At 39.1% G+C, this 109,883-nt stretch overlaps 2 protein-coding genes and 1 long non-coding RNA gene across 12 annotated transcripts; 2 read left to right on the top strand and 1 right to left on the bottom strand.

Moving 5' to 3' along the window:
- Window positions 1–22,819: 22,819 nt before the first annotated feature.
- On the bottom strand, window positions 22,820–61,117 carry LOC135325139 (uncharacterized). Its single transcript, XR_010386327.1, has 3 exons — window positions 61,019–61,117; window positions 59,716–59,848; window positions 22,820–22,902 (listed from the first exon to the last, which is right to left on the bottom strand). It is a non-coding gene; the product is annotated as an uncharacterized LOC135325139 (long non-coding RNA).
- On the top strand, window positions 53,233–59,374 carry LOC135323475 (peroxiredoxin-like 2C). Of its 6 annotated transcripts, none has more exons than XM_064502782.1 (6): window positions 53,233–53,848; window positions 54,380–54,448; window positions 55,889–55,942; window positions 56,368–56,482; window positions 56,749–56,880; window positions 59,264–59,374. In XM_064502782.1, exons 1-6 carry the CDS (start codon window positions 53,669–53,671, stop codon window positions 59,293–59,295), a joined length of 582 nt encoding a protein of 193 aa, XP_064358852.1. In that variant the 5' UTR covers window positions 53,233–53,668; the 3' UTR covers window positions 59,296–59,374. The 6 variants fall into 6 exon arrangements, with proteins under 6 accessions (XP_064358852.1, XP_064358850.1, XP_025948307.1 ...); XM_064502780.1 differs by lacking the exon at window positions 59,264–59,374 and adding an exon at window positions 57,539–58,223 and having other exon boundaries at window positions 53,434–53,773; XM_026092522.2 differs by lacking the exon at window positions 59,264–59,374 and adding an exon at window positions 57,539–58,223 and having other exon boundaries at window positions 53,435–53,770.
- Window positions 61,118–61,299: 182 nt separating the features above from the next.
- On the top strand, window positions 61,300–107,318 carry LOC135325137 (dual specificity protein phosphatase CDC14C-like). Of its 5 annotated transcripts, none has more exons than XR_010386326.1 (15): window positions 61,300–61,554; window positions 68,355–68,448; window positions 69,471–69,546; window positions 71,369–71,461; window positions 81,372–81,448; window positions 83,903–83,969; window positions 85,399–85,461; window positions 86,391–86,478; window positions 86,805–87,035; window positions 89,403–89,541; window positions 89,683–89,836; window positions 90,610–90,710; window positions 93,387–93,532; window positions 99,790–99,906; window positions 103,789–103,849. XR_010386326.1 is itself a non-coding variant. In XM_064502773.1 (15 exons), exons 1-15 carry the CDS (start codon window positions 61,386–61,388, stop codon window positions 103,826–103,828), a joined length of 1,575 nt encoding a protein of 524 aa, XP_064358843.1. In that variant the 5' UTR covers window positions 61,300–61,385; the 3' UTR covers window positions 103,829–107,318. The 5 variants fall into 5 exon arrangements, 4 of the variants coding, with proteins under 4 accessions (XP_064358843.1, XP_064358845.1, XP_064358846.1 ...); XM_064502773.1 differs by lacking the exon at window positions 93,387–93,532 and adding an exon at window positions 103,473–103,538 and having other exon boundaries at window positions 103,789–107,318; XM_064502775.1 differs by lacking the exon at window positions 93,387–93,532 and having other exon boundaries at window positions 103,789–107,318.
- Window positions 107,319–109,883: the final 2,565 nt, after the last annotated feature.

Below are 109,883 nucleotides of genomic sequence, written 5' to 3'. Positions count from 1 at the left end.
CTATGAATCTCATCCAGACTTTAGGCACTGACAGAGAACTGGAATAAAACCTACTGTGTTATAGCCATATTCTGTCACATTTCAAATAGAGCCATTGGTTTGACCTTGCATCCTGTAAGGCTTTCAGATAAACTTTGGCAGATTTAATAGTTAAAGATCTGAAGGCAAATGGGATAATGCAAAGTCGGTTTGCCAGAGGTCAGTCATGGCACATTAACTCACTGCTTCTCTTGGACCAGATAAACATGGGCAGATAAATGTGGGCCAGATAAACTGTCAACCTCAGTAACATATTTAATACAGTGCCACACAGAAAATTACCAGATTGGCTGTAAAAAAAAAGGAATCTGATACAAGACATATAAGTGGATAAGAACTGGCTAAAATCAGATAACATCTCTTCTTTTAGCAGAAGCTACTTGTCTGCAAGAAGGTTTCAAGTGGAATTCCTTGGGAGCTGTCTTACTACTTTTTGAGTGGTGTTACTACAGTTTTGAGTGGTGACACTTGGCACAAAATGAAGGCGTGTGTTAAAGAAATTTTCCAGATAACACAAAGTTAGGAGGTTGTCCTCAGCACAGAGGACTGAATATCAGATACAAAAGAAAGAGGTCATTTGAAGGACTGAGATAGAGAAAACAACACAAAAGACAGGTCACGAACTTAGGATCTAATTAACATTTCTGTTATAAGCAGGAGCTTATCAGCTGGAAAAAATAAATGAGGAGAACTAGGTGGGTATGTTAGCTGATTAGAGACTGTTTATGAGCATGATACATCTCTGAAAAAGATAAATGTGATTCTAGGACATATCAGATATTTATTTCCAATCAAAATAAGGAAGCAGTCACACCATGTTTAAGGTACTAGTACTCAGCTGGGATATTACATACAGTTCTCATTACCCATGTTCAGTGAGACTGAATTAAAACCAGAGCAGGTGCAGAGAAAGGCCATGAGACTTATCAAGAGAATGGATATGGGAAGAGTTCAAAGGCCTTGATTGATTTATCTTAGTAAAACAAAGAATGAGAGGGGAGATGATTTCTTCTATATATACCCTGGAGGAAAGGGGATGGGAAATTCTCTCTTGAATATATTTAGGATGGAAATTAAAAGAAATGTAAAATGCATTGAGATGAAAATTTCTGGAGCAATCTTTCACTGGAAGCATCTGGAGCCAGAAACATAACTCATTTGAAAATGGAACAGAGGGGTTATGTAGTCAGGTTGCCAGTAACAGCTGAGAAAAGAAGGTCCCTCCCAATCTTTTCTCCCTTTGTCAGAATAAGTAGTACCTTACTCCTCTGTGTTTTTCTGTCCATCTCAGGGGTACCAGTGGAGGAGGGGAAGAATCCGCCCAAGAAAGTGGAAGTGCTAAATTCTATAACAAATTATATATGCTATGATCCCAGCTAGCAACCAGCTGAGTGCAGATTCCTGTGCTATTCAGAGTATTAACAGCTTAGCTGGAATCCTGTCATGTAGCCTACCAGGTGCTCTTACAGAGCAACACTTCCAAAGAAGAAAAAAATATATATTTATCTGTCAGTCACGCAGTGACACAAGCCTGAAACAAGCCGTGTTATTCGACATGTTCTGTTCAATCTATCCACTTTCTTGGAGGGGATAGAACTAAATTCTCACAAGTCGTAAAGAAGTTATGTTCCAGGGCTCTGCGTTTGTCAAAGAATAACTGTTTCTCCAGAGCCAACCTATGACATCAGTGGCACCTGCCAAAAATCATAGCACAAATCAAATGTGGCATTCAGAGTTTGTGCCCTGTAACTGTCTAGTCATTCCACTGCCTGACCACTCCACTTCACAAAATAAGACTGTGGGTTTGGGCTTTTTTTTCCCCTGCCATAAAACCAATTCAAAATAGCAGATGTCACCACTTCTAAATAAAAATGAGTGATGGATGAAAAGATTTCGTCAGTTACTCCTGGCAGTTGGAGTCCTCTAGAAAAGGGGAAGCCAGAGGTAAAACTGACACTATTCAGTAATCACTCAAGAAATCCATACTTTGACAGAAGAGGAAGCTACTATACCATCAAAGTAAGCATTTTTATTCTTGTATTTTGGCCAAAATAAGATTTTCTCTTCCTATCTTGATTATTAAACTCACCTAAATATACATGCACATACATTTAATTTATTTTTGTTAGAACCTGTGAATTTGAATAATGCTTTCTTCTTTTCCCTTCATGACCTTGAATTCTCTATATTACTGTATATTTTACTGGAAAATAATCTGATCCTGTCTGATTTCTAAAATCTCAGAGCTATCCTGCATCTATTTTGTTTCACTCTGATCTTAACTTCCATTATTAACCTGTTGTTTGTTCCTGTGTAGGTTTTGTGTACTGTTACTAGAACTTGTGTAGTTAGTTAAATATACTTCAGCTGAAAGAAAGGCATTAATTAAATGAATATGCAAGAGGACATTCAACCTATAAGCATAATTTAAAACATTTTAGAACATAAAGCTTTTTTCAAAAAAACAGGTTTTGAGCACACGCACTATACTGTAAGAGCAATTCTACAATGCTGGAAAATGTTCTATGTTTAGGCAAACAAATCCCAGTGAAGGGCAAAAGGAATAGGAGACTAATTAGTGGCCTGACAAAGATAAAATAGCTCAGGCCATGATATGACCTTAGGGACTGATCCCAGCTGAAATCAAAGCCAATCTTTCCACTGTTTACATGGGCTCCAAAAAAACACTAAATGTCCAGGGAATTTCTTTTCAAACATAAATGTTCATGTTCAACATTCAAAATGGCTGAAAGCTCAAACTCTTTGAAAGTGTTAAATTTAGCCCAATCTCCAGCTTTTACAAAGGCATCTTTGTTTCAAATATAAACAAAATCATTCTTGTCAAAGATTCTGTTATTTCAAAACAAGCATTTTGGAAATAAAGTTTAGAAGTGTTTAAATGCTGTTTCATCTTCATGGTTAAAATATTTTCCAACAAGAAAGAAAACATATGGTTGGCTTGTTTCATTCTATTAGCCAAAGCAATTGATTGAATTTTTTATTATGAATCATTTAGATTAAAAGTGACTTTGAGGTTTTCTCAAATTACATTTAGTTATCAACAGCTTTACTGGATACAGTAAAATATTTCTCACTAAATAGTAAAAAGATTTTCAGTTTTTCTCATTGTATGCTTAAGTATTGTCTCTCAAAGATGGCTAGGTTAAAACATATTTTTCACAGAAAGATTGGAATTGGGTAAAAAAACCTGACATTTTTCCTTTTGTTTATTTTACCTAAAAGTTACTAAAATAGTATTTTTTGTTCAAAATCACAAGAAAGTCATTTCTCATTTTAAAATTTCTTCTGGCATAGATTCCAAAGTACAAATGCAGTTATGAAGGTTGGAGAAGAGAAATTAGATATTCATTGAACTACTTTTTGGCATCTCGATGGAGGTTGTATGAAATTATTATAATCCAATATGTGCAGTCTGGAAAAGGGCTAAGACCAGGGCATTTGGAAGCACCTAATTAATACCTTTCCAAAGCACATTTGGCCTGCAGATCAGTTTAAAAGACAGGACGTTGTACCACTGTCTGTTTCTATATGAGTTTTGTGGGTGTGAAAAAAGGCTGGGCATATGCTAGCTTCCAGCTAGAAGCAAAATTTCTTCTCCCTTGCACAGAAGAGACCTGCTGAGGAAAATCTACTAATTGCTCATGCTTTCATTTCCTTTAAACATGGTCTGGGGCAGCAGCTCAAAGAACTTAAACCAATGTATTTGTGTGTAGATGCTATCTGTGTATCGTGAGTGCTAGGCCGTCTTCCAGATTACTGCATGGCCACATGACTTATAATTTGATTATAAATGTAAGAGATTTTTCTTTTGTAGTGACTGCAATTTTATTTGCTATCACCTTTTTTATAAGCGTTATCTATGAATTAACAATTCATGAACATATAAATTAATTCTTATAAATAACCAATATTGTAAAAATCCTCTCACACACATAGAATCACATTTCTGACAGATGAGTTTCAGAAATATCTAATAGATAAGCTGCTTCAGCAAAAATCTAGTTTTACCTTTATTTAAATGTTGTTTTATCAGCTTCACTCACAGCAAAATTGGCCAGTTGTACTTCAAATGGGCAGGTAAGACTGCACAATTTGTACAAAAATATTCTCTCCTCAGCCATCTTACTTGAAGATATAGTAAAGGACTCTGCCTTGCACCAGCATTATGCACACATTAGTGGTCCTACATAGGAAATGTATTGCAGAAATTTTCATAACATAACGTTTCAGTCTGTAAACAATACTCACACCCACCCAAGCTCTCTGAATGAATCATTATGAGTCCATAGTAGTGTTACTGTTGCCTATTTTTTATCTGCATACTTTATTTTTATATTAGTGGAAAAACATGTTAAAACAACCTTCCATTAGCAGTCAGAAAGATGCCTTCTCAACTTTCCTTTAATTTCTCTGGGATAATACCTCACTATCAGAAATAAAAATAAAGATGATAAAGAACCCTCCTGTATTGCTTGATCACTTTCTACTCATAAAAAAAATGGTAGAGTGATCAAAAGAAATGTTTATTACTTACAGAGGTGACAACTATCCAGGCAGTATCTGAACCCTGAGACTATTAAGTAAAGGAGTCACAAACAAACAAGTTTGCCAGGATTAACTTAAATTGTCAGTGTAGCTTTGACTTTTATTATTGGGTATCTTAAAAGGAAGCAGAAACTCACCCAACAAAAAGTTTTCTAGAGGAAAATAAAAAAGTTGTTTGTTACAAGCAAAACAAACTCAGATAATTACTCAAAAAGCAAACCAAACTCCTAAACAGAATTCTTTGATTAGAAAAAGAGAAGGTATTATACAGTATATGTGAACTTTAATCTTTCTACACATAGATGTTTTAATGCCAGGCTCACAGAAAGGATACTTTCACAGGAGAAATGCTAACTAATAGTGCCAGCCACCATCATATGCAAAAGTCCTTTATCAAGAATATGCTTAGCAAGGACACCAGGGCGATGCCATGCAAAACATTCACTATCACTCACATTCCTGGGAATTATTATGAAGTAAAAATCTTCTTGGTTTCCAAAGAGTGCCAGAATCAAGCTGGACTAACATTTGCAGAAGTACCTCCCTCTTTTGGGTACACAAGCTGACCACAGCTTGTGCCTCTGAGCAGAGCAGCCAAGGGCAGAGGCACCCAAAACTCTCAGGCACTCCCCAAAAATCTAACCAATATACACCTCGGATAAAGACTGAAAGTCCTCTTTTGTACCAGTTGAAGAACTTCTAGAAGTTTAATAATCATAAAAGCTTAATCATAAGCATAAAAGCTTAATCATAAGCCTAAAAGCTGGTATGAAAGGTTAATGTGTTATGGCAGGCTCCTACACGAGGCAAAGGATAACAGGGTTTGGAGGGCAACCTACTCAGACAGTTTGTCAGCAGGTTGCACTTGGCTTCTAAGGCAATGGGATAATTATCTGAAGAGTGTCAAGTGGGCAGCTGCTACTGATAGAAGAGTCTTTAAATGATGCAATGACCCAAGTGACCTGCTGGTCTAGGAAAGATGATATAATCATATTCCATCACTCACTGTAACAAGTTATTACCAGAGACTTTTTCTAACACTGTTCAAAGCCCATAGAATTAAGACACAGACAGGGCATATTGCAGTGCATCTGTGACATGCATATCTTTTTTGTAAGATGAAGCCTTGAACACTACCATTATTCCAGTGCCTCACAGTGAGACAAAAGATTATTAAAAGATTACCTTTATTCACATTCCGACCACATCATTGACATACAAAGCACTTTTAGGAAAAGATGGTAGTCGAACTGCCCTGTCCATAACAGTGTAGCACCTTCCTCTCTACCCTGCTGTGCTACATCTATGGCATCCCAAGACTACAGTGGGGGAAACATTAGGCACCTGCTATTTGCCTCAGAGAAAATGTCTGATTGTTTCGGTGGTATTACAGCTCTTGCTAACCTTGCTGTAAAGAGGACCAGTGTACTAACCGCTCAGATGTGTCTGATACTTCATCCAATAGGAGACTGTATTACATGTGTGTGTACCAGTTCACACACTTACTACTCCAGTTGGACTGTGCTGATCTTTAAGCATCTGGACTTCTCTGTGGAAAAATATTGCATCTGGAAGCGGTAGAGACTGTTCTTTTTGTTAAGCAAGTTTTTTAGTCTGATCAGACTTAGCAGAGATTTCGACAAAATTATTTGTTATTTTTGGGCTTTCTCAAAAACCATTTTGTGAAAGTTATGGCAAATCCAAAATATTTTGGCTAGGAAGCTAAATCACACCCAAGATCTTTCCCATATATCCTTTTAAAACCTCTGGAGTTTAAAATACAGTATTGAATAGGAAGAACTTATACAAGTCTGCCTTCCTGTCACATCTGACTCTCCCTTTCTATTTTTCTGGTCTTCTACTATCAGCATTGCACGAAACAACGGTTTACTCAGATTGGTCAACATTGGCATAGCCTTCTCAGCATTTCTTAAGGATGGCTCATAAAGTATGACCCTGTCTACAAAGTAGACTCACAAGAACATAACAGGGTCTATGAGGCACTAATCTCATCAGCAATTCCAGAGTAGACAGTTGGCAAAAATATCTAGTGATGGCCAGACTGTGGACAAACACAAGAAAGCAAAGGGATTTCACAGGAGACCCAAAGTATCTATTCATCTAGTTGTAAAAAGCTCAGGAGCATGTTTTGTTTCTTCCTTCCATCATCCCATTCTTCTACCCGCAGGAGCAAGTTTTTGTAGGAGACCGATATAGGAAATCCTGCTTCAGGCTTGAGGTTGCTGAGGGGTGTAAGGGGTTGTTGGTACCTTATTTCATTTCATCTCAAAGCAGTATTTGACCAGCAACAAACATAGCATATGATGCAATTTTTCTGTTAATTTCCTTTAGGAATAAACAACAGATCACAGCTTTTCAAGGTACCATTAAGGTCTGATAACCAATGCATATTTGGTGGTATCAGCAACCACCTTAGACACGCTGAGAATTTTAACGCCATCCACATTTGAATATTATGCATTTAGTAAGGAGAAATTCCCCTCATTTATGTCCTTTTTCTCATTTATTGGATCTCATCTCTATATTTTAACAAGCTCTATTTTTAACAGTATTTAAGCCAGAATTTGTTATAAATGAAAGAACAAGGCCATAACATGCTCCCCAGTGCTTTGCACTCTGTGTGCTTCAACTTTAGATTCATAATTCCCCTGCATAGTTTGTGCTTAATATCATTTGCAGTAGTAATAGGAATCATTTAAGAGCAACATATTTCCTTTGGATAACAACCTTCTATGATATCCTTTGAAACTACAGGACGTAGAAAAAGGGAAAACCTTTCAGAACATCTCATCTGAACTCCAGTGAGGATAACACTATATATGAAAGTATTTTTCCCAAGTTCTTGCAATGCCATTTAAAATCTCTCTCATACTGAGGCCGTCACAATATTGCAGAGAGCTATGCCATGCCTAGTCATTACTCTGTACCAAAAATATAGGTATACTATTTAACTATCACCCAAGGCCTGTTTCAATGCCTGATATTTGCTGCAAGGCAAAGTAAGCATCAGTTACCTATTCTTCTCAGGCAGCATACTTTATTTTAATAGCACTTTATGAGAAAGAAATTGCAAAGGGCTCAGCAACAGTGTCTGCCTCAGGTTAGGCTCCTGACTGCTCTGACCTCCAAATTGCTTTTCAGAAAATGAGCAAGCAGACCAACTTTAAACACCACAGGATGGCTGGTCACGATGCAGAAGAGCTGAAGAAATTCTGGGAAAAGATCATTCAAGAACAAACTAAGCAACGAGAAGGTGAAGAGTCTAGATTAAGCAGAAGTGCCTTGAACAAGTAAGTGTCATTTTTCCTTTTGCACAAGAAAGCAGGCATGTTATCACATGCTTTAGAATAAGGTAACCCGTTATTGTAGTGCTTTTTCATAGCACAGATTGTGTTCTGGATCTTTGGCACTTATCCTCTCACAGCTGTTTGTCTCATATTTCCATGGCTCTTCTGTATGGAAACTCAGACACTCCTCACCCCTGAACCTCATGAGCATTCTTCAAAGGCCTTGGAGCATAGCCACATTAAAATAAAGCACCTTGACACTATGACTTGTGACAGCCAGAAAATATCAGGATTTTTACCTGGAACTGGTGCAGCAAATAAAGAAAAACATTATATTAAGGGCACAGAAAAACCACCCATTAATGTGGAATATTAGGAAATCCATAGCACCTTTATCACATTTAACAGCCCTTTATATCATTTAAGCCTACAGCTAGATATGCTAAAACCTGTTTTTCCCACTCCATGGAACACATTTCAAAACCATTCCTGTTTTATAACAGATAAAAAACAAGGCTTTTTGATTTTTTTTGCCAAAAAAAAATATAGAACAACAGGCACCACCGAAAAAGAGCTCTGGTCTTGGTAGACATACTCTACTGCAATGTGGGATACTGCTTCAAATACTTGCTCTACTTGTTGTACCTCGGGAGTTTGAACCAGGATCCCACACACACCAAGGGAGTCCCCTGACCAACAACTGAAGGGGCAAGAAGATAGGAAAGGTGTGTATTTTTTTTTTCTGATGGGGTTTCCACCTGAAGTTGACAAAGATGTTTTCCTGCTTAAAGTTTTCTCAAAACTGGAATATTCATATAAATTAATTTGATTTCAACAAAGTGGAATGTGCTGGTAAAGGATTTTCTTTAAGCAAAATTCCAGGAAATCTGTTCCTGGTGCCCAAGGAGAAAGCTAGGATAGTCATTTTAAAGATACGGGAACTAAGATCTCTGCAGGCCTCGTGTCCCAGCAGAACCAAGTGTAGAGAGCCCTGTTCTCGGGATCCTACTTCAGCTACTCACTGACATTCCCAATTCCCCAAGTTGCTGGAAAGAAGACACAGTGTTCATAGTGTCCAGCCAACATTAACAACATTTTTAACTTCACAAATGTCTTTTTATATGATTTTTTCTGAATAGAAAAAAAATGCACCAAAAGAACCTTGAATACGTCATAATTAGTTCAGGTCACAGCTGAAACAGACCCAAGCAGGTTCATTCAAGGTCACTTGACCAAAGCCCAAGTTGTTCAAAAAGTGTTCTATAATTCAAAAAGAGGTACTTTTGGAAGGTTACTGACATTGTCATTATAAAATCTACAGGACCACTATCTCATATAACTGGCACTTGAGAGAATTAGATGGCTCTAAGTATAAGCGAGTGCTTCCTCTGTGACCCCTAGGATGCTAGCTAACAAGCAACAGCAGGGAAAAGGCAGTGCTTTGAATGGCAAATATCTCCTAACTAATTGCACTGATTTTTTGAGGCTTGACTATGCTCACAAAAGAGTAGTGAAGTCAAGGCAGGGCATACCAAATGGGAAAAGTTTAATAGACAATTTGCAAACAAACTCAGAAGTCAAACTAACACAAGTGTCCATGTATAACAGCTACAGTTCAGTTATTCTCAGATGAAATTTTTAGCTGCTATTCTTATTAGTACATCAGATGTAATATAAAAAAAACCCCAAAACTATATTCCATGATGCATTTGGCATTGACATGTGACATCTAATCCTATAGCATTGCTGGGTCAGGTGTTTCATAACATGATTTTCTTTGGAAAACGACCCTGCCAACAAAGATCTCATGGTGGTCCCTAGTGATTTTCTTTTCAGTCTGCACTATACTTGTATCTTAAAGCTATGTGGATCCTCTTGCATGTGACATTAATTCCTTTCATTAAACACATATAAGGTCTACAGAGATTTGGGGTCCTAACTGGTTACACTTTCTTGTTCATTTCTTGCTTCAAAGTAAAACCAAATGGACATAATTAAAATCCTGCTTTCACTTCTCCAGAGTACCTTACAACAAAGTTTAGGGAGTTTTAATTGTAACTTTCAATTTATACATTGCGTGACCTTACCAGGAAGGCAGTCCTTCTGTGTGGCTTTGAGAATACCCCAGAGGGAAAAAAGAGCACTTCACACTAATGACAGTACTTCAGCAGTTGTTTGACTCATTAGGAATCTAGCAGCGTCACCCACTGATACCATCAACGCTATCCCTTTCTCCCCTGCATTCCCAATCTAGTAAGCTAGAGAGATGTGTAGATGGTAAATAAATACGGGGCAAGTGCAATGGTGATGAAAGAGAGGTAAGCTTCGATACTGCTGAAAAGCCCTGGACACATTTGAAAGATTTGGCTCTGTGCTTGCTAAGTGCTTGTTCTCTCTTTGCAGACTTCGCCATGAATGGACTCAGAGGCTGGAAGGCCAAGCAAAACAGGTCCAGGCACACATGAAAAAGCGGAAGGAACAGATGACGCTGCTGTCTATTGAGGCTCTTCCCTCAGCAGATAAAACCGTTGCTTAAAGATACCGGGAAAACACAGAAAGCATTGGGCCTGACCCTGACCTTCTGCATGCACCTGTGAACGAGCAGTTACACGGCTGGACAGGCAAGAGGTCAGAATCAGGCCCTTTCCCAGACCAGCTGCAAGAGATACCAATAAAGCCCTGCTGAATTTCAGTGCAAGAATAGCCACAGTACAAATCTCCTAAAAACTGCTGAGAGAGAGACGAGAAGCAGGCACCGTTAATTTTGTATGATATATGATTGCTCTGATGCAGCAGGGCTTTGTTATGTAACTCTGCATTTTCAAGTCACGATAACATATTCCTAGGAAAGATGATCTCTTATTTAATAGGTATAATACTTTCAGATGGCTGCATGCAAATTTGCACATTTCCATTCACAGAGCTCATACACAGTCTGGCTTAATGCAGATATAATCTATCCTGCCTGTCTTGATGAGTCACTAGTGAAGGTAGTTGAGGATTAGTGTGATCAGCTGGCTGGAAGGAAAAAGATACTATTCCATTCTTTAATGGAATCTGGAAGAGAAAAAGGATGAGCTTTTCTGATCAATGTATAGGTGATTCTCCAGATCTTAATCATTAAATGAAGAGAGGAAAGGATTCTGGCTTTTCTGGGGTAGGTAAGAAAAAGACTACTGAGGTTACTATGAACTAGTTTGAGAAATGTCAGAGGAAGCGAGTATGAGAGTTTGAAAGACAAGGCAGCAAATCAGTTCATTATAACAGCACAGGAATACTCTGCAAGGTATCACTTGCCAGACCTGGTTTGCACTAATCCAAACATTTTTTGTATTTCATCTTCTTCTAGGTCAGATGAAATACATGAAGAAAATAGCTAAGCACAGGGTAACAGTGTGTGAATTCTGTTTACCTACAACTCTGTATAGTTAAATATCATATATTTTCGATGCAAACATTTACTCATCTCTTCAATTCATTACTTTGATACTAAAGAGAACAGTCATAAGTCTAAACAGTTATTTTTTTCTAGTGACGTTGAGCCAGATTCAATTTTACCTTACATCTTTATTTATACTGAGTACACAGGAATACATTTGATAAATTTAAAAAAAAAAAAAAAAATCAAAGTAAACCATTTTGACCTTACAAAAATGCTTTTTTATCCCTTTAAAACCACATTTCATTGAAATACAGTTTTACAGGAGGTCCCCACTTTTAAAAAGTAGTATTCTCCCATGGGAAAAAAAACATTTTATCACAAAAATGATGCTGTTCCATAAAAGATTAAACATTTCTGCAAAGTTCTTTGGTTAATGAAAGCTTAAGGGAATGTAGAATCAGACTCTTCATATAATCCAACCCATAAAGCAAACATTTTTTTCCAGTGTTTTCTTCTCTTAGAAAAGCAAACTGAACAACAATAAAGTTGTAGCTGCTTTTGCCTTTGCTGTACTGGTCTCCTACTTCTACGTTCTTTTATTTCCCATATTTTTGCAAAAAGTTCTTATGCTGCCATACTAGCTAAGCACTGATCTCTTGTGAAATAGGTCAAATAGGGCTTGAACCTGCTGCTACTTACATACAAAACAAAATACTCCACTATTCCACAGCTGTTGCTAAGGGCCATAGGCAGGGCCTATTGAAATGGAGAAGTGTCCTATTCCCCACTTCTGAAAACCAGAGGCCTGATAATCTACTAATTTAACCACTGCTTTATAGAGTTGTAGTCTCACCTAAAACAGTGCAGGTTACCCTCACTTTATGCTGGGGCGACAAGAGAAAAAGGTCTCAGAAAACCGGCCCATAAGCATTTGTTGTTCTTTAAAGTTTAATGACAATATTTTTAATTACCAGGAACACTTTTATAACAGTATATCTGATTGCTTATTAAGTTATTGTTGATATTATAAAAGGTACGGTAAAAAGAGCGCACAAATAGATGCAATCCAACCAGTAATTTTCAGCACTCCCCAGAGAGTACCGGAGAACCACATTAGGTCCCTGAGCACCAGCTTTTCCATTTGGAGCTCTGAGGATGCTGCGGGACGTGTGAAATCACCTTCACTGCAAGCAGGTAGCATCGGACTGACTACACACCAGAGGAGTGTCACGGGCATTGTTTATCACAGCAAGTACATGGAAGCTATTTCAGCTGTGAATGCATCCCTGATACATTCACTGCAGAGCCGAGTTTATACATAACAAGTGTGAAAGACGAAAATCCTCCCACTCTTAGTGAAAAAAAGCTCTCTGGGAGATGTTCAAGTGCATATGCATTAGCCATGCTTACCAATTCTAACACATATTTTACAGGACAGCAGTATCCTGGCACCCCCATGATATCGGATATCAGCTGCTTTTTGTTCCCAAAGGTGTGTGTTCCTCCATTTTCACTGCTACTGCTCACACAACCAGAGTGAGAAAAGAATCAAGCGCTGGAAATAATAAAGTCTAGTGGGCAGATGTAACCAGATATGCTGCTTGCAAATTGAAAAGCTGAAGGCAGATAGTACGGTGAAATATAGCATTTTTTCCCTTTTGCCTTAGTTACTGAGTTGGTGGAATTCATGCCTGAATTTGGGCATTTCAGACATGCCTGAAAATGTGAAACCTAGCTACCATTAAAAAAGCAAGCAAACAAAACACTCAGGTTGGATTGTTGCATTAGAAAACATCTGTCTGATCCACATGCACAGTCCCCATTGATGAAACAAAACATCCACTGAGCATAAGCTTCTGGGATACTTTAAGCACAGTATTTTTCCCTCCTCTGTCCCTGGTTCTTCCCACTTTCCCATGAAAAAGGAAGATTCAAATGAGAATTTAGGCTATCAGCTCCACTGCACTAACCATGTTAAGAGCATCAGACTAGCTATTTGAGAGGAAAAACTAATTAACCAGCTTTTCTTTTTTTTCCCCTGGAGTTTATTAATTTGTCTAGTAGAAACAGACTTGGAATTCAACATCAGTTAGTCGGCATGCACAGATCAGTACCACCTTGAGCCTGCATTAGCAAGGCATTACCATTCCTTACATCTGCATGTAAGCCAGCCCAGTACTTGCCCAAGCCAGTAAAGAACAAATAGAGTTGTAGTACAAGGCAGGGACTAAAATTTTGGTCATGGGACTTAAACCTTATGATGCATGATGCAATAGATGTGGATCATATCTATGAAGTAATGCAACTTACTTGGCATACTGGTGTCAGCTGCAGAACATCCACTAGCATGCCAAATTTATGTGCATGGCAGATGGTGTAAGCACATACTACACTCATTCACATGGTTACTATTAAGTACTGCTTCTGATCCCAAAACCAGGAACTAATAGCTTGAGAGACAGCAAGGAATGCTTTCTTAAGCTGTCTCTGAGCAGTGGCTTGCTGTTGAAGTCCTGCGTGCCCAAACCAAGGCAGTCAAAGGAGTGAATTTAAACCACATTCAGATGCAATCCAGCTTTATTCAGAGACTGTCCAGAAGCACTCACAGATACGAGGTGTTTAAAGAAACAGTAACCAACCACCTTCCAGCTGTTACCCTGGAGTTAGTATTTTAATTAAGAGCAGAAGTGACTTTTTTAAGTGAATCCCCCAGCTGCCTCCACTTACCACACACTGATTTGGCTCACAGAGCAGATCCAGTGCATGCAAACCAGATTTCGTTCAGGGGAAATTAAACTAGACCAGAAGTCTTGCTCCAAGTGCACACCAAAGGAGCCCCAGCCCCTTAGGATCTGAGACAAGTACTAGTTCTCCAGACATCTTTGAGCCACCTGTAGATTGGGGATGTTCATTTCAAGGAACAAAATTAGATGCTTTCTGAAATAAAGCCCTGAACCACATACACTCCAATACAGAGACCTCAGCACCAGTCACTTTGATATACTAAGCTGCTCATAATGCACTGAATCACTTGCTAATGCAGACAAGTGAATGAAACAATACAGAGGAGCTCTGTGCATGTTAGTACATTGCATGCAGATCCAAAGGTAGTACCTTCGCAGTTCTGATGCATCTGAGCTCAGGATCAATAATTTAATTATATAGTCATGCAGATGTGCCAGCCTGCATAACTATTTGGCTTGTTCAGCTGACCTGCCAGAGCTGGATGTGTTGGAACAGAGTTTACCCACACTAATATAACACTTGGTACAGATTTGGCTTTTGAAACCATAAAACAGCTACATGTGATTCAGTTCTACAATTAAATAATAGGATTATGAGGATAATTACTGATTTCCTAGCCCAAATGATCTTCCTAATTACAACCTGGCTGTGGCCTGAGGGCTGGTCTTCACTGTCTTAGCTATTAAACACACTTGATTGGGGTTTCACTGCCACAGTGTGAATAAGGAATAGTAAATCACATAAAACTTGTGCATTAAAAAAATACTTGTGGATTGAAAAGGGCATCTGTAGATAAACGAGGATGAAATAAAGAACAATTTTAGAAGATCTTATATTTCCTAGGGATGCTTCTGTTCATAAACTAAGCACTGCTATACCATTTCTTTCTAACAGAAAAGGCAGCAGTTATTCATGATGTTACATTTGGGCCAAAATTCCACGCAAAAATTCAGTAGTCAGGACTGCCAATACAAAAATCTCCTTATTTCTCCCACTTCTCATCTATTTCATCTGAGTGAGTTTATAGTACGGTACTTTTTGCACAGTGCTTCAAAATCCATGCTAAAATTTGTATGTTCGCAGAAGCATTTGTTATTATTCAGGCAGCAGACTTTTAGACTTTTAAACAGGGTTCAAGCTAAGATGGATACAAAGCAGGGAAAGGTCCAGCCCAAACAAGGGCAATCTGGCAAAGAGCCTGAAAACGTTTAAGTTACCAGGGAAGACAAACTGGATAATAGGTTGCTGTGCACTACCTCTATAATTAAGTGTACTTGTGTGAAATGCCATTCCTTAAATGAAACAACAATTTCCTATTACTGACTATCGAAGTGTGAGTCTACTGGCTTAATCTTTATCTGGTACTCAATGCCAGTTGTCAGCCTCTGTGGGTCTGTCTACTCATGATATGAACCGACTTCGTAGGTTCATAATCAGGATCACCATTTCTTCCATAGCAAACAGCATAAGCATCAGTGAGAGTTAAAATTTCAAACAACTGTAGCAATAAAACAATTGCTTGACAATAACCAAAGGGGAAACAAAGATGCAGTAGGAAATCTGAAAGATAACATTTAGCTTGGCTGTTTTCACAAACTGGTCAATTTCTTAAAGACTGGACGCTTCATTTGTTTTCCACTGTAATGATGCTGCACACCCAACCTGAGCATTGGTGCTATTTGATCAGAACTGTAACTTCCCTGTATATTTTGACTGTTCAACTGTATACAGAAGGGAAAAAAATAGATGTAAAAGCGAAAAGTTCTTAATTCTATTAGCTTTAGTATCTAACACAAAGGAATCATATCTGCAAAATAATGATACAAAAAGCTCAATCTGTATTGCTTATTTGCAAGTAAGTAGTAGAGAAGCATGTTTTTGCTATCATTTATTTTATTTTCACTCCTCTAAACTTCTATAATAGTAATGCAATTGTTAACCAGAATTGGAGTTAGAGTTTGCAGTATGTGTCACACATGTAATTAGGCAAGGAGAACATAGAATTATTGGAGTGGCCAACAGTGTATTTTGGATAAACCTTTTGAAAAAGGACCTGCATTTCCCCTGATATCTAAATTTTAATGTTTTCAGTGTGATGTTGATTCCACTGCAGCTTCTCAAAGGAAATTTATTCTGTAAGATGTGTATTAGTGCCTTTGTATGTATTCTAATAAGTGAAAACCTACACAATTGTTCATTTTTACGTGTACAAAATTCCAAATAACAATGCTTTCTCATTAACTACTGGATATTGTTGCAGCAGAGTTCTTATTAGAGCTTAATGATAAAGTATTAACTAATGAATTGATACTTTGCAGGTTTTGGACAGTATATGAGTTTACTAATTTTGCTGATACTGTCTCAATCATTAAATATGTATTTATAATAACAAGACTAACAGTTACTGAAAATAAGCCCTACAAGCAGTAAGGGCAGCCTAATGTGAAATATCAGAAACAGCAGTTATTATCCGCCATCTCAAATGAACACTTAATAACCTGGAACTAAATCCCTTCAGGCACCATTTATGATATGTACACACTTCTGTTGCAGTGATGACAAATACTCCATTTTCCCAGAACTAATGACCCCTCTATAATATGTACTGGGGGGCTGACAATTGTATAGAATGAGTCTGTCAACAAACTAACAGAGTGCAGCCATGTTTGAAAAGTTTTATGCCTAAACCACAGGCAAATTTCAGCAATTCCAGCCCATAATAAGCCCCTCTGGAGCCATATCGAAATTCTGTAGCATGTGTTTGGTCAAGAGAGTTTCTGCATATGCTTTGTTTATTTTCAGTTGGGTTACCTTTGGCTGTTACAGATAGTTAGGAGCAAAACATGAAAGTAATTAATATGTAACACTTCACTGTGTTCTAACAAAATATTAGTGTCTCATGGGATGTTTTACTGCTTTAATTGGTGGGTGCACTAAAGGATATCATCTTTATTTCAAAATGCAAACATGTTTTTATTCCAAGACACCTCTGAAGAAGATTTCATACTAGGTACTGGTGTATCTTACAGCTTCATTGCAGGGATTTGGACAGCACTCAGTTAATTTATCACTACAAAGATTAAAGATGCAGAAAATAAGTATAGCTTTAACTGCATTAACTGCTGTATCTATAGTTTAACTTGGACACGTCCCAGAATCACCAGAGAAGACAGTAAGTTCTGATGACAGACTAGCACCTCTCCCAACAAGCTAACTTTGAAAAGTATAATACAGATTAATCCAAATCCTGTTAGATTTGAGCAACTGTTTTCAACAAAAGCCAGCAAAGTTGAGCATGTGCACTGTCTGGTTCCATTAGTGCCAACTTACCATTCATTCAGGTACCCTCTTACCTTTCAACATTTCTTTTCTCTTTTGGAAGGTTTGTGTCTTAACAGCAAAATCACAGTCACGTGTAAAATCATCTGTATTTGAGATGCATTTACCAAGCCATCCTTTCTCCTAAAAAACAAATAAACCAAAAAAACCTATGAGTTAAACTTGGAATTTCTGGCAGTCATTTTGTAAGGGTTCTCATTCAAGTGCAAATTCTCCCGGCTGCCTCAATGCACCTTAGTAAAGTCTGGTATTTCTGTTGGCAAGCAGGAAACAAGACTTTGCAGCTAGGCTGCAGAATTTTTGAATGGAGGAGCTTTATTTAAACTGTCAAGAGACAACAATAAAATATGAGTCAAGAAGACATATGGCCTACTAGCATGAATTCTAGTCTACGTGACAGGGCTTCTTGAGTTTTGCTCTATATGTGGCACATAATTACTGCGTATCTCTGACTGGGAAGCTGTATCTTGTAGGTTTAGAGCAATTCCTGACTTGCACACATACATTTTTTAACAAGAATATAGTACTTGAAAGACATGTCTCAGAAAATTAATCATTGAAAACAAGCAGAAATAAAAGCAATTATGCCTTGAAACTCTAGAAAATTACTCCAGATTAACATATCAATACAAAAAAAACCAAGCTAAACACACACAAAGTAATTTTACCTGGGTGAAATATAGCTTTTCTAGCAAACACCTGTTAAATTTAATCAGTTACAATTGAAACAATGAAAGCCTTCCACATGGAGGCCTGGAATTACAGTTAAAGACAAGTTTTTCTGTTCCACTGAAAAGCACATGCAGACAATATCATAAATGCTTCAGTAATTCCAGTATCAAATTTAAGAAAATATCAATTCATAATTTCCTGACTCCAGCCTGGACACAATACAGACACAGTGCTTTTTCTCCCAATTTCTTAATATTTGGTGTTCTGCACAATTTCACCTGGCTGTTTGCCAGCCAGAGGAGGAATAGATCACACCAGAAAACCCTGCAAGGGAAAGTAAAACACTGATTCAACACATCTCCCCAGCAGCTGCAGAACGTGGGTTCTAGGAGGCTCTCAACACAAAATAAAGCTGCTTCCAGAGCAAAAATCCTTTTTTTTTCCTTCAGAGGAGTAGGGCCCAAGAAGGGACATTCAAGTCGCCATGACAGTGTTGGCAAATGAAGCCTCCAGTCCCTCAGTCTGGAACCAAGCTCTGCCTTTTCCTACATGACATGTTTTACACTTCTGTATCTGTGTGGCTGAGGTGGGTCTCCACCACCTTCTCAAAGTGCCAAAGAGAAGGACATGCAGATCTGTGCAACAGGTCATGCCAGAGGGGCAGCTGCCTCAACAGCTACCATCCTGCCAGCAGCGCCAGGAGCCAAAGCTACAGCCTCATCCTTCTTTCATCTCACTTTTCACAGCCTCCTCCAGCTACTTCAAGCTGACTGCTAGTTACTAGCTATTGCAGCAATGACAGCCGGTGAGGTTCATAGGAGACGAGGTGGAAGAGACTCTGAGGAATCAAGATACTCTCTGACTTTCTCTTCCCCATCACCCTTAGATCGCATGTTTGCCTTTACTGGGCTGGCAGGGGCTACTTGAAAACTGCCTGCTGCTCTCATGTCAGGCCCTGAGGCAACCAGCTGCAGCAGTGGAGCAGTCACTGCACCTTAGGCAGTGGGCACTGGGCCAGCCTTCTCTTTGGTGCTCCCATGTAGCTGTATCACAAGAGGAGCAATGTGTAAGCAAGAGAGAGATGGAGAAGAGGAAGGAGGATCATGGCAACAGTGCCAGGGCACAGCATCAAGGAGAACAATGGACGTTCTGGAGCCAAACAGAAAATCCCTCAGAAAAGCTTTAAACTGCTTTTCTACATTTTTCTATGTAAATAAAAGGCTGTTCAGAAGAAAAATTGGCATGTACTCTTTGAAGTCTGCTTTCTCAGATGCCTTTTTTCCTATGCTAACATTTCTCAGAATTTCCTGTAGAGCTCTCTTAACAGTCATGCAAATTTTTAACCAGACTGGTACAAAAAAAACACCCACGCCCTATTACGCGGTACTGTCGATCCCTGGTATTCAAACACCATCGACTAACCTCCCAGAAACTCATAATAGTGTTTAAAAAATCAAGAGGTTATTCATTAAAAATGCTGAGTTCCTATTATTCTTGAGTTTCAAGCTTTCTGGCCTTTTCCTACAACTCTGCAGGCAACAAGCATTTTTCTGCATTTTAAATCCCTAAATACCCTTAAAAATTTAACTTTTAGTCTTTTATTCTCAAGCTCTAGAGGCTTTTATTAACAGAGCACCAAACATGCTGATACTGAGATGCAATCTTAGAGTTGTCAATGATGGTTAATAGCCACATTAAATGGTTACATTGCAAACAAATTATGAGAAAAGACCGTATCTATCCTGACTCAGAGTCAAATTGCTCTGTAGGACTATTTTTATTGAAGAAAGGCTTGTGTTAGTTCCATCCCCTTGACCTCACTTTTAGGGCAAAGTTGCACAAAACAGTTGAGCTAGTGTAACATTAGTCACTGCCACCAAAAAGGGCCTTCCTGCCCTGCTTGTGCCTCTCGCTTCTGTCTCTGGTTTCATGTGGCTGCAGTGTCCAGCACTCCACCAACGCAATTCTCTAGCTTAGTGCAAACCTAACCAGATTCTCCTGGGTGAGCTTTCTGCTGGGTTAGCGAGAAGTGGCTCACCAAGGGGTCTGACCAAGACTGGGGCAGGCACAAGGAAGTGACGCGTAGGTGAAATTAGGAGGGGAGCTGAGGTGGGAAGGAATTACCTTGCATAATGTCACACCTCACCAGGGCGGAGGATTAAATATGCAGCCCTCACACCATACAACTACATTCCACATGTAATAAATGCATGTGCACAAAACATGTGGATTCAATGGTTTTCAATTGTCCAGAAGGTTCACTGGTTTGCTGTCTTTAGCCTTGAGCACTATGTAGGCTATTTACAAATACTCTGGAAACACTCCTGCGAGATCAAATTATTGAAGAATATAGCTTTGTGTTTCCAGCTTCATGGCAATAAATGTGAACATACAGCAATGGTATATTGCTCTCTGCTTGTTTCAAGGTGAGGACTTCCAATGATTCATGTGACCTGTTATAAGCTGTCATCTTTTGGCTAACCTTCTCCTTCTGTAATTCCGACAAGGCTTTGCAAGTTGACAGGGAAGTTCCTGCTTTTGGGGCATTCAACACTGATGCTCTAATTCTGACCACATTTAACAGTGAAAATCCAGCAAATTCCCAATGAATCTCAATTGACCAATAGTGCTTTCTTCATCAAATAGCAGGACTGGTTGAGTCCTGACTTTCTTTCAGTTCTCTTCATTGAGTCCAGTACTGATGACCTTCAAGTCACACTACAAGTCAGAAATATCTTAGTCAGCTAGCAGAGCAAAGGTGCCATAGAAATTAGTAAAATAATAACTCACTGTCCATGGAACTACTAAGAGTGGATGAAGAGAGACAAAGAAGAATAGGGATTCTCAGCAGCTTTATGTTTCCTCTAGATAAAATTCAAAAGATAGATAGTTTGAGATCCAATTTACATGGAATTGAGATTTCAATAAAATTTGCATCAAGAGACTAAGTAAATGCAGAAAGTTATTCAGACAAAGGAGAAGCTGGGAAGGAGCGTACTGACTACATTTAACATTTGTCTCCAAGCAGGGGAGGTATCGTTAAAAGATGCAGCTCAACTATTCTCAAAGGGGAAAAAAGTTTTACACAATATAGTTCACTTCCTAAAACTCAGGGGACTTTTCCTTTCTTAGATAGGGATAAGCTAATACTCTCAGGTAACAGAATTGATGTTTTAATTAGTAGTTTTAAACACATCTTCCCCCAGCTTCCAGGTAATATACCAACATTGATTTACCTACTGCCTGAGGAAAAAAGGTTTTGTTGTGTCATAATACCATATATACTCTTGGAATTTTATACTGCTTTGTTGAGAAAGTCCTAAGGATCTTAAAATTTCATATGAAATTGTATTTGTGAGAATTATATATTTTAAAAAAATCTTTAGAAAAAAACCTTCTTTCTATAGCACAGAAACAATCAATGCAGGAAATGCAAGATATGCTTCTTGTTGAAAATTAAATTTTTACAGGCAAAGACTGTAATACAAAATACAAATAAATCTGAATGAAGTAGATTACCAAGAAAAACAAACAAAAATTATTTTTAAAGTTATTAGCACATTGAATATATAAAATGTAATATACAGCATAGATATGTAATACAGCATATATGTGTATATACAAAATATTTTATCAATTACGCAGAACAGAGCTAGGATTTTCCCTACTTATGAGTTCACAATTTCATTCATGTCCAAGATAGGAGCTAAATATAAACATTTTTTGATCAGCTCAAAGCAATAACGAGAGAGAGGAAGAGAGTCAGAATTCCTGGACAGATCTGGTCTTCTTTTTTTTTTTTTAATGAAAAACTAAGTAGTAAATTCATTTTCTCGTCTCTTCTGAACAGCTTCTGCTGTATGACTTGAAAACTGATCTACTGGTGCAACACAAGGCAGAAGTTTCATTTTTGGTGTTTCTTAGGGCTCCTGCAGAGATGTGTTGGCAGATCTAGTACTACACCATTGTCTGTCCTGGCTGTCTGACTCTGTTTCCCACATTCCCAGTCCATAGGAGCTCCCAAGCACAATCCGCTGAACTAGCTTAAGCCAAGAATGAAGGTTTTGCACTAAGATCAATTGTCCTTGAGCTGGGACAATTCAGGTACAACTGCAATTTCTATTCTGTTATCCTTGCCAAGAAAAGTGGTAACCTGTAGCTGATAAGCAGAAATGGGTAGCTGGTAGTAACATCCTGAACTCCTGCAGCTAAATCTGCCATAACTCATCTGTCAGAGACCTAAAGCCCCAGCTGAAGCTGTTGCAGAGAGACAGCCTATGCAAACCATCTTAGTCAGCACTAAAGAAAAGTCGATGTTGGTGTATCCAGCCCAATCAACTGCTCTTCAGATTTATTAAAACAAGTAAATGAGCCAAGGAGGCAATTTTTAGGTTTTTTAGGATGGAGAATGAGCAAGAGGGATGAACACCTGTGGAGAAGGAGGAGTAAAAATTTGAACCCTTCACCAGGAAGACATAGTAAGAAAAACACCCACCTGCCTGACAAATATGATCACATTGCTTTGTTATCCGAAACTAGGAGATGAGCAAGAATTTAACATGAAAAATAGTTAGGCTCTTCAAACCTTCGTAAGGCTGAGAGATGTACATGGAAGTTATCTGCTTTATGCTGCCTTTTAACATGTTTGTTTTCCCTACAGATGAATCAAGGACAAGTAAACTGGAATAGAGGGAAGAGTGCCACAACTTTTGAAATCCAATCTGTCTTACCTTATACTGCTAATTTGGGGATGGAGGAAATTATGTGGTTCAATTTACAATTAGGATTCCTCGATAATGATGCCTTTTTTTTCCACAGTTCTCACACAGGACACACATCTTTTCCAGAGACCTAAAAATAAAGTATATTGCACAGTCCAGCTGTAGGGTTGTTTAACTTGGTGTGACAGACTGATCAGCACAAATATAGACAACTCAAAAGAGACAGTGAGGTGCTTTGACCAAACGGATGATTTGAAGGGCATGGCAAAGGAGCAATCTGAGCAGCTGTCAAAAGGTTAGACTTTCTACAATGTGGTAAATGTTCCAGAAAGTTCCCTATTATGTGTCTATAAACAGCTCTTCACAGTGAAGGAATGTATTGTTTTCACATACCGAGGCTCACTCATCCGTACAAAATTAAAAATAATACATGTAGTAAAGGGTAAAGCTCTCTGTGATCTAAGCACACCTGCAGTGAAGGCAAATCCCTTGCCCTTTACTATAAAAATGAAACTACATCTACACAACGCCAAAACTTGCTAATTAATATTACTTTTGGTTTTGGCTTGCCAGATTACAAGTTTCGCTAAAAACATTTCTACCCTTCAGGAATTTTGATTGCCACATCCATTAATCATGCCAAAATATCCCTTAGGAAATGGAACTAGCAGTTTGGATAATATTCTGTATGTTAGCTCAGAAACAGATTTTACTTTCAAATTTTTTTCTTTTTGGGAGAGGGAAGGCTGAACTGTTACTCAGAATGACAAGCTGAATGTCTAAAATAGCACCCACAAACTAAGAAATCACTATGGCTTTATTTTTTCACTTTACCAAAGTTTCACTACACAAGATCAACTACCCTGAATAAAACCAAAGCTCCATGGGAAACACATGTAATACCAGGAGCACAACAAGGTCTTAGCCATAATGCCACTGGCTGGCAGACGAAGCTCTTTCGGAACGAGATGCCCTAGTCTTGAAAAATGTATGCCCTTCTTTACCTTGGTACACAGGCTAACCTCACTGAGTCATTAAATTAGCCTCACTTAAGTGAAGCACATACAAAATTTTATTGCTAAACTAGATTTAAAGAGCATTCAGAACAAGTTCTGGTATTTCCCACAACTTGGCTACTCTTCATAGTACAAGTGATAGCCACAGATGAATGAAGGCATAAGTGTCATGAGGTGAAATCGCAGCCCCATTCAAGTTAATGGAGTTTTGCGACTGTGTTCAGCGGTGCCAGGATTTCACCCGGGCCTCCATTCATCAAGCACAGAATGACAGGGTGTTGGAACCACCTCGGCTTCAGGCGTAAGCACGCTGATCTGCTCAGAATCCCTTACCCTTACTGCGAATTTAGGCAAATACAGCTGCATAGTTCCTTCTTTCCTCCTCCCATAGTCTGGTCTTTCCGCTCCATTCTTTCACTTTCTCTCTTACTAGCAGCAGCTTTTCTGAAGGCCAGAAAAACCTCTCCTCTATCAAATAAAACATGCGAGCATTCCATGTTGGTGAGCAGTGTCCACGTGGTAGGCACTCCAGCCTGCCTGGGTGAGAATTGTAGTAGTCTCAGGAGATGACTAGAGAATATTAAATGAAATTACTGTGATGCATTTTGCAACATTTTATAAACAACAATTCCGCAAATTTCTTTCTTCTCCTCCCCTGTTATTTCCCCAGAATACAGCCTTCAACATATAATTCATAAACACATATAATTTTGGTGTGATGTCTAAAATAAAAGAATTATAAATCAATTTTTCATTATTTGCCCAGACTCTTCTGCTTTTGCAAGAGTTCAGACTCAAATAACAGCATAGCATTTACAGAAATTGTTAGACTGCCACCTATTGGAAATAGATGTACAAATAAAAAAGACTTCAGTTAACCTGCATAAAATAAGCATTTATTATCCAAGCTTTGATTTTAACTATACCAAGTTAAAAGGCTTTAAAATGCATACACTTCATGTTCTGTTCATAATTATGTCAAAATTTAGATCAATGTGTAGCTTTTAAAGTGAGCCTCTCCAAGGAGTAAAACACAAGAAAGGGGTAGAGATTTATAGACCTGGAGTATCACGGAGCAAAAATCAGAGCAGATTCACTAGAATAACCACCTGCTTAAAATCTGAGTCACATTGTTAAACTCCATATCCACTTTTGGAGTGAGTTTTATAACAGATCTTGGTTTGCACTCTGCAGAGATATATGTGATACTTAGCTTTCTCCCTTTAGTTATGTCTTACAATTTGAATATAAATGGATAATTTTCCCCAAGAAAAGCAGATGCCTTTTGATAAAACCTTTTAAAAGAACACTTAAAAGTCAGGAGGTTTGATTTCACAGTCTTGGGACAGTACAAACAATTTGTATAATAATGATCCTTAACAGTCATTACTGTTCAGAGGATACCAGGGTGATGCAATGAGTGAATTCTCTCCACTCTCTGCCCCCATGAACAGATAAATCTATGCTTTTTCCTCCATTCCCTCCCCAGAAGTATACCTTCAGGCCTTCTAAACTCCTTGGAGTCAAAATGTGCTGATTCACACTTGAAATTAAACTTGATCCAGTCTTCAGCCTTGAACTTCATACTTGGGCTGTCTGCCCTCTCTCCCCACTTACTGCCCGACAACCGGCAAGCTGGGAGCATCATGGCCTAAAGAGCATCACTACAGAAAACCTCACACATCTGCTTCATCTTCTCTTGCCTTTATTATTGCAGCCTCTTCCTCCACAGCTTTACAAGCTCCCACACCAAAACACCTTTTGTGTCACTAGCTCTTTTCTGCCCAGACATCCCAGGCTTGACCTCAGGATCACACTATTCCTCTTCCAAGTCCTTCTGTTAATTAGCACTGACCTCTGCCCTGCTCGTGACAGCTCTTTCATGTCTCTGCTAAGGAGAGCCACACAAACACATTGAGCAGGTGCTTTTGCAGATGGATCTATTCTAAAAAATACACCAGCAAAAATTATACCTGCTAGTATGATGTAGAAAAGCAAACAGGAAGACTAACAAAGCACAGAAACAAAGCAAAGCAAAGTACACTGAATGTAGGATAAAATATAAAATAAATTATATATATTTACATAATGTATATTTTATATGATGTACTATATTAAATACATATTACATTAAATATATATTACATTAAATATGCTTGCTTAACATATTTCATCCTCAGATCATTCCCAAGGTCAGCCATTCTGATCAGTGCAGACATCCTCACTGGTCTAAAATTCCTGATTCAGATTTCTTTTGCTTGGTAATATTTTATAAGATGTTTACAAAAAATGACCTATGGAATGTCAGTATGAATTACTAAAATAGATGCTAGTCTTCCTTATTTGCAGTCACCTTTTTTATTTATATTGTTGATGAACTGACTTAGAAAGTGATTCTGTCACTGACTGTCACTGTTCCTAGTCTGTCATCCCCTTTATTTCCAGCAAGTATCTGGTGTATATTTTCTTTCTTCACAATCACTTCCTCTTTTTCCTGTTAAATTACATCATTCTACCATTGCACACTTTTTTATTCTTTAGTTTTATCTCTTCCTCCAGATCCCACAGAGTATGCTGCAGGCTTCTCTGTGGTTTGTAAAAGACCTTTTCTCTTATGGCTTTCTCTTGAAACTTCAATCATTTTCTGCCTCCTCTTGGGGCATACTCTCACCTATAATTTCCCTGCCTTAACAAGCATATTTTCTTATTCTGTGGACATATTTACAACAAAAGTTCAGGGAAACCAGAAGTAGCATTTCTTCAATGCAACAGTAGTGGACTCATGTCTGAGAGCAATGACATGATTCCTATGCCCATTTTAATATCTCCACTTATTTACATTGCATACTAAGAAGAAGTACATATGAGGAGAATAAGAACACTTCTGACAAAATTCTCGGTGAAGTCAACAGGACAAAATTTTTTTCTGCTCCAGGTGTCACGCCATATTTCCAACTTAAAATAAATACTTATGGCATAAATTTTTCACGTAGGAACTAGTATGGCTAAGGAGCACAGTGTTAACTTCTCTGGTGTTCACAAAACTCTTGCAAGAGGTATTTGTGATGAGAATTTTGTGAGCCCAAATCCTGGGCTCCTCCTGGTCTTCTTTATCCTTTCAGCCGCAACTTCTTGGCAGCTCCAGTAGCAGTGGACAAGGAACTTGGCCCATTCCCTCATTCACTGCTTCTCAAGAGTGGCAGTCAAGTGCTAGGCCCTTGTCCTAGCTATTAGGTCACCTCGCTATTCTAAGCATTCGCTTGCTTAAAGTTTCATTTTAGTAGCTTTTATAAAAATTGGCAGGGAGGTGGAATGTAGTTTGCTGATGCTTTTCCTGGTGGACTGGATGAAATGTAAATTAGGTCAAGTTAATCTCCGTGTTGTTGTTTAGATAGCAGTGCTCATTCAAATGGGAAAGAAAAATTGAATATTTTAATTTTTATCCATAGCCAGGAAGAAATTACAATTTCAATATGATCTTCAATTGTAGATAGCTTATTTCAATCACCTCCAAAATTTTTCTCAAAAACTTTCCTGAAGATATTTTGAAGAGTAGTATAGAATATATGAGAACAGGAGTTTAGATGCACCTGTAAGCTAAAAGCAGGAAGGGCAGATTTAGGAGTACTGTTGGCCGGGATATAAAAGAACTCTGGGAAGGAGATATAGTAAGTAACTGTGGATGGAAATTCATATTTTTCATAAACAATGTAGCTGGATACAAGCAGAAAAAATAGGCAAGCAACCCTCTTTTCTCTCACCTTCCATAAAAAAGAAAAAGAAAGAAAGAAAGAGAGAGAAAGAAAGAGAGAAAGAGAGAAAAAGAAGGAAAAATCCTAAGGTCTGAAACCTTCTTCAATTGTTTTAGGATACCACTGATCATATGATTTAAACTGGATACGTATACCAAGTAAATGAGGGGATTTATAGTTTCCACTTTATGGATTTCTCCCTTATGATATAAATATCAGTAAAAAGCTCCCATGAGGTATGGCAAAATAGGCTTTTAACCTTTGCATACATAATTTCAGATCAGCCTGGCATCATTTGACTAAGAATGAAACCATATGTCACATAATGGCTCAGGGGAGATGCTGACATATGGAGCCTTTCATGCTTTCACTGCCAGTTTGAATCTGGCCCAGGTCAGTAACAACCAACATTGCTACCATCTGAAGGCTGTTGGGTAATCTGTGTGAAATGAGTGGGCCATCGCAGTTCAGATCCTACAGCAAAGTTGTCCACAAGAAAATTACCATTACAGATGGCTCAAACTGGCCCTCGTGTTGACAGTATCAGCAAGTCAGCTAAAGATTAAATAACTAGAGTTAGTACGCAGCTTTCACTTTGGAGAAGTCACTCCCCTAAGTAAGGGATAAGAGACGTTCACAGGCAGGACAATTTTTTGAGACAAAACCCTGTACTGGAAGCCACAGCACTCCCCAGCCACATTGGGTCACCTGTAGCTATTATGCATTAGCATTACACCACCTCCTCCCAGCTCTTCCTCTTTGCAATTTTAACCATTTAGACGCATCAAAGTTTAATGCCTGCCTTAATGCTCCACACGCTACAGCGGTTATTTGGGTAATGACAACTGTTTTCTAAAGTGAAGGTTCAGACTTGTGGGAAGTGTATCTTTTTAAAAAGGAGAATACAGAATTAAACAGCATCATGATGAGGAGATGTTAAAACGTGCAATCATTTTATGAAGGGTATGGGAAGGGTAAGGGAAGAAGATGTTATAGGATAACAAGCAGTTAACTCTTCCTGAAATACTATCCTGGGAATAAGAAAGAATTAAATTAATAATATCAATATGTGCATTGCATTAGAGTACACTGAAGGCCTAAGGAAAAAAAAAAAAGACATTTTAAAGCCTCTTAGAAAAAAAAAAATTACCAGGGAGCTTTCCCTTTGCAGTAGTGAAAACATTATATGTCTATATTACTGGTTCTCAGTTAGGCTTCCAAAAGTAAGATTCGGTTTCTAATTCCTACTGGAAAATTTATGAAGACAGATATTTTAATGCATAGCATGACACCAACATACTGTTGGGAAATGAAGGTAAGCAAATTAATTGATAATGCAGTTCTTTATGCAGTCTGTGGGAGCTGCATCACAGAGGAGGCTAACAGTAGGTGTTTACAAAGACAACAGAAACTGGGAGATGATTTTAAAAACAGGACTATTCTTCCTGATCAGACTACATTCCATGTATTGCCAGGTAACCAAAGAGCTTATGTGAACGCATTAGTGTTAGTGAATCACTATCTTGCTGATATAACAACCCATATATACCTATTTACACAGTTTTTTGTGTTATTAGGCTTGATATTTTGCAGAGTTTTTTCCTATCACAGTTTTGTGTTCCAAATATGCATATATCAAAAAGCAATACACACCATTTACACATTTCCCTTTTTCTACTATTGTAAATTATATTGTTATTTTAGAAAAGATACATATTATGTTAAACAAGTCCTGAAAAGGATCCTGTCAGATTCAATCTATACTCCCCTGTGTCACTATAGTAACTAGGCTATTATCTATATCTCAGCTCTTTCTCCTGTGTCAGACTTGACTCCGTTCACATACAAGGCCCCACACTCCCTGTCTCCCAGAGTCTCTTTTTTGCACCTCTCCTAGGTTGTTAAGCCTCAGAAGCAGAGCTGTAGCACAGATGCCAAGAGGGGGTGCTACCCCGGCATAACTTTGTGTGAGAAGATTTCCAATGAGGGCATATATGAGGGACAGCACCGGCTGCTGCTATGCAAGCGATGAGCTGAGCAGGCAGTAACTGCAGAAGAAGAAGAAACAACCGGCGAGAGATGCGTTCCATGCAGGGGGCTCACGTGGTCAAACCAAGGCTCCGAGGAGTGCAAAACCGAAGCACTGGCATGGGGTAATACCTGAAAGCCGCAGTACATTGCCCTCTCTGAAAAACGTTCAGCTAAATCCAACTGCTTATTTTTCCGGGTCCCCAGAGACATATTATCTTGACTTCTTCCTTAAACACTTCCCAACTATCTCGGTGTTTATAGCTGAGTGTAGACCAGAGGTTGCTCTGATTAACCTTAGCATTTGTCATAAACTCAAGCCATTTCTTCCAGAACGTTTGCTTTCAGATAGTTTAGATTATTAAAATGTGTTCGGACATACAATATCTATTGAATTCTTTATTCCTTTCTAAATGTTAATTTTTGCCTTGGATTTCTATTAGGCATGGAGTTCAAACTCACAGAGTTTTTTGAACACGGACTACAGATGAATGGTGTCTACCCCTTCGGTTTTCTTTGTCCTGATAATAAGGTGCTTTCATTTGGGCTGCATAAGACGTAGAGGACAGTTTAAAGTGTACATATATTCATTAATCTAAGACTTTTTAGAAGATTAATAACAATATGTTCATGATTGATTTGGGGGTTTAAAACAATTTCATTGTTTAACCTAAGTAGGGTTCAACACTGTTTTAAAAAGAACGTACATTTTTCCATTTACCAACAGTAATGAATAACGAAAAAGACAATTGTCTTACTGGGCTGGGTAGTCTATCTGAACACTAGAAACAGTGCCCAATTAAAACACAAGGGTACTATCCTTAATGCAAGTAAATTGTTAACAGTTTCTAAAAGTTGGGGGGAAAACATTGTTCTAGATAATGGTTTGGTAGTATTTGGTTCAGCAGTACAATTGGTCTGGCTGAGGAAGAGATATCATGTAATTGGTTTTGGCATGGAGAGTTGGGATATTTGAATTGGATAAGGTAAAAGGGAATCAATACACAGACTGATGCTTGGACTAGAGAGCTGGCTGGAAAAGACATCCCTCCATTGTACCTCTTTCATACTTAACTTCCCTCTTCTGTAGTTAAAAAAAAATGTAAAAAAAATCATAGTAGTTAGGTAAGTGGTTGATAAAACGCACATATCCATCAGTAATTAAACAAATCACTGAACAGAAAAAGAACAGCCTGTCATCCCTTCTTTACAGATGGGCTGGTTAAATTTTCAGGCTGATTCCTCGTTAATGGCCAGACTCAAGCACAATTTGGGTTCGGGGTATCTTTTCTTTGATAGGAAGCTTACTGTATCATGACATGACATGCCTATCCTTTTTTGAACCTTTAACAAGGGCACTATATTTTCCCTTTGCTTGGACTAGAAAAATTTAACTGCTTAAGTCATGTTTCAGAATTTTTTCATATGATATCTACCCAGACAGTGGAAATTAAGGAGACATATATTCTAACTCTGACCTTTGCAAAGAGAAGTGGCTAGTAAAGCATATCATAAATATACACAGAGAGAGTAAAGGGTGGGTGGAGGGAAACAGGCAAGATATTTCTAGTAAAAGGAGTCAGCAGATTGGACAAACAGATGATCCCTGAGACAGACCTAACTGCCTGGCCTGGGGAGCAGCTCTGCTGGAAAGGTCTTTGTGGGACAGCAAGCTGAGCAGGTGCCAGCAGCAAGCCCTGGCAGCAAAGGGGGCCAACAGTTTCCCGGCCTGCATCAGCCAGAGGACAGCCAGCAGCCCAAGGAATCAGATTTTTCCTGGAGATGAAATTATTCCTCTGGGCACTTGTCTGGCCACACCTGGAGTACTGCATCCTGTTTTTGTCCACCTAGTTGAAGCTAGACACTGAAAAACTGGAGAGGTTCCAGTGCAGGGCCACCAAGGTGATCAGAGGGCTGAAGAACTTGACACATGAAGAAAGGTGGGAGGAACTGGGTCCGTTCAGCCTACAGAAGAGAGGGCTCAGGGGAGGTTTATTCACGGTCCCTCAATACCTAAACAGTAGTTACAGAAGAGATGAAGGTACTCTCTAAACAAGGATGCACGGTGACAGGAGAGCAGGCAACAGGTACAAGCTGATTCAAAGAAAATTCCATCTGGATATAGGGAAAAAAATACTTCACTGTAAGGACAAATAAATCCTGGAAGTGGTGGATTCTCCCTTGCTGGAAATATCAAAGACTCAGCTTGACAGGGCCCTGGATAATTTAATCTAAGACCCTGATTTCAACAGGATGTTAGAACGGATGCTATCCAAGGCTCTCTTTCAATGTAGACTTCTCCGTGACTCTGGATTTCTATTCTGCTGGAAACTTTTTTTTTTTTTTTTTTGGTAATTGACTGCAGGCAGATTGGGTCAAAAAAACAAATATTAACAAAAATATTTATTACTTTGAAGCAGAAATTTTACAAAAAATGATTTGGAGATGTTCAGATATTATTCCAACTTAGTTCAGCAAAGACCTGTGCCCAACCAGCTGCAGCCCTGCCCTTACTGTAGTCCAGAGGCCTTGTGGCTCCTTTTTCTTCTATGGGCCGAATATCCAACCAGATAGCAGACTGCTGCCATCACAGAAATTGTGGCCAAAGTTTGGTCAGAAGAGAAAAATAAGAATACAAATTATGTCCAAAAAAGATATTTCTGCATTCTAAAACTTAGATTGTGACATCATTATGTTGCAAAATAACTTTAAGTGCTACTAAAAGTGCAGAAAATAGTGTCTGCCTATTCATACTTTCAAAGCTGTAAAGACTACATTCTTCCCCAGAAGGCTCCTTTTCCTTTTGTCAAAAACTCTGTTCATACTGATTGCTACAAAGGGTAATAAGTATCTTGTGAGTGTTGCTGAGAAAGATTAGGCATATTCATTGCTTTCTCTGCTTACTCATCTCTTCCTCAGAGATCATCCTTTTCTTTTAAAAGGATAACTCTAGGACAGGACTATGTGCCTATTACTGTTCTGAATGCAATATGATATCTTTGGATAAAAGCAATTACAAACAATATTGCCTATATTTTTGAAAATCACTGCCTTTTTTTTTTAAACTTTTATCAACACAAAACATTTCTCTCTTTCACCTCAAGGCTTTTTTCTATTTGGAATTATCTTTTTACCCTTTTACTCCAAAGTCACTCAATTTATAGTACCTCCATTATCTTTTTATTAGATATTACTCGGGTACTTGCTTCACCTGTTTGATTCTGAACTCAGTGCTGCACTCTTTCCCAGATAGTTATATACTTTCTTTCCTGTTATGACTGGTACTAGTAATGCTATTCCTTTCAGGATGCCAAAGTCCAGTCGCAGTAATGCTCATAAGAAATTGCAGATCTTGCACAACTTAGCATAAAGAGCTTGATAATAGTAATAATACTACTTGTTTTCTCTATCGTCTCTGCTATCACATCCAGATATCCACTCCGATGTATTTGTCGCTTCCATAATCTTGCTATTTATCACACTTCCCAGTAAGTTTTCCAGACTAAAGATAAACGCATATTAAACATTATTTGCTAAGAATACTAACAGCTTGAAATACTCCACTGATGTACACAGCTTGTTCCATCATTCTAAGTATGCCATAGATCAAGCTACCTACCTGCGATGGTGAGCATATTAAATCACTTGAAGTTCCATTTGCATGATCATCTTTCTAAACACTCTTGCTGTGTTGCTGACTCAAGCACTTTGAAAGACTCACTTGAAATTACTGTTTAAAAATGCGAACATTGTCTTCACTGAGTATGCAGGAAATGAAATGTGTTAGCTCTTATCCATTTCAAATTAGATTCAGCACATAACTCTCTAAAGTGAGCACACCTAGCTGTAGTTTACATTTGTCTCTCCAGTAAGCTTTTTAATCAAAAGTAATTCAGTGTTAAGCATATCGAAAAGCCTTTCATTAGCCATGGATGGGGCTTGATTTATTCATATGCTGCACAACATATGTTGCTGATGCTGTAATCTATCACATCGCCAATTTTAAATAAGTGTTTCCGTTTTTGGTTGCTATTTTGGCAAAGTGCCCATTTGCAGTTTTGCACTGCACAATGCAGGAATGTTCAGTGTGCTCCTGGGGGCTGGTTTGCACTGGTGACTCAACTGGTGGACTAGTCATAGGACATCAGGTGGCAGACTGAAGGGGATTTTTTTCTGTTTGCTTGGGTCATGCTGAGTTTTCTTTCTCCCAAAGTAGTTTCAGGCCATGGTTTTTATTTGCATACTGTTTTTGTAACAGTTGCAGTTACCTCCCTGCAGGGCCTTTGCAGAACTGAGATGCTGCTCAGAACTTTTCAAGTATGCAACAACCAAAGCCACAAGGCCTTAGCCTGAGTAAGGTATCTAACTTGAGTAAGATATTTCAGCGCACAAAGCTCAATGGTAACAGAGCAGGGCTGTGTCGAGGCACAGCCGCTGGAAGGGGTTCAGTGCCTACATTTACCGACATGTCACCAGGCAATTCACACAGGACCATATTTAGAGGTATATAGGAAGTAGAGAGGAGCTCCTCAGAGTCCTGTTCAGTTTGGCTTGGCATTAAACACAGGCATTTTTGATTCCTTCTAGGTACCCCTCTGCATCAGCCAAATACTAAAAAGTTCCTCCATAGCTTTCTCACACCTCAGTTTTCTATCTCCAGAATGAAGGAAAAAAAAAAAAAAAAAGGTAAGTTTTCTTTCCTGCCTCCTTTTATCTGCTTAATTTTAATGCCTTTAGAGCAATGAGCTTCTCATGTAACATGGCTGAAATACTGGGACCACTGAGGTGAGAATTTTGTTGCAACTTCACTGAAGCCAAGATTTCACTTGTTTTTACACAGTGAAGATCAAGGAGGGTCATTTTGGGCTTGGACCAGCTAGGTATTGTCAAAAAAATGAGAATCATACTGCCAGTCTCATATCAATACAGCACCAGTCACACAGAAGCATGTATAAATAGGCATTTTCCTCTGGTGCCTCAGATAACCCAACCACATGTTACCTTACAAATTTATGTTACTGAAAGACAGATATTGGAAACATTCTTACAAAAATGCTAACTGCTGATAACAAGTAGAAAATTGAAATATTCCAATATGTTTAAAAGTTCTTAGTGTCTAAACACCGAATACAACTAGGCAGGGCAATAGCATCACATGCTTTACTTCACTAAAGTGACTAGAATAAACTCAACATGCCAGAATGAAATCTTTAAAAGTGCATGCTTACAGCTCAAGGATTTAGTTATATGGAAGCAAATTTTTCTAATTCCCTCACTAGTGTGCACTTTTTCAGAGCTGTCTTTACTATAGGAAAGTTGCTGACCGTGTCTGGTGAGAACTGTTAAAATGCTCTAGCAGGAAAGATTAGCAGGCTCTTGTCAATTCAGGAGGCTTGAAGGAAGGTAAAAGGAGAGACGAGCAGTCCACCAGAATATAAAATCCAGTCCATTTCCATTCATCCTGAGAAGTACAATTCAAATGAATATCCATCACCCAAATATTTTTATCTTTGTTAAAATACGTGCTCTCTCATGTATGGCAGGAGATACAGTTCAGACTCATTTCCTCACTACTGACCCTGTGTCTCCCACGAGTTTAAGCTAAGGAACAGAAACTGAATTTTTACTCTGTTGCTCTCCCCACCACCACCACAGGGGATGAAAACTTGCTTTTATGTACTCTTGCTGTGTGCCCATACCCAAGTCTGTTTCTGCCAGTCTCTTTCCCCTTAGTAGTTTTTGACCCTTATGGCCAATTTCAACCAAGTAAGACACATGGGTCTCAAAGGAACTTGCTTGAAAATAGGCAGCCAGGGAAAGGAGAAAGGCCACATTAGTGCCCTAAAGATGGAGAGGCTCAGGCATGCATTCTACATTATTAGACACCTGAGATAACCTACAGAAGAGAAATTTGGTGTTTCTCAATAATCTCTGAATATTCCAATTTCCAGAAAAGATTGGATTCAAGCTCATACATTATTAGACCCCATAAGGCATGGACAACCCCTGGAAACCTGGTTTTATTAGCTCTGCAGTTCCTGGAGCAACTTTTTTTTCCTTTCTCCCACAGCCCTGTCCTCCTTCCTTCACAGTCTCACAAATGAGCTTCATTTTTTGTGTGATGGACTGCTAAAAATTTGCTAACATGATTTCCTTCAGCAACACCCTTATTCCACTTTGCTTCTGTGAAAAGTAGTCTCTTGAGCATGGAGCCCTTTGCTCCCTGTGTATTTCTTCATCCAACCCCTTGGACTGATTGCCTCTAGTTATCCATTACCTCATGTAAAGAAGGAAGGCACCAAAGCCCAACAGTAATAAAGGAGTGAGGAATATCTTCTACACTGACTGGAAAGGGAGTTATTCCTACCTTTCATCAGTGGGAAAATATTTCCTATCTCTTCTGACAAGAGAACGTCCCTGCTGCTCATCTCACTGCCCCACAAAGACCTCCCTAATCTTTAGGGGACTGACTGGAAGTTTACAATTTGCATGTACAAGTTAGGACGCTCTCAAAAGCAATCTTCGACTGAGGTAGAGCAGAGTAGAGAGAGTGATACAAAGACAGACAGTTGACTTGCAATGTTTCCTTCTCTAAAAAAGGGTATTATTTGAATTATGAATGGACGTAATTACTTGTATTTGCAATGCAGACTCATCTCTCTCAATAAAATAATACTGTATGAACAAAGATGTATTTTATAATAAGGAGTGGGGGAGGGAAAGAAAGCACATTAATTTTACAGAACAATTCTTTATACAAAATAATCTAGCAATATTAAAACAGCACCTGATAGTTTTAATTTAAACAAAATAATCAAGATTGTTTAATTAAACAGTGTTTTTGTCATATGGAACTTTTTAATATTTTATTCCACCAGCAAAATCTGATGCACTTTAAAGGCAGCCCAGCAAAGCAGATAGAAATGGAATCTGGATAAACAGTGACATCTAGTGGGACTCTGCCCCACGGAGCCTGCTGAAGGGACCATAAGGCTTACTCAGGAGCAAGTTAGTCTGAGCTGGTATTGATAAAAGTTTTCTAGGACGCATAAGCAGAAGAGTGCCTTAAATGCAGGCTGCACAACAGAAATGCTATGGTTTAGGTTAGCTGGATCTTGGCCGGGATATCTTGGGAGCTAAGCTATAAAACCTTTTGCCTTTAAAGGGCTAATTCTGAGCCGTCAGTAAAACAAATCTGCTGTTCCATTCTCTGAGAAGTACCTCTGGCAGCTGAAATGCTCCATTTCACATACAGGAACAACACTCGATGAACAAGGAGACTGAACTTTTATCCTGCTCCCAGAGGTGTTGCCTTTAGGGCAGGTTTGACACAGAACTCTGGGTCAGTGTGGGGAAATCCAAAACACTCCCAAGATCTAGCAAACCAAACCCAGATATTGTACAGTTTTGCCAGCCTGGCAGCTTTCCGAAACATGAAATTTACTTTGAAAACTGAGATGTTTAGCTCCAAGCTCAGATGAGTCAGCGAGTTATTTGGGGGGTGATTAATGAATGCCGAATAAAGAAAGCCAAGGATGAGTCATATCGCCATAACACCAAAAAAGCAAGAGAGAGAGCACTCTTGGTTCTTACACCTTTTGTGGCTTTTGTTTGCTTGTTTTCTGTTTTTTCCTCTTCATTCGGAGTAATTTCAGGCTACTGCACTTCGATTTTAGTTTCTTTAATGATATTTTTCTATAGGGCTGATTCGTAGATCAAGGAGATATTTGTCTTCCTGGTATGGTATTAACCAGCCTCCAGACTCCAACCCGCTGGTCCTTTTTTCCATTGAGTCAGCTAGTGTTAGCCCTAAAGCCTTTTCTCCACGAAGTAACAAAGTCTAGTACCCTGTCTAGCATGATCATCCCTCAAAATGGATCAACTGGTACAGTTGGCAAGCAGTACCAGACAGCAGCAATACCAGAGATTACACCTCCTTTTGCAAGCTCTTTAAAAGGAAAATGCTATCCTCACAAGTTTCATAATACTTCACCCAAATCAAGACTTTGCTGGAAAGCCAGCTAAAGCTGAACTCAAATGAGAATAAAGTTGATGGGCAGTTACTGGGTAGTTGAGAAGACCAAATGTGAGAGGGAGGGTGAAAATCATCACTACACAGAGATGGAGCAAATGGGTTTCTAGGCAGATAGCATGGTCTTTTGGCTGAGCAAATAAATACGGCTGCAGCATGAGGAGAAAGAAGCAAAGATAACTCAGATCAGTTGCAACTTGAAAGATAGCTTCAAGGTCACTCAGTGATGCCATCATACTTGAGATAGAGACAGTTCATTCGTTTTGATCAGGCAACACAGAATTTATGCACTGCTTGGCCTACAGTACCAAACAGATCCCCTGCTGGTAGTCTACAAAAAGGATCACATCCATCAGTGAATAAAAAAAAAACAGCCAATTTTTGCTGCAAGGTAATAGCATCAGAGACATCAAGATGGGATCACAGGTACATACAGCAATACACTGGGTAGAAATGACATCAGTATCACTGTAGAGAAGCAGAAACAGGACCACAGATTTGGGCTGACATGAAGTTGCAGCTGCAGTGCTTGTGAAGAAAAGCTTGTGGGTTGCTTTCAGTACCATAGACAGTCAAATAAGTGCTCACTGAGTGTTTACTCAGCTGCTTTCTTCTAAGGAAGAAGAACCAGCTCCACAAATGGAAGTGCCAGGAGTGTATGCTAGTGGTGACAAGTACCGGTGGAAAAATGTATCAATGATGTACCTAAATTCACCAAACTCCTGGCCAAAACTACATCTACTGATTGCAATTATGTACTGCGCAATTACATCTTGCATCATAAATTTTCATAAATTTAATATTTTTCATTTGAATGATCAGAGTTGCCTTTTTCTTACTCTTTGCCCCAAGGAGGGAGTTATATACCTGCAACAAGATTAGTATCACTACCAAGAAGGATGGGGCAAATGAAGTCAGGAAAAAATGCTCAGATTTCAGATCCCAGGCTAGGTTGGCAGCTAGAAAAAACCTTACATTATAAACTGAATAAATTTGTTACCAGCATCATTGAAAGAACAAATACACTATCACAGAATGTCAGCGATTCTGAACAAAGCATTATACACGCCAATTCTTATAAACTGTGGTGACAGAGGTTAGAAAAATATCTTAGACCATTTTTTCCAAGCACTGTATAAAGCTTATTCAATATATTTCTCTAATTCCAAAAGCTGTATATAAAAATAAAACATCTCTGCCATACTCACAAAGCACCTCTTATAACCATCATACATTTTACTTATACAGTGAACTAGTCATCAAGGATAGCTGGCATAAAAGTTTTCTCCTTATTTACAGCCACTCCAGAAATGTTCTGTCTCTTTAAATAACAGGGACTATGAAATAAAGAACCTTGGCTCATACATGCTTCATTAACATCATTTCTTCTGGCAACAGACATACAGGAACAAACAAAAATCACTTTCCCTGGTAACATTTTTGTGCATCTCAGCTTCCTTAGAATACAGCTCAACATAAAGTTAACCCTGAAACTTCTGTGGCTACAGGAAGACTTGTAATAATAGGATGTGAAAAACTGAGCAAATTTGAAAGGACTAAAGAATCACATAACTTAGGATAAATTAAAATAATAATAATAATTTATCAAACTACCTGGCATGCATCTCCCCTGTAAGTAGTGTCTTGTCCTTCAACATGAGACCTGGGCTTGGTTCTAGCACTCAGTAAGAAAATCTAGCAGAATATACACTGCAAGAAAAGATCTTTCTGTTTCTAAGCCGAAGTACTCTAAGTACACACACAAACTACCACACAATACTTCCACCTAGAACCCCAGCACTAGAGCCAAGAAAATCCAAGATGATGTAGCACTTGGATTCAGAAGAGGAGAGAAGCTCTTGGGGAAGCTGGTGTGTGTAGAAGAACAGTGAAGATTAAGGACCAGAAGGTTACACATAAATATCCCTTTTAAAATCAGAGATGGCTGGCACTCATTCCTTCTCTTTCTTTATTTCATCCTAACCAGAGCCTCAGTGCAGTGCATTATTTAAAATCAGCAAATTGAATTGAGACTGTTCTACAAATACCCCTACAGGCCTATAATATCATTAAGCACAGACCATCAGCCGAGCACGGCAGCCAGAAACAAACAGCGGGCCTGATCTGCCTTCTGCCGTCTGCCTTTACATGCTGGTGTAAACAAGGTATCTCCATTTGTAAAAGGATGCAATTGCTCCAGATTTTCTTTGGTGTAACTGAGGGCAGATTTGGCCCAGCTTGTTCACTGGCCACCAGGGCTTACAATACACATGCAACGATGCACAGATGTGCAGTGAAGTTTGAAAAACATGCTCTGTCTTTTTTTGAAGTGCATACAATGAATATTAAACAACCCCGTGAAGCTCCTGTTGCCACTTGCCTAGAATCAGCATCGCAATCCCTATTACATGCAGCGCTCTTCCGAATGCTGATGTCTATTTAAACTCATTCAGAGCAGACGAGTAAAGAGACAGGGCAGAGACAGGGAAATGGCATTTAGTAAGTGCAAGACTCTTCTGTAGCTTTATGTATTCCTTTTCTCTCTTCTTTATTTCAAACAGACTAGACATTTTATCCAAATTGGACTATTTCTGATAGCCTCAGAGCATGAAAAAGTGATTTTCACATCCAAATGCTTAAGATGCCCACAGGCCAACTTTGATTTAGGGAAGAGGAAAGGCTGCCAGGTACCAGAATACCATGTTAAAGACTGGGGTGACTAATTGAATCATAAAGGAAATGGATATGAAGCTTCACAAAAAGTGTGGTATATGGAATTTCCCTGTTAGCCACGGGGCTTCTGTAACCTTATACTTGTGTCATAAGTATACTCACACCAGACTTCAAAGAATTACAGGACTAAAGTGGCAGGAAGCTTAAAAGTACATTTAGTCAGGGGACAGCAAACAGGTGATGTAAAAGCTAATTATTTACATAACTAGGAACGCTGTATACAAACCAACATACAGTCCTATAAGTTACCTCCTAACTAGTGTATCTCACATTTTTCTTATATTTTCTGAAAAGTACCACAGCTAATGCATATCAGCAATATCCTAAAAGGACCTTACTTTCTAGAGATCACTACAGCTTCCATTCAGTAACCTGAAAATGGGTTACTGTCATTTTTAATTGTTTATCTAACAGGGCTACCCATGGCTTGGAAGAACTAGCATTCAGTAGCCATCTCAGGCTATGGTAAATTACAGCTAATGTGATCTACTCTGTCTTCCATTTCTGAGCCTATGTCCTCTCAAGGGTATCTTCCCCAAGTATTCACTTCAGAAAGTCCCAATCTAAATTTGACCCATTACTATATCTTCTGAGAAATACTTCCTTGAACAGGCAGTCACAACTTAAATTTGGTTTTTGTTGCAGAGGGAACTTGTACAAAATGCAAACTGAAGTGGACCAAAACATTAACAATGGATGCTCTGACATATATATGGGCACCAAAAAAAAAAAAAAGAAATCAGCACCTGAAGTACAAGTGACCGAGTGTGAAGACAACAACTGGGTATCCAGATCAACATACATGGTGTCAGATTAAGCTCTACTCTGTCAGAAAGAGAAGCCAGGACCTCTAAGACACTGTAATAGTTTCAAAGATGAGCTCAAGCTATTAAACTTGGAGATAGATACTGATTTTAAATACTCTAAAATGCCCTGACACCATGGCTTTGCAGTTTATTTTGAGATATATGAAAATGTAGCACACTGTATTTCTCCCAGAGCAAGTTCTTGACTAGAAATAAGTATACTGCCCCACACTTCTATATTACATACCCACCCTTCTGTTCTCCACTCAGCTGATCAAGCCTGTTCCTTACTTTCTTCTTCATGCTCAGTACATGTCAAAGCAGTATAGTGGCAGGGAAACTGTGGCTGCACCATAAACAAGTATTCCTATGTTTTCCCCAGAACACAGCTAGCAACTGTTGCTGCTATGGCCTTTGCAAAGTGTTCACAAGGAAGAAGGGATGGAGACCCACTGTTCAGTATCTTCCTGAATACTTGTGCAAAGGTTAGAAACAATCTAACACAGGAAAAAAAAGAAGCTCATTTAAATCCTTAAAAGGAACATGAGGTTGTTACCTAGCTGTCCTTGATGCTCTTAACTCAGTTTATAGCATCCCTTTGCCTAATGAGAACAGGGGGAGTTATGATAATTTTTCAGTAGATGCATAATTTACTTCTAAATTCCCCTGTATAAATCATTTTAAGGTCTGAAAGCACCTTTCAAAGGCATATTCTTTCAAGCTGCAACTCTCGGGGGCAAATTCTGGGCATAGAAGATTTCTCCAAGAAGGCTTGTGTCCTTTTCAAACCACTCCTGCTAAATACATTCCAACAGGGTGCAGTCCTACCAACATTTTAGCAAACCAAAATATGCAAATGAGCAAGATAAAGATGAGGGGAAATGAAAATTAATTATGAACACTGAAAGAGTGGAAAGGAGGAAAGGAAAAATAAGAATAAAAAAAATGAGAAGAGCCAGCCTTTTGCTGAAGCCCCATCTTAAAAATGAACCTGCACAGTGACAGCCACAATCAGCAGGAGACTGACCTCACCACATTCGAGCAACACAACACTGGACTATGCTTTCATGACACCAAGTGGTTAATCTGTAGAGGTGCATTCTACTGATCTCATAAGAATTCTGTACTCAAAGGTGCTTATAGATATTCCTCCTAGGCCCACCCTTGTTCATGTTACAGGTCCGAAGATGGCCTTTCATAAGTGTCACACAATGTCAACTACATTTTTTATATTTCACTCTGTCCCTTTCACCTTTCAACGGAATTTTCATTTATTTGTATTCAAAATAGTACGCAGAAGTCAGATCAAGCAATTAAAAAGATCCCATCTTACTGAAATCACACCTACGGTCTATGCAGACTAGTAAATAACTACACAATATTTTTCAAAAGAAACTCACAAACAATAAAAGAGCCCCACCAGGAGTTAGAAAGAAGCCTGACACCAAGCTGACTTATCTTATTCCCTTACAGAAGTGAGTCAGAAAAGAAAGCATATGAACGAAGAATGGGAAGAACAAATGCACCAGCATGATTGTCATTTTGTTCAGACCAGTTGTTCCTCAAAGTTAATGATTCCTAGGATTCAGATGTCTTCAGAGTCTCTCAGCAGTAAAAAATCTGCTCCTATTGAGTACGATCAGCATTCAGGAAAAAAATCACATTTTCCTTCACAATTTCAATAGTCTAGTTAACAATTAGAATGAGTACAATTATGTTTATTTCTGCTTCTTGTAAGGCTGTCATCACCACAATTCCTATACATTTTCAAGTCATTAGAATATTCTGTGAACTCTTCACACTGAACCTTGCTCTCTGTCTTCCTGTTGGACAGTTAAGCCAAATATGTCCAAATTTTCATTTGCTTGCTCATTCCTTTCATTCCTGACCTCACTGTTAATACAATTCTATCCGAGGTAACATGGAAAACATTTTCCTAGCAGGTAGGCATTGCAAATGCAGTTTAAATTCAGTTTTATTTCATTGATTAGCTCCCTCCACAGTTAGGTGACCTCCTACCAAGAACCTTATCTGTCCTGAGCTTTTTAACTACAGTCTCAGAAACAGTGGTTTCTGAGAGCACAGCTATGGCATCAAGCTACAAATGAAGAAAAATAGATTAAGGGCTCTTGAAAGGATACTAGAGGTAAAACAAGAGACTGTGGAGGATCCTGGGAACTATAATAACCTGCTGGCGGTGTTAACGTTAGGGAAATCAACTGCCGCATTCACACCAGGTGAAGCTGCTGCCTATCACAAGCTTCAGATATAATTCATTACTTAGTCTTATGTTGAGGTGACAGTCACAGGGATGGATTGTCATCAGTAGCTTTTCACGGTAAAGAAAGAATTTTTGTCTAGCAAGTTGGCTGTGAAATAAGGCATCTCACTCTTCATGCTAATTCAGAGCTTTACAGGACTTGCCTTTGGTAACTGAAGACAGATACCTTAAAAGAGCGTCAGTTCTTGAACCAATCCTTAACACATTTTGTTTCTGAATAGCCTCACTTTCAATCTCATCTACATTCATTTTGGATACACTTTTTTCAAACTGTTATGTTTAGTGGACACTGACATCTTTGAGGATGAATCTGTTTCAAGAGAGATGCTATTACCAAATCCAAAGTGCAATTCTCTTAATTTCTTATTTCAGTTTTAAGAGACTGCACCCACCTGTATAGGACACAAAAGACAGGGTTTTGGTAGCTGGGGCCTGCAGGGGTGCCCTGTGTGGGAGAAAGCCACGAACCACCCTATGTCAGTCACAGTCACTTCCAGCTAATTCTGAAACTGGTGTGAATGTCCCCCTCATGAACTAAAACTTTAACCAGTGGCAGGAGCATGTGGCACTTCTGTTCAGATGTATTTAAGAAAAAGTGGCAGCCTCTGTGGGGGTAAGGAGAAACAGGAGACACATGGAAGGGGACATTGTTGAGGATATGGCTGGAGACACACTCTTAGAAGAAGGTGCTCCATGCCAGAGGAGGTACACCTCTGCAGGTACTGCAGTCCGTGGAGGACCCACCCTGGGGCATGGACACCCCCAAAGGGACTGCAGCACATGGATAAGCCATGCTGGAGCAGAGGAAGATGAGTAGAAAGCATGAAGTGGCAGAAAGAAACCATTATGCACGCAGCCCCAACCCAGTTCCCCGAGAAGAGGCTGTTTGGCCCGTGACACCACCTCAGCCAGGCCCCTGTGGAGTCCCAATGGGTCAAGATGCTCCTGCAAGTTCAGCAAAGGAAGACACCATATGGCACCTGCAGCTGAGCCGTGTTCACATCAGGGGTACACAGGAAGTGGATCTCCCACCAGCTTTCCTGGCACACCCAGAGATGCTGGGCTTGTTTCAGTCCCAGCTTTAGTTTCACAGACTTATTTCCTCTGAGGAAATTGTACTGTACACTCTTATCCTCCAAAGACTATTACAAGTATGTTATATAAAATGCATGCTGTACACTTGCTTCCTTTCGAGGTAAGGAATAACTGCCACACAACACTTGTTTCTAGGCAGATATTGGGCATTAACCCCGGCGACTCCATTTGTAGTATCCTTACTCCTAAGTTAGTATTACACTAATATCCCAGCAGGATGTCAGGGTGAGCTGAATTATTGGAAGCACTGTCTTTAAGATGCAGTATTAAATCTAGATCTGGAGTATTTACAATCAGAGATCTCTATGGCACTGTAAACAAGGTTATCCCTGGAGTTCTGACTAAATTGCATTTTTGCAATTGCATTCTGTCAGCCTAAATTTTCACTGCAGCTCTGTTCAGATACTGCATACTCCTTTGCCTCGTCTCAAACTGTTGTAAAGTATTTGTGCACACGTCTAGAAGCCAACATGTTTCTAAGTGCTTGGAGAGGAAAACACAAGGTCTTGTAGCATCTTCAAAAGGCAAACTGCTTTTATGTGCCCTCGGACTTAAGAGTGGTATCACTACATTCCTCCCTTCAAGTGTAGGCCATACTCTGTTAATGTGAAGGCAGACATCCCAAACACTGCAGCATTAATAGGAAGCATCAGAAAAAGGTGGCCAGCAGTGACTTCAGTATTGTCAACTTCAAATGTTCAGAAAACTCTTGACCTAGAACCCATTTAAGGGTGGTACATTTGAGGATCTTTTTAGCGGCATTTGAATTCTAGGCACATGGGCTGTATTTTCAAGCTTTCCTTCATCAAGGAAACAGAACTAATAACTTTCCAGTGAAAGCCTGGAATTTCAGACTGACACTTGTCCCTCAAATGGTCAAGAGAACTGAGACCTCTGCACCCATGACAAATTACTTTCCCACTCCCTCCATCCTTTAGAAGCCTTTCCATACAGTTCTAGTGCCCTGTAACAATGCAAGACCAAATTTTGTGGCAAAACTATGCGTTAAAGCAAACACTTGTCTAGATGCCATGAATGCCTCAGCAAGCACTAATGCATAGGAGATATTGCACCCAGGAAACTAGGGAATTTTTACTCCTGCTACAGCTTTTCCCCTTATTAAAGGGGGATGTAAGAAAATTCTTTCTGGGACTCTAATTCTTTAGAGGTTTAGTAAGGCATGACCTCTTTTTTTATTATAATACTATGATTTGTAGGGGAAACTGCAGACAGACTGACAGCCAGCCTATCATCCTCTTTGTGCACAGACTTGTCTATCAAACTTGTCAAGCACAGCAGTGCAGCTGTTAACTCCCTATTCTCCATGCTTTTCTTCCAGAACTGGAATCGAGTAAATAACTTACTCTGGAAGATTACAGTCAATCTTCCTCAAAGAAAGCAGTCCAGTTCAATTTTAAATAAAATAAAAGCTATTTTTATCTCATTGTTATATCTGATGTCACTTAAATGTGTCCTATGAAATTCCCATAGAAAGCTAACGTAGTACAACACTAAAGGACTTTTCATAATTTGTCTACAAATAGCCACAGAACTTGAATTTAAATCTACTTTAATCAGAATTAACTTTTGAGTGTTAACACTGTTACCTTGTTGGAAACAGAGGCTGAAATATAATAATCTAGTTAAGACAGAGCTGCACAAATTTACAAAGAAAAATAATTAAAGATGTGAATTCCAGAAGTATCTTATTAAAGCCACAGGTGTGGATTTCAGAAGTCATTGCCATAAGACACAGAGGTATAGGCCTAAGAAGAAGCATTCTACAATAGTCACCCATACACATACTTCATGGGAAAATAGATTATGTTTAAATATATATACATATATATTTCCAAAGTGGACCAAGTGCTTCCTGAAAAAGATATTTTTGGAGCAGGATAAGTGCTGAGCTGACCAAAAGCCATTTGATGCACTTGTTAGAAAATAAAATATATAATTTAAAACATCCCTGCTTAGACTCATCTGCCTTGGCTCTAAGCAGCCTAGTAGGAAGTAGAAGGGAGGTAGAACGGGATCCATAAGGATCATCAAGACAACTCTACTTTATTTAGTCCTGCATTATGGGGACTTTCCATTTTACAAAAGCAGCAGTGGTTATAACCACTCAGAAAAGGCTACACAAGTTACATTAGCCGTGACTAAAGAAGTGGCTCCTGCGGGTATGGCAATTCCAGACCCTGTGCTGATCCCATGTAGTCTGTCATCCAGATTTCATTCATCATCTAATACTTCCCAATAAACTGATTCTTTAAAAAATTTCCCTTTGCAGAATTAAGGGTAGCTGCACAGAAAAAAATATGTTTTATGGCTTGACTGTTACAACACCTGGCTAATTTATTTGTGTGATCAAATCAATACAAGTCACTAGAGTTCTGTGTCAGAAACCAGGAGACTGTGGCAGGACCACAGGCTGAATGTTAATGTATCTAATGAAAATTTTTGAAGAGCAGCTGTTGATCATTTTTGAACCAAGAGAGCAAGTCAATTCAGCCTGAAGAAGTGATCTGACCCCAGGATCATGCACTGCTGTGCAAAAATGACAGAAGCTGCTTTTTACGAGTTGCCGATGCATGATAATCAGCATCAAGAAAACTAAGTGTAAGTTGTTGTGGGCATTTTATAGGAGAACAGTAAGGAAAACCAAATAAAATTCTGTTAAGATTTTGAGGGGTGAAATTGACGGGAACCAGAATGTAATCAGCCATTTTTCATTCCCTTGCTATTCTCTTCCCTTGTTTTCTTTTTGTTTGTTTTTATTCTTCAGCTCTCATGCGTGAAATCTTTGGATGCAGACAGAAGGCTGTTGCACATGCTAACTCATAACATGAAAGACAACAGTATAAAGGAACAATAGTACATAAATTGGAACTAATTTAAATGACCTTTCACCAATCTGCAAAAGTAGATAACACTGGATCATTTACAGATGATTCAGTTACAGGAGTGTGTTTTAGCTGATATGTTAATACATTTTAATTTAAGACTTCCTGTAACTAAAGTGTATTTGACATATTGGTATTCCCTCCTATTCTGTTAGCTTTGTACATAAACAAATAACTGCAACAGAAATGTGTGTGTAAAGAGGAAAGAGACGTGAATGCAACTGAAAAATAGGGAAAGACAATAAATAACTTCATTAAGAACTGAAAATCTTCTGAAGCAGATTAACATCTTTGTTAAAGAAAATAATGCAATTTTGATGCAAATACCAGAAAAAAAATAGTTTTCATGTTTAAACATTGGCATACTGTTAACAAACTGCAAGGGCCAGCTTCTTTAGCCTTAAGCCAAGGATCAGTTCTTAAAGCACCAAGTACAGAATTCACACTGACATCAATGCAAATTCCAGGTTCAGAAAGCTTTAACAACCAGGCCTTCAGTCCCAGCTGTGGCACGAACCTTACTGACAGTGGTGGAAGTTTTCATCATTAAGGAATCAAACACAGTATTTCCACTAAAGACATTTTAAAAGGCCCAGCTGAAGAACCCTGTAGTTTAAAACTCCTGATGAACACTTCACATGACAGCCACTAGAAAACATCTTAACTTTAGACTCCTTTTCTTTAAATCATTTCTTCAGGAAGGACTTGAAAGAAACTTGTGGCTTACTTGGCCCAAGTCTGGTACATACATCATCTCAGCCAGACACACAATAATCAGAGATAATGAGGCAACCTATTTTAGTCATTTTCAATGCAAGGAGACTGTGCATGGGCCATGGACTTGTAGCCCTCAGGATACAAGCAGTCAATCAAGCTTAAATGCTTGCATGCCTGCACACACATACAAGCTACCTGTATATGGGAATTGGCCTGGCCTCCTAATTGAACCCTCTAGCAAAGAGGCAAAGGAGATGTATCTGATGTCAAAGCGATGCTACTCTTGACTATATACCAAGAAATAAATGAGAACTTTTGCAAATCTCTGCTAGAAGTAGCTCAGGTTATTAACCTCTAGCAACTATATTATACCATTCACTAGCCTCAAGAAGGGAATTCCTGACTGTAGCTAAATGTCAAAGCTGCCATATGTAACAGAGCCAGTTGAACTGAATCCACTGTTAAATACACAACCAGTTCTCTATGTACCCAGAAAATAGAAACAGCAGCTGGAAAAAATCTTCCTACAGTATGTTTTTTCAGCATAGGCAAAAAGTAGAAAACTGTGGAAAACAAAGCTGTAGATTGTTCTGCTAGAAATAAAGGGTTTCTGTAAAGAAAAGCTGTAGTATCTAAGATTTTCAAGAAAGTATTTGTTTACTAGTAAGACACTAGAAGAGTCTTATATAAGAAGGCTTACTCTGGCATGAAAACTGCATGTGATAACCTCCACTTCTATTCTCATTTTTTATCTCATAAGCCTCTGATCCAGTTTACACTATAATTTAAACACTAAAGATAATTAGCTTACTTTCTAAGAGCCTTACTACTAACAAGATACATGATAAACTGCTTGGCCAGTTTGGATCATAGCATATCTTTTATTTGCTTTTTGCCTGCACTTTATCTATTTAAATAGGTCATTTCTTCAGGTGAGAAACTTGCTTCCTCTTAGTTCTTCAAAGAAAGATTTAAATCAGCCGCACTTACTGAGAGAAATAAAATGGTGTCTGCACATGTTATTTACTATTCTTGACTCAGAGCTGGTCATCCTAGTTTTTCATTTACAGCACACAAGGTACCTACACAAGGTAGGTAGCTGCAAAACAGAAATAGATGAGATACGGAGAGCTCTGACTAGATGCATTAAAGGCTCTGTTTATGCCTTGAGGCTACTTCAATATCCAGGTGGTGCTTATTTCACTTAGTAGTGAAATTTGTAGTTACTGCTCTCCCTGTGAGGTTTGTATAACAAAACTAAATATGTCCAACATATCACAGGAGGGATGGGTGGGAGGGGTGTTCTCCATGTGTAAGCACGATCACTGAGCTATAAGACTATATTTTTCATTACCTTTAAGTTATTTTTGTGTCATGAGACAACAGTGAATCAGCATACAATACACACCGACACTGCAAACAGACTCACAAAGCCCTTAGTCTTGTGAATAACCTTGAAAAACTAAAAGGACTGAAAAACAAAGTGGTCACGTGGAAATACTTCAGCAAGTTTTGAAACTGTAAACTCTCCTCTGTCAGTAAGAAAAAGAAAGAAAAAACAAAAAGAAGCCACATCAGGAGTTTAAGAGCACTTACTAGGGGAAAAAAAAAAGAGATGAAACCAACAATTGCACCTTGACTCTTTTAAGGCTGTAAGCAATTCTCTTTAAAACAACTGTTTAAAAGCAATTTAATTTTAGCTAGCATATAGCACGATAAACTTGTAATTAGAATTCTAGAGTAAAAAGCCTTTTAAGTGATAATTAATAACCATGTTATCTCTAACTAAATAATACTTGGCCAAAAAAAACCCCATTAAAAATACTAGCACTAAACACTTGTAGTAAATTGATAATAACATGTTGCTTTATAAATAATCACTTGTAGTAAATTGATAATAACATGTTGCTTTATAAATAATCACTACATACCCTAAACAGGGTGGTATGCTACTTATATAGGCCAAGCTACTCTTGTCAGATATTTTGTTCTGCTGTTACAAATAAAAGGATTCAGGTTACATAATTACAGCTGGCGCTCTGTTTCATTAGCCAATACAAAACAAATAAACTATTCTACATCTGTGTCTAATGATTTTTCTTCCTCTTGAGATGGTAGGAATCTGAATGTCTTATCCACAACACAGAGCAACTCAACTGTTAAGTATTTATCTAAGTTTATCTTTAAAACTGTAAATTACATTGCTGTGAAGAAAGTTGTATGAATCTTGAATGCTGCATCATGATTAACAATGACAATGTACCAATCGATTCTCCTTAAGACATTAAAAAAGACATCACTCTGATGAGCACTATGTTTTCATGATATAAACGTTTCTGTATTTAAAGATCTGTAAAGAAAGATGAGAAAGGGAAAGGAGGGAAAGTCTTCCTAATCACAACTCACATTGTAGGACTTTATGGCTTTAGTGGACCACATTCTTAGACAGTCAGTACTGTCCAGAATTTCTGAAGACAACAGATACGGATTCTTTCTTTCCATCTAAGCCAGTGGAATTTATATCAGTATTTTTAATAAGTATATATTTAAATGAATAGTTGTAAGCTTAAACTTTCAAAAATGATGGCTAATTTTGAGTGATTCCTCTTTCAGAGAAAAAGTCATTGTTAAACTTTCTTAGTTTCTCTTCCTTCTCTGTAAAGTGGGGGATGATGGCAATTTATGTTTGTATTCTAGTAATACTTGAGAACCCCAATCAAAAATTAGAACTGTATTGTTTTAGGGGCTATTTTCTCTTCTTTAGAGAACCCTTTGACATCCTTAGAAGAAAGCTGTTAGTCATCAATAGGATATTGCTGAAACCAAATGTTAACAATATGCTTCTTCAACTAGTTTAAGATGGCCAAACAGCATAAAAAAGAGATGTCTTGAGGTAGCCTTGATTGGCTTAGGTGGAAATGTTTACCAGCTCCAGTGGATAAGCTGGCCTTCTCAGTGACTTTGTTTCAAGTCAAATGAGAATGAGCTCTCTGGAGTCTAAGTACAAGATCAACTACTTGCAATACCAGGCCTGGACTGTGTCCTGTGAGTATGTGACACCCTGCCTGAGTCTTTCCATGAGCAGACTCATCCCTCTCTGTAGTCCTGCACAGAGACTGTGATAGCAGATCCCCTGGAGCAGCACCACCTCCTGAGGAGGCTCTAATTGCCAGTTCCAAAGACAATGACCCTGCTCCAGGCTGCAATGACATCTAGGTGCCAAGCTGCTCCCCCTGCTCCTGCCTAGCAAGGCCTGTGTTACCCAGAGATTTCACTGCAGCTGTAACACAGCAAGGTTACGTGGCCAGCCTGCCCACTTCAGCCTCAAGAAGCGCAAAGCATGTCAAGGCCAACCAGCTCTGCTTGCTCTGCTACATCCTGAGGTAACAAAGGGTAAGCAGGGTGCTCCCCACCACTATTGTTTAGGGGCCACAAAATGCTGCTGCACAGTCCAGATTTGGCTCAGGACTGCTAGTTGAAGTGATCTGTTTGATAGGATAAAGTATACGTAACTAACTGTTAAGTGAACAAAGAAGTCTGATAGGAACAACATGGAAGGAAGACTGCCCAAGTTCTTACCTAACAGAACATAATCTTCACAGTATTCAGAAATCCTCTACCAATTTGAGCTCATTCAAAACTATTGTGAGGACATTCTGGACCACAAGATTAGTCCTGGAAGTGTGCAGCCATACCAAAGTATACAAAAAGTGCTTTACTAACATTCAAAGTGTGATTTACTATATCAGAAAAGTGTTATTATGATCACAATTAACCTGGTAAAGCCACAGGTTAGATCTATACCATGAAATAAATGTCCTTGCTGAAACGAGAGGGTTAGATCAGTGGCAGGATAGTTCTGCCTGTATATATGAGCTAGAAACTTGTACATGGCTGTATCAGCCAGGGATTGCTTCCCCTCATATTGTGATTTACGCTGCAGTGCTGTTTTCTTCATTGTTAATCTGGCATAAAGCATTTAAGAGCCTTGATGTCCTTTTTGGCAAGAATTTTAAAACAGTTAGGGCTACCTCAACTGCGGTGTTCAATTATATTGTATCATCACATGTAAATGTCTTATCTAGAACTAATTTGACCTTTCAGACATTCTGAAGTTAGAGATAATTTCTTTCACTGAGCACTATCAGAGGAACAGTAGGAAAGCACTCCCTGCTAGGGAAGGCCTATTGAAAAGCAGCTGGGGGTTATAGTGGACCTCAGGCTGAATTCAAGTCAATAATGTTGTGCTGTTGCAAAAAAGATAACCACAGTGCCAGAATGTTTAAACAGATGTACAGCCCCTGAGATGTGTGAAGTGAACCTGCCACTTAGCTGAAATAATGTGTCTAGTTTTAAGCTCTGGACTTTCTGAATAATGGAAACCATCTGGAAAGTCTAGAGGAAAATACAAAAAATGTATTCTAGAAGTTCTAGAAAACATGACCTATGAGAAGAAAGAATTGGAAAAAAAGGATTGTTTAGTCTAGCAAATAGAAGATTGAGGGCAGCCTTGCAATAGCCTGCCCAGTGACAAAAACTTCGTGCAGCAAAGGGATTGACCTGTTCCATGTGCTCACTTCCAACAGCGTAAGAAGCAATGGGCTTAATCAAAAGTACAAGGGATTTGTGTTTGAGAAACATTAACAGTATAGATACTGGGTCAGTTTGCCAAGGGGCACTCCAGAATTAACACCATCAGAGGGCCTCAGAAAGGAGAATAACTTCCAGAGATCCACCCAGTCCTATTCCCTCTCATACTACTTTTCCTCTCTCTGTTAAGAAAAAGGTACTGTCCTCCTCATGAACTTTCAGCTAACAAAATACACCCTTACAGATTGAGATATTCTTCATCTGTCTGGTGTTTTTCTTATTTTAAGAAGGTCTGCTCAGTTCATTCATTTCTATGTGTTGTTTCTGTACCAATATGAACATCTGTACTGCTCAGTATCCTCTATTCTCTGTTCACCTGCCAAAGTCAAATAAAGTTCTACTTTTACTTCAAAACAGGAAAACAGGCTCTGCCCTTTCTGATGCAGCGGCTTGACAGTTCCTAGAAGACAGATGTTTCCAGCTCACTCGCAGTCTGCTGAACTGTTGCGGCATCCTGCAAAGTGAACTCTGATCTCGAGACCTTACAATAACATCAGTGCTCTGATTACACATAATTTCTGGTCGGTTTGGTTTGGTTTTGTTATGTTTTCCAGGAACAAACTGCATTCTGGCTCACCCTGATATGCGATGATTTTGGCAGCTGATTTCTCTCTTTATTTACTCAAAGGCCCCAAACTCATCAACTCCTCCTTAAGTGAGTGAAGCATCTGCAGACGTGGAGTGCTCAGCTGCTGACCTTGCTGCTATTGGAGGTGGATCTGTTCCAGGAATAGAGACGATACCCTCCCACCAAGCCTCATACTTCATCACGGTCACATCCCCCCTGAGTTTTCTGTCTGGCTCCGCCTTTCTTTTCTTCCGTTTTTTCCAGGCCAGGAAAGCCAGGCAAAGACGGCAAGAGCTGGAGTGAGGCCACTCAGCCATGGCATATCCTCCGGCAGACCCCGTCACGCAGCAGATCTGCAGCACGCACGTCTTGCAGCACCCGGAGCCGGAGGAACTGCGAGAGGCCGCCCAGTGTCTGGTGGTAGATGCGGACGGGAAAAAGATCCCCTTCAGGGCCCTGTACGGGGAGCAGAAAGCGATCGTGGTGTTTGTGCGGGTGAGGAGAGAGGAGTTTCCAGGCAGGATTAGCATGCCTGTCTGGAGCTTAGAGGCACTTAAGCAAACTAGAAAACAAGATACATGCAGGGAGCTCCAGCTTGGCTATAAATGGAGAAGGCCTTAAACAGGCTAGGCTGGAGCAGAGAGAAAAGAAAATATTATAAAGCAGATCAGTTGTTTTCAGGAACGCCGATTCTTTGGTAAAAAGATATAACTTTTATCTGAAGGGAAAGGAGTCTGCTACCATGTGTTTAGGGAAACAACTATTATGTTCCCTGATTTCCCTGTCTGATAAGCCAGCTGTCACATTCCTAGTGTAAATAACAGCAAGGCCTCAAACCCAGTGTCCCTGTTCAGCTTTGGATAAAACCAAGATCCTAATCCGAATTTGACTGTTGCAGTGAAGTTTAGTCTCTCCTGTTCCCAGTTTCTGGTCACCTCCAAGATGGTTTGTGCCTCAGGTCAGACTCCGATGCTTCAGTGTTATGCAGTTATGTCTTTCTGACATGTCCAACTGGCTATGTTGCAGAATTTTTTATGTTACACCTGTAAGGAGTATGTAGAAGACCTGGCAAAAGTCCCCAAGAGTTTTTTAGAAGTAAGTACAATGCCCTTAATATGTATTTGTACATGGGGTTGCTGCAGTCACACAGGTCTCTTAGCTCCTGCTGCAAGTTTGCATGGTGTTTAAGCCTTCTAGGAATAAAACAGTAGCTCAAAACAAAGTTAGTACTTTCATCGCTACAATTTGCTACAATTACCATAATGCATCTGCCTAGGAGACGCGTGAAGAAATCCATTGCGCTACGGGCTCATTTGCAGCAGCATTATTTCTCCCTGCACTATTAGCTTGATGCTGTTTTTTTGCCTGTGTTCTGAACAGTTAGATGAGATTTGACAGCCATTTCTTTCTAAATTAGTACTGCTCTGGGCAGCCACCTATTCTACCACCACTACCTACCTACTGCCCTTTCTACTATGCTGGTACAGCTGACTGATAGTGGTGCATGGAATGAGATCAGGAAGTTGATCTGGATTAAAAATAGTCTTTTTCTACAGGTTATTTGTAAGCTGCACCAGTTCTGTAACCTGTTCACCAGGCAGCTGCACAAACAGAAGTGACATAGTGACAGAAAGGAGAAATGGAGTAGGCAGGGGCTGCTACACACTGGTATTTGCTGAGTGGTAAGAGATACCAGGGAGAGACAATGATCCTCTGCTAAATTAGAAAGAACAATCTGTCTCTTCTAGTCTGCTGATTGAAATTTTGTCATATTTTGCTCCCAACAGCAGCATAGCTGATGACAGAGACCCAGCAGGCCTTAGATGTAATAGGAACTTGGAGATGTAGAGGAGCAACTTCTTCAGGATCCCTTCTCAGCAGAGAAGCTTCAGCTCCCCTTCTCAGGGCAAGATTTTTTCTAAATCATTTAGTTAATGTTACTCAGTATGACATTTTTTAAATTTGGCTGCTCAAATAAATATACAGAGAGAACAAAATTCTTCCTTGCTTTTTTTAGTACGAGTATTTGATTTTTAGGAGGACTGCTTTTGCTAAAAAGCAAAGTCAAAGTGATTCTACTGGGGATGGACAAGCATTGTATCATAATATTCAAATAATCTTAAATTCTATTAATGTATTACTGGCATCTAAATAAACTTACGTTTTGGCCTGTATTTTAGGCTCAGCCCTTGTGTTGCATCTGCAAAAGATATCAGTTGCAGTCAGTTGCAAACATGCTTGCAGTCGGTTGAAAACATGACTCTACTAATGTCACAGAGAACATAAAATTTACGTATCTGTAACTTTACAGTTACCTTTAAAAAATAACTTATCCCTTAATAAATTAGTACAGCCACTTACTGTAGGTGACAGACAAAAGTAAGTGCTCTAAGTATGTAAGTGACTTTAATTTCAAATAATTTTAACTCAGTATACCCCAATGACTAACTTGGAACACTAGATTCTGCTCATGTTTTGCAGCCATGCAGAAATAGAGTTCCTCTTTATAGTTTCAATATCTATGTTCTGTTCTAGGATGCAAATGTGAGGCTTATAGTTATTGGACAGTCATCTTATCATCACATCAAGGTAAAGTAGTCATTAAGTAACGTAATTAAGTAAAGAGTATATTCTATTGTATTTTACATTTTAACAATTTGCACTGAAGGATTTTGTTCTAGGGAAAAGATGGACATTTACAACCACAGAAAAATGAGCTATTATTTTCCATGAGGCAATCCTAATAGAAGTACATGAATAAAATAAATAACTAAAAATTTTGGTTTAAAATCCACTAAGAATTGTTCAGGAAAATCTTCGCTTGATTTCACTGGAAGCTGTGTTTTAGTAAAAGCTTCAGGACTAAAAATTTTTGGCCTTTAATTTCATTTAACATGATGGATTCAGAGGTTTTAAAACCAAGATTTTTTCAGAATATTTTTCCACTGTCAGTAGACTCTAATTAATTACTATCTTAAACTAAAACATATTTTTTCTATGTACATATTTTGCAGCCCTTTTGCAGTTTAACTGGGTATATACATGAAATGTATGTAGATCCACAAAGAGAAATTTATAAAACACTTGGCATGAAAAGAGGTGAAGGTAACAACACACCAGGCACATCAGGTAAGAGTAATTTTCTCTCCTTGATTTGTCTTACAAAGAACAAAAGAATGCTCTGATAAGATAGTATGATTATGATGGAAATAGGAAGGGAGCTGCCCACCAGACCATCTCTTGTAGGCTGTACTTCACTTTGTCTAAACTTTGAGAAACTTGTGTTTCTACAGTAATCAGGAAATTGTAGGCTATTCATAGCAACAACTTAATTTTGGTTTTGCCTTATGTAGTTTTGTATTTCTAGGTAACAAGTATTTTGCTGTTTCATTTAGTGCAGAGCCCTCACGTAAAATCAAACATGCTCTCGGGAAGTATTAGGAGTATGTGGAGAGCGATGACTGGCCCAGCTTTCGATTTCCAAGGAGATCCAGCTCAGCAGGGAGGAACTTTGATTTTAGGCCCAGGTGAGCTTGTTTGTTCTGTCTGTAAGTTACAGTCCCCTCCTTCAGCTGTTTGCCTTATCTGCTTCTGTCTTGGCCGCTATCCTGAGGCTTCCCAAGGAGGAAGGAGAGTTGTGTGTTGGCTGTGTGAGTCTGTTATCCGGAAGAACCCTGCAGAAGTGGCATTGCATTGTTTCCCCTCCCACAGAAAGGGCACAAAGCTGATCACCATCCTGACCAACAGGAGCGTTGCCTTCAGTGTAGTGGAACAGTGGGCTTGAAGTTTGGAGGGTTTTCTTTTTTTTAATGACAACTCCATGTTTGCTTACACTCTGCTTTTACATTTGATCTTAGGCATTTAATGTGTTTTTAGCACAGGAATAAAGCATGGAGGGAAGCTGTAACATGACAAAATCATCTCTTTGAATCATTGGGAAGCATCCTGCTACAGCAGATTTAATTCAGTTACATCCCTCAATTCCCCTTCTGTCTATAACTTAAAAAATCTTCATTAAAAATCCATGCCATAGTTTAAAATACAGTATATTGCGAAATCTACAGAGCTACTGCACAGTTTCACAAGAACTAGTAGGAAATCGGAATGCTTCTTTAATTCACTTATGTCTTAAAATAAATGAATTTTTTTTTCAACTATTTACATTTTTTTCTCATTCCATTCCAGGTAATGAAGTTCATTTTTTGCACCTTGATAAACACAGGTTGGATCATGCTCCCATTAACACAGTTTTGCAGCTGGCAGGAGTTAAAACAGTAAATTTCACAAACAAATCCCAGATCATTGACATATGACACTGAGACAATATATCATTGTTTGTTTGTTATAAGCTACAAGGACAATATTCCAGAGAATTCCCACCAGCATGAGTACTGTTGTGTCTTTATGGGACATCTGAAACCGTATCTAGAATACCAGCGCACTGAATAAACTACCTTGCCTTGAAGATGGACACAAAAGTGCTATTTCTATTGTATGTAAGATAAAAATATCTGAGTCTTACTGCAAAAATTCCTTTTGCTTATTATTTTCTAATCAAACAATCTTGTTAGCACATTTTAAAAATCTTTGTTCAGGATGCACTAAATGATGGTGGAAAAACCTCCAAACCTGGCTTTGCTCAGAAGGAACTTGGGATTCTTGCCTTTTGGTAGATCATACTGGCTTTTCAATTCAATACTTTTCAGTGATATTTTAAAGGTCCCAGCACTGTGCAACAAACATATTAAAATATACCTTGAAAAATCACAATTGCAAACAGTGAGACTTAAGCTTATGCATACTCTTGTATCTTGCACTGACAGACACTACAAAATACTTTTTATAATTTTAAATAAATATTTTAAATATATCAGCTGTTGTCTGCAGTTCTTTTCTGTCCACACAAAAAGGTAGGTTTATAAAACAGGGAGAGGTGTGTCTTAAACATGTTTCTGATCAGACTGTCAGTTTTAAAGTAGGCCATAGTTGGTTAACTGTCTTCCTATGGATATTCGCAGAAAAATTTTCACTTGTAGGTAAATTTTCCCTTGGTCTCTCAGAGCAAGAGGTCTTTGAAAAAATATCCATAGTTAATTCTGTCACAGACAGCAGAGCTGAGGACAATAACATTTTGGTTTGTGGTTGTCTGATTTCTCATTACCTTTTTTCTGGCAATATTTATGTTCAGAATCTATTGCTTTCATTAGAGTAGAGCTTCCCCTCTGTTATCCACAAGCTGCATTTTAGCAATTTTAAAATGAGATTGTCTGAGATTTATGGAGGAGCGCATCCTCCTCTGCAGCTTATGAGTTTTGGCCTTCACTGTAAACTGCTACTATTCATACATACCTCAACTGCGAAACCTTTCCAACTTTAATCCTTAACAATAATGCAATTGTAAAATGGTTTTCTATGAAGAGGTTTGTCCCTGCATCCTTTAAGGTCATGGGTAGGCCCAGAGTAAACTCTTGAGGGCTCTACACCATTAAGATCATGTGAAATTAAATGCAATTTCTTTGGCCAAAAATAAAACTCATGCTTAAAAAAAAAAAGATATTAAGTAATGTAATTCCGGCAAAAGGTACTATCCCACAGCAATTTATTAATTATACACATATGTTTTATAGATGATTCAGATGTTTGAGAGAAGGATATTATTACTGTGAAAATATTGTATTCAATTCCCTACTTTGATTAAACAGCACTCAAAACAGGACTAGAAGTGATCATGTGCAGACTTTGAACTCTCATGATGTCAGGGTTGGCCTGAGCCTTCCTCAGTATTTAGCATAATAGACTGACCAGCTCAAGAGCCTTTCTGGCAGCTATGATTCACAAGAGTAAGGTCTGCTTTTAATGAACCACTGCCTCTATATTCATAAATAAAGAACTATCCTCTCCTCTTTCCAGGGTTCCTGCACCTTAACAACATTTCTGAGTAAGCCAGAAACTCTGGATACTGACTGCCTGTATGCTACTGAAACCACAGCAAAAAGCAAGCTAGAAAACTGTTCCTGTGTTTGTGAAGCACGAGTGCTATTAGAAATGCAGAAAATTTAAAACATATTCAAAGTGAAAGAATGATAAATAACCAGCTTCTTTGTAGTGTTTCCACTCTAATTCATTTATCTGATCATCACTGTCAAGGATACTGAATTTAGCTCCACTTTTGTTTTGCAGCCATTTCATTTTCATGTTCTTGGTGCCGCAGTGCTTTGATTTTAAAGGAATTGTTTGGCTGGTTGTTTTTCTGCTTGTTTTGCTGTCAGTAGAATTAAAAAAATATGATAGGAATACTTCTACTGCCAAATTTTACGTACAAACTGCAAATAAAATTAACTATACCTAAAAGAAATGTGTACCTTTAAAAGGGATTGGAAGGCATTAGGTTGTAGTTTGACAGCTCTATAGATTGAAGTCATCTGTCCTCACCCATTTCAATACTGACAGGAACCACGCCATGGCCTCTGTATTATCCCAGCAAAATCACTTCTTCTTCAGAAAGCAAAGACAAACAAAAAGAGAGAAAAAGACACAGAGGAGGAATCAGTAGAACAATCCTAATTAAGGCATAAGCCCTACATTTGTTGCATGCAGATCGACTATTGCATCTGCCCACAGCTTCACTGGAGCTCTGTGAGACAGCAATCCCCCTCGTGCATAATAAATTGTAAGAACAATCACCATGTTTCTTCATAAGAGAAATGATTTTCAAAATGTCAGCACAATTTTAAGTCTCTTGTGCTATCTGAAAAAGTATTTTTAAAAAGGGATGCAGCAGAAGGTGGAAAAGAGTGGGACATAATTGCTGACCTCATACTCAGCTGAGGGTAAAGTACTTTCAGTGAGGGCTTTTGGCATGGCCAGTTAGACAGAGATGGGAGGCTGCAGTTTTTAGAAGTTGTTTCAACTATGCTCTTGGTTTATTTGAGCACCTACTTAAAATACTAGTGTATTTTAAAGTATCGTTGTGCTTGAGAAGTAGATACAAAAATAACTTTTCAAATAAATCACTTACATCTTCAGGACAGAAGAGGGATGCGTGTACTGGATTGTTTTCTTTCCAACCACATCAGTTGGTCTAACAAGAAAGATAAAATCTCTCCACGGAATCCTTGCTTTGTATATATTGTAATAGGTATCTGAGAGACTGACACACGTCAAGAATGCAATTTAAAATAATCCCTTCCAGCGAAGGCACAGTTTTACCTAAGAGCCCATGTTCCAGGCCTTCTTCTGGGGGCAAACCCCTCACGCTGCCTCACAGGTGACGACACCATGCCCGCAGCTTCCACCTTTATGCCCCAAGGAGCCGTATTTCAGTGGCGCTACCTTCCGCGTACCCCCGTCCCCAAGAGAGGGGCACGGAGGCAGCAGGCGCCCCTCCGAGCACCGAGGAAAGGGCGGCGCGGCCCCGTGCCCGGCGAGGGGTGAGGGGGAGTCTACCGTTATTTAACAGCCATGTGTCTGGGGGGCCCCCTCCCCGAGCCCCTGGCTGACCCCGCGGAGGTGCCTGGGGGCCGCCACGGAGCCTCGCTTACACGCTGTTGCGGGGCAGCCATGAGCGGGGCCCCGCGCGGCGGCGGAGGGGCGGGCGGCAGCCAGGCCGTTAACGGCCGCGCTCGCGCCCCGTCCCCGCGCTCCCGCACACCCCCCTCAGCCCACCTGTTACGGCCGGCCACTATGACATCACCGCCCCCACCGCTCCGCGCTGGTGACGCCACGCCGCCGTGACCCAATCAGCAGCAGCGGGGGGGGGGGGGCGCGGGGAGGTGGCGGCGCGCGGCCGCCGGTTCGGGGCGGGGGGCGGTAGGTGCATGGGGCGGCGGGAGGGGGCGGTGTCCGCGGAGACGCGTCAGCCGCCGCCGCGGCGGGGTCCCACCCCTGCCGTCCCCTCCCCTCCCGGCCGTCCCTCCCTCCCTCCCTCCCTCCGGCAGCCCGGGCCCCGCGGGGAGCGGCGCGGCGCGGCGCGGCGCGGCGGGGATGAGCCGCGCCGCCTCGCACCCACCGTAGCGGCGCGGCCGCCTCCGCCATGAAGCGGAAGAGCTGGGCCGAGGCGCGGCGCCGCGCGGCCCCGGCGCCCCCGGCTCTGAAGAGAACTCGGAGCGCGGCGGCCAGGGCGGCGGCGGCGGCGGGGGGGGGCGAGGCGGAGCAGCGGCAGCCGCCCCCCGCCGCCCCGGAGACCTGCGTGCAGCTCGCCGGTGAGGAGGCGGCGGCGGGGCGCGCGGCGGGCCGAGGCGGCCCCAACACCCCCCCCCCCCGGGGGGCTGCGAGTTGCCGCCGCGCAACTTGGCCGTTGCCGGCGGGACGGGACGGGACGGGACGGGGCGGGGCGGGGGGGCGGCGGCCCCCGGGCGGGGGGTGTAACCGCCACCGCCGCCGGGGAAAGTTGGTGTGCGGGCGGGGGGCGGCGCTGCCCGGCGCGCCCGAGTTTCGGGCTGTGGGGAAAGTAGGATGGTGCTGTTCCAAAGTTGGCTGCTCTTGTCGCCGGGTGTGGCGGGTGGTGCCTCCTGGTGTCAGCGAGTGTCGCTGGGCAGCGTGTGGGCAGCCCGGCCCGGCCCGGCCCGGCCCCCATCCAGCGAACAGGTCAGCGCGGCCCGCGGTGGACAGCGGCCGCCCGGGTCGGAGCAGCCTGGCCCCGAATAGGCCCCGCGGACCGCTGTGCTTTCGCGTTCGCCCGCTTAAATAACACAGCGGAGCACCTAGCATCTGGTTGCGTTTTTCTCTGGGATGTCCTCATACACAGCAGTATGTAGTATAACAAACTTGATTAAAATGCGGTAGCTTCTTAGATTTAAAAATCTAAGATTCTCTCTCTCTCTCTTTTTTTTAACTACGTATATTGGCTGCTGTTTGCACGTGTCTAATAACGGCACAATTATAGTCTAATCTTTATTTCACCAATATGATGTATTTGTTTTTTAACAGAGAAGCGATAAAACAATAAGCCCACAAGCTTACCTGTCCATTCAGCCGTTTTAAAACTTATTTCAAGTCTTGAACTGGCAGCTCTGCCTTTTTGATAGTGTGGTGCTGGAAATGGATTAACGTTTCTGTATTGGGATAGATAAGGACGTAAGGCCCTGCTCTTGCACATAGGCATACTGGTAAATATTTTGTACTCTCTATAGGCTAAAAGATCTGCACTAGCTTGTCTGCTTACAGAAACAGTGCGAAACTCATTAAGAACACTGCACGCTACCCTCGTTTTCATCTTTGCTAATGACAACAGTAGTAAACAAACCCAAATACCGGTAAAGACTGCTGAATGTAGCATGTTTTCTTGGCTGATGTTACATTCATACACAATAGATCTGTTAATCCATTATGTGCATAGATTTAATACTCAGAATACCTACAATATTTATTGCACTTCTTTCTTTATTTCCTAGTGAGTTTTGTCTATCAACTGTGTGTCTGAATCACCTTTAAAAAGCACTCTAAATATTTTTTCTTTGCTATTAAGAGTAGTTCAGGAAAACTATTCTTTTTTAAAAAAAATTTTATTATAGTCTGTTAAGCTGCAAGGAAAGTCGTACCGTTTTGTCTTTGTCAACTAATGCATGGACTTGCTGGTATGAATTCAATTTGCTGGGTCTGAATGCATTTCTGCAGTTTATTAGAAGCATATCCTTGTGATCTCTCAAAGCACCAGTTTATATAACTTAAAGAAAACCTAGCGAATTTGTTTGAGATGCTTGAAAGCTGTTGATTTCCTTTCTGTGGCTGTTTGTCCTTGCTCTAATTGTATAAGCAGCATTTTAAAGAAAATGTGGAATTGTAAGACATAGACTTTGGGCAAAAAGTGTGCATTTCTCCCTCACCTCTTCTCTGCAGTTAATTCCAGAATTAATTTGGCAATGACTATATCTGGAATTAAGTTATTTTAAGTGATAAAAAACAGTGGGGCATTTTTTGAAGGTTGTTTCTCCTGCTGCTAAATGGATATCCACTTTGTTTACAGTGAGGAACTAACTTAAAAGGTGATCTAAGCTGTATCATGTATGCCTTTTTTTTTTCCTCATTTAATTGAGAATCACTTTACTTGTACAGCCATTTGGAGTTTTCATGAAATAGCATTTGGTTTAATATGCTCATTCATGAATTCATTGGTTTCAACAAAAAAAAAAACAAGTTTTCTTTCAGCATTGCTGGTTTGTTGCTATAAAGCTTGTGCATTTTGGAAGAAACAAAGTTTTCTGGGAATGATGAGAACACTTTTATTGGATGTCGCTAAGCTTTTCAAGATTTTGACTATCAATATTTTCAGTTAGTTTTCATTATACAGCTGCCTCAGCACAAAAGTTGTATTTACTCTTTTATCAAAATGATCTCACTTACTTGTGAGTCTTGAACTGAAGATTTAAAAAGTGAGTTTCAGGATTTTACATTCTAATCCAGCAGTGAAAGTGCATGAACATGTGTGACGTAGGCTTGTAAATCTGACAGGAGCAGCAGCACAAGGACTATATATGTGATAAGTAAAATAACACGTTGTTGATCAGTCATGACGTGACCCTGAAAGAACTTTTCATGGTTGTCTCTTAAATAAAAAGTTCCTTTAACTTTTTAGTGTGTCTTCATTTTCTTTTTCAGAAGGCCAGGCTCTTGCTATACTTATCAACAATATCACGACTTAAATTTGAAGTATATTGTAGTGATGAGTGACTGAACCCTTTCAAGGATAGAATGACTTAAGAAAAAAAAAAACTTGCATTTTTACTTTTTTTACTTACGTTTTGACATTGCAACAGCATTTATGTCTTTTGTGTTTTCTATTGTGTCTCCTTCATATTTTGGAGCCTTTTAAATCTAGCTTATAATAAAATATTGTGTGCTAATTCTGAACTTATAAATACACTGCATTTTTGCTACAATAGTAAAAAAAAAAAAAAAAAAACCCAAAAAAAACCCCTCCGGTTACGTCCCTGATAATTCAAAACAGACTTGAGCTGTTTTCAGTTGTACTGTCAGTCTCCTCTACATTTTTCATGTGAGGCATCTGTTTAACAATCAAATATAAAATTTCTCTGTTTATGAAATAATCTTTGCTGTTTGAATACAGACTTGTCCACAATAAGTGCCTGCTCAGTGTTTAGTTGGCTCTTGAATTATTGAAATTTTTTTCTCAAAGGCCTTTACCGCAGATCCTAGAAACATCAGGCTTACTGAGAGTAAAGCAAAGGAGATTATTTTATGTCATCTCTAAAATTACATAAACCTGGTTATGGAGTGGTAGCTCTCAGTATTCTACACAGACATTTCCACGAAACACTGTTGATCTGAAAAACAAGTGAAATGCTTTTCTTCCTGTACGCATGCTGCAGTCAAATGCGTGATTATAGCTTGTGTAGACATGCTTGTACTAGCTTTAATTTCACCACTTCGTGTACCAGCAGCAGCGAAGCTGGGGTAGCGTAGCCTTCAGTTAGGGGTATACAGGCTTATTTTGCACCTGGGAAGCTTACTGAAGTTAATAGCCTGCAGTGAAGTCCATGTTTCTGTATTTTAAACTGTTTTGTTATTTGAGACTAGCAAAATTAAATGTAATTGAAGTGTATCTAACCTGCTGCAATCATATCTTCTAATTGCAGTGCAGAAACAGCCTGCAAACTGCATCTCATTCTTCTGATAGAGGATTAGAAAAATCCTATTAGTTTATGATAGTGTGAGGATGACCTTTTATCAGAAATTTGGAAGAAATGGAAGCGTTTAAGTACATTAAATGTAAATGCAATACTGAAAAAGCTAAAATAAACCAAGGGAACATAAAAATATATTAAAATGGAAGGCTTGCTCCTTCAGTCCAAACCTTTGTGGAGTCCTGTTGAAATCAATTCATCAGGGCTCCAGTGTATTATAGGTAATAAGCCCTGATCCTGCAATCAGATACTTAAGGCAGGAGTGCTCGTTTCACAGCGTATATTACTCCAAAATTAACACACTAATCTGTGGCTCCTGTAAACAGAAGTGGGAATGTGTTTGCAAAAACTGGGTGAAAACAGATATAGCAAGTAATTTATCATTTTGTCTGATATCAGACTACTAAGTCAGTAGAAAGGTAAATACATTTATGGGAAAAGACTTCTCTGTATTTTCATTTTCATATCTCCCAGTAGGAAACACCTAAAAATGATGGTGCTTGCTGTTTACTTAATAGGGAGCAATTGTTACTAGTTCACTGAAATGGGCAGCTTGACAGGGTAATGGCATTTGACACATGCTGCTATTATTGTGAGGTAGCTATGTAAATTCATTAAACTTGAGTTTCTAAGTGAAATTCTTTCAGGTGTCTTAAGAATAGCAACAACTAATGTGATTCAAAGATACCAGTGCAGAAGATAATGCCAACAGCAATTCAAAAGGCCATGATGTGCTATTCACTCAAAACATGAATTCTTGTTTTTGCAGAGGAGCCTCAAGTAAGCAAGTGATTCTGTTACTCCAAAATCAATATTACGTTTTGGAGCAAAGCACTAAAATCTTTTAGTCCTTTGACCTATGCAAACATATTTCTTTGCGTTTTTTTTTTTTTTCCTCCCCTGCTCTTGTATTTGAGGTTTTGGACTACTCTTTCTATAGTGCTTTTATATTTTCAGCAGTGATGTAAGGTTTGTGTGAAGAGGTTAGTATGCAGGAGGGTAGCACGTGAATTCTGTTACTACAGCTGTTCTGCGCCGACGTCGGTGTGGATGTTGGTTGCGTTCACCAAGAGCCCGGTCCTATGCGGTGGTGAGACTGGCCTGAAGAAGAGAGAGGTGCCGCGGGGGGAGAGCTGCTGGCTGCTTCCTGCCGCTGCTGACCCACATGGAGCTGGTTCAGGGAGCTCACCCGGAAGAGGACTTTCCCATGTTGGGAACCTGGTGGCAGCTAGCCATTAAACCAGTTTAGAAGTCGTGTGAAATTACAGCTTAGGCTGTAATGTGTTTAATCTGGCAATGCCTGTTTAAACACAATCCCTGGATATCATATCCTCTCAGTTCTTATTTTGACTTCCTCCTCTGCCCCCAGCCCTCCCTCCCATGTGCATGTCAGTGCTAATCCTGAGGGTGGGGGGAACACAAGCAGCCATGAATTTTATTTATTATTATTATTATTATTTAAATGTACCAGGACACCTGCTATAGATGCTGATCTGGGTTCACACAAATGTGTCTTGGCACAGCATAGGGAATAGTGCAGGGACAGATGCAGGGGAGCTGTGGGAGGCTGGTGTTGTCGTCCCCCCCCCAGCCCAGTGTCAGCCAAAACACCTTTCCGAGGCTGCCCCTCTGTGTAACCCTCCCCCTGAAACGCCTTGCAGCCACTCGGGGTCTTGGTGCGCTTGCTCCTCCGCGCTTGCTGCCCTGCCAGGACCAGTTCAGGCACTTAGAAAGTCACAGTGCTGCTCTGCCAGTTTGACCCTTTGGCTTGTTTTCAGGAAATGCTTTGGTAAATGCTGGAAATAACTTAAGTTTCTCAGCACGTAAAGCAGCTACATATTGCAGCTCCTGTGCCTGCATGATGGCACTCTTAGTAGGTAAATAACTCAGTTTGGTGCCTTGCTCCTAACGGAGAGTGCGAGGGAGGGAAGTCGGTGCCTAGCTTGCTCGGGAGCTAGTGTGCATCCCACGGGGCGTCTGACCTGCAAATGCAGAAGTTAGCTGTTGGCGTCACGCTGGCGTTCTGCAAAAATGTGCGTTTACTGGATGTGCGCTGCCTGGTGTCGCCGTCGGCGTACCCCCCCCCCCAATATTGTTTTGCATAGGTGAGCGCTGAGCGTGCGAGCGTTGAGATAGAAATCGGGGCCTGCATTGGTGTGTATTTTGGTGTTACATTTTGCAGTCTATTTTGAAGGAACAATTTCTAACTGCTGGTGAACTCGTGGAGGCTTTTGGTTGAAGACACAGGGTGATATTTTTTTTCTGCTCTCAGAGAAAGGAGTTACAGTTCTCCTTTATGAAAAAGTGTGCTTCCACATTTATACGCAGGTCATCTGCTTTGGTATTTAAGTAAACATATCTCTTCCAGGCAACTAATTCTGCAGAAAATAAAATCTTTCCTTTTAGGTTTGAACTTTACCCCATATACTTTATAATGCTTTTTTTTTTTCAGCAGGAGGAAAAACGTACTGCTGTGTGCTGCAAGGCCTCAAATTTTATTGACCAATTACCACAAGCACTGCAATTCACAGCAGCAGTACTGTCAGTGTTTAAAGTTCACTGAGGCTACAGCTCTCACAGCCATAAAGATAATTTATATCTATATGAGCACCAGTTGCATTTTTTTTTCCTCTCAGCTTAACAAAACAAACTGGGGCAAAACTAAGGTGCCTGTGGGCACGAGTGCTTGGAAGAGGCTGCCGGGGCCAGCTCGTGCTAGCCAGCCGGGGCCCGAGCACAGCCTGCTCCAAGTCTGGGAGACTCGGCTGGGGCGAGAGGCACCAGCGCAATCACCTCCTCGACCCTCAGGCGCGTGTCCTCAGCAAACTTTAATTTCACACCACCGCCGGCAAAATCGTTGTTTTACCGGAGGGTGGGGAAGCATCTGTGGCTCAGTGAGAATATAGCTTGTGGTTTAGTTTAACGTAGATGCTGGGAGATGCTGGGGATTTTGTGTTTGGGGCGAGGCGGGTGTTGGTATTTGGATTGCAACAGCTGGGGTCCGTTGTGTGGCAGGCTGTTGCCAAGAGGAGGTGGGTCTCTCCTGTGTGCATGGATGCAAGTCGGGTTCCTGCTGTATTTCAAAGTCTTCAAACAGGCAGCTTTCCTGGGAATGCTTTGTTTGGCAAAGAATACTAAAGAGCCATGGATTACAGGAACCACTCCTAAACAAAAAGTCTCAATCTTTGTGTGCCTCGTTACCTAGCACCCGAGAAATAATAATGTCTAGCTCAGTAATACTTAAAGGAAGATGTGGTTCATTTAAAACCATATAAAATTGTTCCATTGAGAGCAATACTTCAGACTTTCTGCAGAAAAATATGGTGTTTATAAAAGCTTTAAATTCTCTTGCATTTCAGATCGCCTTCATTTTGCAATTCTCTGCCAAAAACCAAAGAGTGGAGCTGCAAATACCCATTATTTCTGCATAGATGATGAACTTGTATATGAGAAGTAAGTACAGTCATTTTATTAGTCAGAACAAGAGTAATGAGGAACCACTCTAATTGACGTTCTGTTTTTAAATGTAGCTGAGGGAAACGCATCATTCCCATTATAGAACTAATTATACAAGTTCTGTCCTCTCAAACTTGTCTGCCATAATGTTTTATACCCCTTAGAATGGTTTCTTGGCTTCCCATCAGAATTTCTTAAAAATCTTTTCAAAGCAGAAGCTCTCATTATAACAATTACTGGGACGTGTTGCAACAATATCTATGCAGAAATGCATGTTGGATTATTGAGCTAAAGGGGATGTCTTTAGCTGCTCAAGTGTTAGGTGGAGTGTCTAAACTTCCTAGAATGAGAGAAGAAACTGGCAAACTTAATACAAGCCTGTATGAGCCAAGAATGCATATATTTCCCCTGTAGTGAACAGCATATGCCTTTGTATGTAATCTTAAATGCTACTGACACTGGAAACATTTTTGACCAAGGATATACTGTTTTTTAAATTTATTTCAGAGTTGAAATACAATGAAATTAATTCGTGAATGAATCTTTGCTGTCTATATTCACTTTTCTCTAGCAGTACTGTGTATTGTATCTTTATTTCATTGAGGTGTTTTACTACAGAATGTACCAGGAACACTGCATGTATGTATACAAACTTATTTCCTTATTTGTGAGGTACTATTAATTGCCTTCTAAAGTAAAGCTTTCAGGTTCTTAAAATAGTTTCTAAACCGGTGCTACAGCGTGATACTTTACTGAGAACTTTTCAAGCCTTGAATATTCCAGTTAGTTTTTTGAGTGTTTTTTTGTGGAAAACAAAGAAAAAAGTCTCTGTTTTAGTCTCTATTGAAAGATGATAAAACTGTTTCCTCCAGTAAAATAGTATGGATGAAAGAAGGCAGTCTAGTGTTTAGAATCATGCATGTATATTTTATTACTCCTTGCCTAGTGCATTCACTTTAAAAAAAAGAAGGCATTTACAGAGTTCACGTACAAACAATTTTCCCCCTTTTTCCTACAAGCTTCTATGCAGATTTTGGACCACTCAATCTGGCAATGGTCTACAGATACTGCTGCAAGCTAAATAAGAAATTAAAGGTAACACTTTTATTATTATTATTCAATATTCTTGCCTTTTCAAAGAAGAAAAACAAATGGGCCCAAAGCTTTTTGTTCAAGTGCTTCCCTGGGTTCCTCATCAAGCCAATTTTTGAATGTGCATGTTAAATTTTATCAACATGCATCTGGGGAGGAGGAGGGTCAAGAGAGGAAAACTGCTCACTTTTAAGATGCAAGTTACACCATCGTGGCAGTAATGGATATTAAACTCCTGGAAGATAGTTACTAAGTGGGTACAGACTTCTTCAAATGTAAAGCTTCCCTCCTCTGGAATTTAGTCTCCTTGGCGATCTGCCAATATTGAGTGAGCTTGAGGGTAGAATGCAACATATTTTTTTTTGAGATGGCTTGTGTTTGACTTGGGTTTCTCTTCTGGGCCTGACATCACATTTGTAATAAGCAACATTTGATCTTCAAATGAGAGCATTTATGGCGTGGTCCTGAAACAGACTGTTACATTCACACTACAGGATTTGAAGGTTATCATCTCTGAGGGGTGCTTAGTAATCTTCAGGACTGGACTCGTGGTAGAGCATAGCGTCTTTAAAACAGAGAGCTCCTGTATTAATTAAAATGAACCACTGCAAGTTAGTTGACCTCCAACAGAAGCTGGAGTACAAAACCTGTTAGGCAGATAAAAAGCTTATTAGCATTAATGTGAATCACAGTTTGACTCTTCCAAAGTGCTTAGATCTTGAAACTGCCACTGAACTGTTAAAATTGGGAAGTATGCAAAACATTATAGCTTAACAGGGAAATCTTTTTTTTTTTTTCCCCTTCTCCGTTCTTTGGTGGTTCTAGTTTGCATGATTCAGATTCATTTTGTGCCCATGACATTATGAACAGATTTGCCTGAGATATTATTTGACTTTTATTAACAGGGTACTCTGCAGCAATACAAGGCTATATTACAATCCTTTTGAATATGCTGGGTTGTAATATTAGAGAGGTGCGTTAAGATTGATGAGACTCTACTACTGTTAATTATCTGGGGTTTATTTGTCTTGAGTACCTTGAATAACTGAGCAAGTAACATTGTTATTTGGATAGTGATCTTTTATGATAGATTTGCAGTTGATCAGTTGAAATGTACAGCTTCAAGCGCATTGAAATTTGTCGTAAGGGCAAGTTAGTGCAGAGTTTTTGCTGCCATCGCAGATGTCATTGTCCTTTCTATTAACAGTGCTATTTCACCCCCTTTCCAAGTTAGTTAGAGAAACTGTATGGCAAGCACCGTGGTGAAATTTTTAAAAGTTATTTCTGGTAAGGTTTAGAATTTTTTTCAAAGTAGTTTAGTTTAATACTGTATTTTCCAGTGTTTCTGCTCAAGTCATATTTTAGGAACAGCTACTAGTAGAAAACTAATTTGTGGAGAGTCAGTATTTCTTTAAAAATAAAAAAAGTCTAAATTCTATTTTCAAAATTAGTTAAGACTTTAACATATCTGTGATGGTTTAAAGAATGCCATATAGTATTTACTTCTCATAAATGCATATCTGTTACATAGGACTACAAATCAGAAACGCTGAATGCATCTAAAGAGGAAAAACGAAATCAGTGTAATTTACATCAAATATGATTCAGGCTGGATGCTAGTAAAAATACTGAAACAATCTAACTAGGGATCCAATAGACTCTTAAGCTATTGAGGGATTAGTCTACAATATACTTGGTGCTCTGTGTACATATGGTTGAGAGTAGGTGAATTGTGCCCAGCCTGCCATTTCTCTGATTTTGTAAAAGAAGGCATAAAAAGTATAAACTGCAAAATTACAACATTGTTGTTCATTTTTCAATACAGTCATTTTCATTGATAAGGAAGAAAATAATTCATTATACTGGCTTTGATCAGAAAAAACAAGCAAATGCTGCATTCCTCATAGGCTCTTACGCAGTAAGTATTTACATTTTTACCATTACATCAGAGTGCTTAATGTTTCCATTCTTTCATATTCAATTTTAAAATATCAGGATAGAAGCAATTTTTTCTCTTGACTGATCTTTCCACAAATGTATTTTATAATAAGGTGCCACATTCAAAGACAATTTTTAAAGTTTAGCAGGTATGTGCAGATGGGGCTTTGGTTTGTGCCGTGCTGCCCCCCCCACCCCCCGATTGCAATCTGTGCTCCTTAGCCACTTAAATCCTTCTGGAAAAATAAAAGCACTGCTGGGGAAAAAGTCTTTTTGAATGTTTTCATTTAGAAAAAATGACTGCTTCTTGATATTTTTCCTTCCCCTTCCCCTCCAAACTCTCTGTTTTTCTTTTTCAAAATAGAGAAATGTTATCTTGCACAAAATATGGTGTATCATTTCCTGTTGTGTGCACTTTAAATATACCTTTTCTTCTCCAGTTTCTTTTCTAATGTGAGGTGATCTCTTCAGTTAACTGAGGAGGAGGAGCAAGATCATGTGTGGCAGGCATAGAGCCAGTATATAGCCTGGGAATGTTCAAGGTGGCTGAAAATTTACTGGGTCAGGGCCCTGATTGTGGAGGGGAAAAAATGACTTGCTTTGTATCACAACCACCTCTAAAAGAATTGGTGTTTCGTGCCACCAAAGGGGAATGTCAGAACAAAATACTTCGTGCTTAAGAAGAAAAAATGTGAGGTCCAGTATTCATTTTTTGCTTTGACTTGTACTATACCTTCATTGGGACCATATCTGTCTCTTGTTCACTCACTAAGAGAGTGACGGGAGAAGCTCTGCTTTTTCTCGTGTGGGAGATTTGAGGGGTCACGATTCGTGTAGCCTTAGGTCAATCCTTTTTATTAGCTGCAAGGCTGTGCGATGTACTCGCTGTGATGCTGGCAGTCTCCTTAGTGCTTCTTTACACTATGGCAGGAGTTCTGTTTCCTGCTCTGCAGAGTTTTCTCTGTTGTCCATTTTCCAGGGCACTTATAAATAAAGAACTTTACTTTAAAATGTGCCACTGTTTGTATTTGAAACACACAAAAGCTTTAGGAATGTTACTGTTGACCCTTGCATTCTTGGTTACTAAACTTGTTTGCAATTGAGGCTTTAGGTTAACTAAACAGCTGTAGCTTTTAGGAAAACTAAATTTTTGAAGTGGCCAGGTTGTATTACAGACCCAGAAAATAAGGATGGATTGATTTCAGTTATCAGCTATTCTTTGGAGGGATGTTGCTTTTGTTCTTGCCCAAACTTTCATTCTGAACATGGATAGCATTGCTGTGCAGCACAGCATCTGCCATTTGGAGCAGCATCCACGATGCCAAAGTTATTAACTAATGGCAAAACAATCTGATTTGAAAATACTGTGGTTGAGTATCCTAAAAATGAAGAAAAACCCTAACTTTATTTGTGATCATTCAGTAGCCCTGCCATGTTGCAATAATAACAAGCAGATGGAGGGAATCCTTGAATGGACTTGCATAAATACCTAAGGTCTTATATTAATATGGCTTATGGTGGTGCAAAACAGAGTAATTAAAAATAGAGATCTTTGGACAGAGTAATTAAGCAGTTTTTTGCTTCAGAGAACTGCACTGAAGGAGACAGGTGATGCAGAGTACAGAGAGGATGCTAACACAGAAGCCAGCTGAAATGGGAAGAGAGATTCTCTTGCATAGTCACAAGTTGCAAGTGGTGGGTAGCTCTCACTAGATCCTGATTTTGTTTCCAGTGCAATAAACTCTGGGTTTGGTATTGCTTTTCCTATAAAGTAGGATATAAATTCTTCACAGATTGATGTGGGAGGGATTCCAGTGAAGGAAGATCACAGAAGAAAGACTCTACCCCTGAGGCATACTTTTTTTTTCCTGCACTCTTTGATGATCTTTCATGAAGAGTTGCGCTTAATTACAGCAGTCACTTTCACAGTGTTCAGACATGCATCCAATGTTTCCACTTTAGATAGGGAGATTTTAGTTGTTCTTCATGTGGTGAGGAGTGGCTTAAGATCTGTTTAGGATGCATGATAATTGTATGTCTACAGTCATATTTCCTTACTGAAAGGAAATGTATTGAGGCTTTTTCTGTTTTAAATATATGTAGGTTTAAGCATCCAATTACTTCTTCAGTAGCAACGATAAAAGCTTTGCTTCCTGATGAAGAATGATCTGTTCAGCTACTGGTCAAAATTTTAGGAAGCTTTCCTGTAATTCTAGTTTATCACACCATGGACCTGTTGGTAATACTATTTGCTGTTTGAACTGAAGATCGTGATTTAATTTGTAATTTCTGATCTCTTGCTGTTTAAGTGGTTGGTTGTCAGTGTATTTTATATTCTGTGAGTTGAATTTTTTTTTTTTAAGCTTCACAGAGGATTCCCACTTCTACAGGTTACCTTAGGTTGAGGAAGCATGTGACAGTGCATCAGGCTGGATACGAAGAGCTCAGGTGCGAAGAGCAAGAGACTAGAAATGGGAAGTAGCGTCCACAGAGTTACCCATAATATAGTGCTTGTTTGTGTTGTAAGGCCTTCAATGACTTAAGTCTCATTTTGGATGCAAGATACACCACTGCTGCAGGTGCATCAAGTTGCTTGTTAGGAATAACAGACTACCAGCTTTCAGGAAGGGCGCAAGCACAATAACTATGTGCGCACTTTATTTTTTGTTTTAAACGCAAACATACTTTAACACACAGCTGCATTAATCTATAATGAAGTGAATATAACAAGTTCTTCTCTGGAACCTGTGTGTCTAAGAGCAAGCACTCAATGCTGTTATGCTAGCAACTTGCAAGTCTGTCATTTTAAAGGCTGGTTGACCTTAAAGTTGCATTCTGTACAGTCTTAAACAGATGTTGTTTAACTTCTGTTTAGACCAATTGGAATATATTGGCAAGATTTATGATTTGACCCCTTTTGTTTATTTGTGTGTGTATATATACATATATAGATCGTGTGGGGATATGCTAATTTTGACTACTAAAGCAATTATGAAAGTCTTCATTGACTGTGGTGAAGTATAAGGGCACCTGTTAGTGTTCTGGTTTACAAGCAAAGTCTGTTCCCAGTCTTTTCTTCACAGTTGGTGTTTTAATGTTGCCCCTGACTGCTTCATCTAACTTGTCTTTCCTTCCTCTTTAGTGGAGATAGTTTCTGAAGGGGCCATCCAGGCTACACACTCCTTTCTTCCCTCTCCTGCAACTACTGCTTCCTTCCAGGTGTACTTTGATGTGCCAGCACAGCTTAACTAAAGCTACAGGTTCTTCAATATGAAATGGCCTTAAAGATGAAGGACAAAGTTTTGAATACATTGTTATATATGTAGTTTCATGCCACATTATGAATTTTAGAGTGATTCTTAACAGTTTAGACCTTAATCCCTTTATCGTTCATCTTCCATCTATTTTAATACTGTATTTTGTTTAATTTTTACAGATAACAACATAATGCATAATGGGAATAGTATTCTTCTGTGTAGATTAGGACAAATTTGGCATGTTCAGCCACACAAAGGGTAGCTAAAATTCAGTGTGGGGGGTGAATGTCTACACTTTATTTGGGAGGTGGTGGGGGAAAGGAGGGAGGGGAAAGAAAACTTTTGTTCTTCACCTTTTAAAGAAGAATCGCTTTTCCTTGGAAGCTATCTGCACTGTTCAGGCCTTGCCACTCTACCAAAGCAGCAGTGATCTTCTGAGTTGATCTCTACAGTGGCTTCTCTTGATTCTCGCCAGGACTTGGCTGTGGGTGAGGAAAGTCTGCTTCTTCCACCGTTGCTCGTCCTATATTAAGAAAGAAAATGTACCCTCTGTGCCCTGTCCACCCGATTCCCAAGCTCCCCCTCTCCCTTTCACTGCATTAACTTAGTAACAGTGTTTCTTTCCTCAGGCTTGGCACTAATTATGTACTTGGAGGGCGACCCTCCGTGGGTACCGCCCCATGAACTGCTGTAATTCAGGTCACCTTCTCCAGGACTCATCTCTGTACTTTGTCTATTTTCTCATCTTCTTTCTTCAGGGTAAGCAGCGTTTCCTTCATCCATTCTGATCCATAGTACTGTTTTTGCCTTTTCAGTTTGTCAGTGTCCTCCCTAGCTGTGGCCTATCGTTGGGTAAAAATTGGAAGCTGTAGAAGCAATTAGTACCAATCTGTGTAATACCGAACTGCTCTGCTCTTACAGTGGCATTTGCAGAATTATCTCTGGCTAAGCAGTGGGGAAGTAGGTAAACCTGCCTGTTTCATGGTCCAAGAGGAGTAACAGCAAGCGGGTAAATGCTACAGCGCTCAAATTAGAGGTGGGTAAACTGTGTTTACCCTCAGCTACGTTTTGGCAAAGGGCTTGAAAAAGTGCTTGAAAAGTGAGTGGCAGAGAGGAGATGGAGAAAGAAGTACCCGCTTTTCATTTAAGAAAAGGTGCCTCAAGTCTTTTATCTTTCTCTGTATCAGCGTTCTCTAAAAGAGCTACCTCCTCTGAACCGTGTTTTGGAAATCGTGATTAGACTTCATGATGGCAGTTTTTCCTGCTGTTTCTACCAGGTTCTTCCTCACCATGTTCTCATGAGACTCCTTGTCTCCAGACTAGAAGAAGGGTTGCTCTCTAGGGTTCCCTCACTGTAGCAGTAGCTTCCTTTCTTAGCTGTCACGCAGCACTCCCAGTGTGCCCAGCCTGGTCTGTTCTCAGCTAATAGGGATTTTTACGCCTCCTTGCCCTCCACTGTTTGAGAAGTAATTGGAGGTTTCTTCCTTCTGCTTATGATGAACGAAGAGAGTTGCCACTTTTATCCACTTATGACTGTTTCCGTTAATAAAGGGACACTTGGCCACTCGTGCATTTCTTTAGGTCGCCACACAAATTTATAGAGGAGGCTTTTTTATTTTAATGTATTTCTAGTTTAATTTTGCTGGTTTTAACCTTGCCTTGTAAGGAATTTTGTTAGAAATTGCAATTTGTTAGCTGACTAGTATACTCAATGGAGGCTTTAATGAAGTAAAATATTTAATACTGTGAACTTACAGTAAAATTATGCGTGTGCCTGAGCTTGTGTTTGACACTGCTCAGTATCATATAGGACTTACTGTGTTTGTTCAGAACGGGTTTGTGTTTATTTGCAGTTTACAGCTGTTGAGATCACTTTTGGTGATGGTTTTTAAACAATTGTATCGCATGAAATATGCTTGTATTGATTTTTAAGTCAATATGGTTGGTAAAATGCATGATTTTGTTAGCAACCTTAATTAGATTTTGCAGTTAGGATGGGCAGAAAAACAGACTTGATTACACCAAGCACTTTATAAATGTGAATTCAGAGTGTTGTATACAGGCTTGCATTGATATAGTTTTTAATAATTTAATATATTTAAATATCAGGTTTAATTTTCCTGAAAAAGCAACAAGTTATCAAAGAACGTTATCAAACATATTTTGTCTTGCCTGCAGTATTGCTGTTTCACTTGGTAATCCCATGTATTGATTAAGGTGCCTTTTTCAGCTGGAGCCTTCTTTCCTTTTCTGCCAGGAATACTTTTTCCTCCAATTGTGAATATTATGTTCATGCTTTTAATGCTAATCAAGGAAACTTCTGTTTAAAATACAGCTGTTTTGAAAACGCTAGTAAGAACTAGACAGTGGCACAGCCTACTGAAAGAACTGTCATTCTATGGTTAATTTTAAATGCTCAGAAATAAGGACTAGGTAGCCTAGTCTTGCAAGCCCTTCTCTTTAATTCAGTGGACGTTATAATGGCCGTTGGACTACATGGCTATGTTGGCAGGAGCTGTGCTTGAGTGCACCTTTCCCAGTACTCAGTGCTTGGATGGTTCTTGACCATTCACAGAGCTGCACACAATCTCTTAATTGGAAACAGATGTCCTAAATGAAAAGGATGATTAGAGCAATGTTAATGGTTCAACTGCTAATCGCAAATTTATGGCTGTATTTTGAGCTCAGCAGGATATTTTTTGTGTGCATAAAGAAAACAAATTTCTAGAGAGTTGGTACACAAGTGATTATACAGGGCGATCAAACAATATAATATATTGCTTGAAAGATGTCAGTTTCCTCTTGTAACAATTTTTCTGGAAGGTCCCTAAGTAAAGGATTTTTAAAGGATTTTGAGAAGTTTTTTTTTCTCTCTCCATGTGCATGTGTGTGTGTATGTATCTCACCAAAGTGATTTCAACTCCTGTATATTTTAATTTCTAAAGGTTTGCCCCTCAACACACATACATCTCATGAATTCAGAAGTATATCATGAAATGTCTTGGTTTTGCTGTTCATCAACTCAGTATTTCCGTTCTGTTTTGAAACTTCAGTTCTACTTACTGCCTTAGAAAGTCCTTATTTCCTTCACTTCCATCTACTACAGGTCTCTCTAACCCCTTTTTCTTTCTAGCTCCCATTCACTGGCTTTCTTTAATCCCCTGCTTTGGGCTCTCACATCACTCCAGTAAAATTGTTCTCCTTGAAGTGAGTGGCTTCCTTCTGGTCAGGAACATTAGCTGCCACTCTGACCTCGTGCTGTTAGATATTTCTCAGTGCATCTACAGTATAGTCTAAATTTGGTCAGGAATATGTTTTTTGAAGTGTACCTCTCCGTAGCCCTGCTCAGCACACTCTGGGTCACCTCACAGAGCCCGCTGGATTACTCCAACAGCTAGCGGGTGTTCGCTCTGCAGGAATGACTAGAACTAGTCTGCAGCTAAAATCCTTGAAAGCGTATGGTGAGGTCTCCCGTCTTCAGTACCAGCTCCTGGTCTACAGATCCGTTTCTGTTGGTGCACGCTATTTTCTAACATAGATGTGGCCTCTGCTGCCTTCACTTCTGTTGCTCCCCTGGGCTTTGCTGCTCTTTCTGTCACTGCTTCAGTGTCACCTCTTTGGAGAAAACTGGACCTGCTCACCCAGGTCCAGCTTCCCTGCAGCCTCACACCCATCCAAGATTTCGCACTGGGTGTTCTCCTGCGGTCTGAAACAGTGCCAGAGCTCATGTCCTCCCTTGGACTGTTGCAACTTGCTGTGTTGTGTTTCTGCCAGGATACTTTCCTTGTGAACTAAGTATCAGTTTATGGTCTTTCCAGTTTTGTGTGAAAACTGAATGCTATTCTTCCCTTTTGAAGGACTGCAGACCATCATCCCAGCTGTCCAGATAACCGCAGTGCTAGCCAGGTTTTCGCAAGCCACTTTTCACTGAGAACACCATAGGACTGCTTTATGTACTCCCGTCTCTGCAGCTGTTCACACACCCTATCCTAGGTGTGTGATAGTGTCACGGCTGAAGTACAGCAGGATCTCTTGTGTTTCCAAAAGTTCAGAGAAATCCAACTCCATTGAGGAGCCTCCTTCTTCAGTGAATGTACTGTGTTGCTTCAGATGTACTGAAAGCACTTTCCATTTTTGCTTGGTACTGGTTCCTTTAAGCTTGCCCGCACTGAAAAATGCCGTGTCCTTGAAGTGCATTTTCCATACGTACTAAATGAAGTTAAACATTCTCTAAGTGCTTAGAGATCTTGGCGCCAGAAATCGTGTTGGCTTGAAGTGTCCTCATCTGTGGTGAGTGTTCATATAACTGTGTTAAGTAAATCTACGCTCATTCACATGTGTGTTCAAACAGTGTTTCTAGCAACTTCATTACTTACGTCATTTCTTAAGTCGGATCTATGCTTAGGAACTAATGTGTTTCAGTATGGTGTAATGTTACTTAGACATCTCAATACAACACTCAGGGCAAAAACTGCTCTTGCTGCTGTTACTCTCTGAGACAAACATTTTTGCTATTGGAGCTTCTTTTGTTCAAGAAGCTGGTGAGAGCTCAACACAGGTGTGCAAGGAGTCCTTGCCCTTTCTCAGCCACGTGTGCGTGCAGGGTTACCTGCTGTTAGCTGCATTTCTATTTGCCTGTAGTACAAGTAGTACTGCCTGTAGTACCCAGCCTTACAGCAGTGAATCCCAACTGTTTTTCTGGGTGACTCATTTCTGCATACAAACTCTATTTCTGCTGTTTAACTAGTCTCTTCCGTGCGCTAGTGCCATTTTACATCTCTGGTTTGTAAGTTTTTTTCTGGGGCAGGGCTTCCCCCGCAGTCTGACAGGCAAGCAGTGCTGCGTTTATACGGTTGTTGGCAATTTGTGTTCGTTGTGCTGCAAGATGCAAAGTATCGCTGTGTCAAAGCACACAACCTGAAGTTTCTTGGAACATAACCTTTATGTCCAGTTCATGCAATGACTTGTATGTAGTGTACGACTGCAAAATCTAATTAGAAGGTGAACTAAGGCACCTGAAGAGTAACTCTTTCATGATATTTTGGCTTTTTTAGTCTCTTTCTTTATTCTGGGTTTACGCTCGTGGTTATAAACGCAAAATCCACCAACCCCACCCTGATGAAAACAAACGGATGCAAGAAGCATGCAGTTTTCATTACTTAACTAAACTGCTTAAAACAGACGGATTTTTTCCTTTGGTTCTGCTAATTGCACAGGAAGAATACTCAAAAAATACTTGACACAGTAAACGAATTAGAGGACAAACAGAAGGAGTCACCCATTTCCATGTGTGTTTAGCCCTCTGCTGGGGATATGTTTCAAGCGCCCCCCCTTTTTGGCAAACATCCGTTCCACCTCCCATTCTCACCCCACACGAAGGCATGTGCATGTGTGTAGAGAGGATGTTAAAGGTATGTGAAACCATTTGTTAAGGGTACCTTTGCAGCAGCATAGAAGAAATTTGGAAGGCAATGCGAACTTTTCAAAGAAAAAAATGGCAAAATCAACAAAAAAACAAATATGCCAGACTTAGATTTTTGGAGGGTGTTTGTTGAATACTCATTAGGAATCTTACTTTAAAAATGAACTCTAAGAAAAAAGGTAATTTTACAGGAAATGTAAATAATTTTCCAGAACTTTAATTAAAAAAAATAACTTCCTGGAGTGTTTTAATGCTTAGCTAATGCAGTCTTAAGGAAAAAGGATAAACTTTAAATTACTGAATGTTGACCTATTGCCGATAGCTTGTTACTACCAGTTATTCTCTTCTGGCCACGCTGGTGATGGTGTTTGATGGTATGGACTAGAAAATTTTGGAAGACATAATCTGCATAAAGAGAGTACCTAAGGAAAGCTGAGTGTTAGAGGCTATCAAAGAGGGATCAGTCATGTGGTGAGGGAAGAGCATATAGATATTTGTTGGGAGTTGGTCTTTTGTGAATCTGGTATTATTTCCTGAATGTTTTTGACAGTAAAAAGCTTGGTATTTAGTGTTTTCAGTACATTGCTTCATTATGTTCTGAGGATTTTGCTTCTTAAGCTACAGATTTCTTTTTCCCTTTATGGCATCTGGATTTAGTTACTGGACGCTGCCTCGCCAGTGCAAAGAAGGAAGTAAAGGATTTGGAATAAGCAAATCTTCTTTTGCCATAAGAAAATCAAAACATATACTAATTACTGTTTTAACCTTGTCTACTGAGTACATACGCTGTTTTATAGACAGGCTAATTCAAAGCTTTGCTGGAATATTTGAGGGGTTTTGTACTTTAAATTACATCTTAAAAGCTTAATTTATAAAAACTCTACAAACTAGTCCAGACAGGTTGCAATAAAAATATAGAAGAGCCCAGAGTGACAGACAGAAGCTGTTTCACTGTAGCCTAAAGCTGAACAATGCCTGGGGAAATCTATAGATTTGCTATAGAAATAAATGCATATATAGCTTGAGCAGTATTTTATATTGTTTTGCTTTATTTTGGTTTTATTGTTACACACATGTATTCTTTTGTTCTTGATACCACTCTTTTGAGCTGTGATATTTAGTTATGCCTTCTGTAGTAAGCAAATGACTTGAGTATTCATATCGATCTTCAAATAACCATAAAAATGTTTTGTCTTTCCTCACAAAAATAGATAATATACCTGAGAGAATCCCCAGAAGATGTGTACAGGCTTTTATTGGCCGGAAACGTTTCATATCTTCCCTTCAGGTAAATATAAAGATATTAGAACTTTCCATAGCTTGATTTTTGAAGAGTAGTGTAGCATTTAACAGTCCTGAGATTGGGGTTTTTTTGCTAGTTTTAACACACGACACATGCACTGGCTGAGCTTTGAGTACAGACCACTGAACAGGGTGTTGGCAGCTAGTACTGAAGTGTCGTGACAGACATGGAGGAGCTGAAGTAGCTACACTGCTTTGTATATACTCTCATTGAGCTTTTTAATCTACACTGCTCTTGCTTGGCAGCCTGTTTATGTGCCAGTAGGTAATAGTTAAACATATCAAAATATCTGCCAGTCATCACAAATGGCTTGTAATACTTTTGGTACTCCATTTTTTTCCTTACTTGCTGAATGCATGAAGCAATCTAAAATACTATTTTGTGCAAAAAGAGTGCTAGCTAACCTCATATGATTTAGTGCAACTTTAAAGCATTTCTTTTTACCAACAAGGAGAAGTGTACAACCATTACTTTATGGTTGCTTGACCCTGAGGGAATGTAATCTTAGCTGTTGCAGACCACAGACTTCTCATTATGGTATCTACTATGCTGCTTTATGTAGCAAATATGGTTGATCCATCCTGCAGAGGAACAGCTTTTTAACAAGAGTTTCTAAAAGTTGGTCCAAACTAGCATTTCAGTGGCTGCCACAATATGCAGGAAGGAATGGCGAAAAAGCTTTTCAGAAAGCAAGTCGACTGTCTGTATGTTGTTATGGGGTGATTAATTCAGCCCTTGCTTGTTTATGTTTTCCAGCTGCCTTGCCAAGAGCAGGGCTTTTGGTGTTTTGAATTTACTTCCCCCTCCCACCCCCCCTCCCACAGTGCCAGTGTGTAGAAGCACCTCTCTTTATTTGCACACTTTCATCATCCTGTTTTTCTCTCTTGAATTCCATTTTTTCTATTCACAGAAGAACATAAATGCTCCTTAAGGAGACCTGTAAATTTTGTTTCCAAAGATCGTATAGGCATGTGTAGGAGGGGGAAATAGTAGCTTTTAGCTCTCTTTGTAAACCCTGCCAGAAACCTCAGACCATCATCCCTTCAGGGGAATACTGAAAGAAATGCAAAGATGTGTTACATAATAGGAATTACTGAGAGCTGACTTCTGAAGACAGCATAGATATGTCCAGCCTCTAGGATGACAAATACAGTATGAAATCCCTACCCAGGCATCTAGGAACGTTACCATTTTCTTGAATCTACTAGTGCACTTAAATCAGGTGCAAACAGAAGAATTCTGATTAAAAGAATGGTGAACTGAGATGCTGCTCTGGAGCCTGTTCCTTTCAGGTCGTATTCATCTCTGCGAAAAGCAATACCTTCTCATAGAATAATAAAGGGTTAATCAGGTAGTTGCTACTTCTGGTCATTATAAACAGGAAATTTTTTATTAGCAGGATGCAAAGAATTTCTTTTATCAGTTTCCTGAATGGGATTCTATTATTTCCTTCTCCTGCTGATTTTTTCCACTTCACTCTGATTCATTAGGGAGGAGAAGGATACAAAGAAAGCCTAGAAGTAGCCATTCAGGTACTTCAGAAGTACATCCTTGTGTTAGTTTAAATTTGAACATAATGGTGTATATATAAATTTATATATATTTACTTTATGTCACATTAATGACTCTGTTTGTGCATGAGAGCTGTATAGTCTTAGAACTAGGTGTTCTGCCAAAACAAAATATTCTTGGATGTAGAGTCACAGTTTAATTTTTTTTTCTTTTTTTACTTGGCTATAGTATTCCTGTAGAAAGCTTATTCTACAGTGCTTATGGAATCCACTAATGATCAGGTACTAAGAACATGCTATTCTAGAATCAAGAGGATTTAAAAAATAGTAGTTGAAAGCTTGAAGGCTTTAGTGAAAAATATTTCTCATGTTTAAACATAAACTTATGCATCTCAAAGAAAGTCTTTTAATGTAGCTTCATAAATGTGCATCTTGACAGATGTATATAAATTCATGTGCACAGCAACTTTTTTATTTTAAATGGAGTCTGAGGAAAAATCTTGCAGTATATTACAGTTTGAAGGATGAAAACTTTTTTTGAGAGTGTACTTCAAAGGAAAATGTTTTAAGAGTGTATGTCAGAACATGACATTCATTTTGGCATTAGTTTTTGCTATGAGGAGTTTTTGTGATTTTTTTTTTCTTCTTTAAATATGCCTGTCCTTTTTTAAAATTAAAAGTTGAATCTATCAGTTTTACTGAAACGTGTAATTGGAGTAATCTTAGTCTTGGCTCATCTGTTAGCATAATCTATATTATGTTTTGTTATTATTAGCTGCAAGACAGGGGAATTAATCATTATTTTGCTGTAATAGTAATTATCTTGAAGTAATCATCTTTTAAAGTTGTTTTTTGAGAAATAATTGTAATTGCTTTGACTTGGATTCAGATGGGAACAATTTTGGTCATGAAAACACATGTGTTACAGGGATGCTTCATTTGGTACTTGCAGTTTTCATCTAACATTGCTGGATTGTTTTCATGCAATAAACAAGGTCAGTAAAACAATATTTTTCTTACGGCGAAAGCTCAGCTGAATGTGGGCCTGCAAAAAAAGGCAGCTTAGGAAGCTAGGAGCCAATTAAAGGGGTTCAGTAGCAGATTTCTGATTGTTGCCTAGCTGATACATTGTGCATTGTAACAAAACCAGATAAGGCATCAGTAGAAACTGGCTGATATATAATCAACTAGAGAAGTTTTTAAATAAGGAATTTCGATTTTTTTAGGTAATCTTTTCAGGCCAGTCATTTGCACTTCTAAACACTAGGTGTTGCCTGACAGATTTATCAAATGGCCATCTGGTGTTGCATTTTTAGGCTGAATACTCCCTTTGAAAGAAGTTGTGCATAGCTTAGTGATGCCTTTTAGGCATTTGCAGTGTGTGCTAATGACTTCAAGTTTTGCTTTAGAAATACAAATAGAACAAATGGTAGTAGGCAGGTGCCCCTTTAAAAAAAACAAAAAACAAAAAACAAATCATCATCATCTGGTGTCTTATTGCAACACAGTGGTGAAACAATGTGGCATTTAAGGACAGGGGGATTTTCTATACATTCTTCATTCTTTTTAGTCTGTCTGAGCAGCAAAGTAGGGAAATCTGTAGCTCTCCACCCTACTACTGCCTTTTTTATTATGGGTGTCTCTGCCAAATACTAGTGTTGCTGCTGATTAAGCCAGCCTCCTGCAGCTTTGTGATTTGCAGGTTTTTTGGACAGTCTGACATTGGCTGCTCTTCTGCCAAGAGCGATGAATTGCTATTCTTGTCAGTACCGGTGGGCAGGACGGAAAAGCCCAGCAGGTTGTGCAGCGGAAGAGGAGATTAGGATGTGGTATTTAAAATATCTGGAGATACGGGATTGTTTGTGTTTGTGCTTCCTGACTTAACAAGTGGGTAAACAGCCAGTTACCCAAATATTTAATACAGTATAAAAATGTAAACATAATGCTTGTGGATAATTACCGAGCATCAGGGACTGGGCTAAAGTCTGCTTAGGATTGTAGACAGGCTCCATCTGCAGCCAATTTAAAATCAATGGAGATATTAGAATTGCAGTGACAGAGAATAATGTTCATGCACCAAAAATATTTGTAATCCTTGAAAGTAGAGTTTAGAATATACTCCTAATTTAAATAGTTATTTTTTGCCAACTATTTTTCTCTTTGGCACTCTGTACTGCTAGCAGGAGTAAAAAGAAAGAGTGAATACGTACGTAATCCAGAATTTTCTAATGATTAAGTGAAAACAGAAAATAAGTGGGCTTTCTTGTTTACGGTTACTTATACTAAAATTCACAAATGTGTTTTGAACCAAGACTGAGTTGATCCTTACTTTGGCAGTTAGGTTTTCAGTAACCTAAAGGAGTGATGAACTGTCCTCACTGACGGAATGTTATCTTTGTTTAAAAGCTGTATTCTGAATTTTAGGCTTTGCGGTATGGTTTCCTGGATTTCAATGTGTTTGATGTAAATGAATATGAGCATTATGAGGTAAGTGTTCAGTATCAGTCTTCTGCTTTGTTTGCAGTTATTACTGCGAAGGTGGCTGTTTTATCATTTGTACTGTTTCTTTTGTAGCGTAAGGTTCCATCTGTGTGTTCTGCTTTGTCTCCTTAAGCTTCAATAGTTAAGTAAAATGTGTGGTCAGAGAGAGTAAAATTCAGATTTAAGCACAGTCAAGTGCAAAAGTGGGGGGGAAAGGTGGATGCTGCAAAAACTAAAAGGCAAATCAATTTTTTTCATGTTTTCATTAAATCCCTGGAAGATGAGGGGGAGAGGGAATTTGTTCCTTGGCCATCTTTTAGAGGTTATGCATATTCCTGAGCAATCTTGATAGGAAACTTGAGGACATAAAAGTCTGTGTCAAGTTGGCTTTTGGAAAGCAATTGAAGTATGTATCTATGAACGGATGACAAATGTCTGATGCTCCTGAGGTAAAGAGAAAAACAGGGCTGGGAAAATCCAAGCCTGTAAAATTCAGTCTGGGGCATGGGAAAGTAATGTGAAGGTAAAGGGCTACAACACTTTACTACATATATTCTCACAAAGGCAAAGCAGTCACTTATCTATGAGGAGCAAATTAGGTGTTTTTAGAATCTAAAAAATTACTTAGTGGACAGAGGTAGTGCCAAGGCCATAATTTATAAACCTATAAAAAGTTTAAAAAATTGAAGTTGCCCTTCATCTGAAGGGCATCAGTTGCATTACTCTAAGACTGTAATTTAGAAAGAGGAAAATACAGGCAAGAAGAGTGAGGTTGAGAGCATATGGCATTCTCCTGATGAAACAAAAAGCAGGCTACTAACACGCTTCCTTTGGCAAAAATTGTACATCACTTCTCTGTAGCATGTATTTTGAAACAATAAGGAAAAGCCTGAAAATACAGGGTTAATGATAAACCAAGCATTTTCTCTTGACAGAGAGCAGAAAATGGAGATTTTAACTGGATAATACCAAACAAATTCATTGCCTTCAGTGGACCTCATTCAAGAAGTAAAATTGAAAATGGTATGCTTAAAAAAGGAGGTGGGGGACACAAGCCCACTGCTTTTAGTTGATTGTTACCAGTAAGAACAAGCTTTAAAAATTGTTCCTCAAACAGTGTGTTTTTTCCTTGGCTCTTTTTCTTTTATAAAAATCCTGACAGTAAAATTTTAATGCTTGGTTTAATTGTATCTGAACTAGGTGCTTATGTTAAAATTCCATTTTCGGTTAGTCAGTTTCTTTATGTTGAACGTGAGTTTTATTTTGAAAGAGTTCTCGTCTGTTGGTTTTGGGTCTTTGCGTATTTCTGCACTTTGAAGCTTATTCTATTTTTCTTCTTTTTCCAATAGGCTATCCCCACCACGCTCCAGAGGCTTATTTCCCATACTTCAAGAAACACAAGGTCACCACTATAATACGCCTCAACAAAAAACTGTATGATGCCAAACGATTTACAGACGCTGGATTTGAGCATTATGATCTCTTCTTTGCTGATGGAAGCACACCTAGTGATACTATAGTTAAAACATTTCTAAATATTTGTGAAAGTGCTGAAGGTGTTATAGCCGTTCATTGCAAAGGTATAGTGTACAAACTCTTTATATAACAGGTGATGCTTCTAGTTACAGTTCCTGAGATGTTTCACACTATAACTCCCATTATTTCCAGTTATTAACAACTCTGCTGAATTGCAGCTTTTTCAAACAAATTCTTTACATACTTTTGTTCTGCATTTCTTTTTTTTTTTTTTAAAAAAAAAAAACAACCTACTTTAAGTTCCAGCAGAATCTTTTCAGCAATTTCCAAGAATGAGGTTGGGGGAAATGAGCTTGCCAACATTAATAGTTCAAGCAGGGACTTGAAGTACTGGCAAGGTTTATAGTATGTCTTTTAGAAAATACAGTCAAATACACGAAACTGTAAACTGTTAAATATCAGTGGAGCTTGTTGAGAAGAGTCTTCATAAAGTATTGGAGTGTTCCTCCAGAACAGCAGAAAACTTTAGCCCTCAGAAACCCTTTTTACAAGCTGCATTGGGCATGCTCTGAATATCTGTTCCATATACGGGAAGTTCAGCGTTAGACTGCCAAATGGGGTTTCCATCATAGCAGAAATGGTGTTTTCCTCCTTTCATTCCTTGACTGGGATTGGAAGCCGAGATAAAACTTCCCATTTTCGGTTCCATACACTTTTTACACCCCTCTTTACTGAACAACATTTTAAAACTTTTATTTCCAGTCAAGGCCAGAAATTTATGATTTCTGCCTATTTTATTTCAGAGTTTGCCTCAAAGCATTTCTCGTTGAGTCAACAATAGAATTGTTTGTGCTGTTGCAATACTCAGGTATCCTTCATTTGGCTTCAATGCATTTCAGAATTAATATGCTGGACGGCTGCCTAGCTGTACTGTTTATGATCAGTAATCAGCACATTCTTTTAGAGCCAGGAATGGGTCATTCAAACCATAATTTTAACACTCTTCTGCAAATAGCTTTTTAATCTGCTCTTCTGTAACAGCATTCTGCAGGTATTCTTTACTCCTTTCAGTTTAGCTGGCAGAGGAGCGTATGTGTCTAAATGTCTCATTTAGGCCCTTATGTCCGATAGAGGAACCTAAATAGCTCTGCTGTTGCCTTTTAATGTTTCACGTTTTTCTTTAAAAAAAAAAAAGTAAAACCATATAAACAAACCTATCTTTAACAGAATACAACATTAAAATGTCAAGCATTCAAAATGCAAAATACTAGAAATAGTTGCCTGTGAAATGCTAATACAGCTCCCATTGCACACCATCTTTAACTGTCTCTGTCACACCCCATTTGATCTCCGTGAACTCTGCCTCCGTAGGGTACCTGATATAGTAGTTTCCTTCACTGTAGGTGAAGGAGAAAAGCCTTTTCTTAAAGCATTTGCCTGGGACATGCGAAGACTGAATTTTTGTTCCTGAGTCTGCCGCTCACTGGCTGCATGTTTAACAAGATTCCACTTGCATGAAGTGGAAGAATTGGTTAAAACTGCTGCTTGACTGTTGGGAAGCAAGTGAAGACTGACTTTCCACACAGGTGTGAAATTTGGGCATATTGGTTAACTGATAGCACTTGAATGTTGGGTAGCGGTGGTGCAAGTTCTTTGTTTTCATCCAGGCTGAGATGTTTTCTGATCTCTAGCGTGATTAAGGTGTCTAAGACGACCTCTTCAGAAAGCAGAGAGTGCTGCCACCTATTCTTTAAGTTGGGCAATGCATGGAAAGTGCTGTGCAGTTGTCTTGGCTATCAGACCATACTGAAGTTTCAACACTGGTGTTGATCAGTCAATTCTGAAGAGAGATCTGGTGATGTGTAGCTTGGCATTTACAGCAAATGATCAAGGAGAGGAGCACTTGAGCTTGGAGCTATCTTCCTTCCTTTTTCACATTTGCCAGTGTAAATGGAACTGTTTCTAGTGCTCTTTCAGAGAAGCCTTCTCAGCTTGGAGTACTCTTTACCTGTCTTGGCTAGTGCCCAGACTTCCCTATTGCAAAATTTAGCTCTTCCTTGAGAAGTAAAAACAGAGTGTTTAGAGGAGGGATTGGAAGAGAAACTGTTGTTAGTACAGTTTATGAGTAATTTACAATTGAAGTGCTTTGAGAATATTGGGAAGAGGCAGCTGTTTGATACTGTGCATAAAAGATTCTCATAAAAGAGACTCGTGTGTGTGTGTGTGTGTGTGTATACATATGCCTATATTTATATATGCTGGCTTTGGAAAGTCACCTCACTCAAAAAACATGTGAGTGATATGTTAGTAACCCTGTAAATGGGGGGGGATCAAAAGGTAAGTTACGCTTGCCCAGCTTGACCAGTAACAGGTTTAATAAGCTAGGAAGTCCAAGTAACAATGTCTGTAGCTACAGCAGGTTCCAGATAAAAATGGATACATAAAAGAAGCCATTCTTCTGTCTTATACAGCTGGTCTTGGGCGAACTGGCACACTTATAGCCTGTTATATTATGAAGCATTACCGGATGACAGCTGCTGAAACTGTTGCCTGGATTAGAATAAATAGACCTGGTTCGGTGATTGGACCACAGCAGCACTTCCTGATGGAGTAAGTAGATTGGCTAGGATAAATAATTTTGAAAACAGATCTAAATGTTTTTCTCTTCTTTTATTGCACTCTTTATCATCCTTGGTTTTAATTTGTTACTTTGCTTTTTTTTTTTTTTTCCTTTTTTGCATATCATGATAGGAAACAGGCAGAACTTTGGACAGAGGGAGATATTTTCCGTGCAAAGCTGAAGGAAAACCGTAACATTGCTGTAACAAAAATCCTGTCAGGAGTAGATGATATTTCAATTAATGATGCAAAAAACAGGAGAGCCAGCCGAAAGGAGATTGAACTGGTAACTGTCTGAACATAGTGCTGTTGTAAGAGAGGTTACTGCTGTTGAGGATCTCTTAGGTTCTGAGCAAACTTGTGGGTACAGTATGTTACTGGACTCTTCTTGTACATTCCCATTCTGTACCAAGAGAATTGGGGGCAAAAAAAGTATGGTCAGCAAGTATGAAAGATGAAATGCAGTGCACACATGAAGTAAGGGTATCCTTACCGTGCTTTAGTCTTGTAATTCAGTCGATATTAGAACAGGCAGGGACTCAAGATCTGCAGTCAGAAATGCTTTGATTTAATTTTGGATTCTCTTTATTACATTACCATGTGTGCTTTTGGGGAAGGGATGAAGAGCTTTTTGCTTTTTTTAGTTTCTAAGTAATTACAGATTCTGTAATACTTTTTTGTGCTGGCTTTTAAAACACTGGTAGTGCTGTTTTCAAAAGGCAAATGGAGGAGGAGAGAAATGCTGTGGCTGAGTGAAGATTGTGCTGTACCTAGCAAAGGTTTGGGATGTGTTTCCACTATTTTAAAGGTAGATAACATTCCAATGCATAAAATACATGACCGCTTAATAGTTTACAGCTTGAAAAGCAGCAGCTAACAGGAAATAAAATTATATGTATGCAGGTGAAATTGCTTTCATTTTACGATGGAAAACTTTCCTCCTGTTGAGATAATTCTGATTTTAAGACTTAAAATAAGGTTAACTCTTAAATGTTTAAGTATATATTTTAATTCTTGGGGTTGGGGTTGGGGGGGTGTTTGTTTTTTAACTTTATCCAGTACAGTGATGAAGACGAAACAAACTGTGTAACACAAGGTGATAAACTTCGTGCTCTGAAAAGTAGAAGGCAGGCAAAAGCTACAACCACATCTCCACTAACGTAAGTCAGTTTCTGCATGTATAAATGCCAGAAATATTTTTACCCTTTTCTCGTGGACTTCTTTTAATCCCTACAAGTTTGTTGGTAAGGCATTTTACACTCATTTAAAATCAGCAGGAGGTTCACTGTTTCTCTGAAGGCTTGATGAGTGTTTAGGAGGCAGGAGAGTTTGGTTAAAGAACTATATTACTCAACTTTTAGTTTGCTGTTTTGTTTTTCAATTCCACTGCTTTGTGCTGTACAAGTTCCCACAGTACTTCCGAATGGTATAGATTTAGTTTAATTACAAACATTCCCTTGTCCTTCCTACGGTAGTATAAAAATGGAAGAATATCAGTCTATACGGTAGTGTTTGACTGGCTGGAATAAGGTATGCACTTGTTTTTGAAGTAAGGTCAGCTACTTGAAAAGAAGAATTGAAAGAAAATCTTTAGCTTTGTTTGATTTCCTCTTCCTTGGAGAAGAATCTTCCCTAAATCCTGCGGGCTTTAGGAGAATGACTGGTAGATTTGCAAGGCAGGGAGTAGCAGTATTTCACTACATAAATTTGAAAGGAGTGCAGTTCTATCAGGGAGCCTGGTATGCTGGTCTCTTTATTTGTTGGGTAAGTAATGCAACACCACCTGTAAAAGAAAGTTCATAGTCGCCTTTACATCTGTTGTAGCTTGTGGCAACTGCAGGCAGAATAATCTTCCGGCTGGCCTTACTTGCACTACAAGAGAATATGAGAGTTGCAAGATATATCTGAGATTTCTTTTGATTGCTGGGAAATGAATGACTCCTGCTGTCAGATTTTAGCAAGTAATACAACTCCAGAATCACAGACCAAAGACAACTTCGGTTTTATTAAGCTGTCTTTCTATAGTGGATGACGTTCCAAAGTTCATAGCTAGCTTTTGGCCTTTTTTGTTTTATTTTATTTTTAGACCAAACCTTTCTTTTACTGAATATTACATTGCAGTAGCTATGCTTACAACAGGGGAAAAGAAACCCCACTACCACCAGCAACAAAAGACAGGTTCTACAGAAGACATACGGCATTGCCCGACTTTTAGAAAAGCAAGAGGTGTGTAGTAAATATACACTGAAAGTGCAGGGATATGCAGCAATGTGTGAAGGTTTCTAAAGACATAGGAATTCTGCATTTGTTTTAAGAAGTCTTTTTTGTTCATGCTCATCATTTACACAGGCAGTTGTATAATAAAGAACGTATTCGGACCAAAGCCCATACTGAACCAAAATAAATAAAATACACCACCTCAGTTTCCTTCAAACGGTACAGTAAAAAGCAGCCAACTTGCACATAGCCTTAGTTTCTACTTTGTAATTCTTTCTCATACGTGTACTTTAAGTATACGTGTACTTTAAGTCACTTAATGCAGTTTGTGAAAGATCTCATTTACTGTATGTTCCATAGAAAAATACTGACTGTAAGATACAGTCTATTCATAGCCGTTGTGCTAATATGCAGAAAGTCTAGCAACTGTTAAAATTCATGAAGCATTCTGCGTCACTGCTTTAATTAAAGCAACTAGCTAGTTTGTATTTCTGTAGAATTAAAATAAATCAACTACAGCTTATAATAGTCTTCCATAGTGTGCATTGTGGCTAGAAGAAAAATTCTCTGAATTGCATTTTCACAGGAGTTTGAACTGGCCTCCTCTTCTTCTCCCAAAATATTTGTGTAGTTTGCAGCTTGTGCTGAAATAATGTGGTGAAAAATGTATAACTTTTTACACTCTCTGAATTATTATTCCTAAAACAAAATGCCACGAGATATATTTAGCTGCCTTACTTGAGTTAGGAATCTTCCCTACCTGAATAGCTGTCAGTCTCTTTTCCTTTTAGTTCAGACTCTTAATAAATAAATAAATAAATAAATAAATAAAATTATTCATGCCGTGAAAATTAATTTTATCTAGAGAATCAGAAACAGACTTCTAAATCCTCTATGTAGATTTATTTCAGAGAAAAAACAAGTAAAATAAGAACACGAGAAGCTGGTGAGAGCTAGAGGCATTACTCCGTTTAAGTCACAAGGGATTTGTATTAAACATTTGTTAATATTGGCTGAAGTTGGCTGTATAAATTCTCTGTCTTGATGAATGGATGCTTTCTATATATATGTTCTAATAAGCAAGCTGCACCTTTGGCAAAGGGATTACTGAATTATTTTTTGCTATTTTGAATACAGGAAGGTGATATATCCTCGCCATCTGGATGTTTTGCATTAATTGTTTGGTTTTTTGTTCCTAGAAAAACCAGTCTGGCTCTGATTTAATGTTTTAGTATTAAAACACAAGATAGTGAAGTAGAATCTACGAACAAGCTGATCGAACTGCGTTCTTAAATAAGAGATGGCAACAAGTGGTCAGAGATACACTGCTGTAGAGTGCATTTATTTGTGAAGGAGTGGTGTAGACTTGCTTTGGAATAGAAGACTTCAGTGAGGATGTCAGAAAAGTTGCTTTATGTTGATTCCAGTAACACACAGATAGTCTATTTGACAAGTCATGGTTGCATGGAGCTGATACAGCCACAGGAAATGAGAAAATGCTTGGCAAAGATTATAGAGCAATATGCTTTTAAGAAACTTAAAACAAGCTAAAATGCACCAATAGCTTTTGCTTTTGAATTTTTGTTCATCTTTTCCTCCCCCTCCAACCCCTTTTTTAGATGGCTCCTAGCTATGCTGGTGTCTACACTGTGTAGCATTGTCATCTGGTGGATTGTATGTGGCTCCCTTCTTCCCAGCCTGCTATTCTGTCTAGATGGTTTAAGAACATAGTAACCATCAGGACCCCCTGAGAGAGAGCCACTGTGTAAGTGTCCCATTCCATTTCTCTACAATAGCTCACGCTTTCTGTCTAGTATGTCTCATAAATGCATGCTCTCATATCATGTTTCTTACTGGCTTTGTTGCAAGAGTAAATTTCGCTCTCTCGCACTTTTGTCTTTTTGTATATATGATTTGGAATAACAGTGATTTTTATGGCTGGCTTGCAATACAAAACGTGCAGAGCATTTGTAATTAGGATACTTCATAAATTTGAAGCCTTTCATTTCTGTATGCTCTTGCAAATAATCAAAGCTATATTTGTAAAAAGGAAAGAATAGTGTTTTAAAATTGATCTCATCCTTTGCATATTGCAAATGAAGAAGTTAAATCCAGTCTTGCTTCGAAATTCATTAACTTGCAAAGGTGCTTAGTTTCCCAAAGGATGGTTTTACCCTTGCGATAAACCGCGAATTAGAACTCAGAAATGTCAGTAGGTCTTCGGTTTTTGCTAGGATATTATATTACTGTGCTGTAAGAGGCAGTAAAACAGGACAAATGTGTTTTTGTTTTGGGTTTTTTTTTCTCTAACATAATGGAAGACAATGCAGGTTGGTCAAGGCACACATAACACTTCTTCACCTAGGCAATCTGGCTTCATCTTCTTTTGTTCTTAATTGTTTTTCATAGGGCTTTATGAGACTAGTTTAATCCCTTCTTTCTGTTACTTAGATTCAGGAGCTGATTAAATCATTACAAACATATTACTACCATTTTCACTTTTTCTTCCCCCTCGCTTTTGTCAGAGTGGCTGCACAGATTGCTGTGCCTAGCCTCCGCTGAAGAGGTGGGTTTTTCCATCAAATGGTGACTTTCATCTTTTGGCCAAATAAAACTTCAGCAGTACACAAAACTGCCTGGCAAACCAAACTCTCCTTTCTCTTTCTCTTTGCTGCCCTACCTCTATGGGGGGGGGAGGAGTTTGTTTTGTTTTTCCTTTCTTCCAGATTGCCAACAAGCAAAATGGTTACTATGGGAGCATGCTTGAAATGTCAGTGCTCTCAGAGGGAAAAAGAAATTGGTCAGAAAGTGTTTTACATCAGAGTGATAAGTAAGAAAAGGCCTTCTCCCTGCCAGAACTTTAGAGTTAAGAATTCCTATCCTTCTCTTCGGCCTTGCAACTTTTTATTGCCCACACCTCTAAAAAGCAAAGAACTCTTCCTCTAAAGTAAATGATGCAATAACCAAAAATGAGAATTGGGGAACTTGGGGGCAATTTAGTTATCCTGTTAACTTTAGCTGAGATCATCTGGTTCTTTTTTGTTTTTTGTTTGTTTGTTTGGGTTTTTTTGTTTTTGAGGAAAAAAGAAAGACTTAAAGATCAGTTGGGTTCTTTTTCTCATAGGTACCTACTTTGTCAAAGAACGTATTTAGACAAGAGGCTTGTTTCCCAAGTTTCACACTGAATTTAGCAGTAGCTTTCGTCTCAATATTTTATAGAATTCAAATGTCAGATTTCTAAACACAGACTAAAGAGCAAAACTTAAAACACTGTTCAAAAAATGAAACAATCTTTCCTTTTGTTTTCCTGAATTGTAAGGTGAACTTCACTCAACTGTCTTCCTTCCTTTTAACATGTCTGTGTTCTATCTAAAAACTCCCTTGCTAGAAGGAAGGAAAAAAAGACTTTGATGTTGGTAAATTCGTCATTATACAAGCAATTGGGATACTGGTGCTGCCACCTCATATCCAGGACTGATTATCATATGGTGTTTGATGGGAAGGGAAGAGAAAACAAACAAAAAAAAACAACAAAAAAGCTAAATTAATGTGTTCCGTACTGTACGGCTAGTGTCTCTTGCATATTTGAAGAGACCAAATTATCAGTCAGGATCTCTTGGGCAGCCAGGTAGTGCTGTAGACTGAAGCCCTGTAGGCGAAAAAATATCAGTCATTTGTTGGTTTTTGGGTGACTTGAACAGCGGCAGGTGTCCAAGCATTTCGGAGGAGGGTGGCCTGTTTTCCTAAAAATCATGAGGTGACTAGGGAGAAAACAATATTGCATGTGACAGCCCTCATATAACAGATAACCTTGGTAAGAATAAAACTTCCATCAGGAGATGAGAGAAGATATGGTCTTGTGTAACCTCTCTTCCCCTCACCCCTCCCAATGACACTGCAATCAACTGACTTTTTAAAAAACTTTTGATACGCATTTATTTCTCTCCAGAGCATATTATCCTGTTGGCTTTCCAGGTTTTAGGGGGTTTGTGGTTCTTGTCTTGGGTTGTGGTGTTAGGATTTTTGTGTCATGTCCCTCTTATTCACTCCCACCCCTCCCCGAGTTAACTGATGAAACAAAGTTGTGAAGCTATTTAGAAGATAGTTCCTCTGACCTGAACGCTGTTCCACATAAGCAGGTTTTGATTTGTTTGAAGGCCAGTATATTAGACTGAATAAGAAAGCAGTGTGTGAATCAGTACGGTGTCTGGGGAATGTGTTAGGTTCAGAACTACGAAGAGATGCTCCCACTACAGATTAACTGGAAATGAAAAATTCTTGGGATGCATGGATTACCTATTTTAGCAGTATACATATTATAATATCTTGTAGCATGCATTCAGGAGACTTTCTGCGTTTTTTTGGGGGGGGTTGTTTGTTTTAATCATATCTCATTAAGATAGGATATTCAATATACAGAAAGGTTTTCTTTCTACTGACATTTCTGGTTGTTCAGTTGTACAACATGACATGTCATTTTACTTGCACAATTTCAAAGCAGTAAGGTAGGTGTCCTAAGGATCTCATCCTTGTCTTATATAGTGGGGGATTTTGCGGGTGATAAGCTTTTAGGAGAATTTCCTCTACTGTGGCCTCATCTCATGTTCACCACAAAACCTAGCCGCTGCTATAAAGTGAGGCTACTAGTCTCATTGTGTGTTAGATAAAAATCCCATATATTAAACCTGGTTTCTTCACTTAATTTACCTTATAAATGCCTGGAAAAACATTCTCTAAAGGCCTTAATGGCACTGTAGCTGCTCCTAAGCTAACAGTTGTTAGGCCAGAGGACAGCTCTGGGTGTTTAGTTGCAATGCTGCATCAGACACTGGTATAAATGAGAACTTGTCTGTCTTCCCTGAGGTGCTACAAGCCTTGCAAGTCTGGAATTTTAGTCCGATTTAAACAACCCTATTTGAGCATTCAGCAAAGTGGTCATGTTTTGTTAACAGGGATTTCAGTTAGTCTTTACTCTTGGAGTAGCTGTGTGATGTTTTATATCGCTTACAAGTGAAAATGCCATAGCAACTAAAGAGCAAGTGACACTAAAGGTTCTACTATGCTCCAAGCTGGCTCTTAGCTGACCTGTAAAGCAGCTCCTTCTCTCCCTGCCCTCTGGTAAATACAGGAGCGTTAAGAGGAGGATGTCATGGCTGGAACAGTGGAATTGTATACGGTGACAGTTCTTCTTAGTCACCTTCCCATTTAGAAATTTTTTTAATTTCTGCATTTGCTCTGAACACAAAATAAAATTCTGTGGGAAGTAAGGACCTTTGCTTGAATCTCTGTGTTATGTTGATAAGATGAATATTCAAGTGTTTTTGCAAGAGAATATCATAACACTCTGTGGTATTTTAGCTCATATTAGATGGCTGTGGGGGATTAAGCCCTGTGAACTGACATCCTTTCTGAACTTCTAGTATCTGGGAAGAATGCATACTTTTAAGAGAAACGATTGGATCAGGCTCCAATAATATTTGCTTTGTTTTATATATATGCATATGCATATATATATAAATTGAGTATGTAATTTATATATACATTTATTTTTCTAAATAAATTTTATTAGATTATTTTTTCAAACATGTAACCTTGAAAAGTATAAAAGCCAAGAACCAAGACTTTATGAAGACAAATTATTTTGATTTGGATCTGGTGTTTGCTACATTTGAAAATGCTGCTGCTTTCCAGACTGAATACATAACTGAATTTCTGTATATTTCTCCATGTAGTGAGTGTAGAATAGGATTGTAAAGTGTGACCAAGTTAATTTCCTGTACCTTGCCTTATTGACTGAGATATTGCAAAAATTCTACAGCTTTTTCTGTAGTGAAGCAGTATTAGAGGAATGAGAGTCCCAAGGAAAGAGATTGCTTGTGCCTCTTAGCACATATTCAGTGTTAAATTTAAGGAGAAAACATATTTCTTCCATGTTTCTGTTTCCACAAGCACTAATAAACCAGCATGTGACATGATTTGGGCATACTCATATTTCAATGATTAAACGTGACAGGATTAGCAGGCTTTGGATCCGTACATTCATTCAGTCCTCGAAGTTGCTGGTGGCACAGATAAAAAAGATACAACACCAGGCTCTTTTGCTGTTGGTATTATTTCCAAAGCTTAGTTCAAAGCGCAAGAGCCCAGAATCTGTTCATGTTGTATGACGATCATGGCAGTGAAAAGAGAATTGTTAACATTAAAACTTGTTAGAATTGCTTCGTAACAGCAGTAGAAGTTATAAAGTGAACTTTAACGTTTTGAACCATTTTACTGGTTACCATAGATTTTTGTTAGAAGAACCTGTGTTGTCTACTGAATTATTCTATAATTTTGAAGGTATCTGTTATTTGGTTTTCAGCTTCACAAATAGCTGATTAAGTTAAATACATTTATGTTCCTCCAATTTTGTCTATGTTGTGTTTACAGTAACACTCGCCTTGCCTTATAGTAGTCCTTGCAACAGCGGTCTTATATTATCTTGGAGGAAGAGAAGATTGTTTGGTTTGGACTTCTTACAGATTAAGTTACAAGATTTTGCAAGTCTGAAATATTAAAAGAGATTTGTTCAAATAGAAGTTTAAAATACTTCAGCTTTGTGGTTCTATAGTCACCTGTTTCCCGAACAGTCTAGGAGTAGGGGGTAAGCAAGGTTACTGATCAGCTTTACTGCTGCAGAATGGAGTACAGAATGGATTTAAAATTCAGTTGTGTTACGTCAGGCACGTTTGCAGATTCTTTCTGTCACTAGTTCTCGTATCAGACCTATCTAAAACAACAATAGGTTAAGGCTTTTTTTTTAATTTCTGCTTTCAGTAATTGCCTTTTGAAAGGAGAATCTGTTTTGAAAATACTGACTTTTTTTTTCCCTCCTTGTGTGCCAGTCCACTTCCTTGCTCTGAAATTCCGTATTTTATATTCATATCTAGGAGTCTTTGAAAACAGTGTTTTTCAGAGTATTAAGCCACCAAACTACAGTTTATATAACTTAATGAAGGCTTTGATTTTCAATCTAATACAGTCTGCTGACACAGATGGACTCAGTGAAGCTGATGAAAATTAGAGTGCTAATAACTCTGCATGAGAGAAAAGAACAAATTTTTAAATTACATGAATGTCTTAAATGATGCATATTTTTATAGCTGGAAGCTTACACAGATAGAATGACTAAGAAAATAGACCTATACGATGTTGCAGTAAATAGATATCTGTGAATACCATTGACCTGTTGTCAGTTTTATCTCCTTAGTACGATAATTTTACTGCAAGTATATAGGAATACAAAAGATGTTGTCTCCATACAAATCAGTTGGCTAGTGGCTAAAAATATTGATTTATTTGCATTTCACAATCTCTAGTTCTTTCGTTAGTCATGCTGACACTAGGATCTGTTTGTCCGCCTGTTTAGGGAGTAGTCAGTACATCGCTGTAGGGAAGCTGTTGAGCACAGCCGGTGTGAAGCTGGGTTTTAAGTGTGGCGTGATCATTCTCTGTTGGAGCAAAATGCTGGTGCATTCCATGTTTTTCCCAGCTTACTGTATTTCAAGGGAATTTTTCATGGTTGATGATGGGACATTTAGACTCTGGTCCTCAGGAACTGAATTACTTTTTCTATATTTTGTTTTTTAAATTCCTTTTTAGGTCAGTCTGGAAAATAACATTTGTTTTTGTTGCATCCTTCAGATTTGCTCTTTTTTTTTCCTTTTGTTGCAATATACTTAAAATATGTTTTATAGGGTTTTTTGTCTTCCAGAAACCTAGAAGAAAATCCCAAACTATTATTTAATCTGTTTTTTGAAAGAGAAAAAAAAATTAATAAAACAACTTGCATTAACTTCATTCCTACAAGGGTATTATAAAGAGAAGGCCACATGCTTCAGGCAGAACTGTTTGCTTTTTGGAATGATTAGTGGAAAGCCATGTGATATTTGTTAGCTCTGCTACAACTGTGATATCCTCTTTTCACTGTTTTTCTAGAAACTTTCAGGTTATATAATCTTTCTTTTTTCCTACTCTTTTCAGAGTAATTCTACAGTCCAGTGTTCAGAAAACTAAAACCTCTGAACCTAGCATTTCTGACTGTACAGACATTACTAAAAGAACTACCAGGTCTGCTGCAAGAAAAAACAGTTTAAAAAGGTGAGAGTTACCCTCTTTAAAGATCCAGACACCATTTTCTAGATAAATACTTTGAGTGGGTGTATCCATTACTGCTAGGGGCTTTTGCCCCAGTTCAACACCTTCTCCTAGTAAGGAGAAGCGAGTAACACTTATCTGTTTTATGTCATGTACTAAGACTATCTGGAGCTTTAAATCTCATGTCATTTGTTTATGTTGCCGAGTCTTTCAGCTTTCAGGATTTTATATTGTGATTTCTAATGTGAGTAAGAATGACTGGAGGGTGAGGGATTCAAATAACGCAAAGCTATACTTTACCAAATCCCTGCCTGGAATAAGAGGACGAAAAGTGGTTCACAGCATTGAGCAAAGTATTAGTACTTCAAGTCAAAACCAAGAGGAATTAGATGGACAACTGAAATGCAGGCAAAAGAACAATCTGGCTGTGGATACTGGAAAGGTGAAGTGTAAAAGATGTGGATGTATATATTGGTATGAGATTGAGAATGAAGAGCAGCTAGAAATCTGAACTAAACCGGTGCCGTAAAGCTTAAGGAAATGTATAACTTGGATGGATTTGTGCACGACTGAAAGCGCGTTTTGGCCAGGAAGCATGTAGCCACGCTGCAAGCGTATTGCTTCTGCAGATGCTGGTGGGTGTGGGGGTGTGGGTGTGGGTGTGTGCGCGCGTGCGCACACACACGTGTCTCTAAAGCTGTCTTACGCTGTAGGTCAGATCTCCCAGGCATTACCAAAGAAGAGCCTGAGGGTCTAGCTTTAATCTTTGCTTGCAGTCCTAGATTAGGAGAATATAAACACCACTATTTCCTTCCTGGTGTTGTCTTGCTTTCATGTGTGCAGACATCAGTACACTACAGAAAAGTTATGCTAAACTGGCAAATGCCAGATAAGCAGATTTAAGGCCTATTTTAAATGAAATGGCATAACACAATTTCTGAGCAGTTTCCAGTTACAAATGACAAGAATTTTTTTTGTGCTTATAGTGAAGAACTTTCAAACAGGTCTATCAGGTACTGAAGAGAAACTTCTTTTTGCTGAGAAGACTAAAAGGTGGCAAATAAGCTTTTTTTTTTTTTTTCTTCCCCCACAGAGCTTTTTTTTCCCTCTGTCTTCATCCTCTTTTGAAGATAACAGGAGTTACAAGAAGTCCTCTCTATTGGGCAGTGGAAACACTGTATTTAATAGCAGCCTGTAGGGATATGCTAGTCAAAGACTTCTTAACAGCAGCTATATAAATTATCTTTTGATTCATATAACAATTTGTGTAAAAAAAAAACAACCACACACACACAAAAACAAACAAAAAAAACCCACAAAACCACACCTCTTTTTCCTGAAATACATGTTTTACTAGAACCTCAAGTATTTATGAGCGTTTTCCTGATCTGTCATCTTTTTGCACTGTTTTTACCACGTCAGTTTTGGTCCAGACTGACTGCTGTGATTCTGGCTGCTCTTCTTTTTCTTCATGCCTCTCCCAGTTTTAAGGTCCTTGCAACTCTTGGTAGCTGTATACATGTGTATGTGTCATTGAACAGACATGGTCAGTTCCTGGAAAATGCACTTTGGAGTAGATGTTTGTGTTGTGAGAGATGAGAATACCTATTCTTAGGAGGAAACAACATCCCTGTAATTATTTTGTGGAAAATTTCAAATACTTTATAAAGTATGTGATATTTTAATGTGTTTTCTAAAACTTCTACCCCACATTTCATTCCATATACTGTTTCTTTTTCCAGCTTCTGAGATAAAACAATTTCAGTCAATTTATGCTTGGATCCTGTCATCAAGGTTGTCTTAAATAGTTATGTCATGGTTCTGGAGTTCTTAATTTCCTCTCATCTGAGAGGGCTAATTGGTTGCAGGTCCTTCTAAATAGTATTTGAGTACGATTGTACAGTTTCATGGACTTAATGCATTGCCTTCCTGTTGTCCTATTGGTGTTCTTTTATTTTCCCTGTAGCATTTGACAAAACCCTCACTCCATTTTTTAAGCCTAGCTTTTTCTCTTTTTATCTGAGGTTTATTCAGATTTCCTGAAGTGTATTGTTTGTGTAATCCTGTAGTGCTCAAACTGATTTATTCCCATTCAAATGTAGTGCAAGGTAGAAGAGAATAACTGTATGTATTCTTAGAAAGTTGAAGTCTTGCCCTAACCCAACATCTCTCTTTCCTCAGGACCCTATTACCTTCTCCAAACCTCTGGTGTTACCATCTACCTTCGTTCTTTTATTTTCTTTCTGATGGGTTCTAGTGGAATCATCTTTCAGTATTTTTATATGAATCTAATTTGATGCTGTAGCTCATTTTAGTCATGTCTTACCATAGCTGAATCACATTTGTGATCCTTCCTAGCGCAAGATCATCCAGAGTTCATCTGCCATTTCATCCTCCAGACAGAGTGTATCCAGAACGATTCTTATCTTCAGCCAGAACAGCCATTTACAGCTAAAATACTCTCTTCTGGTTTTGCAAAGGAATTTTAGGGAGTTTCAATCCCATTTATAATGTTCAGTGCATTTCCTTTACAGAACATATCTAGATGTCAGCTGCTATCTAAGAAAGATAGCACCGGTGGACATAATTAATACATAATGTCTTGTGACTGAAACAGCACAATCATTGAACGGCAGAAGGTCACATTACTAGAGCATTCTCCACAGTCTTTTTTCTGTGGATGCCCTTTCTCTAAGTCTTGTTTCTCCAGCTGTGTGCCTTGTAAATATGCTACTTACTGAGAAGTCAGTTTGTATTTTAACAATATACGTGCACTGGATCACTCTAAGAACAAATGCATTACTTTTCCTCTCCTTTTTTTTCTCTTCATGTTCTTGCTATTTAAGCACTTGTAGTAGGTAGAACAATGTGCTATCTCAACTGGAAAGTGAGTAGGATGGAAGTAGAAGCCCAAAGTCTTAACCCTTAGCATAAACAAGCATCGTCCAGTTCGATCCCAAAACACTTGGAAGATTAGCATGGCATCCTCCTTTTACAGCTGGATGAGTAGAGATACCTAGCAAACCCACATCTGTGCTGGGAAAGGAAACCTGTGTGTCTCAGACAACAGGGTGTTCCCTTTCCATAGATACCCAATAAATCTCCAAACCAGCTGAATCACAGTACGACACAAATGAAACTGTCTTTCCTTTGTTATTGCACACTACAGAATTAGGATTGTGTCTATAACGAGTAATTGATTAGAAATGGGACTTTGGTGACGGGATTTTGGTAGGTAGTGGCACTCAGTGGACTGAAGATTAGAGTTTTACAGAAAAAGAAGAATCGTTTGTTACTCTGGGAGAAGGAAGGAAAATGTATGAAAAACTGTATTGTGTAGATTCCTTTACTTCTTTTAGCCAGAGAGGTATATCACAAAAACTAACAAGGAGGAATACGCCTTGATAATCTAATATGCTTTTGCATTGCTGGGAATTGTAAAGAAGCCTTCTGCTCCGTTGTTTAACTGAAAATAGCCTGCAGCATTTCAGAGCTTTGTCTATGTGTAATCTAAATCCAGCTTTAAAAAAATTAATATTTCTTTACTATTCTTTCTACTTTTCCTACAGTCTGATACCTCAGAGGGAGAGAAGGAAAAGGAATGCTTTACAGCAAATGCGCTTAATGAAATTATGGTACTTTGAATCCTCTGTTGCTTTTCTGAATGAAACTGAGCCTTTTCTCGTATTGTCTGTAATCAGACCGATCTGTGCTTTCTTTACAACTGATACTGCTTTGTTCTTGAATGCAGTGAAGTTTGTTTTCTGTTTCTTTCTTTGAAGTATTGTTGGCTTATTTTACATTGCCAGAAATGTTTGCTTGAAATACTGGCTTTTGAGAATATATTTAACTTTTTTTCCTCAAATATATGTTTTATCATTTCAGCAGCCAATCCGTCCCAAGGACTAGAACAGTATTGCGTTAAATTTCAAATAAGCAACCAGTGTTGAAGAGAATATTCAGGAATGAAAGGGATATCACTAGAAAGGACTTAATGCAATTCAAAAAAGAAGATGTTTTGGCTTCATTTTGCAGCAAAGATTAAACAGAAAATCTTGTCTGATTTGTAGAATAAAATGAACTGTCAACATGCTTAATAGACAGCTTCCTAATGTGCTAAACACTTCCTCAAACAAAACCAACAAAATCTGACTGTGTAAATTTAGACTCAGGTGTAAATACCTAAGCTCTCTATTATAAAGAGGGCTTGCTAGTACAAATGATGCATGTGTATAAATTGTGATGGCAATCACTTAGTTGCTGAGCACCAGAAGTGAAAAGAGGGTGGGAGCTTTTAAAATATTAAATCTGTGTTGTCCATTCAGATTGGGCTTGGGCTGAAGTCTCCAATAGAGAGTGGAACTCAACTGCAAAGTCTTTATTCTTATAGTGTGGGTACTCTCCTATGTTAATTGGCTGTCCTTTCTTATTTTGTATGAAGTTTTTTTATGAAGCTGTCATGTTGAGTATATAAAGTAATTATCATCCACCAAAGAGTGCTTTATTTTCAAGGATTGTGTATTTTCTCTTTTAAACCTAACTAAAAGCAATTAACTTGTTTTTAATAGTAACAGGTTTTCAGTTGTTCACAAACTAATGGCTGTTTTAACTAGTTGTAATTGCTTTAAATCTGGTATGATTGTAAAGGGGAGGAAAAAGAGTTTACCATTTAAAGCAGTGCTATTATATTGAAATGTCACTATTTCCTTTCCTATTTACAAGCGTTTTTGCTGAAACTCTATACTGTACCTAAAAGGTAAGAAATTTTCCCCAGGTTTTATTGGTACATTTGGTAACATCATTGGATGTCCCTATTAGCTTCCTTTGAGACACTAGTGAGTGCAACACACAGAAAAGGAAAAAATAAGATTGCAGAACCACTGAAATGGGCAGTGGAACTCAGGGACAGGTATAGTCCATCATGTTAAAACAAACTGTTTCAAAACAAGTGTTTAACATCTGACTAACGCTTCAAAAACTACAGCTTACCCCTGTTAAAAAGTCTGCGTAGTTTTTAGAGGAATCTGTTGAGACTTAAATTTTCTCCCACTACAAGACTATCTTCAAACACTGGCAGCATTTTTCCCTACCCTTTTTCACCTTGTGAAAGCTGCAGGCTTCATCCTCAATGATCAATCCTTGTCTGCCAGCTTTAAGTTTATACCTGCACATCCCTCAGACTAGATCTGTTACCACATAGCCTTAAGTAGAATATACTTATCTAATGATTTGGTGACAGTTGTGTTAGGGAGGAGTAGAAATGGAGAAATCTGAAATGTTTTAGCAATAGACTACTATCTTAAGTTTTTAAAGATAGCTCTAGATATAAATGACTTCTGCAAGGGGGGAGATTTTCTTTCTATGAATGTGAGTGGGCAAATTCAGTGACTAGTTCCAATATATTAATTTTTAAAAAAATTAAGATTTCTAGTAGCAGGCTGGTGGTTTTTGAATGCGAATAGGAGAAACACACACTGGCTTGAATACATCTCTTTGATTAGGCAGAACATCATGAGTTGGAAGGTGGACAGGGTGTGGAATACATGTGAGGTTACAGGTAGGATCTTTGAATTTGGATTCTCTTCAACTTTGCAAATACAAATACAAAGAAAACAAAAGGCTTGTATGATGCAAAAAGAACAAAAGAATCAGTGAGACTTGGAACCAAAATCCTTCTTGTTTTCCCTTAATCTTTACAAGAAGCACCTAAAAGAAAGGGACAGAATTCACCCTGCTATTGGATTAAAGCTTCTTGGCTTTTTTTTTCTTTTTTTTCAAATGAGCCATTTGCCCCAAAAGCTGATCTCTCTGTGACCACAATAGTAGGTATGTTGTGTAAAAGTAAATCTATGTATTTGTTGTTAAAAATTCTTATCTTGGAAATTGTCAGTGAACTTACTGACAAGTCTTAATAGGCAGAAGGAAAGGATAAAACCAGTAAGGTGGGAGGATGAGAGTCAAAACAAGAAAGATTTAGTAATATTTAGTCTTTGGCTTGCCCTTCCTCTGCTGCTGCTGCTTTGATATGTAGAATTTCTGCTAACTGAGCGCAAGGGATTTATAATACTGTGATATTTGCAAATATTGGATGCAGCAGTAACAAATATCGTATTTGGATCAAAAGAGTTAAATAATAGTAATCTGCAATAAGTATGCTTTTCTTGTTCTGAAACTAATTCTGAGAATCTGTATTTTTACCTGCAAATAATCAGGTTACTCCACACCCCTTCCACATACCTATCCCCAAAAATGAACATTGGGAGGAAAAAAAGAAAAACCAACAGCACCTTTTAAGTAACCAGCAGAACCATTAGCACTTTCAGGTTTATCAGAAATAAATTTGCATTAAAAAAATGCATAAGAAACACTAACTACAATAGCAACTGTAGCTAAACCAAAACTGCATGTTTGGCATGAATGTGTTTCAGGCTGCCATTTCCACCATTGTCTGTCTTACCAGAAACATAGGAACGTCAACTGGCATTTTACATTTGAATTCTCCAAACAGCCTTATATGGAAAACTAATCCATTACCTCATTGTGTCCCATCTAATTGCATTGCTTAATTTGCACTTTTGAGTTTTAATACTTTGTCTTGCATTTTTATTACACTGCACCAAAGCTGTCTTAAATACAATTATAAGGAGTGGGCATGGGTGAGGAAGTCCTTGGTTTCTAGGTCTTTCTTGAGTTGTAAAATACTGTGTGCCAAAGGGAATGTGTGTGCAGCAGCTGTTTTGGAGGTACTGCATGGAGTTGCTGAAGAAAGTAAGTTATTTCTGGTGTCATCACTTAACACTTTTGGTTAAACTTCTAATTCTTCCTCCTCTATTCAAATTCATAGGGGGGAGAGATTCTCCCTTGATCTTCTACTCAAATGCTGCAGTATCTTGGGTCAAATAGCTGAATTCCATCAGCATCAGTAACTTACACAAAAGTTAAGCCCAGACCTGTCTTTTTGCCCCCGTTAGATAATAGAGGAAGTGCTGCTGTTTTAAAAACAAAAATTAAGATTTGTAGACTCATGCATTAAATGGGAAAAAAGAGTGGTATTCACCGGTTTGTTGCACTGCAGTTTTTATATTAATGGTTTGCAGACTGTTTGTCTTGTGTAAACTCATGTACAGACTATCAAGTTCTAAAATTTGACTAATCAGTACTGTTCATCCTGATTATTTTTAAATTGTATATTTCTAATCATATTTTTTTAACTTGGATTGAGTGACAGAATGGGAGTTTATTTTGCTGAAGGTATTTTTAAGATAAAGCTTCATATTATCTTGTAATATTAAGTAGTTCAATATGCATTTGTCTCTCATTTGAAAATACTGCATATTGTATCTGGTTTTATACCAAATATTGAATAGTAAGAATTGTAAACATGAATTGTGTAAAATTAAAGATAATAATCAGAAGCTTGTTTTCTCACTTTTATTTCCAGCATTCTAAAAAACCCAGAACAGAAGACATATTTGTATAGGTAATTTCTATGACACTTTATTTTTTTAAGAGCACATATGTTATGAGTTAATCTCACCTGCCTGAGAACCTTTAATTAAAGCACAAATCCTTAACAGATGCACCTTTTCTAATTTCAAAAATAAGTAACATGTGGCTCCACACTTCAGGGGACTGCCTTTGGAAAAGGGGTAATTGTATTTGAATTATGGGGATACTATTAACCAGTAAAATAAAAAAATAAACCAAGAGAGACTCACACACCATGGGGCAAGCTAGAACAACAGTGTTCTTACACTTCTTCCTCTGCAATTCCGTAGCAGTCATTTTTGGAAACTAGTGAGTTGTTAAATGCTACCATACCCTGATACTTACTGTGCAACTAAATTCTCAGAAGTGAGAATCTCCTTTTAGGAACACTCTTTTTGCATAAGAAGAAATGATGGTGGTCTATTTTAAGCCCTTAATTTTTTTTTAATACTTTGAGAAAAATATATTGACCATTTATAGTCACCCTTACCTTGCACATATTAAAAAAAGCAGAATATGCATCTCTCAAGCAGAGCCTGTTTCACAAACAAACTTTATCTGCGCTTGCTCCAGGAAGTGAGAGGTTCGTTTATGCGTGAAGAATCTCTCTATGCTTTCACCTGGCGTGAGACAGCCCTTCTCAGACTTGCACAAAAGTGTTAACCGCCTTTTCCTGGCCAAACTAATCGCCTGCTGAAAGATTTTGTCAAGAAAAATATCAGCGCACGTATCTTATCTAGAGCATAACATAGTTAACCTGTGGTTAGGGATTTCAGCAGTATTGGCAACATGGGGAAAAAATAAAAAAAAACCAGAACAAAACAAACCCACAACCTAAAAACCACTACTGAGGAAGACACTTGAGCAGTGGCCCAGGTCAAAACCATTGATGTTATAGCACTACAATGATAAGCTGTTTGCAGTCATTTCCAGAATTGATTAAACTTTGATTTGATTAAACTTTGATTTGGCTTCATTTACCCACTTTAGTATTAGTTTCTACATAGCCCATGTAGGAGCAGAGAAAGAATACCATAGCAGAAGTATTGTGATGCCTTTAGAAACACTTTAAACTGGGCTTAAAAGAGAAACTACATTCTTTAAGCCTAAGTGACTACAGGTTTGTTGATGGAGAAGTTGTTTCTTCCCTCCAGCTTTTGCAGGGGGGGAACCAGGAAATTAGTTCCTTGAACACAGCTTGTGGCCTGGTTCAGCCCCCGCCCCCACACACACATTATCTGTGCAGACCACGCTGGCAGAACCAAGGTCTTCCTGGCTCCCGAAACCACTCAAAACCTGCGACTGTCCCAGCTTTTGGGGATTCAGGTGTCCCCACCACCACCCCTGCATCCCAGTACACATGGACGGACACACACCAGTATCAACACCTCTGCCTCCCAGCTCTTCCAGTTACCTCAGTCCCTGTGGTCAGCCCCAGACTCCTTGTGCTCTGAGTGGACAGAGGAAGCTGGTCCTGCAGCTAGAAGACTGCCCTTGGCAGTGGCTATTACTAACAGGGGAAAAAAACACAAAGCAGCCTTTTAGAAGCGAGTTTTGCCAATGGCAGGAAGATATCCGCTAGGCAGATGCTGTAGCAGACCCGTTTTCACCACAGTGGGCTTACGCTTACCCCGTCAGTGCCACCCTCGCGGAGGAGGGTGGGCATCCCCCCGGTTTCCTTCGCTGTAGGAGAGTCCAGCCTCCTCAGTACCCCCTTCAAAGGGGCAACTCCCCCCCCCGGCCTCACCTGAGCTTCTGTCCAAGTCTGGGTTCTGCCATAACCAGATTCATCTCTCATTATTCTTCCCAAAATTTCCTGCTTCTAGGGCTGCACATCTACCCAGTACCCACCACGGGCAGGAGGACTGCATCCTTTTACCTTCACAGGTCCAGAAACTTCTGGAGAATCTCCTGCTCCACTCCCTCTGCAGGAAAATCCCAAGAGCTCTGCTGTCCCCTCACAGCAGCTTTCAGCACACACCGGCCTGTCCCCGGCGAGAAGCTCCAGCTGGGGCAGGAGCACAGCGCTGCGAGGACGGAGGCACCGGCGAGGCAGCGCCGGCCACCTCCTTCCCACACGCCGCCTGCGCCCAGAGCTGCTGCTGGCAGGGCTGCACCTCATGCGCCCGAGGAAGCGCCAAACCCCCACAGTGGATTTTTCACGTTTTGTACGTTAAGACTCCACATCAACTACTGGCCAGCAGCCGTGCTCCTCACCCCCCGCAACACACACACTATTTTTTTGGGGGGGGGGGGGGGAGAGGGGAACACACAGCCCACACCTAATTGCCTCAACTCCTATTCTGTGGGGTACGATTGCTCCATCAGGTGACACCGAAGTGGCAGTGTTACAAGACAACCCTGAGAAGCTCAGAAAGAATGTCTGAAGTAGGTAGATTTGGACAACTTCTATCTTAGATAAAATTTGCTTAACATGAGTAGCCGCACAGTTGCTTAGCACGAGTAGCTAAATTTGCTGAAGCCTTAGGCCG

The sequence above is a fragment of the Dromaius novaehollandiae genome, chromosome Z (assembly GCF_036370855.1).
Source record: "Dromaius novaehollandiae isolate bDroNov1 chromosome Z, bDroNov1.hap1, whole genome shotgun sequence".
NCBI lineage: Eukaryota > Metazoa > Chordata > Aves > Casuariiformes > Dromaiidae > Dromaius > Dromaius novaehollandiae.
Note: the sequence above shows the minus strand (reverse complement) of the source record. Positions and strands in the feature narration are given on the sequence as shown.

Bases quoted from the DNA above. Each gene is read 5' to 3' on its own strand.
- LOC135323475 (XM_026092518.2), top strand. From the start codon at position 53,669: ATGGCATATCCTCCGGCAGACCCCGTCACGCAGCAGATCTGCAGCACG. The intron at 54,449-55,888 runs GTAAGTACAATG...GTTCTGTTCTAG, and splicing joins TCCCCAAGAGTTTTTTAGAA to GATGCAAATGTGAGGCTTAT. The intron at 56,881-57,538 runs GTGAGCTTGTTT...ATTCCATTCCAG, and splicing joins AACTTTGATTTTAGGCCCAG to GTAATGAAGTTCATTTTTTG.
- LOC135325137 (XM_064502773.1), top strand. From the start codon at position 61,386: ATGAAGCGGAAGAGCTGGGCCGAGGCGCGGCGCCGCGCGGCCCCGGCG. The intron at 89,837-90,609 runs GTAACTGTCTGA...AACTTTATCCAG, and splicing joins GCCGAAAGGAGATTGAACTG to TACAGTGATGAAGACGAAAC. The intron at 103,539-103,788 runs GTACTTTGAATC...TTATCATTTCAG, and splicing joins ATGCGCTTAATGAAATTATG to CAGCCAATCCGTCCCAAGGA.